The 130,157-nt window shown below is 42.2% G+C and overlaps 6 protein-coding genes across 11 annotated transcripts in view; 3 read left to right on the top strand and 3 right to left on the bottom strand.

The window, feature by feature from the left end:
* The first annotated feature begins 5,693 nt into the window (after positions 1-5,693).
* Positions 5,694-10,188, top strand: cbln4 (cerebellin 4 precursor). The gene is made up of 3 exons (XM_084015125.1): positions 5,694-6,391; positions 7,367-7,483; positions 8,544-10,188. Exons 1-3 carry the CDS (start codon positions 6,125-6,127, stop codon positions 8,739-8,741), a joined length of 582 nt encoding a protein of 193 aa, XP_083871251.1. The 5' UTR covers positions 5,694-6,124; the 3' UTR covers positions 8,742-10,188.
* A 21,091-nt stretch (positions 10,189-31,279) lies between these two features.
* LOC311017050 (putative N-acetyltransferase camello) lies at positions 31,280-32,757 on the bottom strand. The gene is made up of 2 exons (XM_084015165.1): positions 32,643-32,757; positions 31,280-32,134 (listed from the first exon to the last, which is right to left on the bottom strand). The coding sequence occupies exons 1-2, from the start codon at positions 32,659-32,661 to the stop codon at positions 31,395-31,397; spliced, it is 759 nt and encodes a 252-aa protein (XP_083871291.1). The 5' UTR covers positions 32,662-32,757; the 3' UTR covers positions 31,280-31,394.
* Positions 32,758-52,861: 20,104 nt separating this feature from the next.
* pfdn4 (prefoldin subunit 4) lies at positions 52,862-56,590 on the bottom strand. Its single transcript, XM_084016502.1, has 4 exons — positions 56,508-56,590; positions 55,570-55,677; positions 55,076-55,216; positions 52,862-53,426 (listed from the first exon to the last, which is right to left on the bottom strand). Exons 1-4 carry the CDS (start codon positions 56,535-56,537, stop codon positions 53,295-53,297), a joined length of 411 nt encoding a protein of 136 aa, XP_083872628.1. The 5' UTR covers positions 56,538-56,590; the 3' UTR covers positions 52,862-53,294.
* A 1,747-nt stretch (positions 56,591-58,337) lies between these two features.
* Positions 58,338-68,581, top strand: bcas1 (brain enriched myelin associated protein 1). Of its 3 annotated transcripts, XM_084016494.1 has the most exons (16): positions 58,338-58,440; positions 58,544-58,636; positions 58,843-58,927; positions 59,691-59,899; positions 63,204-63,341; positions 64,157-64,210; positions 64,478-64,513; positions 64,812-65,021; positions 65,905-65,970; positions 66,088-66,132; positions 66,233-66,298; positions 66,562-66,600; positions 67,278-67,394; positions 67,499-67,579; positions 67,870-68,082; positions 68,412-68,581. In XM_084016494.1, exons 2-16 carry the CDS (start codon positions 58,595-58,597, stop codon positions 68,490-68,492), a joined length of 1,482 nt encoding a protein of 493 aa, XP_083872620.1. In that variant the 5' UTR covers positions 58,338-58,440; positions 58,544-58,594; the 3' UTR covers positions 68,493-68,581. The 3 variants fall into 3 exon arrangements, with proteins under 3 accessions (XP_083872620.1, XP_083872621.1, XP_083872622.1); XM_084016495.1 differs by lacking the exon at positions 67,499-67,579 and having other exon boundaries at positions 58,340-58,440; XM_084016496.1 differs by lacking the exons at positions 65,905-65,970; positions 66,088-66,132; positions 66,233-66,298; positions 66,562-66,600; positions 67,499-67,579 and adding an exon at positions 65,155-65,235 and having other exon boundaries at positions 58,343-58,440.
* Positions 68,582-74,235: 5,654 nt separating this feature from the next.
* Positions 74,236-81,238, top strand: znf217 (zinc finger protein 217). Of its 3 annotated transcripts, none has more exons than XM_084016167.1 (5): positions 74,236-74,345; positions 76,302-77,681; positions 77,869-77,976; positions 78,118-79,500; positions 79,596-81,238. In XM_084016167.1, the coding sequence occupies exons 2-5, from the start codon at positions 76,355-76,357 to the stop codon at positions 79,706-79,708; spliced, it is 2,931 nt and encodes a 976-aa protein (XP_083872293.1). In that variant the 5' UTR covers positions 74,236-74,345; positions 76,302-76,354; the 3' UTR covers positions 79,709-81,238. The 3 variants fall into 3 exon arrangements, with proteins under 3 accessions (XP_083872293.1, XP_083872292.1, XP_083872291.1); XM_084016166.1 differs by lacking the exon at positions 74,236-74,345 and adding an exon at positions 74,422-74,553; XM_084016165.1 differs by lacking the exon at positions 74,236-74,345 and adding an exon at positions 74,516-74,748.
* A 32,952-nt stretch (positions 81,239-114,190) lies between these two features.
* tshz2 (teashirt zinc finger homeobox 2) overlaps positions 114,191-130,157 on the bottom strand; it is a 37,723-nt gene continuing 21,756 nt past the window's right edge. For both annotated transcript variants that reach the window (XM_084016483.1, XM_084016482.1), the window contains one exon: positions 114,191-117,840. In XM_084016483.1, the coding sequence (XP_083872609.1) occupies positions 114,803-117,840 (3,038 nt within the window). In that variant the 3' untranslated portion in view covers positions 114,191-114,802. The remainder of the gene's footprint in view (positions 117,841-130,157) is intronic.

Below are 130,157 nucleotides of genomic sequence, written 5' to 3'. Positions count from 1 at the left end.
CGACTTACAATAAGTACATTTGTCAAAAGAAGGAAACAAAGAAACCACGACGTATCATTGCCGATGCAGTAAGAGCTAAAAATAGAACAAGTGTTAGGTCCTCATCTGAGTAAAGTAGTACTTCAAGAGTAACAGTGCTACGATCCGAGTTTTTTTTTTTTTTTTTGCGGGGGGGGGGTGGGTCGAGGGAGGGTGTTAGTGGGTCATGCTATGTAGAGTCGAGGTGAAGTCTGAACAGGTGAGTCTTGAGCCTTTTTCGGAAGATGGCAAATGACTCTGCTGTCCTGATATTGGTCGGGAGTTCGTTCCACCACTGAGGCGCCAGAACAGAGAAGAGTCTGGACTTTGCTGAGCGACATTTGTTTGATTTCAGCGATGGTGGTACCAGCCGGCCAGCTGAAGTAGAGGAGCGGAGTGCTCGCTTCGGGGCATGAGGTTTGACCAGTGTTTGAAGGTAGGCAGGTGCCGTTCCATTGATGGCCCTGAAGGCCAGACTCATCGTCTTGAATTGGATGCGTGCTGCAACAGGGAGCCAGTGGAGGTCACGGAGGAGGGGGGTCACGTGGGAGAATTTGGGTAGGTTGAAGATAAGGCGTGCTGCAGCGTTCTGGATACGCTGCAATGGTTTAATCGCATAGGCCGGGAGTCCGGCCAGGAGAGAGTTGCAGTAGTCAAGGCGGGAGATGACCAGTGCTTGGACCAAGAGCTGCGTTGCATCCTTTGTGAGGAAGGTCCGAATCCTGCGGATATTGTAGAGGGCAAATCTGCAGGATCGGGCCACAGCAGTGATGTTGGGGGTGCAGGATAGTTGGTCATCGAGGATTACACCCAGGTTCCTCGCAGTTGAGGAAGGAAATACTGTGATGCCCTCAACAGTGACCGACAGGTCCATGTGAGGGCAGTCTTTCCCTGGGATGAAGAGGAGTTCGGTTTTATTCAGGTTAAGCTTGAGGTGATGTGCAGTTGTCCAGACAGAGATGTCAGCCAGACAGTCCGAGATGCGAGTTGCAATGTGAGCGTCAGAGGACGGGGGAAAAGAGAGGAACAGCTGGGTGTCATCAGCGTAGCAATGGTAGGAGAATCCATGCGATGTGATAACAGAACCTAGTGATCTGGTGTATAGTGAGAACAGAAGCGGTCCTAATACTGAGCCTTGAGGGACACCCGTGTCCAGAGAGCAGGGTTTGGACATAGAGCCATTCCATGTGACCTGAAAGGTGCGGTTTGTCAGGTATTAAAAACGCTAAATGCCAAAAAGCCAATTAAGAAATCCCATTGGCTATTTGGCTAGGGGACCAGAGCAATGGGAACTCCCTAGTTATAAACTATGCTACAAGCCATAAGTGAATAATTCCTAGTTGGTATTCCCGACTTGCATCCAAATCCATCCCAGTGCATCTGCTCAGGAAAACATGGACGCCGGCAGCAAACTGATGTTTGTGTGGCAAGTCTCACAAGCTTCACAAGCGTCTACAGAGGATGATTACCACAGCACCATAGGCGAAGAACCCCCACATACAAGTTACCGTCTTTAAGTCAACAACTGGAGGGCCCCTTGGAGAAATATTACAGGGACCCAGGGGAACCCTTTTAAAGAGACAGTGGCGCATGCTCACAAAGAAGCACAAATCAACCCAAATGGAAAAAGCAATATCATTGTTACAGCACGTTTCATAACACAAACACTCAATAAAACACTAAAATAAAATGACGAACAGGCAGTTAACTGCGGGGGTTGTGTGTTTGCCCGAGTTTACGACGTGGCTATAGCAGGAAACAAACCCACGATTGTAAAGTTACTCGCTTAAAATAATACACACCGTCTCTTTTAACATAAGCATTGACACCTTTTATTATTTTTGCATCAATAACGTTACGATTTAACAGGTGACAGCTCACACATTTCAGCCTAAAAACTAATGCACACGTCGGCCATGGCAATTTAATACGCTCGTTTAGCTTAGCTTAAAATTAAAGCACCTGGCACCTCGGTCACTATTGTGTCTGTTGTTTTCCGTACTGCTGTGTTAAGTTTGACAAACACATTAATCACTTTGTATTCGTTTTAAAGTTGTCAAGCTCTGCCTGTGAGCTCAAAGTGTGCTAGTTTTTTTTATTTAATTTGATCTCTTTCTCTCCGAGTGGTGTTGAACTTGTTACCGAGATGGGCTAATTACGGTAGTTAGCTTCGCTAGCTGAGTTTAGCTTTAAAATAATCACTCACCGGACGTTGGGAAGGGGTCACTGGGTCACCTTGGTCACTATTCTTGTTTGTTGTCATCAATACTGCTTAGTTTAATAAACACATTCAACATATTTATACAGTTATAGTGTAGCGTCAAACACTCGTTCTGCTTCGTTGTTGCTATCTCGTGACGTCGGCGTGGCTTACTGCCGGGAGGGGGCGGGACTTAACTAACTTCCACCAACAGGTGACTTTCACTGCGCTATCCAACCAATAAGAAGTGGCGGAACATAACTGACCAAGAAAACCTACAAATTCGAGGCAGTCTATTATTTGTACTTTACTTTACTGAACCTACTTACTACTTTTTATTATTATACTCCTCTACATCTCAGAGGCAAATATTGTACTATTTTTTCTTACTTCACTGCTGCATATATCTGTCAGCTTTAGTTTCTACTTTTCATATCCTTCCTGTCCAGTGAAAAGCATATGTCTCCATACTTAGTGAATCAGAATTTGAATGTTCCTGATAAACTGAAGGATTAAGTGGTCCTTTATATGTTGAGGAGAGTCTGCTACTTCTGAAGCAGAGAAAAAAAAAATCAGCACAAAGCTGAAAACAGGGGGTTTTCTGAGCTCATTATAAGTGGACTTTTAAGAGATATATATGGTTCTCGCTGAAAAAGCATATAATTATTTTACTTACACTGCTAACAACCTAATAGTAACATTGATGACAGGGACCATTTCTTTCTGCAATAATGACTACTTGTACTTTAAGTATATTTTGTTTAAGACTTACGTACATTTTTGAATGCAGGCTTTTTACTGGTATATTTCTACAGGGTGGTATATGTTCATCTGAATTCATCTTCCATGATGGGCCCAAATGGAAACAATTCTGACAGGAAAATAAGTTAAACCATTCTCTTTTTTCTTCTTAAGAATATAAAATATAACTGAAAATAAATAATATTTTATAAGATTTACTCAACTGGGTTACACTTACTGGACTTGTATAACCAGGATATTTTTTTTTTGTATCTGCAAAGTTAATGTAACCCGAGGCTCCGAGGGTTATTTTGATAATGACATCACCTCAGGTATCAATGGATGAAAAGGGGCTTGGGTCAGCTAACAGGCAGCCCTCTTGAAATAAAATGTAGAGAACTTTGTTTCCCTGAAAATAACAAAAATTAAGGAAGTGTTCCTTGGCACATTAGGCTATCCCCTCTTTGCTCTGAAAACACTCTATTGCCATGGAAACATATGCACAACATTAGTCACTGAACCATTTGTCAGAGCTGGGTGATGACACAAATCTCATAAAATGGCAGCTATTCGGGTTGGGCTTGTGATATCCTCAGATTACCAGCCGTTTACAGACAGATTGATGCACAAAACCACACATGGGTTGAGTTTAATTCAAGGATCTAAAAACGTCAAATCCAAATAGCAAATATAGAATAATTTATTTTACAATTTTAAATTGGCTAAATCGATATAGTTAGATCGAATGGATTAAATCAGCTTGTTTTTCATTATGTTGTGAATACACAAAACTGGTGCAGATCTTTACTGATATCCATTTTTTAAAAATGCAAACCACATGAGAAGCTAAGTGTATGCTGAACATGCTCTGATTTTAAACATTTATGTGCAAAACACTTTTCAGTATTGCACTTTGTGTACTGGCACAGGCTGTGTTTTATTTTTTTTATTTTTTTTTAAACTGGCTTCAGATTGCTTTTGGTAGTTGGCTGTTTAAAATCCAACCATTTTTTTTTTATCACTTTCAACAGTGTATCCTAATGATTTGTTGTTCAGCCACAAAGATCAAAAAGCTGCATTCATAAGCATGGATTTAATGAGAAAGCAAATGAATCCCCAGCACCAAATGTGCTTTTCAGGATTCAGGCTTATTTCAGCTTAATAGCACAAAGCACACTTTACAAAGCCAGTAATTACAGCAAGGTTTCTGAGGTCTATTAATCTATTCTTTCAGCAGTGCCTTAAGAGCATGCATCATTGCATTTAACTACACATGTTGTTTATGTCACTAATAAACCGATACTTTGGCTCCTTTATAGCCTACAACACTATTGTAATCAGGCACAAGGACAACATGTGTCCATCCATGTATTCATCAACTATTCTAACTCCATGATTTATGGATGTTTATTTACCTAATCCTGTCAACAATAGCTGATGAGGTTCCATGAAGGCCATGAGATGCAGCTGAGAAGTTCAGGAGGAGGACCTTGAGTGGAAATTGAGGTGTTTTGGGTTTATTTTATTATTATTTTTTGTCATATAACCTTCAAGCTCCACATATTGTGAGTTTTAGAAACACTTGTGAATGCTCCCACCCACATGTAACAATTTAATGTTTTCTGATATGTGTAATTCGTTTACATTGGTTGTGTTTAAAAGCAGTACAAGTATAAGTATAATTTCCTGGAAAACTACAGCTAACCTTGAGTAAATATACATTAATGCGTCACTACTTTATTAATAGCATTGTTATTCATGCGTTGAATACACTTTCCTTAAGATGCTTGCATGCTTAGCCACTGTGACTCAAAATCTTTCACTTTGCAATTAATTCAAGTTATGTGGATATATCCATACATTTTAGTACTCCAACATATTTCTTTGTCCAATTAGTCCTAAATGCCATTCTGTCTAGGAAACTAAAGTGCCTTGTCAGCAATTTACAGACCCATAAAATACTCACTAAACATGTTCTTTACAACCATAACAGTTTACTTTTGACTGTGTTTTAAGCTGCAGCGGTTAACGAAGTGAGGCTGCCAGATGATGTAGCTCTTTGTAAGTCATTGGAAGGACGTTTAACTTGATCTGCTGTTTTGTGGAGATTCTTTTAGTGACACAAGGACAGAGGCGATGTTCTCACATCTACTGTCTCACAGGACACTTTGGTTTTGTAGATTTAATGCTGCGTGATGCTTATGAAATATGCATTTCAGCCAAAAGTCCTTTACCAATGATAGGATTTTTTTCCCCTCCAGACCATTATGCACATTATAGGTGAGATTAATTAAGTAAAAATCAAGGTATTGTATGAAAACGTGTATAGATTTCTGTATCTTGGAAGGTGTTCAGCCGACCTGTGCAATGAGATTAAGAGTCACTGCATCACAGTGAAACCTACAGCCAGAGCTCTGGGGGGGAAACACTTGTACTCGAGGGTATTTTCAGCTCTACATCCGTCTAGATTACAGTCGGTGAAATCATGAGAATTGATATGGATTTATTCCTGGATCCGAGAAAAGGGACGCTATCCTGACGGTATCATTAACACGGCCAACTACACGACGCATTCTCAAATTGGAAGCTATTTTATGGCGAATCAGAGAAATATAGACGTATAGGCATATTATCCAGGGCCAGTTAATTATAACTTCTACCACATGTGCGTGCGTAAAGTGGATGGCTGGGGCGGCGCGCACACACGCAGCACATCATTGCGGGGAACCGCCGCTGTCAGACGCGTTGCTCGGAGTGGGAGTGAGGGCTATGGACGAAATATCGACAGATTCGCCTCTCAGACTGGAGCAGCCATCTCTAAAACACTCCAAATGATCTATTTCTGAGTCCAACAGAAAATGAGACACTGCGATCGGTGATCTCCGTGTTTCCCGGTTGTTTGCAAAGGATTGAACAAGGATTATTATTATTTTTTGGAGGTGCTGTCCCACTCGGATATATGGCACATATCTGGATCCAATAAGAGAATTTCACCGCGTCAGAAGCGTCTGCGGCGGGTGGGGAACACCAGTGGAGGGACTCGGAAACTTGTGTGTGGTGCAGGAGACGGTCCCTTCTTTTTCGGAATCGGCGCCGCCACAGCTGCCACACACACGCGGAGAGAGAGCGAGGGAGCGAGAGGGGGAGAGAGAGAGGGAGAGAACCATGGTGAACCCCCTCATACTGGTGCTCAGCTGGACTGTGATCTCCGAGGTGGCGAGAGCCCAGAATGACACGGAGCCCATCGTCCTGGAGGGGAAATGCCTCGTGGTGTGCGACTCCAACCCGACCACGGACTGGAAGGCTTCGTCCTCTCCGCTCGGCATCTCGGTGCGCGCCGCCAACTCCAAGGTGGCTTTCTCCGCGGTCCGGAGCAACAACCACGAACCGTCGGAGATGAGCAACAAAACGAGAATAATCTACTTCGACCAGGTTAAGATGATTTTTTTTTTTAAATGAACAAAAATGTCACAAAAAAAGTGGTGAAATTCGCCTTTAATAGCACAACCATCATTAGGTGTTATCTGTAAAAAAAAAAGTCAGTCTTTTCTGGACTACTTTAGTCCTTTGCTGTTTTGTTGTTGTGATAAACCATCATCCTTTTAGCTCACTTGTGTTGCGTTCAAGTGTCACTGCAGCTGAAGCTGCGCCCCGCAGTTTAGTTTGAGGCTAGTCGGCGTGCGGATTCTGTACAAAGTGCGCATACCGCACGCGGGCAGGTTTGAAAGTGGCTGGATTATGCAGAGGCTGCACGCGCATTCATCACTTTGCCTCGAGCCACCCGGCACGCGCACACCTACACCCCCCCCCCCCCCCCCCCCCCTCTCTAAAACAAAGAAACAAACAAGCAAAGGTAAATCACAGCGTTAGTCAAGCAGCAGTGGGCAGAGTAGGGCGTTTGCAACAATCTCTGCCCTCTCATTAGAATTACATAACATTATCGTGTGCTGTCAACACGTTGCAAGTGATCTGATTGGTGTGGATCACGTGTCTGCTGTTGCTATGAAAGCAACACTTGTCAAAAGGTCGTGGGTGAGGCTGCAGTGGTGTGTCTAACAGGTGGGCTCCCTCCCAGTGGGGCTTTAAGACTCTGCAGGTGTTGAGAGGAGCTCCTGCTGCCACTCGTGACCTAAACAAGTTCACTTTGGCTTCTGTAAATCCTTTAAGTGGCATGCTATGCTGACTGACATGGATCTCTCTCTCTTTTTTTTTTGCAAGAAAAGGGGTGAATGGAATATGCTATTTAGTGTGTTGTATGATCCAGTTTGTGTGTGTGAGCAGGGGTGAGTCTGGCAGTGGATCTTGCTGCATTGACATATGTGATCCTAAAGCTGTCTGGCTATTTAAACACCTTTGTCACAATACAATGTGTTTTTTTTTTTACTTCTTCTTCTTCCTCTCTCGTAGGTTCTTGTGAATATAGGAAACTACTTTACGTTTGAATCAGTATTCTTGTCCCCGAGAAAAGGAATCTACAGTTTTAACTTCCATGTCATTAAAGTGTACCAGAGCCAAACCATACAGGTATTCATTTTGTTTATTTCACAGAGCTGTACAATTGATTTTGGTTGGGAACTTGTTTTATTATTGCAGTGGGACAGAGCGTCTTCTTTAGGGACTGTAGGGGAATTATGGGCGTGGGAAGGGGTGATTGAACCCTATGATTCAATTTAAAATAAAGAAGGTCCCTCCACAGTTATTACTAGCTTACCCTTCTCATAGGAAAAAAACCTTAAAGTAATATAACAATATTGATTCAACAACTAAAAGAGGCAAAGCATAAAGAATCGAACGCCGACTTAACATTTAAATTAATGTTTCATTTAATTTTAATTTATTTGAGATCTCTTTATAATTAATATGCCATGGGAAATTCAAAGTGACATCTTTAAATCACTCAATTAAAAACTTTACAAATTTAATTTGAAGTATCCTTTTCTATTACAATCTATGTACTTTTGTTTGTCCGATTAAATTTAATTTCAGTACTGACTTGTTTAATTTAATTTACTGTATTTATTTGTACAAATAGCAAGGCATAAAAACCAAATCCCAATAATATCTAAAAGTTAGACTAGCATCCATTTAGCAAAAGTAGGTACCTAACCCTAACCCCCCCCCCAAATCATTAGGTCTTTAAAGGTGCAGTGTGCAGTATTTTGCGGTTAAGCACTGAAACGTCTCCTTTAAGCCAATCGAAAAACACAAATGGGCCAATCTCAAGCCAGTGTTTAGTTTGTCCTTTCTGGGCTACTGTAGGCAGAGTTAATACAGAGGAGCTGAATGGTACGTAGATATAAACTCAGGTTGTTATACGCTAAAGAAAACAAACTTATTCATATTATTACATTTCTGCCAAGACGTTGCCCTAAATGCTTCACAGTGTTTCTAAAATATGAACTTATTGACTTCTTTGTGAGATGGAAACCCTTTCCTTTATGTGGTATCTGATGTAAAGTAAGTTAGTACTTGTACAGGATGTTTAAGGTTGATTTAAGATGATATAAATAAGATTATGCTAAAATATATCCTCCAAACGATTCCCTTTCCTTCCCAGTTGCTCATTGTTTTTTCTGTTGCACAGGTGAACTTGATGTTGAATGGGAAACCCGTCATCTCGGCCTTTGCGGGTGACAAAGACGTGACGCGTGAGGCGGCCACCAACGGAGTTCTGCTCTATCTCGAAAAAGAGGACAAGGTCTACTTGAAGCTGGAGAAGGGGAACCTAGTCGGTGGATGGCAATACTCAACATTTTCTGGCTTTCTTGTGTTCCCTCTGTAAAAAAAAAAAGAAAATAAAAAGAAGAAAAAGAAAAGAAGATCGTCCGCTTACTGACTTCTTCATAAATGTGTCGTCACCGTATAATCAAAACATTGCTGCTGCGTCCGTTGACTATCGCCGAATCGTTGAGGAAATGACGGGAATGGATCCGAACGCGGAGAGAGGAAGTATATGACTTTGGAAATCGTTCACGTTCACTGGATGTGCCGAGTCCCTGTCAAGATGAAAGAGACTGGAAATGTCCCCTCTCGCTACTTTATGTTTCTGTCACTCCAGCGGCCTCCGAGAGAAACAAAAAAAGGACTTTTCAAACTCTGACTCGTCTGAATACATATAGCATACTGATTTGTATCATGGCAACTGTTGCATTCAAGTACATCTGCCTTTTGGGTGTAAACTATATGTGCTTGTGTGACTCGTCATCACCAAAGTATTCACATTGTAAGTGTTTGGGGGGGGGGGGGTGGGGGGGTGGTCTTCTATAGAGTTAATGGTTCCAGGTCAACAGATGGTCAATTAAGAGGGATGATGGAAACAATTAAGAAAAAGGAAGAAAAAAAAATGGAGATCAATGTATTTCAAAGTGCATTTAGTGATTGAGGCGTGGGTGGATTACTGAATAGTGACCACAGGGGGCTGACCTCAACCACAAAAAGATGCAAAATGACCACAAAGACACAGAAAACAACCACAAAGAGACACAAAATGACCTCAAGGCAACACGACTACAACGAGGTGCAAAAACAATCTCAAAGATGGGACACATTGGGTCATAATCAGCCACGATCGGAGGTCAGATTTCATCATCTTTTAGGCTCACTGCTGATATTTATACTTTGCTTATGATGGATTATAGTGGCCTGTGTACCTGTCAGCCCTGTCTTGTAGAAATCACATTGATGATCCACCGATTTGTTTTACCAAATAGGTTTCAAGGGGAAAGTAATTGTTGCCTGAGTTATGATCATTGGTGACGCTACCTTCAACGACTTTGTCTTTTCTTTGTGTCTGGAGGCAACAGGAGCATTTAGTTAAAGGGGTTCCTTGTAGCGATGAACCCACAGAGAGCGATCATCACAGACGCCGCTGTTCCCTTTAGATCTACGCAGCTTTTACAGCTCATTTCTTGTATTTTTTTGCTTCACTCTCTCCGTTTTGGGTAGCTGTTGTACGCATGAAAGCTAAATTAACTCGCTGTACGCTGCTCTCCCAGCTCGAGGTTTTTCCCTCAAGAGTTAGCGGAGGCCCAGAAGGACCTAAAAGGAGAGCAACTGAAATAGAAATATTCAAACCCCAAACAAATGCCAATGCTTGTATATGCTCGATGTGTTAATGGGAAACTATATCAGCTTAAAAATATGATGAAATGTCAGCGTTTACAGTTACAGCGCCCCCAAATGGCCCCAAAATCCCCAATTATTTCAGGTTTAAGGTACCCTGATATTAACCTAAGTGCTTTGAGTGTCTGATCATAACCATAAAAAGTGCTAATAATGCGTTAGTTGAGGCGATATGAGTGATCGGGAAAACAATTAAGGCGGCATTACGTTTCTCCCAAAATGTGTTTGCTGTTGAACATAAGTAGTGTATAAATGTAATTCCGACCTGTGCGTTCATAATGGACCTTACACAAGTCAACTTGCGGTTTCTGGACCTTAATAAAGTTGAACGGACGGCTGAGAACCTTAATGCGTTCACGTGTGGATCATAAACCAGATTCCTGTCACTGTTGGTGAGCATAAACAGCTTCCGCCGGGAAGCCTGGGATAACGGATGAATTAATAAACTCCTTAATTGTTGCTCTTGAGCTCGATGTGGGCTTACAGTAAGTGACGGCTCTCCCCTTCATGTCGACAGCAGAGTTCCCGTGTGCTGGAAATCAACCTGGAAAGGCTGGCGGAGGCTTTGAGAGCTTATTTAAAATCGTTTCTTCACCCTGAAAACAATAATTTGCACCCTCATTAAGTTGAATATCGCTGACGTGTTTCGGGGGCGTTCGGCAGTCAAATGTATGTAACAAAATCTTGTTTGTTGACAGTTTTGACTGGTTGGCCTTTTTTTTGGAAGTCGGAAAATCACTTGATAGAAGTAATTTTTTCAGTTTGAATAAAGAGGCAACGGTAGGAGCAACTCAGTTGTGTCACACTTACATACCTACTGCTCAAAACGGGGCTGGAAATGTACTCGCTGATATTAATAATGCAAACCTAGTCGATGTTAGAGTTACGAGAGTGCAAGAATGGAGTCACTGCTATTTTTTATGACACTATGTATATTTATTTTACTACATTGAAACAGATATTTTCTTGTCGACATTATTTGCGTCACATCGTTGGGATCGTAGCGACCGTGGAAGCTCGACTGTGCCTCCGACATAAATATAGTTTCAGTGGGTAAATATATGATTACATAACTTTGTGTTTAAAAGATGTAAATGTAATTATATGGGTAAAAGGGTTAAAATTGGTCATTTAATGTTCTAATTAATGCATTGAAGAACTCTGGCTATAAAATGAATAAAAATCAAGATTTCTATTTCAGTCTTTCTTCTCCAGTTTTCATTGGCCAGTTATCATATAAGCTTTGGTAAGATGCTGTTCTTTGGGATGGACCACCAGTCAGTTTTTAAGGTAGCAACAAGAAGCTTTAATTATTTTTTATTTAAAGAGACAAATTAATGTGCCACATTAGTAAATAAAAACATTTTGTGAATTATTTTTAAGATTAATGGATGTATTCATCAATTAGAAACACAACACTATATTTTTAATTGCATCATTTAAACTCAAATTAATAGGCAATAAAGCACACTTTAGCCTCCGTATATTAGATGCCAGTATGCTGCAAAAAGGTTCTACTTTTTGTGTTGCACAAATGCTCTAATTCTGGGTAATTTTTTAAACATCCTCACTTTCAACTGTCCACAATATTTTGTATGTATATGAATCATGTATTTAGGCCGCAAAACATAAGGAGTTCTGCAATTTTAATCAAGGTATAAATGTGATTGTAGAATATTTTCCATCAGCATCAATGAGTTGATCACTTCATATTTTTCAGTTGAAATGAAATGTTGTGGAAGGTACCAGAAACTGTGAAAACTATTTGGGATAGACGAGGATTCTGAATCTACATTTGAACAAATCCAGTTTCTGGCTGCAGTTGAAATACGGGATAATTCAATATCGGTGTCTTGAAGAAGTTGGCTTGAAGACATTAAACAACATGCTATTCCGTATCTCATTATTCATTGAACATGTATTAAAAATGTAGTTTTTGCAGGCCCTATTTTTCACCCTCTGTGTACTCCTAACCCAAACACGATATATCTTTTCATATTTTTTTTGTTTCTTTTTCCTTCCAAAGGTGGGGCTCTGAGAAATGCCCTTAATTATTGCATTGGATGGAATGTACTGTGTGTGTACTCGAGCTCAGCATCTCATGTGGGAAACAGAAACAGTGCACTTACGTCCGCACACGGAGATATCTGCTTTCATCATATTACAAAAAGGCATTTAATATGAGCCTAACATTGTTGATGAATCGATTTCTCCTCATGCTGGGAGAGAAAACTTCATGTGCTATTCCAAATACGTACAGAATGGTGTAAATATAAATATAGAGTGAACATTAAATGTTTACAGTTGTATGTTGTGATTCCCAAATGATGTGAGCAGTTGACTTATTGAAAGTACGATGCCCGTGTCCAATGAACAATCATCAAAAGCACATATTGGACATTGATTCTAAACAGATGGGAGGTTCAGAGCAAACAAGCTGAACTGATCACGTTTAACAGCGAACTGCTGCTTATCAATGAAACTGTATCACCACTATAAATACTACACTTTTGCTCACGTGGGTGCAGGATATACTGTGGTGCTACACGTCCATGACTAAAAAACATTTTGAATTAAAAAAAAAGAAGCCGTGTCATCAGTAATTGTTGGTGCCATCTGTGGATGAACAGAGGTTTCTAATGGCCTTTTATCTAACGTGTTGTACTTATTTAGCATTAAAGATGGCCGTAAGTGTTGAACCACGTTCTCTGATGTTTGTGTTGTATCTTGGAAAAAAAAGCATTAATAACCCTCTGCTAATGATTCTGATCCCAAAATCATTTGTGGGGGGATTATCTGCGGCGGCGGCGGCGGCTTTGATTTGTTCCCCGGGTGTGTTCACGCTGTCAGGCTGACTGTTTACGAGATAAGAAGGATCCAGCGAGCAACTCATTTTAAGTGCGTCTCTCGACTTGAACGTGAATTTCATTCGACAGCGGACAGAAGGTCATCCTGAGAACTTTACGCTCCATGATTTTATGGTAGCTGTGTGGAGGGGGGGGGGGACACGCTGCTGCAGAAAAAGAGGATTTTAGTGACACAAGTTCCTACTGTCCTCAAAGCTAGTGTGGCAGGTGTGTTGTGTTGAATTCCAAACATAAATCTGACCTTTCTAGTGGCATTTCAGAGGACAATATCCAGGTGTGATTGAATATCTTCAAACCGTGTAGCGCTTTACCCCAGATTGTTTCCAGCACTTTGGTGGGAGATATGCAGAGCACCATTCACTTTGATTGCATCCGGTGGGACTCATAACCCCTGAACTGAATTAACTCGGCTTTAATCCAAACTAAAGCAAAACACGAGCTCTCTTGTGAAACAGAAAAAAAAACACACCTTTATTCCAGGTGTTGTAAAAGGTGTCCACGGGCTCTGAGGTAAAGATGTTTTGTGGATAATGCATGCTGTATTAGTGTTGCTCTGCTCACTCAGCGTTCAACAACGACAAAGTCGATCTGAAACCTTCATGCAGCTGCAAGAACGTTTTATTTAAAGAGCACTGAACTAAAAATACGACCTTGCAAAGCACTTTTAGTGCTTTACGTTGACATATGTTTGTCTTTCCAGGTAAATAACGGTAAATAACGGCCTGCTGTAAAGCCCACGGTGCGCGTTAACGCGGCGCCGGTAGCTTTCTTCCTAAGTTCTTCGAGCACAACGACTGAAGGACAAAGCAGCCTGTTCTTTAAAACATGTTCATTCATCATTATCTTCTCCTCTGCGCGCCTGTAGGCATCACTCAGTATGAACGAGTAAACAACTTTGCAGATAAGACGGAGACGTGCTTCAGGTTGCAAAAGATGAAAATGGGAGTTAAATGACTCATGAGTAGCTTCTGATTCTTCCCATTCAGTCCAACTCATTTTCTTAGTCCCGTGGTGGGAGAATGGACACAATAGCAAAATTATTTTCCGATATGAGACAACAGAAACAGCACTTATACTGTTTAAACAACAGCTCCGCAATAAACACTACATTTGAAGCTCATAATGCTCCGTTTTTCTGTTGACTCCGTGTAAAAAAAAAGAAGAAGTGTTGATTCTGTAAGTAAGGTTTGAGGCTGTTTGTGATGGCATTCCTGTTATTGTGTCGCACCTCTGGCGCCCTGAAGAAAGAATTTTGAAGGATAGCAGACAAGAATTGACCTGTTTTCAAATGAATAAGCTGAGCAGCTTTTTTCTCGGTAATAAACATTCCGCTGGTGGCAGCCAGCCTCCCGGCATTGTTAGAGAAGGTGCCAGGACGATTGTGAGATTGGAAGCCTTGATTTCCTCCTCGTTGGCATAAGGACACGCTGTCAGGCAGCTGCTGTTATGGCATCAACTTGTAGGATACCTGCCTGGAGTAAAGACGCTTCATTACACGGGAGACAAAACACAAACCAATGGGACAATAGTGGATAATTATTGGCGTAAACACAGTGCTTGCTGGCCTTTAGTGCACCGCAGTGAAGATTATTCAGGTGACTTTATGGAAATTAATGCGCTTCAAGGACAACTCCAATTTTTAGATGAGTAGTGCCCTCTTGATTACTAGTATTGAAGAGGGGTCAGGCCCATTTAAAACGGCTATAATTGACTTTCTTTATATGTTGACAATAGATCACATGACTTCTTGTATGTGAAAGTGATGAAGCCACAATCAGCTATCCCCGGACTGCGTTTCTTTCACCTCTCCTCTTTCAACTCGTTCTTTTGGTTTTGCAGCCCGCGACTTAATTAAATCTTTTAGAAAAGATTTGGGAACATTTCGATTGCAGGGCTGGCCGAGCTATGTCAACACACACAGAGGGAGAGCAACTTCATTCTCTGCAGACCTTACTCCACTGATAATATGCATGTTTTATAGGTCTCTTCACATGTATTTTCACTGGTATTGAGCTCTAGAATTCTCAGCCTGACCTCATAAAAATGAGCTAGAACAAAAATTGTTCTCTCTTGGATTAAAGTCCCAGTCGGCAATTTTTTTTTTCATCATATTCACTGAAGCCGACACTACGCTCCGATAGAACAACATAAATCATCCGGTTTTAGAAAAAAAAACGTGCCTCTACGTGCACGTAGAGCCTGTTGTTTGTTTTGCAACGATCCAACAGCACCCGGATCATACTGTCCAATCAGCACGCAGGGCTGTGTTCGTGCACACACAGAGCCCCTCCCCCCTCGGTCGTTCCACTATCACAGGGGGGAGGCGGTGGGAAGTAGCAACAAGCTTCCAATTCCTCGTTAAAAACCGAAACAAGGAGGTCCAAAACAACCCAGGAAAAGAAAACACCGGTGGAAAATAAGGAAAAAAAAGAAAGATGGCGACGGTGCCCGTGATAAAACCAGAGTCAACATCGGACCCGCGTTTCAAAGGTGGCGTGATCTAAGGGATTTCAAAGGGCCTGGAGTGGAGGGGGAGGAGCTCCGTGGTCGTGGGGGAGGAGCCTGAGAGTGCCCTCGATCCACCGGACTTGCCAACTGGGACTTTAAGTTTGTTATTGTCATGTCGTAAATACATTTTGGATCAAAGTCCTCATAAGTCCACATACAGAGGAGGTTGGTGTAGATAGATCAAACAAACATGGGACCTTCACCCAGGAGTCTATTTGAACAATGTAACATATAAAATTTACTAAAACCAACCAATTATTGTTGTTTCAATTCACAACATCACCTTTAAATCTACGACTGCAAGGCGTGAGAAAATGTGTTTTCCATTGAAATGTGATTGACAATGCAGTTTAGTTGTGGGAATGTAATAATGAGGAGACAGGGTTGTCTCATCAGAGGATCTTATAAAATTCCCACTTGTACAAACATCATCATAGTTTAATCGGAGTGCCACTCTCTTTGGCATCTTTTTCAGGGCACCTGTCATCTCCAAATGTGTCACTTTAAATCAAAGACAGAATTGAATGGTGGTTTATATGAAAACTCTAATCATCTCTGCTAAAATTGGCCTTAAATACCGGTGCATTATACATCAAAGCGCAGGCCATTAAATTATAACATGTTTTGCTTCACAAACAGATGAAGATATGCATGAAAGCATGAATCCCACTCCCGTTTAAACTGAGCTCCAAACTATCTCACGAGCATCAAACACCGGAGCTGCTGCAAAACCTGCACCTTTCACGCCACGCACATAGGCAGAATATGCCAGTTGTGTATGCAAATAAACCGCGGAGCAGAACTGCCGATTTGTTGGGCTTAAGGATTGTAAAACCGTGTTTGCATGCAGTGCAGTTCTTCGGAGCACCCCTCCGCCCCCAACACACGCCTCGTTGTGATTTCTGAATAGTAAATGAAAAGCTCATTTGGCGCGGCTCAGAGGTGGGGGGGGGTCGGGGTCAGAGGGGCTGCTCAACGTCGCTCCATATGATGAGATTTCAGTTGGTTCATTACTCACTTTGCTACCTTTGTTATGCAGGCAGCTGTCAGTATCCGGAGGGACTGCCTGCAGGGGATGCTAGATATTTTCTGGCAAAGCATTTCTCAGGAAGAGAAAATCAGCTAAATCACAATACGGCCCGTCAAGTCCAGGTGGAGTTTACAGAACAGCAGATATTTGTGTCTGTAGTGTAATCCACCTGAACACAGCCCATGTAGCATGCACTGTATTATCCTCCTAACGTCTATTGATCAAAAATCCAATCTTTTAAATAAACACAAAGTCCAGGTTGTGTGTATAGTGCTGGTGCAGTGAGAGGCATCGGAGTAACACAGCCACGGAAGGTGTTCCCCGTAGAGTAAATCAATATTCTATGATGTATTATTACACTTCACTCCTGAGAAATAAGTCGATCCTACTGTATATATATCTCGCTGCTCCATATAGCTTATTTTGAAACGATACTTTTTTGGTAACATGATTTAGATACAGTAGGTGATTTCATATTAAAACAAACGCATGGAGGATTTCTCCCACTCATCTCTTCCCGTACGTCTCGCTGACATTAACCACGAATGACACGCTCGGCTCTCAGGATATTGTACTTTTCCTTTGAATGCCTTTGTGAGTAAGATGAGTTTGAATTATGGAAGGAAAAGGAGTTGCACGTTAATGGCAAAGCGGACGGCGTGATGAAGATGAATTGCCATCGTCTCGTCATCTGTCTCCTGTGAAACCCTCATGCAAGGAAAGGCGGGGGGAGGGAGGGGGAGGGGGGGACTACTTAACTGACATGGCAGCTCAAGGATGACTCGAATCAAAAGTACATTAGTGTCTTTGATGGACAATAAGCACTGAAGTTGTGATGGGGGTGAATAGAGAAAGCATCTCCCAGTCTGAAAACACAGACTAATATAGCGGTCAAATAGCGGTGAGCAATCAGCCAACGACCTTTAAGACTTTCCTGTCGACAGCACTTCCACCACTTGTTCAACTTCAGCTGATTGCAGTGAAGAAATCTTAAGTAGTTGGATAATTTCATACAAATCACATGATTGAGTTACGCATATAAAATAATAGGAGTATAAGAGTGTAGTAAGGACAGGAACTTTTAAACTTCTGAGAGTTTTTTTATGTTATGGTATCACGGGACATGTTTTTACCTCCTGTATCCCATTAAATATTATCCCATTATTTTTTTAACATGTCGACCAACTTCTGAACATACTTCTGTATTTCAAAATCCTGTGCCGACAAATGCAGAGTGTTCGTTTGGTTCGGCATGAAGCAGGTTTGCATTTCATCTGTCCGTAACGTGGCAATGGATTCAAAAATAATCTAGGGGTTTGATGAATTTTCATCCCGATCTCGGAATCCAGCTGGCGACGGAAACAGAAAAGCAAAGGTCTATATTTCTGCACTTCCTTTTGGGGTTTTTGTTGTTGTCCGACCAGCGAACTTGACATGAGAAACTGGAGTTGAATGTGTTAGATTGGTGTTATTTAACAAGTAGCCAGTTTATAAGCTAATTTTCGACCAATAAAAAGCTGAATCATCACCAGAATATCAGGGGTGGGTTCTGAGATTCAAGACTGCTTACATGCATTTAACCCAAAGCCTGCTGGAATCAGAACTACAAACAGAATCATTCCCAACACCGACATCCTGTCCAGTTACCTACAATTGCCTGCATATGAATGCAGAATCTGTTTATGGAGATTACCTTCACACACCTTCTATTTTGGAGAATAATTGAGCACTTCCATTGATTTAAAAAACAATAAGAAAAAAATGTTGGTTCGTAATCCAGGCAGCAATCATGTTGTCTGCAAAATGAAATTGGGAAACCAAACTCCCAATATATATAAAAAAAGAAGTCATCTCTAGGTGATGCGGTTGTTGTGCGGCAGTTAGCGTTTCTGGGAGTGAAAACATCTCCTTTCCCCCTCCTCCCCCGTAAACCCTGAGGTGAAACTTCACCTCGCTGGATGTGCTGATGCAGAGTGAACAGCAGCTGCAAATGTGTCGATATTTCTGCTTGTTCAGGATAATTACAATGTATTTTTAAAACATTAATGCGAGGATAATTTGCTTAAGTATCACATCAAAACATTTGAAATGACGTTTGCAGTTTTATACGGCCCAACAACAACAACAACAACAAAATAAAAAGCATATCACCTAGACTTCTAGCTGTGACTCATTTTTTTTAGGTGATGTTGCTACGGAGGTTGACAGACATCAAAGTCATCCGTTCCAAATTTACAGACTCCTCCTTTCGGCTGAGTAAATATCTTTGCCTTGATGAAAAGGGATCACTCGAAACTGAGAGCTCTTCAAGTCCACATTGGCTTTTTTTGCGTATATAACTGCAGCACAAATGTGCCCCACTTGATTTTGTGTCACCTATGTGAGAGTCAGAGCGTGAGGTCGCCTTGTGATCTTTAAAGATATAACTCCATCCGTGCAGCTGAAACACATGAAACCTTTGTGTGCAGAAAAAAAAATACGGCCTTATGTAAACAAAAGTATAATTTGGATTTGAATAACAGATTACTCATTCTTATGTGCTTTGCAATTAACTGCGCTTGTATCCGAGAGCTCAAAGTGCCTCTTAACCACTCTGAAAATCAATGGGAGAAAAAAAGTTTAAAAGCAGTCATACGTGTATTGCTTGTAATTAATCATATTTCCTCAGAGAAGAATTCAATCAAGGGAAAGATCCGAAGTCCTGGAGAGCTCAGGCTGTTTGATCTATAGTCGATAGTTAAGCACAAAAGCGGCGCTTTTTGTTCCCCAAAATGTATGACTCATCATGGGTGTTCATATCTGCTTTGAATGGTGTAGAAGAGAAACTACCTTTTTTTTAGTCTCTCAGTTACAATGACTCATCAAGGAGAATCGTGTTCACGGGGAAAGACACGTCCAATCGAAACAGCTGTGCATCACAACGCCTCATCTGAGCAGTCCGGCGTCGATGATTTCCAACAGATACTCGATTCCCTTGTCCGTGTCTCTTGCTGACCCCGTTTTAAAAACGTCATCTCGTTACTGATATCAAAGTTGAACTGAAATTGGAATTATTCTCTTTTTTTGTGTGTGAGGGAATAGGTGCGATATTGCACACCTTTGAACTGTAATTCAAAAGGTGAGTGTGAATTAAAATCACATCACACAAAGAGAGACGCTCTGAAAGTTATTTGAAGTCGGCCTAAAACTGAAACTAACACGAACCATCTGTCTTCTTCACCATGGAAGCACATCTTTTCTGGCTCCTCTTTTTTGAGCTTCTTATGTTCCTTCTTCCTGATGTTGCTGTCCCTTGGGATAGTTACATCTATCACTACTGTTGTGTACAGGTGTTACTGTACACAACGGCAGGCATCTCAAATGACAGGTAAAAGGTACCTTTGATGTCTGTTGAACAGGCCATCGGTTTCGTATAGCCGAAGGCTAGTTACGGCTAGTTAATATTCACCCCTGTGCCTATTAATATTTGATATTTTACATACATTTACATTAAATGTTGGTAAATGTAGTTATCACAATGTTATAATGGTTGGCGAAGCTTATTCTCATGGCACAGGTATTGACGGTGGAACACCCCAGGGTAGTGTACTCGGCCCAGGACTATTTAACATTGTGATGAATATCTACACATTTAGTTTGGGTCTGTTTGCAGATAACGGAGCAATCTGGGAAAGAGGGAAAATATTTATCATACAACTCAGCAAACTGAGGAGGACCAAAAGTCGATTGGAAAGGCAAGTTGGTAATCAAGATGTCAGCCGTAAATCAAAATAGGCATATTTCGTAAAAAGGGAGGGACATTTTTGGGTTTATTTATTGACAAGCAGGCAATCAAGGACAGGAAAAAATCTTGTGGGAGCACTTTGATGAAAGACAAACATGTAAAAAAAAACATATAATTGGGACTAGGCCAGGATGATATACAGAGCAATGATAAGACCAAGATTAGATCCTGGTTGTTTATGTTACCGAACAGCAGCCACACAAGAGACTGGATGTAGCAAAAGCAAAGGCACCGAGACTATCTTGTGGGCCATCTGTATAACCCCAATTCCAGCTTGTAGAGAAACTCTGGCGGGAATTCGGCGTTCAATACTGGCAATTCAGTACAAAATTAAACACGGTAAAGAAAAGGCTAAAATACCGACTGGGAATATTATCTCCAATTTTATACAGATGGGGCTTATCTGATACAACAACTGGGAAACCTTTGCCTTTTACTTTGCAGGCCAAAATATAAACAACTGTCTGGTTCGTTCTTAACAACAGAACTGATAAAACAAAACATATTACACAGTTCAGACTCAAACAGTTTTGGTGATACTTTGGGAAAGTAAGTCAGGGGTCAGACCGCCACAAGTTCTGAGCGGTTGACTATGGATGTTCTTGTTTGACAAAAAGTCAACACTTATTGATGTCACAACAACTACACCTCTGGATTGGAAGGTAGTATTCAACACGCCGATAGCTTTCCCTCATGAAAGCCTCCTTCCATTCATGACGGCATCTCAATTTAATACACCCTTGGGGCGACTATCCAAGCATTGCCTGGGTGACTCCTAAAACAGGTTCATACTGTATGCATCTGCAATTTGGTGATTAAAGTTGCTGCGTCTTTCCCTCACCTGTTTACGTTGGAGCAACCTTGATGTCGGCGCGCCATTGTACTGCATTACAAGTAGACAAATTCAGAGTTTAATCGAGAAAAAAAAATGCAATGGGCCACAGCAATGGCACAAAAACATCCACTATCCTTTATCTATACACCACATCAAAATCAGCAGGTCTATTTCAGCGAGCAGGGAGCTCTATCATCTTGAGGATCTGGGTTCAGACTCCTGTATTAGCAATCATCCGCACTGCTGAAGTGTCCTTCAGCAACACACGGCATCCTAAAGCAGTACTTCCCTGTAGAGAAGCCAAACAGAAAGAGAACCTCCCCACCGGGACCAATAACACATCATCACATGATATGACTCACTTCATTATTATTATAATCGACAACCCAAGCGGGATTTGACTGGGACAATACCACACATAATGTCTGTAACACTTAGGATTGTTTTATTGTGAAGGCTCGTGTCTTTCTCCGGCAGAGCTGCAGTATGACGTTGTGACACGAGAGCTGAATGGATAACAGCCTTTAGTGGGTGTGTGAGGGACTATCACCTTAGTTTGCATGTCATTCTGTGCAACTTATATCCAGTTAATCGTGTTCATGGTGACATATCTTAACTCGCAAAGCAAAAGAGCAGTATTAGTGTGAGAATACAACATAATATAGCAGCATATAAACAGGTTGAAAAGTCGCCAAGGTCAAAAGCAGAGCGGTGTGTACGCGGCACCGACACTGAACGCTGTTATTTACTGTACTGTTGGAAGTTCATTTCCCTGCGTCTCTCCACGGAGATATTTACGAGGCTAGATAAAAAATGTGTGTTGGTTTCACTCTGTGCCACAATGATTCTTCGCATATTTTTATTGTCACTTCATAACTGAAACAATGATCAAGATCACTATAAACTGCTGAAATTTTTCCGGCCGCATTGCCTCAGTTCCTTCATCCCACTGAACTGAGTTGGCGTGTCTCTTGAATTCCTGTTTACCCAACATGGATATCTGAAGCTTCAGTCACACGACGAAGGTTTGAGATCGTTTGTGTTATGTTGAGCCAAATCATTGTTGGCTTTAATTTGCATTGAAATGTAATAATGAGGATATTTTTTCATCTTAACCTGATTATTTCGTAATATTAAATACAATTCTAAAGACCAGGGAAGATATGAAACCTAATACTCAACAATGTATGCATATACACACTATGTATAGTTCAGCCAAGTTTTCCTATGAAATCTATAAAATGCAGTCCAGTTACCAGGAAAAAGTATTGGTGTATGTTTCTGAATCAGGGATATAAGTGATAAAGCATACAGAGCAACCATTATCCAAAGTTAGTGAGAAAGTCCTCCAAGTGCAGGTGTCAGGGGTGGTACATGGGACAAACAAACAGGACTTTCACGCAGGAGACCACTGTTCGTGTCTCAAGTGAAACCAAACCTAAACTTCACATGAAGAAACGTTTGTTGTGCTTGTTACGCCGTGTTGCGAAAGAATGGACGGTCGTTTATTTGCTGTTGTTTTTTGTTACCGTAGTTACAGTTGCTATGTTATGCTGTCCATGTGTTACATTGTTAGAGTAGTAATGTTACATTGTCACGTTTGTTAGAGTTATGTTACGCTGTTATTATGTTACATTATTATTTTAACACAAACCATGATGTTTCTTTCTAACATGAACTAATACGTTTTGCCTCAACCTAAACATTCATTTCACAAACGTAACAAAGTGGAATTGTACGTTTCTGCAATTGTTTTCTGGCAATTGGATTGATAAAATAAATTAATAAAAAAAAGGCACAAATCTGAGCAAATTTAAGATGCAAGCATTATCAGGACATCATGCTTTGTGTGTTTGACCCTGAGGAGGTAATATGACTGATGATGCCTCTCGGATTGGTGGATATTTTAGGTCTCATCAGCTTTTTCTATCTTCATGAATCTGATGATGGCCTGAGATATAACAGCAGAGAGACCCTGCTGCGTTGGGGTTATAAAAAGCTGCAAGAAAGGGAAACTTTTCTGGCAACTTGGCAGGATTCACAAACAATGTCCAGCAACAATTAAGTCTCCTGAGATGGGAGCAAGAGGATGTGCTTATTCAGAGGGTCTCGGCGAGTACTCTGCTGCCAAACCCCGGAGATGGTACACACCGAGAGATCCAAAGCAGACTGCTCAGTCTCTATGCATCACACAGAATGGGTAATGACCATCTGTCTATCCTCCTCTGTAGCCGGTGTCCTAGCTGCTCGGATACAGTATGTTGCCTTTGGGTAACAATCGTGTCTTTTCACCTCATGGCTCCCAGCAGAGGCGGCCTCTCGGCGTGGCTTGGTTAAAATTTGTGACATTGGTGTACAGAGGGCCACAGACAGAGACGGTGGCAGCAAATGAAGGATGAAGGTTTGTCTACGAGTGTCCGTGTGAATCTGTGTGTGTGTGTGTGAGACAGTGGTGTCAGTGAGACTGTGAGTGGGTGGATGGATGGGTGAGCTTTCACCAGAGGAAGACTTATTGCTGTGATTTGAAGATACCGTCTCCATCAGGATTGCTCTCCTTGCAGACTCCAGTGTTACATTTGTGAAAATCATATTTATTTTGCTGCATCACTTCAGCAATTTTTCTTCTTCTTCTGATTTTCACTTTTAATTTAGGGCTTCAAAATACTAAAATATTTAAAATGATCGACGGGGACAGCTATCAAGAATAATGATTAAGACCTTGGTGTGATTGTGTCATTTAATTGTCTTACAAGTGTTTTTATTTGCTTATAGCGCACTTAGCGGGGGAGGGAATCTCGGATGGCTTGGATGGAGAACAATCCGTCTCCTCATACGCATATTCATGTCTCCCAAGATCCATCACTGTTATTGTTATTATTAGTTTTGGCATAAAAAAAAAAACTAATTTAGAAATCAGAGTTGGATAATTAAAAATCCAACTAAATCCATTCCCGCAGGAGAGCGTGCATCGGATGGCTGAGACTGCTGTCAAGCCCAGCCGGAGAGATGGGAATCTGCAGGCAGGATGCATTTTCACGTACTGTGAATGTAACCTTGTAAAAGTCTTGATCTGTGTTGATCGTTGGGGCTATACTCACGCTCTCCTATTTCTATTTAATGTGGTTATCCAACCATCCATTAAACCAGGTAATTAGTTACACTACATGTTACATATACTGTCATTGCTTATCCCAGACCCCAAAAACCCCAGACTCACTTTGTCACATATTTTGTATTCATCAAAAACAACCGAACCTTGTGTTTTAACGAGCATGCAGCCCTTGGTTTGGAGTTACTTACTAACTATCAGCAGCTAGCTTAACGCTATCCCGGGTGACCGCACACAGCAGCACTTTAGCGTCGTCCTCAAGGCTAACGGCCTCCCCCACACCCAACTCCCATCTCCTGGAAATGAGGTTTATGTACTACCAATTTTGTGGTACCAATTGCATTTCATGAGGAAATGTAATTGCTGCCTGGATTATGTGTCTGCAGCTGCTTGAGTATACTGCATGCGAGCCGTGGGGAGGTGGCGGTGGCGGGGCCGCGGGTAGGTGTGGGGTTGGATTCAGCTAAATCCTGTTTTGTGCTGAGACGAAACGTGACATCACCTTTTCACAAGCGAGCCCACCTCAAACGGCGAGAACGGGAGCACAGAAATCTATCTCAGTGTTTTACTTTTAAAAGAAATGTGTTCCACGCAGCTCATTGTAGGAAGCTGACTGAGTAAAAGAGGTTTTCAGGTAAATTCAAGGTAAGAGAAAGCTTTGGTGAAATGCTTATAAACTGTGTCCTCTCCTGCACATCACTTCTGTCTTCTTCACCATTCATACCTTTAACCTACAGTTTAACTAGAGACCAGAGACTTTATAGAGATCACACCAGCCACTACACCCTCTTAACCGCTTTCTAACCTTCTACTTCCTCATATCAACCATCAGTCAACAAACAAACCCTCAAACTAAAAAAATATGTGCTGTATTGAAGAAGACTTAAAGCGATTAAGACCATTAGCTCATGTTCACATGAACAGAGATAATAAATCAAGTGAGAAGTAAGGTTATTTTCTCATAGACTTCCATGCATTCAGACTTCTATTTGCAACCAAGAGTCGCCCCCCTGATGGCCAACAGGGAGAATGCAAGTTTAAGGCACTTTAGCTTGGGCTTCACTTTTCAGAACTGCTACAAGCTTTACCTTTTAAAGCAAAGTAGACATTCAATCGATTTCAAGTGGAGAGTGCGCTGTGGTTGAAATCGCCAAAAGATTTGCTGTGAAATGTTTTCTTTGCCTTCGCCAGATGACAGCTGGGATCGGCTCAGCCCAGCCCCCCCCCCCCCCCCCCGTGACCCTGAATACAGGATAAAGCTGTAGACAATGGATGGATGTTTTCTTTGCTGGGCTCCTTTAGTTCCTGTAGTTTCTACATATTCTGCAGTCTACAAACGATATAGTTTTTCGGTCAATGAAGTTTTCGCTGAAGGACTAAATGTAGCCGGGGAAGCAGGAAGCAGGAGGATTTTACAGTTCTGTTGTCTCTCTGCCATACCTGACTCTGGCCATGGTGTCTTTGTGCAGCTGCAGGCTACCGGTACACACTGTGATGTCTTTGAAGTGTTTCTTTCTTCTTCGGACGTGGGCAAGTAGGTGGAGTGGAGGGAAAAAATACTGGGAGAATTTCCAATCCTGCTTTTGACTCCGACGGCCAAAAATTTAAAGACGATTTTTGATTAAGAACCAAAATCGTGACACAACTCTATTTGCAATAACATCATCATCATCATTTTTCTCATATCATGCAGCGATAGATCTAGCTATGTATCTATCAAACCATCCATCCTGAGTCTATAAGTGCATCTGAATTATACTGTCATCAGTCTTTGTGGGCTCGTTATATTAAAGTGTTCAGGAGTGTTTATCCATAAAATAACTGTACTGTACTGTAGAGCCAATTTCCTCCAAGCAGGTATGTCTGTGTTTCACTTTGAGAGAAATCCATTCGGGCTCTCTGCTCGAGAAGCAAGAATCCACCCCAAAATGATCCTCGGAGACTCATAGTGACCACAACACATTCACACACTTATAAATATCATGTGGGTTTGTCAGCTTATTCAGACATGAATACCCCCGAGGAATCGCCTCATGAAAAATGTAAGTTTTCTCTCTGTCTGGGTTTATTAAATCTCGTATTAAGCTTCCGAACGCAGTCAATACCCAGCGTCGGAACCGTTTGATTCATTTAGAGCTCACATCTCACCTTGCACAGTCTCACGTCACGCTGTGTTTTGTCTTGTTGCTCGGTGCCGAAAGTGACAGCCGGCTGAGGAAAACACAAAGCTATCCAACGGACAGCTCTTTAAGATTCATCAACATCCCGCCGTTCTTCTCTTCAGGCCCATAATTCACGTCAACGTCCTGGACCATAATAGCTTTAATTTGACACTTTAATAGTCTTTTTTTGAAATATGTACATGGTGCAAGAATTCTTCATACATGTTAATTGGCTAAAATGTGACAACATGAGGTTTGGTTGACGCCTTAAAGACACATACATGGTATACGGGCGTTATAGGGGCTAATGCAAACAGCATCACAGCTAACAAATCCAAAATTGGTCTTGACATAACAAATGGCAACAAGCACTGTATAACTGGGAGACGGCGAAATCGAAGCCCATAACAGGTCTATTTCTCTGGCTTGAAGCTCAAATCTTATCACCCCCAGACTGAGACATTATCCTTCCCTCACCTCAATAATGAGACACGTGCCACATATCCTCACCGCAACTCAATCCATGACTCATTGAGCAAGCACGATAAAGCGCCGGCTTCCAGCGGCCTCGTCAAATAACTTCAGTAGGTCTTTAGTTGATATAGAGATCAATAAAAGCTGGATTTGAAAGGTTTCCGCGGGTCATTTGTGGTCGGGGATTATTTCCTTCGCTTCCTACAATACCTCTGCCAACTCAGAGATATCACAACGTTATGCTGTACGTCATTAGAAATTAATCATTTCCAAAATATGTTGGATCAAGACGTATGCTTGGCAATGGAATGAGTGAAAATAATTAGTATGGGTGGGGATTTACACGTTATTTGTTAAAAATCATCTTTTGTCATGTGTTATGGGTACTAAAGGGGGTTTGGCCATAAGCAGAGGATGCAAATCCTCTGTATCAACCATGGAAGACATCAGCCTCGTCAGTCAGTTAACGAGGGTCGGCTATTGGTTTGAAATAATAATAATTAGCATCCCTAGTAATGTTTGGTTTTTTTTTCTTTCTAAATCAAATTTAAGTTCAGCCCATCACCTCACTTAACCTTCATACAGTCCCTTAAGGTAGCAGTGTGCAGGATTTAGTGCCATCTAGTGGTGAGGTTGCAACCTACTGAATATTCCTCTATTCAACCCTCCCTTTCCAAGTGTGTCGGAGAGCTACGCTGGACTTCAGGTAACATAAAAAATGCAAAATGCCTTCTCAGAAACTCATAAGAAACATGTTTCTTTGTGTTGGACGAGTACATTTAAGCATTAAACAAAAGAAAATAAGCCAGTGTCCAGAAAAGGCTCGGCCTGCCACCATCTCGGCCACTAGTTCTAACACAAATTCATTCATTTTTTGCCAAATAAACCCCAAATCCTAAATCCTTATACCAAATATGCACATCTCTTTGCACCCTGATTGCGATCTGAATTCCTTGTTTTATTACCCAAAACATTGAAGAAGTATTTTAAGCACAGCACACCATAGGATGATGACTGTTTCCTAATGGAGTGCAGTTATTGTGGGTGAATCAGCATCAAGCCCCAAACAGGAGAGAAAAAAAAAAATGATTGTCCCATATTTCTTCTAATTACAACATCTGCGATCAATTTTGCATTTGTTGTTGTGTCCAATTACTTCCTTGACCAAATCCCCACAGTCCTCTCGCAGTGGAGCTGCAGCTCGGCAAACGAGCCGCTGCCTAATATCCTCCGACACATTTATCCACCGACGTAGAGGTTGGGCTGTGGTTGTAAACATATTAAATACAGACGGATTTGCAACATCTAATCCCAGATTCAACCCTTAGAATTCCACCTGTAATCTTGAATAATATGATGCTCATTGTCAGTTTCATACATGATCGCCGTCGTATGGTCAGCTATAATTTAAAGGTTCTTTTTTTTCCCCCCCTTTCTTCTTTATGTGCTGTTCTCTCAGCGCGTTCACTGGTGGTCTAACACTCCTCGCTTGTAGAAAAGTATATTTATCATTCTAGAACCATGCAGCGAATAATTGACCAATTATTCCGTGAATAGAAGTGCACATTCTGCATAATGTTAGGTTCTTTAAAAATCCAGGGGATTGAAGGTGAAGTATAAGCTGTCTGTTTGCTGTCTTGTGTTTTAATATTCAAGTAATTGGCTGGGTTTCGAGGCCCCCCCAAAAAAAGGAACTACTCGTGGTGCAACAAAGATGAAACGTAATCACACAAGGCAGAGGTGAAGAGTGTGATGATGTACGATCCCAACAAATCTACGTTCTCTGGCTCTCAGACAGCAGCTCATAGGCGAATCGCAGCCCGGCGCAATTCATCTCAATAATCTTCGCCGACTCAATAAGAGCGCTAATAAAGAAAAAGAGACGGCCCCCGTTTACACACAGGTGCTGTTGTAAAGTCGATTACTCGCTTTGTTATTACTTTGCAAGTGTCGTCAAAGTTTACCGGAAGATGTACGAGCTCTTCCCCCGGTGATCAGCCAGAAGGCCCTGATCTCGATTCTGATTAATAAGACACCGCCAGAAATAACTTTATGGTGATTGCTCGAGATAATGGTTGCACACACACACACACACACACACACACACACACACACACACACACACACACACACACACACACACACACACACACACACACACACACACACACACACACACACACAATGAGAACTGAATTTCTTGATGGGACTTCAACTTAACTTTTCCAATATTCAGAAGAAAAGGTCACAAATATAAAAACAAAGAAAGACAGACATAAGCACAACAAACTGTTTTAAAACAACACTCATTAATTATTTCATTATGCTAATAAATCCGGTTCTATCTCAGTTGTTTCATGCGTGCTTCCATGAAAAATTTAAATTTCACACTACAGTGCCCCACTTAAAAGTTTGCATGCGTTTTTTTTTTTTTACATTGAATGAAAGTCGAATTTTTTATGTGACATTTTTTTTTCTTCACTGATAAAACAGATAAAAACCCTTTAATGTTCGAGTGAAAAAGGAGTAAAGTACAAATATGAAATAGATGTTTACAAGTATTCCCCCTTTTCATAATGCAATCCTCCACCTGATGCACCGGTGGCTTTAGAGGAGACATCATTAGTAAAATGGAGATCACCCGTGTGTATTCGAGGGGATTGTAGTAGAAATACACGTGTATCTGGAAAGTCTTTCAAAGCCGGAGCTACATAGGAATGGCTTAACGACAAGCATGTCGACATCCTGGAGGGCAGATCTGAGCCAGAGCTCCATCTCAGTCGGGAATTTGTGGCTGGAGTTAAAATAAAAAAAGGGGGCTGTTCACTCATGATGTTTGGCCGGTTCAGCAGAGGAGTGCTGTGGGCCGCCACTGTAACGGCTGCCAGAGTTACGTCTACTAATTACTGACTTGGACAGGGTGAATACTTATGCAGAGAGAGAGAGAGGGAGGGGTCTCATTCTATTGATGCCAAAACAAACAAAAAAAGCCACATTAAATCTATTTTTCAATGTTGCGAGGCAGTGTGACATGAAAACCCCTGAGCTGAGGAATAAACACTTTTTTTAAAGTGCGTTTGCAAAGCTTTTTTAGCCCCAAAATGGCAACCGACTCATCTGTGAGAGGAATTACAATCAAGCTGTCGTCACCTCGAGGCCAGTGGCGCTGGGAGTCGTGCGAGGATGACAACAGGTTGGCCGGCATTAACACTCATCTTCCTCAGGCTAGTTTAACACCTGCCTGCTGGCCACCAGCCTAATTCTTTTCTGACGGCCTCAGCAGGAATGATTGATGCCCGAAGGCCTTCGTCAATGTGTGTGTGTGTGTGTGAGTGTGTGTGTGTGACTGCCAAACTGCTCTATTCACAGTGCTCCCTTTTGAAACTCATTTAGACAACACCTGTCATTGCACACACACAGGTTGCTTGATGTTTTCCCTTATAGGCTTACTGTGGACACACACACACACACTTTCAAGATAAGCAGGTGTACTGCGCGTCGCTGATAATATTTTGGAAATTCGAATCACCTTTTAGGGGGGGATTGTTTTAGCTGATGCTGCACAATGCTCGTGGTTTATTAAGACGATGCGGCGGCGTTGACAGGAAGCTCCTCGTTTCAGAAATGGCGGGTAATTCCCATGGCCCTTTGACATCTACTTTGTCTGGTCCTCGTCGTGGAAACGTATCACAAGACCGCCAGTATGGACACGCTTAAGCCTTTTCTCTATTGTTGGCTGTCGATAATCTTTGCCTTGTCCTGAAAGCCACACACCCACACACACACACACACACACACACACACACACACACACACACCCACACACACACAGAGAGAGAGAGAGAGAGAGAGAGAGAGAGAGAGAGAGAGAGAGAGAGAGAGAGAGAGAGAGAGAGAGAGAGAGAGAGAGAGCTCCAAAGAATTTTAAACCTCTCAATGTCCTGATACTGTTGCATTTTTCATTGGTATTTTAAGCAAAGAGTTGTGAGGTCTTAGAAGTCAGCTGGCATTAATTCCTCCGAGGCAGAAGGGATTCAGCTTCTCCCTGGAAAGAGGCTTAAAAAGAAACTTCTTCTGCTTCCAGATGACTTAATTTCCCCGTTCGCACGTATATTTTTCTATCCATAAGTGGACAGGAGGACAGTAATTGAATGTGAATACAGTTTGTCTTGTTTAATGTTTATATTAATTGAATAATAATTGAGATGCATTGTTCTTGGACGTGCAAAATTATAAATCAATGTGACTAACGGGAGACGTCGACTAATTGGCTCATTGTTTTCCATGGTTGTGGAGAACGGAGTATCAGGGGTGCAGGTGGATGCATAATACATCAAGGTGAGAAGAAACACAAGGAAACGGAGATCATTAACGCTGCTTTGTGGGAAAAAAACATGACATTTAATGGATTTTCTCCAAACTACCACGATGACCAGCTGGACGTACGAGAGACTTTTCTGTTAAATGAGACAAGAAGCATAAATTAACCGATATATTCTTAATGTTCGGTGGAGGTTGTGTCAGGTGTGGAGGTCTAAAGTCCGTTAAATCAACTTCTCCATCCGCATGACGGTTATTCTGGCCAGCCTGGAGAACCAGCGGTTGGCGTGCGTGTCACTGTGGGACGCCGTCTCAACAAAACCGAATTTGCGATACAGGGAAATGGCCGCCGTCTGCGGCGAGGTGACGTCCAGGACGAGGCGGGCGTACCCTCGCTCTTTGCAGAAATCGAGGGCCTTCGTTTTCAACTGCGAACCCAGACTTTTACGGCGCCACGGAAACACCACGACCATGTGGGACATCTCGCCGTAGCGGCCGTCGTTGGCATCGTGGCCGAACTCCGAGGCTCCTCCGTTGCAGTCGTCGAACCTCTCGCCGCCCTCCTCTCCGCTTCTCCCCGTCACCGCCACCATCCCCACCACCTTGGGCTGCCCGCCCACGTCTGCCTCCGCCACCCAGAACCCGTTATCGGGGTTTTCCAGGTAGTTGGCCTGGATGTCGGCCATGTCGGCGCCCAGCCTCCGCGCCGTGTAGCCGTCGTGGATCTCGTGGCAGCAGTAGTAGATGAGGCCGGCCCACGCGGCGCCGAAGAGCAACGCCTGGAAGTAGGAGCTGCCTCCCAGCACGTAGCCGGCCATGGAGACGCTCAGGGCCACGCCCACGTGGTCCGGGTGGCTCAAGGCCTTGAAGAAGGCCGGGTACACGTGTTCGCGGATCCCGTCGCGGAACAGCGAGGTCACGGCGTGGCGATCCGACGGCCGGTATTCCCTGATGGAGAACTGAACTGTGTGATTGAATGGGAGAGGAGAATGAGAGCTCAGCGAGACTAATCTGTCTCTTGTTGCAACGAGACATTCCGGCTGGATTTCACCGCGCTCACGTAACTTGTTTTTGTGGAGGAAAAAAACCCCCCAAAAAACGATCAATAAGCCTCTTACGGAATCGAACCCTTTTTCCATTTCTCATTTAACTCCATTCTACATGAGCATAAAGCCTCGCACTTATGTATGACAGCCCGAGGTGAAAATCATTATAGCGTTATCAAAGCATTGTGTTTTTTTTTTTTAAGATTTCAAAAAAGTGAGAAGCAATACAATTAAGTCTCCAAAGTGCCAAAGCATGAAATTCAAAGCGAGGTGAGAATGAAAGTACTTTAGTTTGAACGGGAACGTGTTACATGTCATCCAGGCCTGTTAGAAGTGCCATTCATTTACACCCTAGCTGTCGTATTAGTGGCTCCTGGTCTTAATTAAAAAGTATGAAATATTATCACAATCAGATCATCAACTTACAGTTATTTTTCTGGGCCATGTCGACTCGTTCCCCCTCGTCTCTCGCTCACTCTGAAGGACTTAACGCCGCCGCGGCTCGCCCTCAACTTAAGCTACAGATTGTGATAATCAGCCATTCACATAAGGGATTGCGGTCACACACACACACACACACACACACACACACACGAACACACACACACACACACACACACACGGACACACACACACCACCTCGCAGACTTTAAATGACTTTGAAGTCCTCCTGCTACTGATTGTATAACATACTGATCATATAAGACATTATACAGATGGAGATAACGGTGATTTGAGGAAGCGTGCCTTCACTTTAGTTGAAATTAATCACAGTGTTGCTTTGATTGTGAAACGTAGAGTATTATAGAGAAAACATTGTTTTTAATTAGCTTACTCAACAGAGTAAAGAAGTCTATCATTGGATTTCTCAAGGAGGATGAGCACAGATCAGGAATATTATGAAGTCAGAATACTGAGCAGTGTGTGAATTCAGCTTCATAGAGGTTTCCTCGAGTGGAAATGTTTCTTATTAACATCTTTTCTGGGCGCTTCAGTTTTTTCGGGGGCGTTTCTGCTGTGGATCTCCACACGGCCTCTTTCCCCCGGAACAGAAGGTGAAAGCAAATACGAATACCGTCGAGGTCCCTTGACATAAAAGTGTCCTATGGCGTCGGTGTCTTGTGCAATAACCCGGCGGCCTGGTGACATGATTAAATTTCCTGGGCAGGAGAAAGGGCCTTTACACCTGTTTAAATCAATAGCGCCGCCTCATGAATCCGTGAGCGCCGGAAGGTCAAGCACCTCTGGAAGTCTCTCAAACCATTTTTACAGCCACAGTGTCAATTCTGAATTTAAACCCCTTTTGAAATGGCACTGTATCCCCGAGCATACGACTTCTGTTTACATGTGAAAATAAAAAAAAAATCACAAGCCCCGCGGCAATTCAACGTAGTGCTCTCATTTTCGAATGAGCCACTTCGACTGTGAAGTCACAGCGTCAATCCCACGAGGTCCTAGGATGTTACATTTCCATAACACGACTAAATTTGGTGTGTATATATATAGAAAAAAGGTCAAATACAGAGATTTCAAACGCACAAAAGGGACTGGATCTCGCCGACTGCTGGTCTTGAGCTCACAGCCACCTGGTCCACCTGCACGCTGCTGGAAGAACCCCGTATTCACGTCCTGTTGGCTCATCAATTAATCTGTGAATGAGCTGATTTTTTACGTTCCGTCTGTCTATAAAATCACCTTATTTACTCTCCACGCTTCGGGGTCACAAGGGGTTAAACCTCCGTACAACCTCCATAACAACCAGACCAGATGTCACCCTGCTTTTATTTCCAGAGTAGCATAATACAGCAAAGAGATACAGCATGTAGGGAAATAATTCATTTTAACCACTTCACTCTATGCTTGTGCACTGTCAGACTAATCCATCAGTAATGCAGCCGGTGAGGAACAAAAACATTCTTTCTTTACGTATCTTCTTTCCCAAAAAAGATAAAAGCCCCGTCACGCCTGTTCTTTGGTCAAGGGGCATAATTCATGACATTTCTCATTGAGGGGGTTTGATTGGAGGTTATTGCTGATGTCGCCTGATAAACAGGGATTGTAGACCAGAACCTGGCGTTCACATGAAACTGACACTTTAGGTTAGCTTGGGTGGGAGTGGGTAGTTCATAGGTAGTTTAAAGGATTCTTTGTGGAGTGGGGTTGTCTGAGGTACATACTTATCAGTCAGTGGATTCCCTCCAGCAGCCGAGACGGCGAGCCGGTTTGGAGAAGCAGGCAGGAATACTGACACGAGAGCAAAGCAACGGACTGTTGTGGACGAGGGCGGCAGAAAAAACATGGTTGAGCTCCCGAAATGGAAGACAAACTCAAATAAAATCAATATCACTTTAAGTATAAGCTACATTTAGAGTATTTTCAGCCATTTATAAATACAGATTTAAACAGATATCTGCTGCTACCTGTCAACAGCAGTGGATTGACAGTTCTCCTGTACCATCATGCACTGCAGGTTATATGAATACATTTCCTCATACAACCCCAATTAAAACAACCGCAGCTATCCCTTTAAGGTCAGCGTTAGAGGGTCCGGTAGATTTATAATGGCACAACCTGATAGGTCAACACATTATTCCAACATTAAATAGACTGTTTGCTAATGGAAGGGAAAGAAGTCCGATGTCGGAGTCACTGCATCGAAATATAATCTACGATTTCATGGAAAGTCGTTTGGCTTTGAAACATTACAATTATAAATGAGCAAAACAAAACAATAGATGATAAATGTCTGGAAAAAACCGGAGGTAATGCAATTATGTCAAAGGCATTTTATCAAAACGCCATCACTTTGAAAAATTCTAATGACAAAGAAAAGAAAAATAGGACGTTACGTTCTTGTAAATGAAGTACGAGCCGTTGCATTAATCAAGTTAAACATACAAATATGAGTAATACTTCATTAACGCCGGGCATTATTGATTTCACTTGATAAAATTGGATAAGAGTGCTTCAGAGCTGATTGCGCATTGCCTTGAAAGAAAAGAAGGAGGGAAAAAAAAAGGTTAAAGTTGCCCTGGAAACGAAACTGCATGCTTCACTTCTAATGGGCCCAGGAGTGCCCAATGAATTCCATTTTTATTCATGGACATGAACTTGCACAAAGTATGGAGAGAGCCTGCTCGGTATGCTTCTCATAGAGCTGCGACATTAAGGGATTAAACCATTACATTATTGAGCTTCTCGCTACGTATCCGCTGGCTAGCCGGCATTTCACAACTCCGAACCCGCCGCCGCCCGCGAAAAATCCACATCCTGTACCTCAAAACTGACTATACACAGCCGGAACACTTCCCCACTGATTTCCATTTAATCCAGACATCTATCGTTAACACAGAGATGCGTTTGCTCTTGTGTGGGACATTTGTAAAACTAAAAGCAGAACTTGGATATTGAGTCGGACACAAGAGTGGAAGCTGATTCATGCTTTTGCATCGGTTTCGGCACTTTCTCCGGCAAACAGAAGAAACGTCCTGCTACACAACTCTGATGAGGTCAATATGGGGAAACCATAGCATCTCCATGGCGACTCACTTTGGATCTGTGTTGGAGTCTGCAGGAGGACACGCTGCAGTTACTTTGACTCGGTTTATAGCGACATCCATTCTGTTGTCCAGTCCAAACTTTCAAAACTATATTGAATTGAGGTAAAAAAAATATGAATATCTTCAGTAAGAATGATATCGTCTGTGAGCCAGTAATGAAAATCCTACCCTAATGAAAATGTCAGCAAAACCATTGCTGACAACACTTCAGCTTCTTTTTTTTATTAATATTTTCTCAAAGTCCTTAAAACCCTTCTTTTTTTTGCCACTCCAAAAAATGTTGCCAGGGAATTTAATTCAGAAAACAATTTAGTTTTCTCACTAAACTCATGTGCCAGAACAATTTAGGACACATATCAATATTAGAGAGAGAGAGTTGGTTTATACGTAGATTAGCAACCTGAAGTTTCTGCACAAAAATAATTAAAACACAGCTTTGGCAGGTTTACGCTTCAGTTATGTGTTACCTTAAATTCTCAGTTTGCGTTTCGTTTCAGAGCGTGTTTTTAAGTATTTGTGAGGCCTCGGGGAGCATATTATATACAGATGAGAAATCATGACGAAAGTCTGAAATCACAACCGACCAAAGAGCAGCAGACGAGAGCGAGGCCGTCTTTAAAATCTCGCTTCGTCACAATCCAAGTCGTGGCCCCGTCTTTGGAACCGCTTCACCTTCTGTCAGCAGCCAAACGTGGTTTTCTCACCTCAAAGTGAAAATCACAGGGTTTTTTTTTTTTTTCTATCCTCAAAACAACAGGATTGCAGGCAACAAAACACCCTAATGATGCTTCGGTATTAGAAATTCTGCTGAATAATAACAGAAGGCTGTCTCGCCACGTATTGCGTGGGAGGCTTGTAACAAAGCACCGATGAGGGACGAGCAGCGCCGGACATTACCAAGCTGCCCTTTTAAAGCTCACAGACGTGTCATGGCTTTATATGCTAAACGGAGGATTTCATACAAAAAAGCAAACCATTGTTACTGCAGGAAGCACACCAGCGCCGCGAGGCTGTAAATACACACATCAGACAGTCGGATTGATAAACAAAGAATGAAACCTTAGTTATTCTCCGCCATCGGGGCAACGGTGGTAAAGTTGGGCCCGAGGGGGGGGAGCCAGACGAAAGGCCACGTTGTTACCCAAATCAAAAGTGTTTATCCTCTGGTGATGTGACAGTGTTTAGACATGCTCATGGCATCGCTCTTATTTAGTTCTTAGTTTTTTATTTTTGGCACTGGGGGTTCTACAGGGAAGGTTATAATGAGCGCTTTTGCTTTTTTTATATTTATTTATATTCTGGGGTATCCTAGGCTATAGGTGTGGAGAATTACAATAAGATCACAATGCAGATGAGTATGTGAGACCGATAAATAGCGATGGACCCAGTTTTTAGAAAAGCCTATAAAATGACAACTCGTCTTACTAATAGGGTCATTAGTTTTAGAGATATGTTGTTATAAAATCAATAAACAATCCCGACCTGTTAAGGTATCACTAAAGCCATTAGGATTCATCCTCTGGGGAGCATGAATGTCTCCATCAAATATATCAATTCATCCATTATTTGTGGTGGATCTGAGCCAGTTAGTAAAGCGCGTTGTCAATTATTAACAGGGTCGGCCGTTTGATCGTTATCGTCGTCCTGATATCGACACACTGATGCACTTCTATGTGCTAAGAAATGGTTTAACTTTAACACAAAATGCTCAGAATAACCGTCTGATTGAAGCCGTTATTTGCAATCAACATGCTGCCGCCCACGTCTCTATATAAGGAAATACGTTTGAGGCTTATTATGGGATAAGTGGTAAAAGAGGGGAGTATGCAAGCAGCTACTGAAGAAAGGGAGACAGTGTTCCAGGTGGAAGGCAGAAAAGGCACACTTTCATGAAGTGTTTCCATGGGAGTGGCGATCATAAAATAAAAGTTCATTAACGTTTATGTGGAAAAAACAACAGCCGGGATTAGAGACTCACAGCAATCATTAGACCAACATCCATAAGTGGGATATGTCCGGGAAATGAGGGTGAACGTGTGGACATCCACGAGGACTTTAAGGTTTCAAGTGTCAATCATTCCACTTCCAACTGAAAATAACAAATTAACAATGCTGTGTATATACGTATATAGTGAATATCTGCACTGTTGCACTTAAAGATTAGGCTAGCCTAATATTATTAATATAATTGTACTTATAGAATTAGATTTCAGTGGTGGCGCCACTCCAAAATCCAAATAAATCCAGAACTCCAAAATGTTGTAAAGCCCAAAAGTTCAAATTTACTGAAAAAATATAGATAAAATCACTTCCGTCTAACAAAATATTCCTCTTCAATCAATTTGTTGGCATTTAGACTTTCTAATCATTGTGTCTCTGGCTTGCTGCTAGTTCATCAACAGAAACGAGATTGAATATATTCATCAATTACCTTTTTTTTCGTGATTAGGACTAGATACCAATGTCCTTAATTAATATGCAATATTGTGTGTATGTACTTCATCTTCAGCAGGTTAGGTATTTTGGGGTTTTTGTTCCGGGGGAAGGAGATGTGTTGGCCGGCCGCCGCCTCTGGAAAAGGCAACACTGCTTTGAAAGAAGCGATGTTTTTCTTTGACACCTGCTGTTTTATATGTAAACCGGCACACTGGAAGCTTCTTGACGTTTGTCAAACCTGCGAAAAGGCGACAATTTTATGAAACTGTTTCTGGAGTCAAGAAAAGGCATCATACGGCCAGAGCCGTCAGGATTATAGCCCAAAAAACTACTGCACTATGTGGACTGAACTATATTATTGAAGCCTTGGACAATCATCAACACTGTGCTGCACTGAATAACACGTTAAAAAATGAATAAATAAAAATAGTTTGCGCCTCAGATCGGCACATTGGATGGAAACGAAGCTGATGTGACACGGCTCAATTGTGTTGCTTTTTACATTTCCTGAGGAACAGAATGCTCCTCGTTCCACCTCAAGGTCTGGACGGATACATACCGCTGTCCACGTCATTGAACTGTTCACATTTTTCAAACGGTTATTTTCCACTTTGTCTGAAAGGAGATGTACGACGGTTTAGTGGTCTGAGAGAGCGGGAAGAAATAACCTTATCAGTGAAATCATCAATATTTAATCATTTAATCGAGTCTAAATTAACCAATAACATAATGCAAAAAAATAAAAAACCCTGAGGTAAAGGTGGTCTGTTTGCTCTTCTCCTGAATACAGATTGAAGACAACAAAAGGCTTTTCAGCAGAACTATATTGTGGCTCATCCCGGGCTCTCCGGGGACGGCTGGGTCAGAGAAGGAAGCTGCAGCAGCAGCAGCCTGAAACTAAACACCATCTATCACACTTAAAAAGCTGCCCACCTCCACCTTGCCACCAATATGCCAGGAGTTGTTGGGGGAGTAGGGGGGGGGGGATTATGGAGGGATTTTGCAGCGAGATAAAGCTTTGAATAACTATTGGCTTGTTTTTCATTAGGAGACACTGTTGGTATTGTTTAAGGTTAATTACTGACTTGGGTACAAGACTCAGGAGAACACAAGTCCCCGCCTGGCTGTGGGCAATATTAAACAACTGATTCGTCTCAGACAGAGGCAGGTTTTCAAGTGCGGCTTCTTAAAGAAAGATTAAACGAGGCGAGGTAACAAGGGATGAAGAAAAGGGTGCAGTGCTAAGGAAGAGATAAATGAGGATAAGTAGGTAAACAGAGAAACACACAATATTGTAGTCACTCCATCACAGAGGGACGGAGACGGAGACGGAGACTGGCTGCTACCAGTTTATCACAGACACTATAATGGGGGAAGCAAGGCAGCTGTGATCATCACACACAGTTTGGATTAAAGGTGGCACGTTAGATACTGTGTGATATTTGGGCTGATCCTGAAACTCACCCAAGGAATTCGGTTTCTGACGATTCACCCATTTTTAATGTCATTATTATTCATGTGTTCTTTTCTGCCCATAAAAGTTAAATGTTGTCATTTTTGTGACTCCTCCATATCCGATGTTAATCTTGCATCGCCTGCCGACGGAGAGGCAGAGTCCGTTATTGGCACTTTCAGCTATTTATCTTTCCGTGACCTAGCAGTGCTCAGCACTCATTTAACAGCCAGCCGCTTCCTATGTGACTGAGAGGATTTTTTTCTTATGTTTTCTGCCAAAATTCTCCCCTAAAATTGGATTAGATGTAGAGAGGATTAAAGTGTAAAATGTTTCCGTGCATCAAATCATTTTTTTCTGATTTAACAAATGCAGATCCTATAATGCACTATGCATAAAAGCAGAGTTCTTTTGTGTATTGACAAGGTGAAAGCTCTATTAGAGGGTGCAAATTAAACTCCGAGATTGAAAGGATGAACAAAATAAAAATGCAATTTACTCTGTCAATTTGCTGTATTTTGGAGAATATTATTAAACGCTAACATGGCGAGATTTCTTTAGAAAAAAAAAACAAAAAAAAACCCCAACTAAATCAGGCATCATTACCCCGGCGCCCTGCTACTCAACACAGCTGTACAGTCAAGTGAACTCTGCTCCAGCCAAATTAAACGCTATTCCTCCACCTCTGAGTGGAATTCTAATCAGGGAGACGGATGCAAACAGCAACTGCTGCATCGTGTTGTCAGATGGTTTGGATCGTCGGGGTTCATGTCACGAGAAATTCAATAAAGATTGAATACCGGCATTTTCCTCCCCAGATTGACGATGTCAGTGATGTCAGTAATGGCTGACTCCGGTTGGACAGTGGTGGGAAACGTACTGAATATATGTAAATGTCCTCCAAGTACACTTATTAAAATAAAATATCTAAAGTGAAAGTATTCTGTATGCATTATGGTCATATCATGATATATATTAATTATATATATTAATGTATTTTTAGTGATGTGTTAATATGCAAGCAGCATTTTATTTTATTTATTTTCTTTCCACCGCTGCGTTCGGTATAAACGTTTTCCCATCAACCTGACCTCACGGGAAGGTCTTATAAATAGCGTGCCCCTTTAAGTGCATGATGTGTCATGAGACATTATAGTACGTATGGAAAACACATTAACAACGTATCATAAGTGGGGAAAAAAAAAGGTCACTCATGAAACTTCAATTAAGTCAACAAGGCTTCTGGTTTCACATGGGACACCCTGGTCCTCTGGGTGAAAGTCCTGTGTTTGTTTGACTCTCGGGTTCACACTGCAGGTACCAGGACTACATGGCATGAAAGGAAACAACAAAATTATGTTGTGACAGGACGCAAAAATGGGTTATTTATAGACCTGGTGAGATCAGGCTGGTCCCAGACACTGACTTTAAATATATTTCTCTAACATCAAACGTCACAAAACTAAACAAACAAACAAGAGCTTAACAGCCGCTCTCCATCTCAGTGAATAAACATGTGTCACATATCCACATCTGCCCCACTGAGACTCGGTCACACTGCCACTTCAAGGCAACGCAGAGACGGATCACTGAGTGTTGCCAGGAATATGTTGACATACATGGATTCACCACAAAAGCAAAGCTTATCATTTACATTTACATTTAGTGCATTTAGCAGACGCTTTTGTCCAAAGCGACTTACAATAAGTACATTTGTCAAAAGAAAAAACCACAACATATCATTGCCGATAAAGAAAGAGCTAAAGAATTGAAACAAGTGTTCGGTCCTCATCTGAGTAAAGTAGTAGCTGTTCAGCAAACATGCCTTAAGTGCTATGATCATGTGAGACAAAGTCGACTAATTACAGATTCTCAAATCAGTTATATTTTCTCATTGTTGCATATTATGTGATCTCATAATGCAGTTTCTGCACGTTAAATAGCTGTATCTCAATTCATTTGTTTGAATGACATCGTCTCAAACCTTATGGATATCATTTAAAAACCATCATTTATTGTTAAAATGCGAGGATGAACCAGGTCATCCATTATGTTGTTCTCTACCTTATCCAATCCATACGCATATTTATACACGAGGTTGCTTATCACCGTCTTACCTGTGGGTGTATTTATGTTGATAAACGACGTGCATTATAAATCTTGTCGTACATAATAACATCCGACTGTTCGTGTCTGCAAACTGAGCCTTTTATGCCAAAGATGAGCAGTATGGGGTAACAGGAAGCTCTGAAGAAGCTTCAACATGAGTTTGTAATTATGATTTTTGCCCTCTGTTAAAGATGATCAATAAATTAGACCTCACTTCTCACTTTTAGAGCATTTTCACGTATGGTTGTAAAATATGAAATTTTCAGCTTAACATCTATTTCCCCATTTGCTACTCGCCCTTATTCAACCGTAGCTTAGCAACCATCTTAGGTTCATCTGCTGGGGAGGATGCTGATGAAACTCGAATGTTGCCACGAAGTGTATTTTTAAAGGAAAACACCACCGCATTTCCATACTGAACTATGTTCTGCTCTGATGTTAGACGAGGTGATACATACCTCCCTCTCCTCTGTGCGTGCACTCAATGGCTCTTGCGCGGACTCCGCGCAGCGCTAATTTGCTAGCATGTAGCTTGTCCTTAGGATCCAAAGGGGGATGAAGTTAGAAGCGACCAAGCACTTCCACGTTGTCCCTATTTAAATACGGTTACGTGAGTAGTTACACGACCCAAGTTTGGTTACACAAAATGAAACATGCCAATTTTTCTAAGCGGATAACAAGGATAACTATATAGTATGGCGGAATAACAACTGGAAGCACTTCGACGTCGGCGCAGTAATATCATCACTCAAAACATGACGGGACTATATACCTTCTGCTTGTTTTCACAACCCTGTACGATCCACGTTATAACCATGATGTTTGATTGTTCACAAACTATCTTACTACAACCTGATGCTTCCTCAACTGTGCACAAACTACTACAGCTGGTGCAGGCGACGGCGTGCAGGTCACGTAGGTTCTATTGACGGAAGTAAGAGGGGGAGCGGAGTGATGATATTACTGCGCCGACGTCGAAGTGCTTCCAGTTGTTATTCCGCCATACTATATAGTTATCCTTGTTATCCGCTTAGAAAAATTGGCATGTTTCATTTTGTGTAACCAAACTTGGGTCGTGTAACTACTCACGTAACCGTATTTAAATAGGGACAACGTGGAAGTGCTTGGTCGCTTCTAACTTCACCCCCCTTTGGATCCTAAGGAATATACTGGGACAAGCTACATGCTAGCAAATTAGCGCTGCGCCGAGTGCGCGCAAGAGCCATTGAGTGCACGCACAGAGGAGAGGGAGGTATGTATCACCTCGTCTAACATCAGAGCAGAACATAGTTCAGTATGGAAATGCGGTGGTGTTTTCCTTTAAGACCCCTTTGAGTTTAAATCACATCGTAAACATTCAAACCTGGAGACAAGTTTTCCACCAAACTCACAGAGATCACATTCGATTGATCTGTGCATCTGATCACTAAATCAATTCATCTCATTGAATGCTTTTAAATCCTAAATGAATAAGGAGCAGATTCCTTAAAGTGTCAACGTGCTCAAATTATACATTGTGTGTTGTCTCCGTGTGTTTGTGTGTGTATATTAGGGTTGTCAAAAGTATCGAAACTCAAAAAAGTATCGATACTAAAATGTTGTATCTGGATACGATACTCATTTTCAAAAGTATCGAATAATTCTGTGCACTTTTCAGTTTCAGACTTTTTTTGTAACAGGTGCAGCTGCTGAGAATACAGCATTTCAACAGTGTAATGTTCATGTTAACTGGTTTGGCTAGTGTCATTTAGTTTATTGTTATGTATATAAAGCATAGCCAAGGAAGGAACACTTAAGTTAATTTAGTTTTTATCAGGCTTGCCTAATATTTACAAGCTCAAAATATTGTTCCAATTGTTATTGTTTATTTTATTTATTTATTTTTTGCACTACCTCAGACCTGAAACTTGTTATTTTTGCATTTTTTTTTGTTGATAAAAATATTTTTTTCATCCTTGTGGTATCGAAAATGGTATCGAGTATCGAATATTTTCCTGAGTATCGGTATCGAGTTGAAAATTTTAGTATCGTGACAATACTAGTGTATATTAGGGGTGAGTATTGGCAAGAACCTCACAATACGACACATATCACGATACTTTGGTCACAATACAATACGTATCACGATACTTTGGTTACGATACGATACGTATCACGATATTGCGATATAAATAAAGATGAAAACACAAGTACTTGTATATGTACATCAGATGATATTGATCAGAGGACAAATTGAGTCAAAACTATTTCATTCAAAACAGCCTCTCCATCCTATTAATTCCCATGAAATTCACTGGAATAAATATTGAAAATAAAATGAAAAAGGATAAAGTACTGCATTCACAACACATCTAAACATGAATCTTTTTTCTTTTTTTTAAATCGATGTTTGGAGTTGAAAAATCGATATTGTATTGGGCGGCAAAGTATCGCGATATATTGTCGTATCGATATTTTTACCCACCCCTAGTGTATATATATAAAAATCTATTTACACTCAAAATCAAAAATCATTTTTTTTTAAATAAATGACTACAGACTGCCTCTGAAGGTAGAACAGCATGACCTAGGAATAAAAAAACAACAACCAGCTAATTTGAGACACTTAATGTGACATGATCAGATCCACATCCCTGCAGACTTAATATTCTGACCCGCTTTCTTTAGAAGTTTTTACTTGTATGATTTTCTGGCGAGTGAGTCAGCCCTCACAGTGCTCTCACTTCATTTGAGTCCAGATCGTATTTAAATCTCACACTGGCTCATTTCTAAGCCCAAAAAAAGAGCTCATGCTTAACCTTTTCAGCCTCAACCCACGACATACCGGGCCTCTCATGGTGTTCATTCCAGACGGGATTAATATGAAATACTTTGTTTTTACATTTAGAAACGGGTTCACCTGCCAGAAAGTTCACCGCCGTGTCACAGCCACAGCACTCGTAGCCTACGTAGGGTTATCTATGCTATTCTAAAGTAGCTCAGGTTTCCTGGCAGACAATTATATACGGTTAGCTTCGGTACATGATGCAGGAAAGATCACAGCATTTACATTTATTTAGCAGCAGGTAGAAGGTTTAATTGTTGTAATAGATCTCCAATCATAGAAGTGTGTATATTTGATCTAGTCCCAGTGACACACAGTGAGTTCTAGTCATAAATATGTAGAAACTTTTCAAAATATTAGTCTAAATCACAGTCAGCCACTATATGTATCTACATGTACTCTATGTATTTTTTTAGTCTGTGTGAAAGCATGCCAAATAGACAATTTATTAAAAGGATCTAAAACATTTTCTCAGCTTCTTCTTATGAGCAAAGGGGTCATGAACGCTTTTCTGCCAAGGTTTGGGGTTTTTCCACATTAGTTACTTCTTTCTTTGTGGTTTGCTTATCTTGGGTGATGTCATGTACGTCCATGCACTAATCGATATGATGCGACCATGAACATACGACAAGGAACTTTCATTATGTGTTGATTTTAATATAGATGGATAGATCTTTATCGTCATTGCAGGTGATACAGCAAAACTTTGTAAGGAGCATCTCTAGTTCGCAGCTCGAAAAAAAAATATGACAAACATAAATAAAAAAGGTAAAGAATATAAATATGAAAAAACATTGTTGAGTCCGTATTGCTGTAAGTCTGTTATTGATTTTGAAAGTCTGAGGGAAAAAAGCAGTTGTGTTTGAGCACAACTGTCATGTCTGAAGTCAAGCCACAAAGGCGTTAGTTGTCCGGGTTTTGACTCCATATAGACACTGATAATGTTCTGTTGTTAATCTGAATGCCAACAATTCTATACCATTGATTATTGGATCATACTTCCCCTAATGTAGAAACCCCAAGTATTTGAAAAGATACTCCTTGAATGTTTCTTTACGTAAAGACTTCTCCGAGTACTACGAGTATTGCTTTACAAGCTGTCACAAAGGACCAGAAACCTCTTCAGCCATAAGTGCCTCAACAAACATGTCACAGTCTGGATTGTTCCTCTTTGCAACCATTGAGCTCTATCCGTTGTCACCACTTACAATAGGTGAGGCTTTATTGTGTTGCGGCTTTATGTATTCCTCTGCATCTCGATTTGATAACATCGTCCTCTGAGCCGGTCGAGTGGCCTAATTAAAAGTATTCAATTGGCAATTCGTTGGCAGGCCGACATCAGCTCACTGGCACGCGTCAGACTTACATTTGCCAGTTGGAGCCGAGCGAAAGTGTTGAGAACCAAAAACCCGAAGTGAAAACACACAGCACCTACTGAGGTGCTAATAGAAGATGCACATCAAGCCGAAACAAGGTGAGCAAACGCCCACAGACATCAACGGTGTCGAGTTTATATAACGGAGCTGACAAACCACATGAATGAGGATTTATAATGGGATTCAGTAACGCCGATGAATGCGGATGCTGTGATTTGATGAAACCTTAACGGCTCCGTCACAAGGCGGGTGCTGATTCGGTTTATGCGTCAATTTGGACCACCGTCAACAAATTAGATACAAATGGTTTTGAAAAAGAGACAAGTCACAATTCATTCTTGTCCCCCCCCCCTTCAATTTAACCCCATGAATTAAGCTACGTGTATGTTTTAAAGATTAGGGCAGGAGACATGAATCCTGGAGCGATTACAGAAATCACAATATCACAGAAAATGTCACCCTAAAGGACGACTATGTGAAACCAACTTTTGTGCCTTTTATTTGCCGTTGTTGGACCATAAATTGAAGCTAATTGGACGAGCATAGCGCTGAGCCGGTGCAACACTTACATGACTGAAGGTTTCATTGTTCTAAATCTCTACTTGGGGGAAAAATCCTGCCGGAATGAATGTGAAGCATTCATCCTTCTTGGGTAAATGCCATTATAGAGTAACGTTGTGCAATACAAAGAACATTGGAGAGGCGGTGAAGCTGCCCAGCGGTCATCAGCTCAGCATAAGGCATTGGGGGCCGGACCACCAAGGCTGTCACCCCTGTAGCCCATGTACTTAAGAATAACACTCCCGTACCGGGGTAAATGTGACTCTAACACCTTGTTAGCCACAAGACTAAGAGTCCGCTGGGGTGCACTTGGGCACAAAGGTGGTTTGAGCTACATGCTAATGTCAGCACTCTGCTGCAATATTGCTCACAGTGACGGCAACATGCTGAGATTTAGGGAGTATAAAGTTAAACCATTGTTCACCTCAGTTTAGCACACTAACACCTGTTAATTAGTACTAAACAAAGTACAGGTTGGCATTAAGGGAATGTCTTTTATCGGTTTTGTAAGTATTTAGTCATAAATCAAGTATTGGACAAATTAATGTTGACCAGATGGTAGTGCTATTTAAAAAGTCAGGATTAGCACAGTATCTATGGTTACGTTGTAGGGGACATACATATTTGTACTAAACGCCGTAACAATTCATCCGGGAATTGTTGAGACAAAGGTCAACTTCATGGTTCATGCAGAATCCTCTGGGGAACATGAACGTCCGAAATGTCTTCAAAATTCATCCAATAGTATGATTTTAATCGGGTGCAAAAATGTCCCCCTTATGGTGGCACTAGAGGAAAAGTCAGGGATCACTAAAGTCACTAGGATTCATCATCTGGCGACCATGAATGTCTCCCCCCAAATTTCTTGGAAACAGTCAACTAGTTATTGAAACATTTCAGCAAAAAAAAAAAAAAAAGTCAACCTCACGGTGGCGTTTGAGGAAGGTTCAACAGATGGCAAAGGTCATCTCACTTATATCCTCTGGGGATCATGAATATCTGAACACAATTTGATGTAAATCCACCCAATTGAGATATCCCCAGCACTGGTGAAGCTAAAAACTATTTTTAAATGGTTGTATAGAATCCACATAAGACCACATATCAGGGGCACCGGTCTTAAGACTTCTTAAGAAGAGGTTTTTGTGTAAATTCAAACCGTCTCCAGAGCTCTTGGACGTGTCAGTTTCTTCAAGCTCTTTGCAATGTAACGGACAAACTCAGGCTTTGGTTAATGATATTCATTGAAACATTTGGAGGTATTCTACTGTCTTTCATATGGTAAGTTATTTGGTCTATTGTTCCAGGGTGAATATGGAAATGCACTTTTCCAATGTAATGTTCTTCTGCATATTAGGGATAAGCAATGGAAACTAGTTGAGACACCCGCGCATTTCAATGCAGAGACTTGATGATAAATGAGCGAAAGTTTTAATTTCCAATTCAGCATTTCATAAATTAAAGATAAACAGATCTTTAAATAAACCACTAGATGTTGGCTCTGGGACACCAATTTGTTTTCAAAGCACTTATAAGTCTTGATTGCTTTAGTGTTGCCACACACACACACACACACACACACACACACACACACACACACACACACACACACACACACACACACACACACACACACACACACACACACACACACACACACACACACACACACAGGGATCAGTCCACACAAAGACTCGTCCCCATCATTCATACGACTCATCCGCCGCCGCTGTGGGATTGTGCCGTTATTGTCTTGGCTGATCAATTTGACAGACAGTAATGAAATGAATGACAGAAGATATGCTGGCACAGCGCTCAGCCTCCACACAGAAAGCCAGTCCCAGACCACTGGAAGTGAAGGAATGGAATTCATTAGCAACAAATTAATAAGTCTTGAACGTCACACTTCGGGCCCTGTGGTCCGTCTGCGGAAAGCGGAGTGCCCGTTTCGCCGCTCCCCTAAATAATCCACGTCATTTATTCACACGAGGCACGTCGCTGCCACTCACGGCCGCCCCGACGCATCTCATCACCGTGCTCTATCTGCTTCGTGCTTCTCCATCCCCCCATGATGTAGCTCACTCTCAATCTGTTGCACTGCAGCTGTCAGGGCTAAAGACCCTCGTATCCCATCCCATCACTCACTCGGTTGGTTTCGGGGGAGTCTAGTTTGATGGGAGCGTCTCCGCCGATTCCTCTATGGATGCAGTTTTCGATGAATGGCCATCATAATTTCCTAAATCCCCAAAATTATGTCTTCAAATGTCTTGTTTGGTCCAAAACCCAAAGAATATTCAACTTACAATGACGTTAAACTGAAGACGTTGCAGAAGCTCGAATAGATAAGAGTTGCTGATTCATCTTCTGCTGCTCAATAAATCATTTCAGCTCCATTTAAAAACCATTATATCACATCACTGAAATCTGACCTTTTCTTGTATCTCCTCTCAGTCTTTACTCTGAGCTGTTCAATAAAAGGCAGAAATAATAATAAAAAACCTTTGTGCTGACGGCGAGAGAACACGTTCTTTTTTTCCCACCCATTTTGTAAATACAAGTGTTTATAGTCACGATATGAATCGCGTGGCCTTCGACAGGCAGCGTGTTGCATCGTGCTCGTGAGATTTGCTCCTCGCTTGTAACGAACAGAAGCCGGCTGAGGCTGAACAGCTGTAAGCGATGAAGGATGGCTGTAGAACCTATGGATTTTTCAAACTCGTCTGGCTTGACTCTCCTGACATTTGGGCTAACATACAGAGACGGTGAGCAAACACAATTTTTCACTGTAGCACTGAGCGCGGGAAGAAAAATGATGAAGTGTGCACAAACGCCGGCTACCAGGAAAACCTGCACCGACTGCTGGATTGTACTTTACTTTAGAGAGCAGATGTGATCCAGACTCGATCCTGGCACGTCACACTTTTGTAACCATGACTCTTAATTAACAAAGCTTCCCTTCATTATTCCTCAGTAACTTCCTCTGAGTCTCCTTCGGAAAACTATTCCACGGGAGCCAACTGGCTTAATGTCATTACTTCAATATTTACAATGAGCAGCCATATCCAATAAACTCAAAAGAGTTCATCTTGATTTAGTTGAAGGCGTTTGATTTCACGGCTAAATTACTGGGGAGACAGAGACACCGTGTGGTCTGTTTCTGCCATGACTGAAGTGAGCCAGTTAATACAATCCACTTATAAGCACAAATTCATATGCATTACGTCCCAATGAAGACATGCATCAGATTTGTTTTTAAGTGTATTTTAAGACTAAATAGCTGTATTTGAGGGGAAAACGCTAATCAATGAGTCATCAGATTGTGGCAGACTTCATCCCACCTTATCTTACAAATGCCGACAGCTTCAGTGGAAATCAAACCAATTTAAAAACTGTCACAGTGTTCTGAAAGTTCACGGCAAACAGCACCATTTGATAAACATCAACATCTGTGTCGCTGGAGAGGAAGCAGGGGAGTGAGAGGACAGATAGAAAGGAATAGATAAAGAGAGAGAGAAGGAGGGAGTAAACAAGGCCATCGGGGAAATAAGTCCAGTCATTTCCATGCGTTCCACTGAGCCGAGGTTTTTAACAAGCTGTGCATAAAGACAAGCCTGTGTGGGGGCGGAGCTCCTCTTAATTATAGCTATGGATGTTCAGCAGGAAAACCTACCGGGAGGAGAGACTTGTTAATTGAGATCCTGATCCTCCAGAGGTGTCTGCCATAACTTTCCTTTTTGTCTTGTTTTTTCTCTCCATATATTTTATTAGCACACGCAGGCCACACCCCAGGGCCCGATTTAATGAGGTTTGTGCATTGTTGTTGTTTGCGTGAGCCACCAACCATCCGGCGTTATTTGGAGAATTAGCTGGAAAAAATGGGGCTAAAATGAGGAATTCGACCAAAAGCAGAATTTGTTTTCACCCGAGTTCATCCTTTTAATTGTGAGAAGTACGTTGAAGCACATTTCCTTATTTTGATTCATGTATTTATTTGCTGTGTTGCTGCGACAGTAATTGCACTAATAAAATATACAGTTTTCTGGAGTATTCCACACACACAACACCGGATTAGGAAATGATTTCCATCTTCCAAGATTGACTCTTTCATTTCTTTATCAGATGCAGGAGATCTTGTTCATGAAATTAGTGCCGTCATGTTGAAAGACACATCAAGTTTAGGCCTGAAACTCATTTAATGAGCCAAACGACGTGAATTCTGTGTATTGTCATCTCCTCTTTCTTTGTCTTTTCTAGTATCTGCATTGAATACCTGTCAGCCACAATTCACACCGAAATGTCTCAATAAACTCAGAATACTTTTATATCCTTGACTACATGTTATTATTGGGGATTTTCTATTTCTGTCCATTTGTTTGTTTGTTTTTTAAAATCTCACCAGCACAATCTGTATTAGCATTAATGTGATGCTGTGTGCGTTTTACCTGCACAAATAACATCAATTCCCCAAGTACTTTATGTATTAACACTCCGTCCAAAATAATACGCTTTGATCATTTCGTATCTCATTTGTGCACGAATGGTATCCTTCCTTTTGTTTCACAAGTTTACCATTAAAAGATCTGCCAACTTTATCTGAGGATGTGTGGAGATAACGTTAACCAGGGTTAGGGTTAATATGTTAACCAGGGTTAGGGTTAATATGTTAACGGGGTTAACCGGGGTTAGGGTTAATATTTTAACCAGGGTTTGGGTTAATATGTTAACCAGGGTTAAGGTTAATACGTTAACCAGGGTTAGGGTTAATATGTTAACCGGGGTTAGGGTTAATATGTTAACCGGGGTTAGGGTTAATATGTAAACCAGGGTTTGGGTTAATATGTTAACCAGGGTTTGGGTTAATATGTTAACCAGGGTTTGGGTTAATATGTTAACCTGGGTTTGGGTTAATATGTTAACTAGGGTTTGGGTTAATATGTAAACCTGGGTTTGGGTTAATATGTAAACCAGAGTTAGGGTTAATATGTTACGGGGAATATGAATAAATAATGAAATACAATGCATCCTTAAAGATTAGACCAATGGTTCCCAACATTCTGGCTTGTGAAACCTTTACCGAAAAAAGTTGCAGAAGGTTTAAGATATCTGTGAGTTGTTAGGAGTTGCTGCAAAGAGACGTCTTACAATATTTAGTTTAAATCAGAAAGAAAAATATTTAAAACATGTTTTTATTTACCCCATCTTCTGATCCCTCAGATATATCTTGTGATGTCACAACTTGACTAAACTACCCGACTGTCTGAAAAGCAGTTAAAACTAGTTCTACTTCACGTTGGTGAGTTTGTATACATTTATTAAAGTAAACCGGTACTAGGGTTGTCAAAAGTATCGAAACTCAAAAAAGTATCGATACTAAAATATTGTATCCGGATACAATACTCATTTTCAAAAGTATTGATACCACCACTTTTTTTGTAACAGGTGCAGCTGCTGAGAATACAGCATTTCAACAGTGTAATGTTCATGTTAACTGGTTTGGCTAGTGTCATTTAGTTTATTGTTATGTATATAAAGCATAGCCAAGGAAGGAACACTTAAGTTAATTTAGTTTTTATCAGGCTTGCCTAATATTTACAACCTCAAAATATTGTTCCAATTGTTATTGTTTATTTTATTTATTTATTTTTTGCACTACCTCAGACCTGAAACTTGTTATTTTTGCATTTGTTTTGTTAATAAAAATATTTCTTTTAAATTTTGAGGTCTTTTTTTCATCCTTGTGGTATCGAAAATGGTATCGAGTATCGAATATTTTCCTGAGTATCGGTATCGAGTTGAAAATTTTAGTATCGTGACAACCCTAACCGGTACATAAAAATACTCCACCAGAGGGCCATCTCTCTGCCCAGAGTTTGTTGATGACCCTTTGACTTGGGCAGGATTTTAAATGGTATATTTTCACATTGTGGTATTGGTACTTTTACTTCAAATCTAGTAATCAAGTAATATATCGTTTGAAGGTTTCCTGTCTATAGATTACAACAACTGCTGATTTATCAGCTTAAATTAAATCTCAGATGTGAGAAGATGATGCGACTGTTGCCCCTCTTGGAAGATTTCTTTTTACCATAAACTCAAATCTCCATCTCTCTCTGTATTTCAGACAGTTGAGTGGATTTCATGGCTACACTTCAACCCCTGCATTGTGTTAAATGTCGACTAAACAAACATTATAGCCACAGAATAAGAGATACCCCAAGCCTCTATCGAGAACTGTAGGTTCGCGTAGTTGTGCGTTAGCGTAGTTTCATTGTCTCCGAATATTTCAGCTTTTCATTTCATGCAGTTTGTAAAAGACATCAAGCATGTAGATCATTAACAGAAGGTACTAATTTAATCAACTGGTTTTGATGCGGCAGTTCGACAAAGGTCAAACAAAGGTCAAACAGAGTCATTAGTGAGACAATTTCCTCCTAGCTTTACGGTGGTCAAACACAAAGAGTTCACATGAAACACGTTCAGGGGGGGGGGGGGGGGGGGACATTAAATAAAATACGTTAGAAATGATGTGCATTTATTTAATCTCCAATTCTTTACTTTTGTTGACCTCATGAATTAGTTTGCCAAAGCTAAAATGAAGAATCATACAAACATTGGCGTGAACAAAAGCCAGAAGCTAGAAATGGAAGCCGTTCATGCGTCATAGTCGATGTTGTGTTGGGCCAACGTTGTGTGGATGTGATACGAGAGCTGCGTGAAAAAAGTCCGTGTCGGGGCAGCTGTCAAAGTCCATTTCACAGCTCAGCTTTCATCTGCCTCCAGGTTAATGCTGTTACCAAACTTGGCATAGAGCTGGACCTTCAGATCCCCCAATACTTGCTGTATCGCTGACACTCGCTCCTCAAGGCCTTTGACCTCCTGCTCCAGTGTTTCCTGATTACAGAACATGAACTCCAATTACACCACAACCACTACAGTTTCCCCACACGAGGCACAACAGACATTTATAAGGATAGGTCTAAATAAATAACTAGTTGAGTCAAAAAAACACATTCTGAAGGCGGGGAAGAACAAATGTAGCGATGGACATAAACAAAGTGTAGGAAAACAGCTATTCTCCACCAGAGGGCGACACAAATAAAACAGAATTACCACCTCGCGGTTGAATGCCTCCGGCAACCAGTCATGTTGTGGTTTACATACATGTCTGTCCAAAATGTGATCGAATTCATAATTTTATCTGACTAAATATTAGTATAAAATTGTCATAATTAGCACATGAATTCTTGAGTCATGGCGGAAACATTTTTTTGAGCTCACAGTTCATGATAATGTGGGACACATCCGTCGTCGAAACTTACAAATGAAACTTCATCATTTCAATGAACATCACCATGTTCCAGTAAAGACTGGTGAGAAAATATGACCCTGAAGACATTAAATTAGGATTTATATTGACAGGCAGTGACGGGTGAGGGCCAGAAAAATATGTATATTGGTCAATACAGCTGACAGTGGCATAACCCAAAACATGTTAACAATCAGAAGTTACTAAAGGTTGAGAAATCCTGCACTATATATTAATTAAATCATATTCATAAATTATCTATTATTTTTGATATTGCCAGTTGAAAAGTGAGCTGTTCTCAACACATTTGCCACCTAACATGTGCAGCAAACAGCTCCACATCAATCAGAACAGGCCTGCACAGTGTGCTTTGTCTTGTGATAAAAAAAGCAGCAGACACAAGGACGAACAGCAAGATGCTAGAAGTGAAAGCGGGGAGGACAAGGTGTGACCTGAAGGTCAGTGCCTGCTCTTTCTACGGTTTAGTAGCTATGAAGCACTGATACAGGCCAGCACTTCTCCCAAAGGTGTACCACTCTCGGGCCTTGTTGTCATGAAAAATTGTTCAAATAAATTGCAATTGTGGCATAGTACAAGCACATGTTTTGACCTGTATATATTAATAATCACAAATTAAGTACATGTTTGAATTCATCACATTGTTATTATTTCCTGCGGGAGTCATGCCGAATATCAGTTTGAATTTACAGATTATTCGGACAGATTTATAGATTATTCTATGTATATTTGTGATTCACAGCAGCTCGGCAGTAATTATACATGAATGGGCATTGAGCCATATTTGACCAGGCGCTAAAATGAATCATCAACAAGTCACATTCTTCAAACCATATGCTCAGTGAGAAAGTGTACATTGGCTTTATGTGCATTTTAACCATTTAATTTCCAACTGAGCACACTTTTCTTTTGGACCACTATGCCAGCTTTCTCCATTAAAAGCATAAATAGGATAGGACAGCAAAAATAAATGCATATGGTGCATGAGCAAGCACATGGAGCATGTGAAAAACTTTTAATACTATTTTTAAACGCATCACCTTTTTCTGAGGTGAAGTTTGAAGCAGTGTTTTGCTCAAGCAAAAAGTTGCTTGTTAATTCCAACTTGTTATATCCTGCATTATTGTGCACTCGACACTGAAACGGGAGCCTGTTCCAATTTAAATCTACGCACATTTTGGTGCTAAGCTTCCAGTTTCTTGTTCCAACCACTTACCTTTGCGGTCTCCAGCATCTCTTGTGTTTCTTCCTGGGAGTGACTGACAAAGACGTCGCCAATTTGATATGGGATCAATAGACTATCGTCATCTAGCATCATCAGGTCGTCACTGGCGTCCTGTATGTTCTGCAGCGATTTCTGCAGGGAGACAGATTCTCTATTAGCACCGTTAACAACTTAGTATCAGGAATTTAGCAGCACCACTACTGTTCACACCACATAACTGAAACCCATCCAAACAAATTAAGTTGCAGTGTTGATTACATTTTGACTATAGGTGTGAGAAACATTCCAATCCTCATGACAACAGTACATTTATAATAGTCTTCAATTTAATAATTGTGCCAAGGAGTGCATTGTTTACTTTATGTCAGTCAGCTTAGAGACACACGTCACTTGTAAACACAATTATATAACTCCTAAACCCCATGGTAGTCACACTTATATTTAAATATGACTTGTGTGTGATATTCACCACACATGGTGCTTACTTTCTTTGCCTCGATTTCATTTTTCAGCTCCCCCATCCGACTTGTGTTCCTGGCGAATTTATTGATCTTCTGTTGGTCTTCAAAAGTAACATTCACATCTTCAACTGCCTGCAATCAGGAGGAAATACGTTATCTCATTTACATTAATTAGTGCATTTACTCAAGTACTGTTCTAGTTCTACTTTGACTACTTTGTGTATTCCAAAATCGGATTAATTGATTACATAATATTTTCAACAAACAAATAATGGTGTATTATTTTTTTTCGGCCCCTGAAAAGTGGTGTATACCAAAATGCGTCAATAATTACGAATCAATAGTATAATATACAATAATAAACATTATTCTGACATGGGCCACACTAGATGACGAGCAGCTTTCATTTATTTCACATTTACGTCACTATGAAAATGATGTTAATACTTATGACGTTTTAAGTAGAATGAATGCCGACTAATAGATAATGTAGTATTGCTACTTTTATTTAAAAGTACGTCTTCCACCGACCTATACCAACAATGCAAATGCTGTTGGTTAACTAGCATAAATACGAATGTTTAGGTTAGCTTGCTAGCCAGCTAGCTAGCTATAGATGTCAGCTCGAGTGGTGTCCTGTCGCCGTTGCCAGCTATCAGAGCCCTCCGTTAACGTTAGCTGTTTATCATCATCGTCCGTATGTTGGTGAAGTATGTCGGCTTTCAGTAACCGAAACACAGGATAAATATCGCTAGTGTGCTAGCTAGCTAGCACGTACCGGTAGCTAAGTCCTACCGTTGACATGAGCTACACGAGGGCGTGACCATACATTTTAAATATCACCGAAAGTGCGGCTTTCTTCCCCACACACACCTCCAACTGTTTTATTTTAATCTCTAAATGAGATTGCAGCGGAGCGTATATAAAAAAGCAAACAGAATGTCTTTTAATTTAATACTTACTACAGATCCCTTCATGGTGGTGGCTGCCATCTCGGCTTCCTCGACTGCACAAAAGACGGTGGTACTCCACAGAACAATGCAGCTTTACCGCCACCTAGCGGGGCGAACACAGCAAGACAGTGAAAATGGCTGTCAAGTGCTTGATTTGGCCGGTTTTTACATGGTTTTGACCTTTTAACAGCATATTCTGTTAGCATTACTCTGGGTTTTCAAATTTACAATAAATATATGTATATATTATTTATAATATATATTATAATATAATGTGGCATCGAACATGGCACTTCACCTCACATGTAATTACACTAACACTCTTTATTAATCTCACCATAAGTAAAACATTTTGCTAGTTGTGGTTCATGATTATTATTAATTATTTTATAAGAAATGTGCAAACAATTTTGGAAACAAGTTATTTTATCAACCGGAACTGCTGCTTTGTAAATATTACAGCAGCAAACAGTACTGCACCCACGTTCAAATATTTACTTTATACACCTGCAAAGCAAGAGCACTATTAGGTGACATGTAATCCAATGTAGACTACCTGCAGAGGTTGAATGTGTGAATGAGTACCACAAATATAGATAAGTGCTGTACAATATCACTTATAACTTGGCAGTATCGTGAGCAATTATACAGTTTGGACTAAATATTCATATGGAATGTCTTCCTACTATAGTCTCAAAATCAGTGAGCTGTCTGTAAGGGTTTCAGCACTGATGAAACTAGTAGGCTGCCATGCGTTGGTACACCATGAAGAGTTTGCTTGAGGTCTCTCAGCTGAGAGCCTTGTATGAAGTCAGAAATGCACAATCCCAACAGGGGAATCCAACTCCCACCTCCATGTGCCTTCTATAGGCTACAATTGAGACATTGTGTTCATGGATTCCAAGCCTTGTCATAATACATTCAAAAAACGGCTACTGCACATTTTAAGTTTTTTTGTCATTTTCCCCCGACAGTTTTATTTTGCAGTTGTTTGTTTTAAAACACAGACACTTTGTGGTTTGGTCGTGATTTGCATAAAGAGACTTTTGTCAGTGTGATCACAGCACATTTACTCATAAAAGCAGCAAACAAAACACAAATGGATGAGAATAATGAAAGACGGAAGAAATCCGTGGATGAATTAAAGTTGGTTTCTTCTGAGTCTTTGATCCCTCAGCGCCTCGCAGACGGACCTTTTTCTATTGATGCATTGGCAGGCCATCAAACACATTTAAATATGACTATGTGGAAGTCTTTAAAGACGGATGATTAATGAAAGATCTCTTTGTGTGCCTTGATGAGCTGTGATAAGAAAGCCGATGATTGCTCTTTGCAAATCAAAAAAATCTTGTTTATCAAATAAGATCACAGGAATACAGTAGATATTTCATAACACGTCAGTTTGATGATTTCTCTCAATATAAAAAAGATGACAACATGCTTAAAGGTTTCTCTTCTAAATAAAAATAACCATGTTAATACAACGGGTTGTAAGTACAAACACATTTATTTTTGTTTTTGGCAGTGTGGAAGTGTGCCAGGCCAATATCCTTAATACGTATCCTGTTGCCTCACAGCTTCGTTTGTCAACACACGAGCACCGCCTTATCACACACTCATCAATCACAGTGTAATTGATTAGTGGAACTGTGTTATGATCATGTCGGGCTAGTTTTTTGAGAATCCACAGAGAGATTACTGTGAGTTAATCACAAGCTTTTATTGAAGAGCACCACCACTCTGGCTGGTTTTCACCAGAGGAAGCCCGATTGACTTACAAAAGGTCCCACCCTCTTTAAAGCACACCGACTGTGTATATAGGCGGCTAACAGCAGCTTATATACACATTGTGTCGCAGCAGCATCTCTCTGACAGACCCTCTATAATTATATTCTTCTCTTAAGGTGGACATCGCTCGCTTGACCTGCAGACGTGTAACAAGGTAAGATATGTGAAGCAGCTTTAGCGGAGAAAATGTCAAACTACTGTATGAGCAGATATACAATTGATTTTATTATTATGGCAAAATAACTTTTCTGTTTCAGGTGAATCGGAGTGAAAAAAGCCGGTGTCTGTAGGCCTCGACTGGGAGAAACATGGGAAACGAGCACTCCAAGAACAAAGAGCTGCTGAACAAGGTAACGTATACTTAACAAAGTTAAATCATCAGTGCTGCCTCTACATGAGTGGTAAGATGCACATGGAAAAGTAGATGATGAATCAAAAGTGTGAGTCTTTTACAGTCAAAACCAACGTTTTCTGTTGAAATGCAACCCACTGTAAATCAGATCTTATGAGCTGTTGGAGGTAACACAGATCCATATTTCTTTATGACCTTTTCTAGAATGGGAAAATTCCCGGGAAGCATAAAAATGGATCAGCAAACGGCCTCTCCGTAAACATCACGTCTAATGGAATGGAGACTGCTGGTGAGTGAGAGCCTCTCTCTTTTTTTTTTTTTTTTTTTACAATTTCATCTCGTTCAAATAAATAATTGGGAATTAAAACATGCTGATGATTCAACTGTAAAATCGCACAGTGGAGAGGAGATGAGCTGTTTTTCCATTCTGTTTCATTGTATACAGCTCTGTGGGAAAATAACTGCGCATCAGCAAAAATCAGCTGATGCTGGATTAACTTTGGACTTTTATAATGCTCTGCAAACACAGTGACTCCCAGCTGGACTGTGTCTTGGAGCTTCCAATGTAAACTGTAGGCGTAGTCCCACACATTGACAAGGAGCCACTATTTGACCTGTCACGGTGCGGCTGGTGTCTCCGCGGTGACAATGAGGCTGCACCATTCCCACTTGTCCAAGAGCTAATGTTGACGCTGGAGATAAAGATAATGTCACTTTCTCACATCGACTAGCCCGTGTTTACTTCATGGTGCATTGCACAAGATATTAAGCTTTTAAAATATTGCATGCGAACAGCTTAACGGTGAAATCAATATTGATATGCAATAGCAGTGACGGATCTGAACTTCTTTGGTGAAAATTAATTAATGCAACATGGACTTCACATTAAAGAAATCAGAATTTATTTAATTGGTAACATTTAGATAATAAAGAGAGCTGATGATGAATTCTTCAGTAACTCAAGTCTAAATATCTGATACTTTGAAATTCGGTGTCCCAGGCCCAATGTGTAATTCACATTTTGATAACGGATTCTTCTTTTTCTTTTGCAGTTAATAGTGAGACCAAAGTCCAGCAAAATAGTGAGCCCTTAAACCTCGCCGCGGTAACAGTTGATTTTGTGATCCTTGAGTCCGGTGGTACACCTGCAGAAGCTCCAGTTATTTCAGAAATCCTTGAAACCATGGTCCAGACGGAAGAAGTCAAAGACAGCAACGAAGATCGAACAGATTCAAGTCCTGCTGCTGCCGAACCACAGTCAGTGAGTGCACGTTTTAACTTCCTGTTCACAAGATTCTTCTCATTGTCAATAAATCCCACGAAAAGACTAAAACCACGACTGAAAATAAGTCTTTCCTAATGAGTTACTTACCTACTTACGTCACAAGGTTTTAATCTTTTCATTGGATTTGTTGACAGTAAGGGAAATATAGAAAAAAAACTTAATGACTAGTGTTGTCTAGAAAACAATCTGCCTGTTGAATTACTCCCGTTCAGCAGTATGAACCATTTCAAACACAAATTTTATAAAAAGAGAAATAAATCATTTCTGTAATCACCAAACAATAACATTACTGAGAGATCTGCCCTCTCACATGGTTGTCCCGGAAACAAACAACAAAAAACTGTATTTCATCTAAACACAAATGTTGATTTTCACGATAAAGGAGTCGACCACAAGTGGAGAGGTGGTCGTGATCATCGATGTGCACCGAGAGGATTTTGAATATCTGCATCAAACAGCTGAAATATCAACGCAAACGGACAGGAAGATCGAAGCGGATATTGCGACCCAAACTGGTGAGATTGATGATGATGACGTAACCGCCATTACCGAGGGAGAGATAGCCGTCACGGAGACGGCGGCAGCTGAAGAAGATCCAGCCTTGGTGTTCGCCGAGGAGCTCGTCGAAGAGGAGGCGTTAGAGGACCAGACAGCTGGGATCATCGCCTTCGACATGATCATGGACAGCATCGTGTATGAGAATATAGTGTTCAGAGCAGAACGGGTGAACGTTACCGACATCAAAGAGGATGATCCTGAAGAAGGGAGCGTGACTGGGCCCCCTGAGGAAACTGAGCCAGAAGCTGATCCAACAGAATCCGATATAGAAATAATCAAAGAGGAAAATAATATGGAGGAACCCGTGCCGGTGGAGTTCTTTCTCAGCCTTCCTCAAGTGTTAGTGGATTGTTTGGAGGCTGTTTCCGCTGCAGAGCCAAGTGCAGATGAAGGAATTAGCGGAGATAGTGGTGAAGGAGCCGCAGATACGTCAGCCGATGTCGTGCCGATTGAAGCAGCTGAACCTGAGTCGGACGTTTTCACTCCTGAGGTTCCTGAAGCAAAGGGTGTTTCTTCCCCGACAGCCACGCCGATGGAAACGATCCCGGAGGCTGTTTGTGAGGAGCCCGATCCCGCACCTGCAACCCAAGACCTGCCCGTAGAGGAACTTCCTGTCCCTCTTGTGACAGCACTTCAAGTTGAAGTGGATTCTGCGTGGGAGGAGGTCAGCGCTGATGGCGCCACTGTGGTGGAGGACGTACCCGGAACATGTGAGCAAGAACAACACAACGATGATAATTGTCCTGAGGTAATCATCGTAGAGGCTCCTTCCGATATGCTCACCATCATCGAGGAAATCCCTGAAGATACTCTAAGCTCTGCTGATGACAAGTCTATAGCCGAAGATGAGACTACAGATGAGGAGGCCAAGGTCGGTGAAGATGTTTGGGCCGATGTGGCGTCAGAAAGAGCTGAAGAAGCAGAACCAAGTCCTGATGCAGAGCTGATGCTGGCAGCAGCGATTGATTGCCTCTCTCAAGAGTTTGTATCCTGGTGCACCGAGGAGCCTGAGGTGGTGAATGACTTCATCCTGGTAGAAGAGCTGATCGTCGCAACGACCTTTGAGCCCCTTTCTACTGGACAAGAAGCAATCCTTGCCGTTCCAGAGGAGATGGTTGCTGAGGAGATGAACGAAGAAGCTATCGAGGCGTTATCAAATGAAATTCAAGCAGCGGTGGAAAGTGTTGAGGAAGATGCCACAAAAAACGTTGAGGAAGCTGGAGATGTTCCGCCGACGAACGCCACAGAAGAGTCTCCAATCCAAGAGGAGCTTGCAGAGGAGAACGCCGCCCTGGCCGAAGTGCCATCAGATTCCAGTCATGACCTTTGTGAGGAGCCCGTGGAGGAGAGGGTGGCTGTTCCCGAGCACCAACAGAAGCCCGGCGTGCTGGTGGTCATCTTCGAGACGAACGAAGATGAATGTCTAGAGACAACACACAAAAACGATATTTCTGCTGCTGTTTTAGCTGCCGTCGAGAAGAACTCCGAATACCAGGAGAACTCTGAATTTGAGGAGAATGAAGAGAACTCCGAATTCCAGGAGAACTCAGAATTTGAGGAGATCCAGGAGAACTCTGAATTTGAGGAGAACAAAGATAACTCAGAATTCCAGGAGAACGAGAACTCCGAATTCCAGGAGAACGAGGTGAACTCCGAATTCCAGGTGAAAGAGGAGAACTCTGAATTCCAGGAGAACGAGATGAACTCCGAATTCCAGGAGAACTCCGATTCTCAAACCGCCACTGACCCGGAGTCAAAGTGCGTTGAGGTTGTTCCCGAAACCGCCGTGGAAGAAATCATCACGGATTATGTCGTTGCGGCCGAATGCAAACTTGTGACCTCGGCGGACGCATCGGTGGAGGTCATCGCCGAAGGAGAGAAAAGGAGGCGGAGGATCAATCAAGCCTGACCTCAAAAGATTCAACACCGGACTCACAAAGTGTCACAAGCACAGATATGGTGGCTTTCGTCGTCAGGTTAGCAGTCGGCTAGTTTATCAGTGGTGGAAGACTCAGCATTCAGGCTCGGTGGTTTTCACAGGGATTCAGCATTACCGTTACTATCCACGCGGCCCCGAAGGAAGGGAAGCAATGAAACATTTTGTTTTGAAATTTGCTGTATTGTGTGTTGTAACATCATGTGGTAGTAATTACAACTGGATTGTATACATTATTTGTGTTTTACAATGATGCAAATGCCTCTGTTTTTATATTTATCATCATCACAAAGCTCACACTGTCAAGTGCTGAAACCTTTTCCAATAAAATGAAGAATTTCTTTTTGTATTCATCCATGATTTGGTTCATTAATGGCATTTAGTAACAAATAGCATCTGCTCTCAGAAAAGGAAGAGTAACGGTAGAAGCTTTGAATAGGAATATGAAATTTGAATCAGTCGACACGGAACAGATTTGCAAAGATCTTAAAATATATATATATATTTTTTAAAGCTACCCCACTATCAAAACACGGCAAGGTATTTGAGTTTCCTGACATTTTCTCGGGGCATAACTCTCACACATTGTTGAATATCAATGAGTGAGGGGTGGGACACACACGTTAATAAAAGGCCGATTGTTGACAATGCCCCGAGTAGGCAGAGGCATGGTTGGAATTGCGCTCCCGTCTCAATGCTGCGATTAAGACACTCACTGCTTTGCATTATCGGCTGCGCTGCTCAAACCCAATTCTCAAAGGCTAATTCTCTGTGACGACTGTATAGGATACAGCTGACCCCCAGCAAGGATCAGAGTCACTAGCGGAGCCGGAGAGTGCGACTCCAGACCCGGGTCCAGAGGAAGAAAGAGCTCCTGAAACGGACCCCGAAGAGAATCCAGTTATGAACTTCTTCAAAACACTAGTAAGTGACACATATGAGATACGAGGTGTGGTTTATGTGCACTTGATATTTCCAATTGCTTGTCAAAGAAATTCTTGGGAAAACCAAATAGAAGAATTGCTTTGAGTGTAAAGACAGATCCACCCTTTGTTATCTCCACTATGACTGATGGCACAGCTGCTCAAACAGCAACAGGGATGTTAATGTGTGCTTATTTTTTACTTATTGCCTCATTGAAGCTTCCATTTGATAAAGTTCCCGATAAAGAGATCAGTGATAAATACCACAGTGAGACGTTTTAGTTCGATTGGTGGGTTTCAGGGCCGTAAAGGTATCCATGACAAGTGATTGAAAACTCCTGCAACAAGCAGCTATTGTGGTTCCTCTTCATCGCTGCTGGCCTTTTGGATTCATGCCGTTTTTAAAGAGTTAGCCCCATGCTAATCAAGCCTCCGAACATGCGGGAATGTGGCGGCCTATTGTTCGCCCCGCGGTGTGAGCTCACAAGGACGGCCTGTGCGGTTGGAAGTTGAGATTTGTGAAGATAGAGCGAGGGCAGGCCTACGCCGTCTCCGGAGCACAATGGCTGTCACGACGACAGCGCGTGTACTGTACGCGTTGTCAGGGCGCCTCAGTGATCAGAAAGGCCTATGTCTGCATCCATGAAAGCCTTCTGTTTTATCTGAATCGTCATTTTTTTCCTGCCCTCGTTACATCGACCACAGTAAATATACTGACTGCAGCGTCATCGCCAGCTGTGTGAAATTAAGATTTAAGAGGATTTTCTTCTTTTGTCAGTCATCAATAACATAATTGTTCCTTCCCTTGTTACACAGGTGATTTCCAAACCCAAAAAGGAAACAGCTGCTCCCGATGTCACAAAAGAGCAGGTGACAAGACGCGTATGAAGCATTACATAACACAAAAACGGAATGGTTTTCAATTTCAGGGGTGGATTATTTGACCAGCTGATCGAACCGTGTATTGATTACGTTGCTATTTCTGTTTACGATTCCAAAAAGGAACATTTTATTTCTAAAGAACCAGCAGGTTCTCTAAATTATTTATAGAACCAGATTATTTTTTGTTGCAGATCTTTGTTTGCTTCACTTTAACTTTATGTCTCTAACTGCTTCCTTTTTTCTGTTGCCAAATAGTCCCAGAAGGAGAACCAACCAGCGCAAACAACTACTGTGAGCACATTGCCCATAAAGTGTTTTAATTAGTTTTTTTATTTCCCTAGATAGTATGTTTACTGGACCTAGAGTTCAGTTAACTTCCAGAAATGCTACTTTATTTGCTAATATAGCATTGTACATACTAATTACATTTTTAATAGTTTACGTTGGATGAATGCTTGATCACTGCTTTGCATTTTAACCGTATTATATCTCACCTAAAGTTGTAATTGTGTAGAAATGCATTAGCTGTAAAAGGTGAATGTGTTTCCTTTCCAAACCAGTATTTTAACACCCTCTCTCTCTTGTATAGGTTGCACAGATATCAGAACCACCGGCAGCACCCAAAGGAATGTCTATCCCGCCGCCACCTCCTCCAGAGCCGCCGAAAATGGAAATCAAGGGAGAACCAGCCGCCAAAGCCGCCAAACCTGCTCCGAAAGAAGAACCGAGAGCATCCGCCAAGGAACCCTCAAAGGGGAAGTCGGCCAAAGATACCCTGAGCAGATTCTTCCGTCCAAAGGTAAAGAAACAGCAAAGTGGAGATTTGCGAGACGAGATTTGACCCATTTGAGGGACGGTTCATCGTGTAGACTTTCAGTGAGAGCCCAGTGAAATCAAAATGTAGTGTGAACCCTACTGTGTGTGAATTTGAGGTACTGCTAGGTGCCAAGGCATCCAAAGGCAAGGGTGCTGCAGCGAGTGGAGCCCATGGCCCGGCCAAGGCTGCAGCAGCGGTACAGTAGATTATTATATTCTCCAACCGACCGTGGCTCATGCTGTCACTAACTCAACAACAGCTTGTTTGTCTGGGAGGTGGCAGAAACGCAACCATTTGTTGTTTTCCCAAACTGGAACATACTGTAATTGTGTAAGACAATGTGGATCCAGGCTTTTTCTTTCAACGACGATCATAGTAACAGCGTGATTTTGGTGTAAAAAAAAAAAGAGACACTGTTTCTACCACAGTCCGTATTATCAGCATTTAAATCAAGTGATTCATTTCATTAAAAAAAAGAAAATAGTTTGACATTTTGGGAAATTAAGTATTTTGCTTACTTGCCTGGAGTTAGATGAGAAGATCCACACCACTATCACAATCAGGAGACAATGAGCTTAGCTTAGCTTAGCTTAGCACAAAGACTGGAAACGAGGCGAAACACAGTACCAGCATCTCTACAGCTCCCTATTAAACACATTCATGTTTGATTTGAAGTGTTAAGAAAGTGCATACATGTTTACCAAAATGTCAAACTATCCCTTTAACCACTTCATATTAGTCATCATTCATTATTGTGCTAACATATCAAGCATTTAATTCAAACGTTTCATCTGTTTTTGAGGACGTTTCCTTTCTTGGTTTTTATTTTTTTACTAACAATAATAATTCCTTCACTGTCCTGCAGACAATCATCGATGCACCAGCACAGCCAGAGGTAGAAGTAGAGGTACAACCAGTTGTAGAAGTACAGGTAAACTAGTGAGCATGCTCAATCTCGGGGAATGTTATATGATGGTAAAGGATTACAGCTGTGGTCACAAAAAAATTACAGCATTTCCACATTAAAAAAGTAAGTTTTGCTCTCCAGGAAACACCAGCGGAGGCACCAGAGCCAGTTGTTGTCGAGGTCCAGGTGCTGAATCACTTTCTGATCCTGTGATTATATCGCATCACCGTGTTCAAAATCGCAAAAAATAAAATTGACATGTTCTTATTCATTTGCATCTGATCAGAGTGGAAATAATGTTGAGCCCCATGACACGACAGATGAGGGGGCACAGCCAGTTGTAGAAGAGCAGGTAAATCAGCAGGAAGTGCTCGGTAACATTCATTCAGCTCCAACATGATGTCAGAAATGTTGAACCAAAATTAATCTTTCATCCATTTCAGTTACACACACATGCAACGTGGCTTTTTCAGACACATTTTTCATTAATTTGATTTGTTGAAGGATTTTATCAAATAGTAGCACCATATTTTCAGATGACTCAGCTCACGATTTACTGCTATTTGATCAGCATTTCCATGGATGGGAAAACAAACAATGTTTCCGTCCCTGCAGGCGGTGGAAGAGTCACCACAGCTGGTGGTAGAAGCTGAGGTAAACTAAAGGAGTTTGACATTATTGGGAAATACGCTTATTTTGCTTTCTGGTTGAGAGTTCGATCAGAAGATCACTCTCATCCGTGTCTGTCAAGTATGAGGCAACGGCTAGCAGCGAGCTAGTTTAGCTTAGCATAACTGGCTAACAGAAGAGAGTAACAGAACCCACCTACTGGCAGATTTAAAGCTCATTAGGGCTTAACACATGACATATTGTTTTTACTTTTTACTTTTATTTAGTTGGACTAACAAACACAATATAGGCTTACATGTTAAAAAACAACATTTCAAAACTTTTGGACAGAGCCAGGCTAGATGTCTCCATTCTTAATGCAAAGCTAACTCCTGCAACATACAGTATATAATAAAAATATAATCTTCTCATCTCTTGAAAAAAAAAAAAAAGCTTATTTCTCAAAGTGTCAAATAAAGGAGGAATCTTCAGGTCCTATTTTCTTATCTTTTTTTCTTATTCACACTCATGCATGATGTTGTGGGCTTCTTCATTCTCACAGGGGTCGGTTCTTCTTCCTGCTCTTTTTTTTTTACCTCTTCTTTTCCATCACAGGTGGTAGCTGCTGCCCTCACTCTCAGCCCTGTCAGCTTCAATCATGGTCATGCCTTTCATTTGTAAATACCTTAATGGTATGTATTTTCTTCTCTCTTTGACAAAAGAAGGTGGATCCCTCAAAAGCCAGCACTCTGGAGGCCGCTGCAAAGCCAGAACCACCGCCGCCTGTTCAGGAGGAGAAGAAAAAAGCATCACCCTTCTTCTCTTTCTTCAAGCCTAAAGTAAGGACACAATCACGTCAGCCTTTATGGGTTTTTAACTGAAAATCTGAAGTGTGAATTGTGGTGGAGTGACACAAAAAGTAACAGAATCGTGTGAATTTGAGGTACTGTTAGACCACATGACCACAAAAGTCCAGGCAGCCTCCACAAGTGGAGTCCGGCTCCTCAGGAGAACAGCTGGACTGGTAAATACAGTCAAAACGGCCGAGATGCGTTATTAACCAGAGTGATTTCACCGATTACATCTGGTATTAAAACCTGCTCTAAAACAACCAGAAGCGTTTCCTCTCCATTTGTTGTTATAGCTGAAAGTCATAATAACATAATGTTGTGGTCACTAAGACACGCCGGATCCTAACAGCTGGTACATCTTAACGTTACATCCCAAAAGTCCATCTTAACGAGTGGAGCATGTCAGATGTGGAACGCCGCTCTAGGACCGGGGTGATTCTGTTTTTTCCCCGACACTTTTCAGGCTGCTGATCCCAAGAAGGCGAGCCCGGCCCCGGCTGCAGCAGCAGAGGCCGATAAAGCCAAGGAGGAACCCAAACCGGCAGCAGCCAAGTCATCAGAGGCGGTTGTAGACAACAAACCGGCCTCGGTGGCCTCCCAAGCTGGAGGGGACGCAGCCGCCGGGCCCAAGAAACTGGAGAAGAGGAACTCCATCCAGCTGTTCTTTAAAATTCTGGTAAGGCGTCACTTTTCCGTTTTCTCTAGATTTCATCTGAATGGCTCCATGTATTGCAATATGCTAGAGCTTCCTCTCCACTAGATGGCAGCAGCAAGTCATTAGGTAGCTTGAGGCGTGGGACCTATTTGTGAATATGTGAATTGTTTTGCACCGTTTTTGGTTTTAATGACTTCCTGTTAATACATTTGACTGGACTCAGAGGAGTCAGAGTGAGAAATGAGGGAGGTCCTAAATAAAACTCAACAAAAAAAACAAAAGGCATCACGTTAGAAATGGTTCCCCAGACTTCTAAAGGGAACTCAAGTCAATCTTTCCTCCTTTTTCAGGGTCAGAAACGTAACTCGACAGATGCCGGGGTCCAGACAGAGCCAGCCACCGTTGCTCCGGCAACCGAGAAGGCCAAATGAAACCAAAAACAAACAGTGAATTTCCCCTGTACAGACTCCCTCTCTCTCTCTCTCTCTCTCTCTCTCTCTCTTACTCAATCTATATATAAAAAATGACCTAAATGTAAATGTATATCTCTCCCCCCTTTCAACCCTTATTGAATTATTTTAACTACATCTCATTTGTGTTGATTAGAAGTTACAGTATGGAAGGAAAAGTGAGTGAAAGGGTTAAAAGCAAGTTGTGAGAAAGACAACCAGCGGGCAGGTAGTTGAACAATTGGTGATTTGAAATGGGCAAAGAGGTTGTTGAGATATATATATACATATATAAATACACATAAATGTCTTGATAAGCATAGGGATGCGAGTGTGAAACCTTTTCTACGGACATTTTAGTGGCATCTCTCTGTTCTGGCGTCCTAACACACTGGGCTTCCACACATACAGGTTCTATTCTTTACAGTTAAAGAGAATGCAGAGGTTAATCCAAAAATGACACTGTGCTTGAATCTATGTGACATTAACATTAACAGAATGATGAAAAAGCAGCGTATTTGTTTAACAAAGAGCACTTGTGGATTTTTTTTTTTAAACTTTCCTATATGTAGACTAAAGCACATGCGTATGTATCCTAACAGTCATGTATTGGGCCATAGGGGGAAAAATCACAATCTTTACTGTCCTGTGGGGGAATCGACCGTCACAAATCACAGTCGATCAGCTTTTAAATTTTGATTAAAGCACTTTGTGTCATGTCATTTAGTGGAATCTGTCACTTGTTGTTTGGCATTATGTGCAATTAATATCCGCCTTTTTGTTTGCCTATATGTAAACACGCCTGTGTGTGTAACCCGGGCGATCCCGAAGACAATAAACACCTTCACCCTTCTTCGTTTTGTTCTTCATCGGTGGAGAAACCGAAATCAAAGAATAAGTGGGCGTTTGCAACGACCGCCAAAACATGTGGCTCAGCAAGTTTGGCCAAACATATACGACATCCATCCAAATCAGTTAATGCACACGAGTTACTAAACCGGTGAGCTAACAGGGCGCGCCGCATGAGTCACACCTCTCTCTGCGGCGGGCGGGCGGGCGAGGAGGAAAACGCTGTAGGCCTCACTCATCCCTGCGTTTATTTAGACGCTGACAGACGAGTGACAGTTATCTGATGGACACGCCAAAAAAAAAAAGAAGGAAACTGACCGAAGAGCACGCCATCATTTGTAAGCTTGACAGACGAAGAGCCACTATTGAATACTAATACACATTTCTTAGAGTCCAGCGAGACACCTTAGAGATAAAAAGATGTAAAACAAGATCTAAGGAATTGTATATTTCAGTTAAAGGAAGCCCTCAAATCCTCTATCACCATTTATGATGCAATTCCTCTGATGGATGGCGCAGTGTGCAGTCTCCGGAAGGATGTGTTTTAGATAGTAATGTCTGAGACCCACCATTCACCCGCCATTAAGTGATGAGTCGCGGCCCCCCGGAGGCATAACTCACGCTGCTCCTTTGTTATCAATGAGACACACTCTTCTTGCATTACCCTCCATAATCGTTGTGATCATTTTAAATTGTGCATCAAAGTAATTGCCGTGGCACTTAAGGAGGAAAAGTGAGGTATTGCTCGCAACGTGTAAGACATGTGGACCGTTGGCTGTCCTTTTCCCCCTGGGGACGCTTTTTAAATTGAGATGAATGTGTGACGTTTTTTTTTTTTTTTTTTTGCCGTCGGGCGTCGCCGGTGTGCACGTAAAGAGCTCGTTAACCAAACAGAAAAAAAACCCATCGCTTATTAACATTCCCATCTAAATGAACAACCTTCACTTCCTGATGTCTTCATACCGTTATTGGGAAATTCAAACACATTTTGGATTCCTTTTTTGCAGAGTAAGAGCTGCATGTTCCTACTCGCAGTGTGCCAGAATGGTGAGTGATTAAAGTGAAAGGCTTTTTCTGTACAATCATGATTCAAGAGGATCAACTGCCTTCTGTGTACGATGACGGACAAAAACAGAGGACGCTTATCAGAACTGGGTACAGGTACAAAGTGAGTGCATACAGATCGTACACACACACACACACACACACACACACACACGGCACAAGATCTGCTCGACCACCATGTTGCTGCAGTTCATCCCGGGACAATGCGTCCGACTGTGTGAATGCACCGAGCTCGGGAAGCGGGGGGGAGTGGAACAAGGGAACAGTGGGCAGGGAGGCCTGACAGGAGGCCTGCTGTCAGCACTAATGTGCATCACAGCACCGCTCGCTGGTAACGGTTCTACGGGAGGAAACGGTGGAACAATGTGGGAAAACGGTCGACCAGGATTCTGATCTGATAAACAAATTAACGCTCGAGCTCGTGTCGAGTCACTTCAACCCGGGGGTGACTCAGCAGGTCCTGTAGGCCTGGAGTTGTGTGTGTGTGTGTGTGTGTGTGTGTGTGTGTGTATGTGTGTGTGTCGGGAGGCATTCTAATGCAGATGCTTTCAAGTGACTTTTAGGGGGTTTTTGTGGGTCTTTTCAGGGGAATGTTACATCCTGCTGGAGGGACAAAAGGTGTCTGTAGTTTTGATTCCACAAATGCTATAAATGACCGAAAGGTTAATGCTATGTTGTGTCTTTGACTTTCTTAACCTCAACGGAAAGATAATATGGTCAGCTGTGTGTTGAGGAAAAATCCCCCATTGTTAACTATAAGGTTTTTAAGGCTTATTGGTCAGATGAAATGTTTCCTTCTTTCTTTTTTAACTTGGTTTGGTTCCTGAAAAGTTTGTAGGTGAATAGAAACACAGGTTGCACTGTGGAGATATGTAAAATAATAATAATAATGCATAGACACACTGGTGTAATAAGTTTAAAAACATGCTTACACTTTTATGGAATGGATACATATCTTTAAGATTGGCATGATGAGGTCTGTATAGTTACTATAGACTGTTTTTTACGCCTATACATTGAGCAAATCTGTCTAAACTGAGGTTTGATACAGTTTGAAATATGACATATTTACGTGTCCAGATAATTAAATCCTAGTATAGTTTCTCCTGGTTTTGATGATATGAAAAAACTGGTTAAATTAAACATAAATTTGAATCATTCTCTCCATATTCATTAGCATTATAATGGTAACAACTTGAATATTTAGCAGAATAAATGTATTTGCTGGTTTATTTCATTGTATTGCATTGACCCATTACCATGCAACAAGTGTGGCCGTCCACTGACATTATAATCTGTCTCTTTTGTTTGTTTTTATGAGCAACGATGTCCATATTGGTCACCGTGGAATAAAGAAAAGTCTAAAAGTCAAAAGAGATTACACAGACAACGGCGCACAGTCAGCCTTTTCTCAGTTTCTCCTTGGAGGGGGGGGGGGGGGGGGGGGGACATAAATAAAGACAACATATTTCAAATGTGCAGAACTCAGAAAAAGGAATGCTCTGGGTGACTGATGAAATGTCTCTGATGATCAACAACACAAACAGCTGGTTGCGTTGAATAAACATTGCAGGCCAGGGGTGAGAAAGGAGATTATATATTATCTGTGTCTCTCAGGAGCGACACCGGGATTATGAAAGAAGCCAGGCTGTGAATCTGGAGGAGAACAATGCAGTCAGCTGCTCCTGACACACCGAGACAAAAAGAAGCCACCGCAGCCTTCCCCCCCTATTCGCTGATCCAGTTCCTATCAGGCTGCCTGTCTACTGAATACATAATTATTCATTCAAGCATTCAAGTTTTTTTCCCGGAGATGCCACTTTATCTTTAATTAAAATGTACTGCTTTTGGTTTGAATGCAAACATGTATTTCATTTTTTTTTTTTTTGGGGGGGGAGAAAGATACGATCTCAGACAAATACTTTGCAGGATTGTGGATGAGAAATTGCATTAGCATAAAGTCAAACAATATGACAAAGTTAATTAAATCAGTTAAAAGTAAACAATGTTCACCTACTTGTTGCTGTCATTTACCACTACAGGAAAGGAATGCTAATTAAATAACTGCTATATATGATTTGTGATTAAAAAGAAATGGAAAAACTATCTGGTTAAACACAACCTACAACCCACCTCCACACAGAGGGTTTATTTTATGACGGGCCATAACGTCTCCTGGCAATTTCATCATCCCGAGGCATCATACTGCCTCTGCAGATTGATCGTCTTTCACGGAGCCTTTGTGGCCGCAGAACAATAGGAAATGAGCGGGAGGCCTCGATGTGTCACATGTGGTGCCTTTGATTAACATACTAGACTTGTTTGTGTAACAGGATCTCAGGGTGAGGCAAGAATACCCAAAAACTGAATCAGAGTATAGCAGGGGGGGTATAATGTTTTAATTTAGGGCAGCACATGTAGGTGATTGAGTCTTACTAACGGCAGACTTATGAATGTCTGCACTGAGAACACGCGGCTTATTTGAGTCAGGATTCAAGGACATAGACTTATTGTTTTCAGGTTATAGTCTCTTTATCGTTACCTGTCGCACATGCACAAGTCACATTCATGACTGCGTTCGATGGAGTCTGACAAACTCGCAGATCTTCTTGTGCTCTCATTACATAGAGATTGCCGGAGTGGTCGGACCTGTTTTGTAGCAAGGATTTAAATAATTAAATATAAAAACGATATACAAGCTATAGGAGAGCGAGGATAAGGCAACACCCCGGCCTATAATGTAAGAGGTGGTTTTTGGTCTTTGTTCACTGTTCCTTAGCTGGGAGTGGTTACTGATAAAGTTTTTTTTTTTTTTCCTTTCATTGCGTCCACTTGGGGGAGTGTGTGTGTGTGTGTGTGTGTGTCAATAACGGGTGTGCACTGAGATCTACTGAATATCCCCATTGATTGTACAATGTATGGCTTCAAGCTAAACATCCGTGCTCTGTGTCTCTTTGGGAGGATTTAAGGGTGGAGGAGGGGCCGTTATTTAACTTCACATTAGCCAGCGGGTGCTACTGTAGGTGATGGCCTTCATCACATAGAAATCTCTGTTCTCAGAACAGCCAAACTTCCCATTATCCCCGTCATTATGTAGTATTCTCATTAGGTATTAGTACTTCTATAAGGGCATATCCTATCATAATAGACTATAGAAAACTGAATTTACCTCAGATGACAGATAAAGTTTTATAAATGGGAAGAAGAACTTTTTTTTTTTGCTTTTGTCATGACTCAACTAACCTGCTTCTGCAAAAAAAAAAAAAAAAAAAAAAAAAAACCCTCATGTAACTGAAAGGTTTGAGGCACCCCTCCCCCATCTCCACATGGTAGCTGATGCATGACGTGAGAATGTGGAAGAAGGGCTACTCCTCTTTAGGTAGGCTGGTGCACCATGAAGCAGCCTACATGTGAAACAGTTGTTGTTGTTGTGAGGCCTGTGGCTCGAATCCGCACAAAGACACTTGTAGACTCTGCGACGCTTTTACATAATTAAAGTTAACATTGTCATACAGCTGGGCCCAAAAGTCAGTGACGTAAAAAACAACATATTCGACTGTGCATATGGAATTATAACATGCAAGTTATTAAAACACACGATTAAACACATAATGTCGTACCTGTTGGGAGACGTCATACAATATGATAAGTCGTATAAACGGAATGCGCTGGTATGCGTTTACTAACCTCATGTGCAAAAAAAAAAATCCCTTTATCTGTTATTCGCGACCACGTGACTGCCCTATGGGTTTTTTGGGGTTGCCGTGCACGCGCTCCATCCTCGCCTTGAGAATCGCTGGAGAGAGAGAGAGAGAGAGAGAGAGAGAGAGAGAGAGCGCGCGCGCGTCAGAATTCAACAGCTGCAGTGAGGACTCTCGCCAAGTAGAACAAATATGATTCACATTCAAAAGGGTTGAATAGGTGAGCTGCCCACCGCCAAGCTTGACGCCTTTTTCTCTTTGTGTGCGCGCGCGCATGTGTGTGTGTGTGTGTGTGCGCGCGCGTGTGTGTGTGTGAAATGAAGAAGCTACCCACACACAAACTTCTTCGCTCGCCGCCGAATTGAGTCGCCCGTAGTATCAGTGTCATTATTAAATCCGGAAACTCTCCGTCGGTGGGGTATTGTTTGGTGAGTTTTTAAAACAACAGTTTTGCTCGAAAGTCGAGGCGACAAGAAACGCGTAGAAGTTCGCAAAGTGTCGTCCAGAATGCCGGTGGTTGTTGTCGGACGCTTATTTAACGTTAGCTTGTCGTCAAGTTAACTTTTTGTTTTGTTTTTATGAAACGAGCGTTAACAAAAAAAGCAAATCAATGCGCAGCGGACGTAAGTACACAACGTATATAATGTGTTTTTAACCCCTAACTTTGTTCGTGAAATGAACTTTATTGTGTGTTTTTCTTCTTCTTCTTCGCTCTCGTATCGCGTTTGCAGTTGGGAGTTAAGCTAGCTGTTAAATGAAGCTTCTTAACGATTTCAGTAGCAGGTCGAGGGGGTGAGAGACGTGATCGATAGTGATCCGTGTGTCGCTCGAGAGTTAAAGTGACCGACCCTCGTGCTCTGCTTATTAATGTGACGTCGACACGTAATAACCGTCCCGATTAACAGTTGAAGTTAACCAAAGCTGTTAACTGTGACTTTGAGCATCACCCACCCTCTTCCCCTCCTCGCGAGCATAATAACGTTAATGGTGCGTTTACGTACACAAAGCATGCGCGTGCTTAAAACAAAAAAAACAAAACAACAACAACAAACAAAATCCCACTGGGTCGTTGTCGACAGTTGCTCACCTGGCGAGCTAATTATAGCAAAGGTAAAATACCAGAGTTATATTATTGAGGAGCAACTCTTTGTCCAGCTGTAATATTATATTATAAAGATTAATGCATTTGGGTAAATTTTTATAAAACTAAACAAAAACCAAAGAAAAGAAAAAATAGACAGTCTCTTATCTTGTATTTGTATGAGCCTTGGGCTTTTGAACTTGCTGGTTCAGTCACTCCACCCTTGTCAATCAAATTCAATGTGACTCGCAGTTTTTAAAACTTTTTAAGTGTGTGTGTGTGTGTGTGTATATATATATATATATATATATATATATATATATATATATATATAAATAAATGAGAGACACACATACACATGAACACGCTGAAAGAGCTACTGACAACAAGGAGGTAGTCCACAGTGGTAAGAAAACAGTACAGGCCCGGAGCATATACCCAATAAATGGGAGTCAACAAGGCAGCTGAGGATTGCAGGCTTGCGCTACATCAAACGGGTTCATGCCAACTGAGTTCATGTAACATTTCTCAAGCGTCAACTTTGGGCGTGATCGCAAAACACTAGCTGTTGTTAAATGAGACGCGTTGTACGGAAAAGAATGCCAAGTATTACCGTAGTTGTGATATTTAATAACTTGTTCACTCCAACTGTGCTAAATAGTTTTGAATTTATTTTTAATTAAATAGTGATTATTGTTATTGATCACCGTAGCTTACAAATTCATCTTTGTTTTGAACAAAAACCTGTCTAAAAGTGAAAGCTGAAACGACATTATGGACCTATACATTCATATTGACCCATTTAAGTTGGTATGATATCAAGTATGCCAAATTATGTAGTCGATTGCTCACAAGAATTGAGAACAATAACGTGTGTGAGCAAGAAAAACAGTGTCTTTATGTTTTATCAATGGCCTGTATAGAGAGGAAATGAGTTGCCTTTGCTCTTGATTGCTAAAAAGATACATTTCCTGTTTCTGTGTGGTGTTTTTTAAAACCGATTGTATCTCTAGTTAGGTAGCAGCTACCTGATCCTGTTTTGATATTCAGCAGAGACTAAGATACTTTTTTTTTCTCCCCCCTTTTCGTCTGCAGTTTCCTAATCTGGACAGTGTTCACAGCGTGTGTTTTTCCACCTCGAGACAACAATGCCGACTCATTCGTTGCCACCGTTTGTCGAGAGCCCAGATGGACTTGCCCAAGATGTTCTTACTAGTAACGATGCAAGCGTCCCTGGACCCGGCTCAAGCATGACACCACACACCAGCTACTCGGAAAAGGCTGTGTTGCAATCTGTAGCAAGTTCGCCACTATCTTGTATGTTCTGCGATCTGACTTTTACTCATCAGGACGAGCTAGGACCCCACGTATTGACACAGCACCCCACCACTTTCTTTGAGCCAGCCGTGCTTAGAGTGGAAGCAGAATTCAGGATCCCGGGAGAGAAACCCTGGCCAAAGCTGAGCAACTTCCCTATTGACAAAGAGGAGGTTCACAGCTGCATTGTGTGTGGGCAGGTGTCACAAGATGCCACCGAGCTGGAGACCCACATGAGGAAGCACAAGGACTACTTTACTTACTGCTGCAATGTCTGTGGACGGCGGTTTAGAGAGCCGTGGTTCCTGAAGAACCACATGAAGATGCATGTAAAGCCAGGAGCAAAGGGCAAGGCCCAGCAAGACCTGGAGGCCCCTGTCACAGTCAATGACATCGTCCAAGAGCCTGCTTCAGAACCTGTAGTCACCGTTTACAAAATGTGCATGGTTTGTGGGTTTTTCTTCCCTGATCATGAGAGTCTGGCCGAGCACAGTAAAGTACACAATCGTGAGGTGGAGCCAGGAAAAGATAAAGACGAGGAGAAAACGGACGCAGCTACCGAATCCCATTCCATGCAAGAAACATTTCTTCACGGTTTAAATCTTATGCCGTGCTCTTCAGGAAATAGTTTGCAACGTGAGAGATCATCAAAATGGATCCCCCAGCTGGATCCCTTCAACACGTATCAGGCCTGGCAACTCGCTACAAAGGGCAAGATAGCAGTTGGTCCCAATAATATTAAAGATATTGGACAGGAAGCCAGCACAGACAACGAAGAATGCGGCTCTGATAAGGAGGAGTTGAATAACATTTGGTCCGAGGGACAAGGAGACAAGGCTACGAAGGACGTCCTTGGGAGGGAGCTCCGGTCTCAGCAGCCGGCCGCGGTGGAAAACGCAGCGCCGCAGCGGAGGTCTCTAATGCAGAAGAATAAGGACAAAGAGAGGCCGACCACTTGTGAGGAATGTCAGAGAACCTTCAGGACCTACCACCAGTTAGTTCTCCACTCCAGGGTCCACAAGCGCGAGAGAGGTGGTGAAGAGAGTCCGACTTCCTCTGTCGATGGGAAGTTGTCGAGAGCAGGTTCACTTGAGCACGCGGAGGAAGGTGGCGAGGAGGGCTTGGAGGAAGCAGCGTTGACAGAAAACCTGGGTCCAGGTAAATTTAGAGCTCATTACACACTCATCCTTCCCTCACACTGTCTCAATTGTGATTTAGGACTAGGTGTTCAGACAAAGAACAGTAACAAAGTGCTCCCCCTGCTGATGGGAGGGATAACTCATTCATTTTGTGATTTAAAAAAAAAGTCCTATTTTTATGTATTTATTCTGTATTTGTTTCAAAGGTGAAGATGGTTTTGATCGATCCAAAGTCAGGTCAAAAGCATGCAGTTACTGTGGCAAATCATTCCGATCGAGCTATTACCTCACCGTTCATCTGAGGACTCACACAGGTATTCAACTGATCCGGCTTGAAGGATTCATTCATTAGTACGAGACTGCTGCAAACATTATCTCATCTGTGTAGAGCGGGCCCTGAATCTGCGGGCTCCTACTTTAAACCATGCTCATACATATCACTCCGTCTGTTTCAGGTGAAAAACCGTTCAAGTGTGCGTACTGCGACTACGCTGCAGCTCAGAAGACTTCACTGAAATATCACCTGGACCGGCGTCACAAGGACAAACCGTTCGTGGACATTCCCAGCAGACCTTCAGTGCCCTCTCCTAACGACGGGAAACAAGGAAATGACCGTGAAAAGCCTGCGCCGACTAGATCAAAACTCTGGGTCCCCGGAACCAAATCGTGCACCAAAGCAACGCCAGAGGACGGATTTGATAGCGCAGGCAGCAAGCTGGGCAAACCGCTCGTCCAGACGAATGCTGAGTATGAGAAATTAATTGCTAAGTCTGCTTACTCCCCGGCGGATGACGTGGTCGTAAAGTGCCCCGTACCTGTTAACCTGAAGATGGAAAGGGAGGAGATAAAAGACGAGAACTCTGAGGCCCCATTAAATCTGTCCTTAAAAGTGTCTCTCTCCATCTCTGCCAGTGCAGAACCCAGAAATGCATTAATTCCAATTGCCTGTTCGTTGTGTGCATATAAAACCATGTACCCGGAGGTTCTGATCATGCATAAAAAGCTCATTCATAAAGACAAGTCAGACAGCACAAAAAAGAACGGATTCGGCAGTTGGAAAGAAAAACGTTACACGGGTTGCCCCCCTGCACTCGACGGGAAAGATGTCACCCCCCTTCCAATGATTGACCGGCGCCACCCTCGTAGAACCAAGTCCCCGCCCCCTCAACCTGCAAAACCACCAGAAAAGACGGCCATCAAACCACCGCGTGTCCCTGAGCGGTCCCCCATCCGTGCAGCCGTACCCGACGTTGGCGAGGAGACCCAGCGCCACACGCATAATACTGACACGCATGCCAGCCAGGAATCCTCGAGGTATACGGAGCACATGAGGAGATCCAACGCGGGTAACAAGTATGCCATGGAGCGACCAGGACCCCCAGACCGAGTGGGAATCGGCGAGAGGAGTTACCCGGCAAGAAGCGGCGTCATTTGGCACCAGGAAGCTGCCAGACTGTGCCTGTCGAGTCGATTTGGGAGCCTCCCCCAGATGGATTTTGGTGAACCCTCCAGCAAAAGATTAAAGTACGCCGTACCTACGAGCAGGGAAGCTGACACCGGGGAGAAGTCTGGCTTCAGAGGACCAGCGGGGAATGTGTCTAACAGGCTACTCATGTCGGGCAGAAGTGTGAAACCCACGTCGCAGATGTCGGGTCCCTCCACGGTTTCTGAGACCATGGGTTCCTTGAAGTCTACACCCACAGCTATCGGGGGCGGCTTGAACACTGATTGGAGCGTGATGAACCTTCTGCGCTCCTACACACCAAATGACCTGGCGTCCCTCTACCACGGCTCGCCAGGCAACCCCAGTCACGGAGGACTGGCCAACCCGAGAGCAGGTACGTATTAGCGTAGCTGGTACATACAGTAGGCTGCTTTCTGTCTGCGTATCCCAGCAGCTCGGAGAGTTAACATGAAGGATGTTTGTTCCCAGGGGGCAGAGCTGTGCTGTACCAACACTTACCCACTCTGCCCAGCCTTCAGAGGAGAGACCCCTCAGGCCCGTTCCCTAACCAACGCTATGGGACCACTGACAAAAATACCTGAAGTGGCACCAAGGTAAAAGGTTGAAATCAAGTTTTTTTTTTTTAAGTACATACAATTGGAGCTCTCCTTTTTTTTTCTAACCAGAATATTTTACCTGGTACTTGACATGAAAATATATAAAAATGCTATTTTTTTCTTCTCAAGGTTTAAACTGTACTGCTCCCTTATTTAGGAGAACTTCGAGGAGAATTAGTTAAATATACAGATTGAATTAAAGAGAGGTGGTTCGCGCTCAAAAATGTCTAGCCTGCATGAACATTTCATCGCTGAGGCCTTTAGTGAACGTTAGTTTTTTTTTTCTTTTTCGAATGGACAAAAGTACAGGTCATCTCTCTTTTTGAAAACGTTATTCCACTGGTGTTTACTGTGATATTTGTTTCCCTTCAAAACAGTTGCTTAATCCACATTTGACCCACACTAATGTCCAGATGTCTGTAAGTGTCTATGACATAACATTCAACGTTTGTATGTGGGGGTAACATAAATATACCTGTAAGCTTAAATACTTAAGAAATATAATGTGTGTAAGAAATTGCTGCTCTGTTCTCTTACTGTTTACGTCCAGGCAGTAATTAAGCACTGTTTTTACTTTTCCATGGCACTGAAGGGTGGGGGTTTTTTTTCTGGTGAATAAATTGACGGCTTCGGCCCGGTGGTTCACAAACAGGCCGACGTAACAAGTCCTGTGTGTGTGTTGAAGTGGTCTACCTCACGTTGTGCTCTCAACGCTGTTGTTTTTGTAACGCTGCTGTGGCCGTCATGTCAGCCGAGCTCCTGTACCTTCTCGTCTTATTGACTGCAGACAGATGTTCGGAGTTGTCGTATAACTAGATGGACATGTGTTTTACGGGTGTCGCGGTATGTCAGGCGCCACATAAACACCGACTCATCTGGCGATCCAGAACAACTGCTGCTGAGGCCTATCGACCCGTGGCACACGATTTAACTGAAACACAATGTGGGATTCTTTGATATGCTTGGTATTTACAAGCCCGGTTTAAAAACGCAACATCATTCCTGGTCGTTATTTGTCCTTATCTGCTTTCGTGGGAGCCTCAAATCCATAAGCTGTAAAAATGAACCAAACTTAACGAGTTCTGGTTGTGTATTTAATGGTCATGCTGTCTTATGTTGACCGCACATTTAGCCACTTTTCTGGAGGTCTTGAACGTGTTATTTTCTTTCAAGTGACAGCAGTTAGTCCCGGCTGGACATCAAGTGGTCTTTTTTAGATGTTATGTCGCTGCGTAGTTTTGGGGAAAAGCGTAACAAACAGAAGCAGCTATGTTGTCCAATGGCTTGATTAATTACACACTGTGAACAAAGTCTCAGGTTAACTAATTTACGAGCTATTTAGTCTATTTTGTAATTTAGAATTTTTTGCCACTTTTGATGGGCTTGGGTTAAGTTATTTCTATTATTTTTTTTTTTTTTGGTATTCACCTTACATGTGTACTTATGTAAAAAAAGAAAAAAAAATGAAAATATTGTTTGAGATTTGTATGACACATTTCAATAATAAAGTGAGACGAAAAACTTTGTGTTATTTCTTACTTCTTACAGTGAGGTTGATGATTGACTGTGTTTGATACGACAAACTGGTCTTTGTCAGGTATAGAGGTCACACATACCTGTAGCTGAAAAACGGTTTTGAATCTCCAATCACAGCTCTGGAAAATTAAATATGGATACATCTACTAAAAATGTATTTTTGTCTTTTTAAAACAAAAATAATGATAACCATTAGCCCTGTAATGACGGCTTTCATTTCAGATTGCAGACTCAGGACTGGATTTGGATAAAAATCTAAACTAGATTGTGTTTATACAGCTAATAATCCACATTTTATAGTGTTTCAAGCTATGACAAGCTTTAACATGCTTTTCAGTTATACTCAGTATCTGCCAAGAAACTATTCTATTGACAACTTGTATCAGTCTCATGCTTCCATTTCTTTGCACAAAGAAAAAAAAAAAACTATATTCCTAGCCATAAAAATGTGCAAAGAACTGCATAAAATAATTTATATAAGATTGAAGAACATAATTTCCCCGTCAATGACCCTGAGTGACCACTAGAGAGCAGTAGTTACAAAGTCTAGATCAGAGCCTTGTCAGATTCTGGTTTCACAGCTGTGCATGCTAGCTCTGAGTGGTAGACCCACATACACAGTGATGGTATGACACGCCTGATCACTGTGTTCACAATAGAACGACAAGAACTACAATGCAAAGTACAGGAAGTGGTTATTAGCCTTGATGCTGCATGGACATTTAAATGCACACCACACCACAGTGCGTGCGCTGCTCTCTTTGTTTCCAACTTACATATTTAATAAGTGTGCTGCACCCGTGGCCACACCCTAATTGGTGATGTCACGCAGGTGTTGCCAATCACGTCGTCAAAGGCAACACACCTGCTTTGTGATTCAGTGGCCGTTTACTAGTCAAATAAATAGCCAGCGTAGCTTTCATCAGACAGGGGAACTCTGTTGTCGAACGTCCCCATACTTCTAAAACCGGAGACGACTGACAGAAGCTATCATGGCCGCACATTCTGTACAACAACGAATTGCAAGGGACAATCTTCAGCACATTGAACACTTTAAACTTTGGTCGTCGTCCCCCCCCCTCCTTCCTTTTTGAGTAGACCACATCTGCTTGCTGTCTGTTCCCCTGGGCCAGCACTGTGTAATCTATTGCATTAGCTCACATTAGTGCATATCGCCCATGGGCCTTGGTAATCACAAACGCAAAATGAGCATTTCACTTAGCATCACCCTCATATTCCCCCACACTATGGCAAACTTAGTGCAAAGCATGGCAGCGAACGCAAGTCGACAACAGCTCCTGACGTGCATCCCGTTACTCTCGATCCCCGGATGCAGAGCGCCGCGAGGGCTTCTCGTGTCAAAAGTCTCCCCTCTAATAGGAAAAAGATACTCTTTGGATTTGCATTCTGTTTACTTCTTGTTCTCGATGTTTTTATCATTTGGGGGCCTCAAGAAACAGTGAAAATGTGTGCATTTCTGTCAGAGATTCGGCCTGACCTTTACCTACGTCTTTATTCCTCGCAGATGAATGGCACCGCTGGCCTTCCTTTCATTAAGATGCATCATTGTCGGGCTTAATGAAACCCCAAATCTTTATTGATTTGTTACAGCAATGTAAAAAAAATAGAGCACCTCTCAAGAAATGAAAAACTTTATTTATTTGCCCACATCTTACATTTGTATTCCCCAATAGGCTACTAGGTCTCATCGCCAATTATGCACAGAGATCATGGAAAACATGCAAATTCACTTGGGATTATTTAATTTTTTTTGTCATAAAATGCTTTGGCATAAAACACCTGAGGTCTTCGGCTCCTTATCAACTTGCTTTCATCACGTTAGCTTTCGTGTGATAAGGATTAACAAGGCAGCCGTTTTAGCATACAAATCGATACACAAATGGCATTTTCTGCTCGCATCGCCATCCGTTCATCTGTTCAGGATGTTTGGTTTTAAAGGAGGATGGTGGATACATTCATCTCCAACTGTGTTAAGCAATTCCACCCTCTTTCTCTGCAGCAGTACGACTATCACATCTACTACCTCCCTCCCTGTACAGTCAACTTCATGTTTTTCCTCCTTCTCCTTAAGTGCTCTCTCGCTCTCTCTCTTATTTTCAGTCCTTTCATCACTCATAATTGTTGCCTCCAGATTGTCAACTTGCATGAATTAGCAATTGGGCCAGCAAAAGCGGATACGGTCAATTGTTGAATATCCTGTCAGAATTTGAGGCAGAAAGTCTGCTCTGGCTGTGATTGCTCATCATCGTCACCCCATTCCTCTGAGGAAGAGGAGCGATGTAATGGTTCCCACAAAAACAGCCCCTGGCCTAAGGAAAGGGATTTGGGTGTCTGGAGACAACAGGGGCCATATGGAGCAGGCTGAGATAGCAAGGCACATGTACAGAATAATGGATGACGTGTCATGTTTCATGTTGCAGAGAAGCCATCAAGAGACTCGGTTTGGGGAAATCAAAAGGCTCACGTACAGCAAAAGCGACTGTTGGACCATTTAGCGGTTTTTGTTTATTTCTATGTTGGGAGAGTGCTGAACATATTGAAGCCTTGAAGAATGCGTTGCTCTACTTCCACCGCCTTTGGTCTGTGGGAGGTTATTTGCATGTAAACACAGCGACGGTCCTGATTGGCTATCATATATAGGCTCATGATATGACGCCGTAGCAGACAACTTAAACAGCGGGAAACCTGTTTCTTAAAAGTAGAATGTAGTTAAGTGGAAAGGAACAATGAACTGAAGACAGAAACCAAGACTTCAATAAAAATGGATGCAAAGATGAATTGTTTAATTCAAGATAGGCGCTGCACTGTTGTACAAATCTTTGTATGGCTGCACCACTTTGGTCCAGACAGAAATATCCAACAACTATTCAATATATTGCCAATAAACTTTGTACAGACATGCATGGTCCCCTGAGGATGAAGCCTATAGTCACTCTGATACCTCTAGCACCACCAGCAGGTTTACAGTTGTGGTTTAGAATGAAATGCTTTAACAACTATTGGATAGAATAGAATTGTAATAACTTGATGGTGAATTTCCACCTATTTTACAAGTAGAATATAATATTAAAGTTGTCCGATACTTAACGGTTTATGACCATACACCTGCAACGCTGGTTACTCGTAGTCTTCAGGTGTACTTTGTGTTTAGAGCAAATGTAAGCATGCTAACACAGTAAGCACGCTAACATTTGCTCTAAACATTAGCTAATGTTAGCATGCAAACACGGTAAGCATGCTAACATTTGCTCTAAACATTAGCAAATGTTAGCGTGCTAACACAGTAAGCACGCTAACATTTGCTCTAAACATTAGCAAATGTTAGCGTGCTAACACAGTAAGCATGCTAACATTTGCTCTAAACGTTAGCAAATGTTAGCATGCTAACACAGTAAGCACACTAACATTTGCTCTAAACATAAGCTAATATTAGCATGCTAACACAGTAAGCATGCTAACATTTGCTCTAAACGTTAGCAAATGTGAGCCTGCTAAAAAGCATGCTAAAAATGGTGATTGTTAAAACATCTCTGTGCATGTTAGCATTGTCATTGTGTAGCTGATGTTAGTGATAAGCTCAACGCACAGCTGGGTGTTAGCATGGCCTCACAGAGCAGCTAGCACGGCTGTATCGTCTCATTCTATTCCTACACAACTAAACTGCACTCTCAATCTAACTCGAGTCAGGTTTAGGAAACAAGACTACCTGGTTAGGGGGTGCATTAAAAAAAACATTGTGGTTTTGGCTTGAAATGACTATGAAATTGAAACAAAAATGTTAAAAAGCTACCCCGCCCAGCATCCTCTCTACGAATTCCAGTCATTTCAAACTAATTTCTGATCCGTTGAGAAAAAACGATTCACACTGCAGTTTGAATGTGTGGATGTTACAAAAGATAAAATCCAAGGTGTTGTGGAGATAAAGACCCTTCTGTCCAGATCTCTTCTGCCAGGGGGGGCACTGTATACTTACCCCCCCATCTGCTCTACCTGCATGTGGAATAAGCCGAGCACCTCACCTCTGTTTTTCTCCCAGTGTCAGAACTACACTTAAGTGCTGTTTCCGATACCCATGAGTAAGCCCCATAAAAGCTGCCCCATCGCCGCAGCGTTATTGTTTCTTGCGGATGATTGATTGATGGATGAGGGCTGACACTTCAATGAAGCCATTTTCACTGGCATCTCTATCCGATGATGTGCAGCGTATATTTTCCATCCACGCCTCATTGCTCGCCTGTGTCATTCCTGGAACTTCATTTACACCATGTTCCCTGAAGGACCTTTTTTAGCCCCATCTCCCTTTTCTTCTCTGTCTCCCGGCTCCTTCTTTTTTTTTTATCTCCTCCTTTTTTCCATGCCATAAAATAATGCTATTTCTTGTCGACTCTGGAGGGGCCTGGAATCATTTGCAGGGAATGATAAAACCAAAGGCATGGAGGGGTTATTTACAGGAAGTGTAACACTGACAGGGTCCCACTGTTCTGCTTCTTTTTTTTGTTCACTGTCAGATGCCAGGTCCATGCTGAGACAGGGCAGGGCTGTGATATACATTTCAAACACACTCCACCTACGCTGCACGCACACACAATCAGTTACGGTTTACCTCCACCAGCCAAATGGGGGACTTTTTGCGGGTTTCTATACCAAGATGTTGTCCAAACCTTCCCCCGAAAAAACACGCTTAATTATATTAGTTCAATGACAGTGTGATTGAGGTGCCTTCTTGGAGACAATTGCCTGTTTTTTTGCTCATATGGGGAGCAGATGGTAAGCAGGCATCAGTGCGGCAGGCTTTCTGGGATGACAGCCATGAGATTCCCCCTCAGGTGCCATTGGAGCCCCTTTAGAAGGGGAGAGTGATTGGTAGGACATGGCACCTCCTAAGCAACTGTTTTTTCCTGAGTTTCCCCCGTCTTACAGTCTAATCAACAAGCTACAGTGAAGTGTGTGTTCGTGCAATGTCACCTAAGACGTTATCAACTTGCTGTTTTTGCAGCTATATGGAAAACAGTATATTTATTACCGATGATAAGATGCTTTTTAAGACATTTCCAGTATCCATTTAAATGTCTTTAAGAAATAATTGTAACAGTCCAAATGAAATATGCTAGATTTCCACTCTGTTTAGCAACACACTCTATTTTAATCCATCTATTTAGCATATACACACAATGAATTAATGGCTTATAACACACAATCATTTATGTGTTTGTCACCATTATAATTCCTCTCATGAAGCATCCATAACTGGTGTTTAATCAGGTAATGAAAGCGTATAATAATCATACATGTTCTGTACCTTTAAATACATTTGTTAACTGTTTTGAACCAGCTGTATGTGTTTATAAACAGTAAATTATATATTCATATATATATATTGATCTACCCAACCATTCATCCATACCTTTTTACCTATTTAATAAAGCAAAGTACTTAAAACATGATCTGTGTGTCATCTTTGCTGATTTTTATTGAAAGTATTAAAACATATATAATTATGTATCATTACAACTATGTTACAGTGTTTTATTATGAAACAGCCATACACTTTTTATTAACCAGTTATGTATGCCTAATGGAATAAATAATCGCAAAAAACAAATTCATTATTAAACCCTTAAAAATGTCTGTTTACAAAACCATGTATTCGTCGCTGCCAATAGTGGGAGTTGACCTACTCTTCAGTCTACAGGTGTGATTACGATTACAAACAGTGGATCTCCAGATTCAAACAGAGCTGCCAGAAGCTTATATTAAGATGTTGTGATGTGATCTATCTAGCCGCCGCTTTTATGTGAAACGCGTTGGGAGCATCTGCCTTTCAGCACCTGGAGATGGAAACGTCCCCTACAGCGAACTAAGGAGAGGACATAATGCACAGTTGAACACATGATGCATTAACTGTAGTTGTGTGTCTGTGTGTGTGTGTGTGTGTGGGCTCGGCGTACTTGACCTTGGCCGCTACAGGACATTTTGGTTCATCAGGAAAGATGATTGTTTCCTTTAAAAGATATTAAGAGTACTGTGTCTAAAGGAAACTGACATGGCTCCCTGCATCCCTGATGGTTTCCAGTCCGTTTCTTTTATAGTCACTCAATCGGTATGGGAATAGTGTCCCACCTCGGTATTTATACATTAAGCGAGGTCTCCGTCTCCAGAAACAAGAGAAGAGAAGTGATTGGCCCCAGAGTATAATTTCACCCGTGTCTACATTGGCGTGTCATCCTTTATCAATAATCACCTTGGAGGGAGTGCTGCTCTTGTTCCAGGGAGATTGACCTCTGCGGTGATGAGGTTACGTGGACGGTGGTCATCCGTTACCACAACCCATACTCGACCCTGGATTATATCCGCAGATATAAAGGAGGGGGCAGAGGACCCCCCCCACCCCCACCCTTACATCCCAATGCTGGGATCAGAGCGGGACCACACACAGTACAGAACACCTTATCACCACTCCAGGAAACCCTTCCACCACAAGTACACAGAAGTAGTAAGAAGTGGGGGTTCTTGGGCCAATATTTACTATTAAACGGATCCCTTAAAAGATTATCTGATTGTAGTGCATCTACATGTGATCACTGTGTTATTCTATGTAGCAGCGTAACAAGCAACAAGCCCAAACATACGAATGAATGAGCAGCCGGGAAAGGAGGGGGGGGGGTTATGCATCCATCCCACAAAGCAATAGCCCTCCTCTTCTAATGCAATGTGACACTGAATACTACACACAGAGAAACAAGTAACCCTCAAATTGGGTTATTCTTCCTACCTGCCAGTAATCCAGTTGATAAGCACTATACATGTAGATTTCTGGGGAGCAGTGAAATCAGATTACCCCGAGTTGAACTGGGATTTTCAGTCTAAATTGGCTGTTGTTCCTCGGGTCCCTCATTCTATCAGGATGAACGAGGGGAAATAAATGATTCGACTTTGCACCAGATAAATTGTCTGCGCAGGAGAACGCATGAAGAAAACACTGCGAGGGATATTAACCCTCTATACGGAAATGCACCACACACACACACACACACACACACACACACACACATATATATATATATATATATATATATATATATATATATATATATATATATATATATATATATATATATATATATATATATATATATACGTCTAATGCTAAAATACAAGTTTTAAAATCTACAAAGCGGTTGGATGATTCATGTAAAGTTGTCGCTGGGAGGTAAACTAATCTACAATTCTGCAGTGTTTCTTAACTCGTCACCCAAACACAGGTGAGAATTAAACAAAGGGTAAGCAACTTAGCATCAATTGGAGGAAATGTAATACACCGCTCGCACCTTTATTGTGAAAAGCCTGCCTTGAATAAACCTAAGAGACGAAACCAGGATGGATCTGTTTCATAAAGCCGGCGGAGAAACCTTGAGATCAGACAAATGATAGTCTGGTTTAACAAGATATAGAGTCTACAGTTGTGCTGGCGGCGGGACTTTGAGCTAAATGCTAAAGATGGCACTGCAGAATGCTCAGTGTCAATGCTAACATGCTGAGATGTTTGCAGATCTAATATTTTACTGTGTTCACAGTGTTAGTTTTGCATTTTTTAGTTAGCATGATGCACAAAGACTGAAAAAGTAGGCCACGCAGACCCCTTCACTTTTTTCCACAATTTGCTATGTCACAGTCTTGGAAGTTTGTCCACACAGGATCTCTGTAGCTCAGCCAGAGTGACCATCCAGTTCTTGGACACCACACTTACCGAGGCCCTTCTCCCCGATCGCTCGCTTTGGCCGGGCAGCCAAACTCTCGGAAGAGTCCTGGTGGTTCCAAACTTCCTCCATTTAACAACCATTGGAGGCCAGCACGCTCTTGGAAATCTCCAATGCACCAGAGATGTTTTGGTAGCCTTCCCCAGATCACAATCCCATCTCTGAGTTCTGCTTTTCCTTTTTTTGGTTCTTTTTAACAAATGTGCAAACAATATAAAATCCTTTGGTTTGTCATTATTGGCTTTGGAGCGTCGATCGAGGCTGTCACGCAAAAAAGGATTCTGAATACTTTCTGAATGCACCGCGTGTTGACTGGGATACTGTGCAGAGACAACAGATACGAGGCCAGATACGTACAAGATAAGTGCAGCCGGTGTCAAAATAAAATAAATAAATCGGCAAATGTTTCACAATTAAGGAACACTTGGCAAGAAACAAGTAGGAGTCCATTAAATTGATTTTAATAAATTAAGACTGGAAACTAATCTCACCAGAATACTCCGGAGCAATAAGTGTAACTGAAGTCAGACTTATTCAACCCACTCTATGAAAAGAGATTTCCTCCAAACTAAGCCTGGATTACTGAAGTAAGCCTGGTTTAACAGGTAATCTTGCTCTCTGTTTCTTTCAAGATAAAGCTGCACTGTATTTTTGGCGGGAAGAGACCTCTAAAACTGCTTAAAATGAATAGAGATTAAAATATAACATTTATTTATTTGTTTTTCTAGTCAGATAAGATGCGTTTGATGCTCTGAGAACAATATTGGGAATTCAAGCATTTTTGTGTGCTCTAACATCAGTGCATGTGCGACTTGCACCTAACACCCAGACACGATTCTTGCCTTAAACAGCATTTTCTTGCATTGCAAAATGGCCGGAGTCTCTGCCTCTCCTCTCCTGTTTTCGTGTTGTCTAACGTGACACATGAATCCCCAGTGGCTCTGAAAATCAGACAACCCAGGTGCAACACTAATATCCACCCAGTATCCAAACATTTCCTTTAAAAGTAACTGGCACACTGGGGCTCATAAATTAGAGCCGAACGCTGCTCAAGATGTCTGGCTTCCAATAAGACCGTACCCAGAGCAATAAACTTTGACATTGCTGCTTGAAAAATGCCTGCCCTTTTTCATTGTCAAGTGTTACAAATTGATGAAATGAGTTCATCGATGTTCCCCGGTCATTATCTCTCCAGTGGCACTTTGTTTTACAGACAGTGGGAAAGGGGAGCGCGCAGATTAGAGGCCCAGGCACAGTTTATCAAACAAAATCTAATATCATCCATAAGAGAGGAATCTGGAAATCAATACTTCATTACTAAATTGTTAGTGGGGATGAAGAGTAATTGTGTGAGTTCAGAGATGTGTCTCGGCGGCCGGGGCATAGGAAGTTCAATGTCACCCGGGAAGTGATAAGTAAAGGCACTGATGGGAAGAAACATTTCTGTAATGGGGGGTTCTGGAGGAGGGCAGCGGCCTGAGCACGGGACAGACAATAGACACTGGTTTGCCATTGATTGGCTCAGCTATAAAGATGGAATGGTTTAAAGAGCCGGAGAGAGAGAAAAAAAAAGAGTTAGAGTGAGCACCACCCTCTGAATTTACCCTTGTCTTGTCACCAGTTTCCGTCCATTGCGTAAAGTCTTCTTCTGTGGTCACTCCGATCAATCGTCCGCCACATTTGCATCCTGACAGAGATAAGTGCAATGATAAAACAGTCCCTCTGCAAAAAAAAAAAAAAATGGAAGACCGCCTGATGACACGGCCATTACTGCTGGCTGGAGGTTTGTCTTTGGAATGGCTTTGTGTTAATGAACGTTAATAAATAACTCTGAGGATTAATCCTCGTCGCCGCGGGTTTCCGTAATGTTTACAGTACCGTGTGTCCGGCTATCTGTTAGGAGCGTGATCTTTCGCCTGGCGGCCCCTCCAGCTCCTCTTTTGTTTCACGCCACGTGAGAGGTCACACCGGTGCAACGAGCACATCACCTCGGTGCAGCCCAGCACAGCCTCATCCCTCTAAAAGCTCGTGTCTGGAGTCCCTCTGACCTGTTCCCCCGCCTCGCCATGTTCAGCCATGCAAATCAGAGTGCCTTCGAATTTGAACATTCATAAGCCGAAAACCCGCGGCTCGCCTTCAGAGCCGGTGGGAGCTCAGAGTGATGTAGAATCGGCGACTTTAATATTTCGGTGAAAAAGCGAGGCAAAAGGTGAGTGCTGTGCTGAACTTTTTACTTACGTTTTTACTTAATTCTTTGGGAACCATTTGGGTTTTACTTCTCCCTTTGTTCGTTAATAAAGCGGGAGATTAAATAGAACCAATTAGGCTCGGAATAAATAATTATACTGTTTAATTAATCTGTCGGTTATAGCCGATTAATTGATTCAGCCCATAAAATGGCACAAAATAGTAATAATACCCATCAAAACCTGCAAGAGCCCAAGGTGACGTATTAAAATGGCTTGTTTTTTTTCTCTTTTCAAACAGTCCAAAATTTAAATATATTTAATTTCCAGCGTTATTAAACTGAGGTGGAAAGAAAAAAGCAAATAGTTTTGCTTGATAAATGACTCAATCTACTTACCAATTATGAAAATTGCCATTAAAAGGAACACTTTACATGTCATGGGGATTATTTTGGGTTCGGTTTGAGACCTCAAATATTGGACAGAAAAGTCAGTAAATGGAGTTTGGAATGAAACGAGGGCTTTTAGCGTGCAGAAAAGGTTTGAAGCAGAGTTGCATCATTGGAACTGATGGAGAACTTTTGAAGCTTGAGTTTTTCACCCAAAGTGTAATACTAAATTGGAGCACTTCTTTTATGTTTCTGCAAAGTGGGGAGGATATGGTGGCATCTAGTGGTTTGGTTGCACATTGCAACCAACAAATCTATAGAAACATGGCGGTGCAACACGGTGGACTCAATGACGAGGATCTACTTCCTATATGAAGGCCTCCTTCTAAGCTAATGGAAACACATCAATTCTTTGCAGGCGATTATAAGCTAATGAAAACGTAGTTATGAATACTATATTCCATTTCTGCCAATAGATGCCCTGAGATGCTACACATTGGCCCTTTAACAATGAATTGGAACTATGAACAATATTATTCTTTATCTGAGTACTCCATACATTAGTCTTTTCCTTTTACAATATCTAACTAATTGATTTCACCAATGAGATCCATTAGGTTTGTGAATTTTAGATTAAGTAGAGAAGACAATGTGCATTAACTGATCAATTTGCCACTTTAGGGCTGTGGAAACAAGCTGTAAACGCTGACATAACATTTGAGGTTTATATGGAGCACTTGTTTGGTGCACACATGCAGCCCCATTCGGTTTTAGCTCTGTTTTTGGTCTCCACCGACTCCTGAGGGAAATATGTGGCTCTTTAGCTGCTAAATGCTCCACTGTGTTCACCAGCTACTCTAACTGTGTCTGCTGTTTGGTGCTGAGAAGATAGCATACAGACGGGCCGAAAAATGCATCGTCAATACAAACATATTGGTTTCTAGCAGCTTTAAATCTTCAGCCGAACAAAAAAATATGCTTTGTAAGAGAGCGCGAGGGAGTTAAAAACTCAATATTTGGAGGAGCACCCTGTGCTGTTATACCTTTCATCTGTAAATATCCGCCACTGCAAATTCTACAGATGGAGTAGCTTCTCTAATTAACAAAAACCCCACCTCGCTCACGCATCAGAAGCTAGCGGTGTGGGGAGTGATATAACAAGCTGCTGGAATCCACATCCTCTCATTTCATAACATGTTTGAATGTTCAGCAAGTATGTGTGCTCCATTTAAAAAGCGCCTTTCCCCCGTTGTTGACAGAGATAAACATTTTTTTTTTTTTTTATGGCGAGCGCTTTGACGTCAGTGAAGTGGAGCTGACAGTCCGGTAACAGGGGCCGTTCGCTAATGATTTTTGAGCAGCCCCCAACTGAGTCCTAAATGTCTGCAATATCCATAAACAACTCTATACTGTCCAATTAGGCAGACAGAGATGTACTGGGCTGTCAGACAGATTTGCATGGCTAAGCACCTGAGATCCAGAGGATGATGAGGGGGATGGTTCACCGGCCAGGGAGGGAAACGCGCACAATGGATGACTTTCATTACAGCATTACCGCTTTACATACACACTCATCCAATTACCGCCTGGATTAATTGATCATCGCACCTTTTCTTTCCCCGGCACCGGAGCGCCAGTGTTTTTCCCCTCCTCCCTCCCTGTACCAACTACATGACCCGCTGCTTTCATTCCTTCTGCTCTATAGCTCCTGTCCCAGGTTTACAGCCAGAGCTCTTCATAAAGACTCCGAGGGGACATTTTGAGAAGGGGGGGGGGGGTTTGGTAGAGAAAACCGTCAGCCACCACTGCGAGGAACGGCCATTTGCAGGATCGCATACATTGGGAATAATTAGAATTTATGTGTGCTCGTCAATCCCGCCTCATCCCCTTCTCAGCCGTAGACCCATCAGTGGTCAGAAGGTTCGCCGGAGCATGACTCATCCCTGAGTGCGTTTGATCAGAATGAATTATGCCCCTTAGATTCATTATGGCACTTTATTTCTCCTCTCTGTCCTCCTCCCTTGTCCGTTCAGCACCGGGAATGAAATGTACAAGACAGGGTACATATTTTATTGTATGCATGCTGTCATGCACGCACGGTTATGGGATAAGAGGTAGGCAGCGGTGGTTTTAGCTTAGCCACCCAATATTTCACTGAGCACTTCTTCTTCTTTTTTTTATATGAGACTCTGCAAAGTGTGTTAGAGGGAAAACAGCCACAAAAAGAAATCCACTATATTTGTAAGAAATCTTAAGCATGTGGCAGATCATTTGAGAACTGGAGGATTTCAAACGTGGCATCGGGAAAACCACTTTAATATGACAAAAAAAAATAAAAAAAATCTAATTGAACTCACGCTGTTTAGTGTACAGGACGATGACAAGTGCTAATGGGTTCATTTAAGATCATTTAAAATACAAACGAGTCCCGGCTTTCTGTTCATTAATTACCGCTAATTATACGAACAGCTAGCCTCATCGGGGCGGGCGCGTTCGGTTTTTGTCCCCGGGTTTGTGAACATCAGGCCTGAAACGTGAGGCTGCTCCATTTCCCTCCTAAAAGTAACAAATGTGTGGCGAATATCACCGTGCTGGAAAACCCAGCTGGAAAAGTTGGATTCTTTTATTTTGAAATACAAGTTGTTGTTGTTCTTTCATCTGAACCCGGAGATTTCAACATTCGAACCCTCATATATTTGGAAAAATTATCTCTGCCATCCACAACTGTGAATTTCCAAATCGGGTTCAAAAAGTGAGATTTCATGGGGATAATTTCACAACATCATTTAGAGAGAAAGAGAGAGCAGATTGCATCAACTAATTTCTGCATTTTTAATTGTATTTTTCTTCTCCCTCCACGGCCTCGTTCCTCCCTCCAGGGGAAGAGCCCGGTCAAAAAGAAAGGTTAGTAATCTCTGATGCAAGCAAGCTGCTAGATTTCAGATCATGTCAAGTCGTTCTCCGTTAGCGTTTTCAGCCCCGGTTAATAATGTAGTTACCTATCCTTGTTCATTTAAGCGTGCAAACATTACCATTACCTATGAAGAAGAAGAAGAAGAAGAAGAAGGGAAAAAAAGGGTGATATCTGGAAATAATTACCATTTCCAAGTGGTCAATCTTTTTCTTTTTTTTTTAACTGTTGTTTTCAGCCTCTGTTCAAAGCTTCATCAGTAATCAAGGGTTAATTTCACACCTCAGTGGATTGCCTGCCTTAATCTCTATTCAGTGTAATTAAATCTGTCCAATAAAGTGAGCTCTTTTCCTCTTTGTTCTCCTCCATCTCCTGCCCCCCCCTTTTTTTTATTGTTTTACACCCATCACATCTCATCGTCTGAACTACAGGCCATCCAGCCTCGCTTGACAGGCAGAATCTATCCCTAAAATTAAAACATTCCTGACTGAGATTGTAAGGGGGGGGGGGGGGGGAGGTAGGGGAGAGGGGGAGGGGGAGTTTTGTTGAGCGTGGTGGGAGAGAAAAAGGAAAGGGAAGCTGACACATCCAGTGTCTCTTTTACTTTTCTTTTTTTTCTTACATTTCAGCAGGATGGAATGTGAAGATTTGACCTTGTCAATCAGGCCTCTTGACAAGTTTAATCACGGTGTGCCCTCCGCAAAATCATGGCTAAATAGGAATGCAAATAATAGAGCGCTGGGGCCTCTTATAAATGGTAATCAAGAGGACTAATCAACTGACAGGTCCATGGCTCCGGCTCGCACAAGGAGTCACTCAAACACTTTTTTATTAAGCAACATTAATAAGAGGAAAAATTAACATTAACATCTCCGTCCTATTTTCCAATTTCATGAACGCAATACTGTTTTTCATGTTCGCCGGCTGTTTATTTTTTACTCTGCAGAGAGTGAGACAGAAGGTTATATTTAAGCTGTGTAAAGGGTATTTTTTTTTTTTCTTTTTCAAGCTAGACCAGCCAGCGATTTTCTGAACAATGTAAATGAGTCTTGCCAATCCAGTCCTCTGTGATCTGCCACAAAAGTCAAAGGCTCCATGAAGACTTTGAAATGTTGATTCGGTTGAGTTTGGTGACTTCCCTTTGCACCTTTAAAAAAAAATACAACTGATCTAACTTTTATGTGCGCTTGAAAGTTGTGAAGGTTGCCTCTCTCTCTCCCAATTGTCAAAGATGTCAAAGCTAAATATGAAATTCCGTCTTGCCACGACTGCATCAAAAGTCAGGGCTTTCTCTCTCTTTTTTTTTTAAAAGTCCATAAGATCAGAAAGACAAATCCCAATACTTTGCCTGGAGACCACTGGGCTGAATCCATCACATCCCCCCCAAAAAAAATCAAACAATCAAATCAAGTAATCACTTTAAACGCGCGTTGAATTGGGACCCAAATCCCTCGGATATTCCTCGTAAAGCGCTGCAGCTGCTTTATGTTTCTGAATCCATAATTTCATTTATTTAGAGAACCGTACATTCAGAAAGGGGGGTAAATTGGATTTGCCTCGCCATAATTATACATGATTTTTAGATGCTTTGGTTTGTAACTCGGAATAAAAGGGGTTATATGGCACGTCAGCTGGATCTAACATTTTAAAGACTTACACTTCTCCGTTCGCTAATGATGGTTTACAGGCCAATTCTCTGGGGGCAGTCTGAGTGCTTCCAAGATAGCACATCTTCACAGGCAATCCACATAACTTAGTCTGGCAATGCCAAAGGGAGGGTTTAAAGACACGCCAAGAGCGTGAGTAAGAGATGTGTCAGAAAACAGCACCATATATAAATCTGTGCAAAACAAAAAAAGTCATGTTGCAAAATCAAATCCTCTTTCACGTCCCATTCCTCTTCCTTAGCTCCTTTCTCTAAATTGCAGCATTTATTGTACATTTTTTTGCAGCTATTCCCATAAATCCGACGCCTTTAAGTTCTTGTTGCGTTAAAATCCGTTCGCTGAGACGCGTCCGTAAGTCGTAATTAAAGAAAAATAAATCATCACTGATATTCTGTGCTGGATTATAGTTCAGTAACATGCAGCCGCCCCTACATCACCTGCAGAGGAAGATCAACATCCAAACAATGGAGCAGCCAAGACCAGACATCATTAGGCTTCTTAACACCTCACAAGACACAGACAGACTGACATCCAATTTGGCCATGAGCTGAGATAGCTCCTAGTAGTCTGCAACCTCACTATGGACTAATGATGGTCTAAGCCTGTCTTGGCCCCTCACGGGCCCGTTTGATCAGGTACAGAAGGAATCCGCTGTGACGTGAAGTTGACTATACGTTCAGCGGTATTTACCTGCTTGAATCCCAACGGGGACGCTCGGCAGATGATCAACAGAGGTGTTATTAAAGCCGATGCATATCAGCTTTACGTCAGCCGTCACTCTGTCGATGCTGCACCCAAATTAAAAAAAGGGAGAGGGGATTAGAAAGAGCGGTAAATATGCAGAAACTAAGGATGTGTGCAGATGTGTGAGACGCATCACAGAAACAACACAAGCGTGCCGTCACCAAGCAGCACTATTTGATCCGTTTTGATGAAAACCAAATAGCGGAGATCATTTGGCACCGAGCAGACCATCATCTCGGGACTGCAGGCGGCGGGGTGGATGGTGTGACGGCAGAAATATAGGGAGGAATGATGCACAGTATTTATAGCATTCCAGATAACACTGGGTTGGGAAATTGACAGGCCCACCTAATGATGCTCCTCAAAGTGGCATGGATGCAGACGAGTGGACCTCTTCAAATGGGAGGCCAATCCCTGCTGACACAGGGGATAATAGCCTAGCATTGAGCCCATTGTCTGGGCACCCCACACCATGGCATTTGGAACTGAGCTGCCCCCTTTTTTCCTGCCGACAAATGATCCGCACTCTGCCAGGGGATGTCAGCCATCACGTCTCTCAGTCAGTGTGTCCACATGAGGGACGATGGCAGAGGCCACTTTCTCGTAACCCTGTTAGTTTATGAATAATTAGCTCCGGTGGCAACGAGGATATGTATCCATCTATCTACCAACCGGACCTCCGATTTAAACTGTAGGTTGTATAAGTTTAGCTGTTCACAAAATGTCATATTTCATTCATATACCTACATTAGTAAAATTAATAAAAAGTCAGCAATCATGAACCACAACATCCCTGTAAAACATCAAGTTTAATGTTTATGAACAACTCATTTGTAAATATATGTTGGAGGAAACTTAATGTTACATTAATGTGGACTTTGTTACTGTAATAAACATTCCTGGCAAGTCGCAAAATGTATATATTGAAAATTGGTGACCTTTGCTGCTAAACACTGCAGTTCCTCAAATGGCCACACGGGGCTTCCTCTAAAAGCGAGTCAATCCCCATGAACCCCCATGTTAAAATGCCCAACTGTACAGCAGGAATAACAGCCTGGTACTAAGATACATTGATAATATGTTTAAATTATATTCAGGCTTAAAGTTATGCATAATTAAGGCCTTTGGGGCAATTTTAATGCAAACATCGGATAAATCTTACGGCTCGCCGTGCATTGATTGTACGCTAGGCATCCTGCTGGCTACTGTGTGGCCGTTGGATGAGCGCATCAGTTTTCAACGAGATAACAGGAATATGAAACCTGGCTCTGGCCAGCAGGAAGGAGAAGGCGTATGCTTTATGGTGAGTCGTCTAACTGCACGCATTGAAGGAGCTGATGGGATCGCATTTCATTGAGCTTCACTCTGGCTGGTCAGAAACCTTTGAGTGACGTTGGGGAGACCACGTCCATGTTTTATAGTCGACGAAGTCAACTAGTGCTAGATTTATACTCTGGCAGGTGAAGTTTAGGGGTCGGGGTTACGCTCGTCATCAGTCAGTTGAAGCACCTGACAATATTCTTTACTTTATTGACATTTAACTGAAGCCTCCATCTTTCCCCAAATTGCACAAGTGCATTTGTTACCTATACCTAACAAGGCATAGGACTTAAGACGTTAACTCTTTGGATTTTGTAAAAAACAAATCGGTGCTATAGAAACCCTGAAAAACTCTCTTGGCCATTTTGCATCCACTTTTGAGACGATCCCTCATTCCAAATCTTTATCTTTCTACTGTCAAGTCAATCAAAGCTGGCAGGCGTCAGTCTGGGATCAGCAGGTAAAAAATAACAGCTGTGCAACATCAGTCAGGCTTCATCCTGCAGCGACCGACACATCCGCCGAAGAACCGATGAAAAGTTATGAAACATTAACCTCACTAATTTTCTAATTATCGAGTGTACACCTTTGTGTACATGTGGCCTGCCTGTCTGCCTGCCTGCCTGTCTGCCTGCCTGTCTGTCTATCCATCTATCTATCTATCCATGTAGCTATCCATCCATCCCTTCATCCATCCCCAGATCTGTGTTATAATTGCGAGTAAACAAAAGAAACTCTCCACAGTCATTATAAACCCACCCACAGCTGCCACTGGGACCTCCATTAAGCCCAGTGTTCCTGAGATGCTCTGGTCTTATCTGATTCATCAACAAGACGTTGGCTGGCATGATTTATCTATGCCACTTACTTGTTTTCATTTTGCCCGGGGGCTGCTGCCAGCATCGGGGGCTTCTTTTTTTTTTTTTTTTACAATGTGACAGCTCCATCTCAGGAGGAAAGACTCCCCATGCAAAAAAAAAAAAAACACAGTGCATCAAAACAAATAAGGCCCGAGCCACTTAAGAGAAGTGCTGCGTTCAGGACCCATTTTCACTGCGTGTCAACCGGATGACACGACGGCGCTCTCAAATCTGCATCACTTCTGCGTTTGTGTCTGGAAACTCCACGTAGGAGCCTTTAAAAAAAAGGTTTTAAACACAAACATATATTATGTTTGTTGTGTTTTTTTAAGAATGTAAAATTGACCCCAAAATTCTGCATCATGGTTCATTTTTTTTTTATTGATTATCTGTGTTTTTGTTCTCCGCAGGCTTCCATTTACCCATCCTCCTTTGTGAAAATCCTCCACCTTACACCTTCCCTTCCCCTTCTCCCGCTCACCAAATCTACAGGCAACGGGACGCCTCTTGTACATTAAATAAGAACTGTCACCCTGGGCAACTTGCAGCAATGAAGCATTTATTCTGCCTCACATTTCCTGGCACTTAGAATTATTTCCTTCATGCCTGATAACCAAATTACAATATGGCAGGTCTCCCCGGAGCCACAGGATTGTTAGTGCCAGCTCACAACATACTTTCAACTGATGTGGCATTTCATGTACAGCTGCCAATCAAAGCCGGCAGAAGGGAGAGATGTAAATGAGGGCGGGCCCGACGGTGTTCAATTACCGCTCTGAGCTCTGCATAATCCCCCTTCCCACTGACTGACTGACTGACAGCTCCACATTCCTCCTCATCCCCAGCTTTCTCCCCTAATTTCACCACCTCGCTTCTTTTTTCGCCCTCATACCGGGACACGGCACCCAGACATTGGAGGGAATTTCTGTCATTTCCATTTAGAATAGTGCAAATGTATCATCTGACATCTGAAGGACTGTGAAGGGGGAAAAAAAGGGCACGCGTAATAAGAAAGTAAATCAGTGCTTACAACGAAAATTCCTTACAATTTGTGGCCCCTCAAAGCGTAAAACAAAGTCTCCTATAGGGCCACGTCAGTGTCTTTTCCCTCTCTTGAATAGAATTCTCTCTTTCCCATTATGAAAGAATGAGAATTTCAACAGCTGAGTGGGCCGAGATACTCTTAGCTGCCTACTCAGCATCAACCTTTGGTAAATACTCAGATTAAGGAGAGCCGTGAATAGCGCTGGTATCTTTTGCTTCTTGCTGTCATAAAGACGCCTTTAGATTCTTCTTAATCCCCATGTTAAAGGTACGGCAGCCAAGTGGCTTAAGCGATGTTCTGCTTGTGACTGAGAAACGACGCCATTAGACCTGCGGGATTCAAAAAGACCCTCTGATTGTTCCAACGCCACAATGTATCGTGTAATTCTATATACCTCGCCTGGCTTCATTTCATTTAAAAAGGAACAGGTCACCGGATTAATTTTTTAATTTTTTTGCCTCTGCCCGCCATCTTCCGTCATCTCCCGTCCGTCTAAAAACTGGCACTTTTGTTGCATTCCAAGGGGTTGATAAATCAATCCATCAAGAAAATTTCTTTGCGGTGAAACTCAATCAAGAAAGGTCATGTCGGCGGGAAAAGAACAGATTAAATTAGCATTGAATTAGACATGGAAAGTGAGCTCTGTCAAAACCATCACTGTGCTCAGCACAATTAGAATATGTTAATTATGCATTTCATTAAGGGGCCTCAGCGCTCTTTGAATGTGAGATGAAATGTCACTGGTGTAGGCAGCCGAAAAATGGAAGATTGCCAGGCACAACTTTCTTTGTGCAATGTGTGACACCTTCATTAACATCAGGGATTGCTAGTCTGATTAGACTTTTTGTGTTAGTTTAAGCCTTTAGGCTTTTCAAATGCTATGCCTTTTTTCTCCCCCCCCCCCCCCCCCCCCCCATCCCCATCCGTTTTGATGTGGCAGCTAAGACCCTTCTCCGTTTCCATGCCGATATTGTCTGCGGTTCAACCCTTTTGTTTAAAGTCCGCGACGTAATGCCACGACGATGCCGGACGCCACGTCTCATTGTCTTTGTGCAGATGACGCCATTTACCGCGTCTTTGTTTCACGTAATCTCGGGTCACATTGAGCGATGGCGGACTTCGGAGAGACAAAGTCCTTCACACTGTGTGTGTTCGTGCACGTGATGCCGCCGTTAAATAGTTCTCATTTTCAGCTTTAGCTTCAGAACATCAGTATTGTCATTCTGATGATGGATGTATAGATAGATAGATGTATAGATGTATAGATGTATAGATAGATAGATAGATAGATAGATAGATAGATAGATAGATAGATAGATAGATAGATAGATAGATAGATAGATAGACAGATAGATAGATAGATAGATAGATAGATAGATAGATAGATAGATAGATGTATAGATAGATAGATGTATAGATAGATAGATGTATAGATAGATAGATAGATAGATAGATAGATAGATAGATAGATAGATAGATAGATAGATAGATAGATAGATAGATAGATAGATGGATAGAGTTGGTACTTACGGCTCGATGTGGCCCTTCATCATCGTAGAAAAACTGCAGGACAGACTTATTCCTCTGCGCCAGTGATTAACTTCTGAGTGAACTCGGTGGAATATCCCCACACATGGTGTAATGGTTGACAGGTCATCACATTGGATTCTGTGGCAATCACGTGGAGAACAGATGATAGGTAAGTGAAAGTTGGACCAGCGGCAGCGGCGGCGACGGCGGTGGTGGCGGGCGGCGGCTTACATTATAGATCAGCCAACTTTTAAAACTTCATTAAAACAAAATGAAAGCACTTCCCGGCACACTTAAATTAAATCGAAAATGCTTTGGGAAGAGATGATGAAAGCCAAAAGTGGGAGCCGTCTGACAATTTCGGCGCTCACATACTTTCATGACATAAGATGATTCTTGTGTGCTGAGAAGTGAATCGTAGGAATGATTGTCTCTGGAAGACCCCCGTCTCACAGATGTAATATAGATGTCTTGAATGAGTGACTACCTGCTGGCCTGTCTTTGCACCCATAACTGAGAATATACAGTACCTGTAGAAGAAAGCTCCCTCTCCGGGTAGCTACACCGCCAGATTGCCTTCTTATGCCAAACGCAGGAGAGGTTAAGGAGGTGAGACCGAAAGCCGGGGGATCAATTTCTTTATATCTTTATGGTTTGCTGTAGAACAGTCATTAATATAAAATCAATCACCGCTCGGCTATTACATTTTAATAACAAGATTTCCTCTTTTTTTTTCTCTCTCGGTCAAGTAGTCCAACACACACACACACACACACACACACACACACACACACACACACACACACACACACACACACACACACACACACACACACTTCTTGCAGAGGCCTTTATCTTTGCCTGAAAAGCGCTTGACGGCTCATATTTTCCGCGGCTATACTTTTCACTTCCTCCACCTCGCGTGGTCAGCATAAATGCGCTCCGCATGAGAGATGGTGAGGAAAACATCCACAAGGATGAGGGTCCTGCAAACGATGACGTGGGATCATTCACTGTCTCCGCTCTTTGAGGTTTTGGTTTATGGGGGGAGGTACTGAGAGGAAGGAGGGGGGGGGGGGGGGGGGGGGGGGTCTGACTGAACGCTCAGGTGGGAGACATTCAGCACCTTGGCACGCTTTGCCACAGGTGTGTCATTTGCCTTTTTCCCTTTTTCCTTGTCTCGCCCATCAAGCGTTTGTCACGTTAAAACCCTCAGCAGCCGTGACGGTTGCACTCCTAAGAGAAGCGGAGTAATTAAAACGTATCAATCACTCGTTTTGAGCGCGTGAAGCCGTTTTTTTTTTTTTTTTTTTTTTATCCCGTGTTTGATCTCGATACGGACAGCGGTAACGAAACAAACGATGAAGGCGTCATGTTGGAAAATAATCTACTTACAGGTCCAGCACTGCAGGGGAGCACTCCATCATGAGTGAGAAATGGAAGCCCGTGTCCAAGGACCTAAATGTATTCCGTGGCCGAAGAATGAACTTGCCTGGCCATGTGACACATGATTTACACAGGAAAAGGCCTGTGACGCTCTACAATGATAGATCTATGCCTAAGTCTGCCCGGGCTCACTCTATGACATATAATCCTTCTCTTTTAAGTTGTGGGATAGAGATAGATAACAAAACGCTGTATTGATTTCCCTGTCGACACACTGGCTGCGTTTTTAAGACTGCACATGTCCACGTCTGAATCTTGACCACAGTGACAACCGGGCTCAGCAGCCCACGCTGTATCACTGTTTGTTACATTTATGCATCATCGGATAAATCTCCGATCACATGTTCTGCATAAAAACACAAGATGCCTGAAAATGTTCTCCATATTTTCTCTACTTTCTCTCCAGTGTCATTTTGTTCCCGTGTGATCACACAGAGCTGCTAGTGAAGCCGAGGTCACGCTTTGGAGGGGCGGCCTTTGGTTTCAAATAATGTTTGTAGATGAAGTAAGACCTGTGCTTTACATAACGCATCATTGTCATGTGTCTTCAATAAGAGAATGTGTTTTATGCAAAGAAAAAGGCCAACTCACACCAAAAAAGATGCAAAAAGATTCACACAGATGTACGTGCTTCGGAAATCTTAATATGAATAATTAAGATAGATTATTAAGATTAATTTGACAATTTTAAAATGACAATTTTTTCCCCTTTAATGTTCTGAATTTTATAATTTAATGGAATAAGTATTCATATCATTTACTTAATGAACACTAATACTTATTGACCACGAGTAAACACTCTGCACCTAAAGCATTAATTAAATAAAGCGGCAACATGTTAATGTAAAGCAGAAGGATTCAGTGGAGACAAATGACTCCGGTGATTAGTATCACTAATGCATTAATGCAGAGATGCAGCAGTTTTAGTCTCGTAGTTGGTTGCTGTGGAGCTAAGTTTAATTATTTAACATATTTTGGAAGTTTACAGTGATTTTATGTCAAAGTTTAATTTGTAAAGATGTCAAATAAATGCAGCAGTGTAAACGTATTAAGTATAAATACCTATCCAGCGTTGTTACTCAAAGTTCTTACAGCGTAATTCATTTCTAGCTCGTTGTAAATGTAAATGTGTTCCCTGGTTCTAGAAGTCAAAGGTTCACCGGAGAGTCTAAAAAGCTGCTTTGCAGAAGTTTTATGAGGAGAGAAATAGATCCAGAAGTGAATGTAAACATAACTTTTGTTTGTCAACATCAAAGTTCCAAATTGCACCTTTAACTTTTCACGACCTAGAAAGAAAGTGATAACAAATGATAGCAAGCCCCGCGGGGAGAGCAGCAGCAGCACCAATCGGTACTTAGCCTCCATTTTTTTGGGGGCAACTTCTCAGGCTACTCACCGTTTCTTCAGGACCGTGTATATTTCAAGAGGTAGAAACAAGAATTTCATTTTCCAACGGCACCCGGACCCCGTGCTGAATCTATCTTTTATCATCAAAACACAACGTGTCAGATTGATGGGAGATTTACCGCCTGTGTTTTCCTCAGTCTGGAAACTGTGTCCTCATCTCAAGGCTGCAGAAGTGAGTTGCAGCAGCATGTCATGTCACATTAACACAACCTGATAGCCATTCCGCATTTAATTTGGAGTTATATCACACAAAAAAAAACAAGCTCTTATGGGTCATTAGCCCACATTTTTTGGGGGGTGGGCGACGGGGGCTGTTGTGTGTGTTTTTTTGTTGTTGTTGTGTATTATTTTTGCTGGAGGCCCGTTGGACCCAGGCTGTGTTTACAGACTGAGAGAAATAGCTTAAATCTGCTGGCGTCAATGCTGATTCATGTCAAAGTGAGTGACAGGTGACCCGAGAGCCGGCAGCCAGACAGTGAGACGGATTACAAGTGAGCAAAACGCCAACAACCTCTGGCCTGCTGTGGGGCAACAGATGACAGCGGAGGAGGGCAAGAGGTGGAGAGCTCTGTACTCACCCCCCCCCCACCCCCTCTCCTCCACTGCCCCCCCCCCCCCCCCCTCAATCCATCCATCAACCCATCCCCCTCCTGGCCACCATCCACTCAGACTGATAGACAAGAGGAAATGAGAACATTCAGTTGTTAAAATAACAGTTCTGTCGAATATTATGTCACATGCTACACATTCATATATATTTTTTACTATTTAAGTATCACAGCTACCGTGTCCATGTTGCCGGCTCCAAATGAGGTGACATTTTTGTTACCATGTATCTACAAGGCAGCAGATTGCGAAAATGCTTGTCAATCAATCAAGGTCATTGTTCCTTATGTGGCGGCAGCGGCGGTAATTACATTCTAGACCAATAGGAGTGAAGAATAAGTGTTTCTGGCTGCAGGTCAGGAAGTGATCTAATAATAGGAAGCTGTACAGTATATGCTTATTATGAAAAGGTGGACAAAAAGAAGAGAGGGGGGGAAGGAAAATACTTCAGCTAGCCAACAAATTCAACGTGGCAAAAAGCAAGCATTCGTACGCCCTTGTTGACTGCTGGCTGCAACACGGCCAACAAAACCCTGAATTCTCCTGACAGCGTCTGAGGGGTCCAAATCCAATCCCATCCAATTCTGGTTGTTAGTTTACAGCGAAGACGACCTTGCACAGTGCTGACAGTCAAATTCTTTCCAGGCTCTTTAGTGGGTTTTATAATTGTTATACCTCAGTGTGCTGTAATGTATAAAAAAGTGGTTGCAGCTGAATGTCAACGAACGAGAATGATTAAAAACTTCCATATTCCATAATGTGTGCGGAAATTTAGATTTTGGTAAGACAAAGTAATAATAATCATTGTTGTCCCCAAAATGTCCCCATCTGGGCCAATCAGCAACAAATGTGTCACTTTATTTTGAAATGTAATTTCCCCTTGGACCAATCAGTGTTATTCTAAATGCCAGAAAGCGGTGGTGAGATGCATCATTTTCCAAGTTTTGTCAAAGTGAGATCAGTCATGTCTGATGTTTTGTGTTTGACACATAAATGAGCAAACAGATGTTGTACAGCTCCTCCTTGGGCTCATCTGTGTAATTCTGAAAATCTGAAAAGCACAGCTGTGAGCTTCATCATTTCTCCAAGTTTCAGTGGAATCCAACAAGTAAGAAAAGGCTGTGGCGCTGCTCTAATAGGACGATCGCACTCATTTTAAAAAGGCGTTGCATTATTATCGCAAAGAATGCTCCGCTACAAGTTTATGACTCTACCACTGAAATCCTACCTGTATTTATTACAGATGCTCTAGTGAGTTTGAGTTGTTATATTAACAATGAATGAAATGATGCATAGTGTCAAAGAGGTCAAACCCCCCCCCCCCCCCCCCCACACACACACACACACACACACACACACACACACACACACACACACACACACACACACACAGCTCTACGGAGCATTTCAGCCTCTTTACTGTCAACAAATTCACTGTTGTGGTTCGCTCTCAAAAAACGAATTTCTAGAAGAAACAGGAAGCTTTTTTCAGCATCAAAATAAAAGCTCTGAGGAACCCATCAAACGCTTCTTGCCCCCAGTACCCTTAGCACCTACAAAGTTAGCATCTAGCAGGTAAAAAAAATGAAATTCCGACAAATGTACTTATCATAAGTCGCTTTGGATAAAAACATCTGCTAAATGCCCTAAATGTTAATGTAAAAATATGAGAACATTTAGCAGGAATATAGTCAGATATTTCCTTCAGAAGCTGGTGGAGACCAAAACAGAGCTAAAAGAAGAGTGAATATTAGACTTACATTCACAAGGTGGCTTTGCTTTGAGCAACCCTGGTTAATATTTGAAAATGTGCCTTTGAGAACAATTTCTGCCGACCTCACAAATGAGAAAACAGTTGCTACTTTTTGGGGAAAAACATCAAATTATTCTCTGCCTTGCTAACACTCCCAACCTCATCCAGACTGAACCAATCACGATCAAATTAACTTGATACCAGCGACATCTTGTGAGCGGCCTAAACATGCTTCATTTCCACTGTGGCCAATGTCAAGCTGGAAATTACAGCAACAATACATCCAGCGGGCGGTTGCTCCTAAAGTCCTTGAGTGTAGTCGCTTGCTATCTCTGTTGGCACTGGCTGTTGAGTTCAGTTTATCTTTGAAGAACATTTAAAGCCCCCTCGTCACACACACACACACACACACACACACACACACACACACACACACACACACACACACACACACACACACACACACACACACACACACACACACCGGCACTCGTTGGTATCAGAGCCTCACGAAAAAGATGGTTCCTGTTGGTGAGAATCTGACAGAAACTAACTGGGTTTCTGTTTTGGTCCCCGCAAGTCTTTATGGTTCTTTAAAGACTCGAGGATGTTTTGTTCCTGAGAGCTGCGTGTCTCTGTCATCCACATCTACATCTAAATCTACACCTACATCTCCACCAACATCTCCATCTACACCTTTATCTACATCTACACCTACATCTACACCTACATCTACATCTATACCTACATCTACGCCTACATCTACACTTACATCTACACCTACATCTACATCTATACCTACTTCTACATCTACATCTACACTTACATCTACACCTACATCTACATCTATACCTACTTCTACATCTACATCTACACCTACATCTACAACGACATCTACACCTACATCTACACCTACATCTACACCTACTTCTACATCTATACCTATATCTACATCTACATCTACACCTATATCTACATCTACACCTACATCTCCACCAACATCTCCATCTACACCTTTATCTACATCTACACCTACATCTACACCTACATCTACATCTATACCTACATCTACGCCTACATCTACACTTACATCTACACCTACATCTACATCCACATCTACACCTACATCTACATCTATACCTACTTCTACATCTACATCTACGTCTACTCCGACATCTACATTTACATCTACACCTAAATCTACAACTACATCTACACCTACACCTAAATCTACACCTACACCTACACCTACATCTACATCTACATCTACACCTACACCTAAATCTACACCTACACCTACACCTACATCTACATCTACACCTACGTCTACTCCGACATCTACATTTACATCTACACCTAAATCTACAACTACACCTACATCTACATCTACATCTACAACTACATCTACACCTACACCTAAATCTACACCTACACCTACATCTACACCTACATCTAGATCTACACCTACGTCTACTCCGACATCTACATTTACATCTACACCTAAATCTACAACTACATCTACATCTACATCTACATCTACAGCTAAATCTACACCGACATCTACATCTACACCTACATCTACATCTACATCTACAGCTAAATCTACACCGACATCTACATCTACATCTACATCTACATCTACAGCTAAATCTACACCGACATCTACATCTACATCTACATCTACATCTACAGCTAAATCTACACCGACATCTACATCTACATCTACATCTACATCTACATCTACATCTACATCTACATCTAAACCTACGCCGACACCTACATTATTATGCTCGTAGTATGTATTTGATTTTTTCTGTTTTATTTTAGCGGGGCATTACGGTTTCCTGCAGTGTTGAACAGCCAATCAAAGTGCTGCACAGAGAAGACAAAGACTTGATTGATTTGATACTTTTTGTAAGAAAAGATGTTAAAAGAGCATTACAGTTTTAGACTTTTTTAATATTACTTTTATGGGAGCTACACTTGCACATAGAAACATGATACTGCTTTAAGGGTTTGGGTTAGAAATATATATATAGTATTTCTAGAAAATAGTTGACCTGAGTTTTATTATTGTTATTCTCTAAATGGTTCCGTCCTTCAGTGTTCGCTTCCCAAACATAACTCCCATACAACTCCCCGCTAAAGGTTCAGATGCAACATCAGTTGTGAATGTTCAAGTCAAACAACTGAATAACCCATGAGTCAAACAGACATCCTGCTTTTTAAAAAAAGTTTGTGTTATCTGTCTCTCGAGATCCAATATGATTGAGCATCTTCCCAGATACATTCTCTATATTTACAGCTCGTCCATGGATTACTCGAAGCACAATCTCGTTACACGTGTTGCGCGTTTTCTCTTGCCGCCGTATTAAAGCCTCCGAAGGAGCGGAGGTGTCACCCCTGTCTCTCGTGCCCGGCCTTTTGCGTTTGCTCTGTGAGCCCAGAGATGCTTGGGAGGCACAAGCAGCCAGTCGGCAAGAATTAGAGCAGCGTCCATGATTGTGCTGACGTCTGCAAGGGGCTAGGGTGGAGATTAAGCCCAATAAAAATGTGTGATTTGTTGCTTTCATATTTGGAAGATGTCAGCTTCAATTTGAGCTAGCACGCTGCCTTGAGGCAGGCTGGGTGACAAATATGAAGGATGCACTGATGAACTGCTGGCAATCAAGTGTTAGTTCTCTCATCCACTATATGATTGCAATGAAAACCTCCACACATTGTTACATAGAGGTTTGGCCACGCCATCCGTTTTTAAAATATATATAATATCATAAATCAGCTAAAAGAAGAAGGGGATTTGATTCATTTATTCATCTTTTATTCGCTTGTTATGAATCATTTATTCATTTATGTTCCCCATACTACTGAAAAAATGTGATGCTTCACAATAATAATGCAACACATTTCATGGGTCACTCTCACCCCAAATGTGTCTTCAGGGGCAACTTATTTGTATTTAGAAAAGGGGAATACAAAATGTAATTATTTACACTTTACTTTGAAAATCTGCCATCAAAATCCTCCATTGCACACTATAAAAAATCACTTGGTTAAAATTGCAGTTTGGGTTGATACGGAAAAGATGCAATACAATGGGATGTTTTGATCAGTGTTATGTTTTTTATACTCGGTATGGTTTTGACTATGTATTTGACACAACAAGCTGATGTTTTATTTTGTAAAAAGACACCAAATGTATCGTTAGTTGTACAAAAAGATGTGCAAAGGATACCCCCATTATTAACAATCACTAATCAATACTGCCATGTGAGTTTAAAACGAGAACAGCTTGTGAACAAACCATTTTAAACTGAGTGATGTTGAGTGTGTTCCACCAATGGCTGCCTGGCTAAAGTGAACCCCTTATTGCATTGGTACAACAATGATCAAATTGATTTTTCAAGTCAAAAACCTGGCTCACCGGTAAAGTTTATAAAGAATCAATAACCGTCTCCAAAAGCAAGGCCGTGGTGCATATCTGTAATTATTAGTCCATCATCACATGAGGAGATCTAAAAGGCAGAGGAAAGTGGGTAAAAAAGGGGGTTAGCATCATCGGGAGCGAGCATCCGCCGGCTCTTTAACATTCTGGAAGTTTGAAAACGCCTCATGCATTATAACTGCAGCACTACCCCGAGTTCCCCGAGTTTAATCCTTTTCACGAGTGCTTCATCAACCTTCAGCTTTTCTGACAAGAGAAGAAGTTTCAGCATGTATGATTAATAAGATACAAATGTGCAACTGATATTTGATAAATGACTTTGGTTTCATATTCATGATGTACAATGAATATGCAGCACCATGGGGCTTAGGCCTACTTGATTGATCAAATGTATTCCATTCATCACTTATTTTTGCTTAATTAGCATATTTGAAGCAACACCATTAACAGCGGAGGACTATGGGCTATTTGGTAAGATGTGATGTATGTAGGGGAGCAGACATACATGCATTCCTCTTTGTCTTGTATGAGCTCACATTCTCAGGAGGCCGAATTCATTATAAATCATATTTTACAGCTTATTATTTAGCACACACACACACACACACACACACACACACACACACACACACACACACACACACACACACACACACACACACACACACACACACACACAAGAAGTACAGGATTTAGGTGCATCGTTTATCACGGCTTCTCCTTTTTTTTTTATGTTCCAAGTATTTGCTGCTCCACATTTTGAAAATAATATCATGTCAGTAAATCTGCAGTAGTACAATGCAGGTGGGAAAAAAAAGGACAAATGTTCTGATATCTCTGTGAAAAGGCAATGGAGAGACGTAATGCTCTTTCTGGGAGATTTCTCACAGGGACGTAATAACCTGAGGACTTTGGGGAGAATAAATGGGAGAACGGGGAGTAAGGATGTGGGTCATTATAGCTATAAGTTCTAAAGCCCTTCATTAAACACATGAGCTAGTCATTACCCTGCTGCTGTGTGATGAACATTTTGAACCCCCCCCCCCCCCCTCCCCAATACACCCACCCACCCGCCCTCCCCCCTCTGGTTTACAGGCCAGATGATGCAGAGAATCCATGCTTGTCTGGCGCAGGGCGAAGCAAAGTCAGGCACAGTGTAGATGTTTTGTGTGTATCCATGCAGGCGAAATCCTGATGCACATTTTGCCCCTATTACGGCACATCAGCATCAGGGAGACGCACGGCGTGCGAGCGAGCGGCGTACACTTATCATTATTTGATAGCATGTTTAACGACAGATTGACAAAAGATTTGCAAATGCGAGCTGGCGTCAAATTTGCTAAGGTCGGGGGTTTCGCCGCGTCTGCGGCGGAAGTGCACTTTATATGCATAATTTGATTTTTCAACTACGCTATTAGAACTTATTAGAACTGTTTTAGAACATAACTCCACGCTGCAGGAATGTGACAGCGGAGAGATTTCATTATCACGTCTTATATGTGCGGTCTGTCGATTTTGTGTTTGGCTTCACGACGTGTGTGAGGGATTTGTTTGAGGGAAAAGTGTCTGAGACGTGACTTTGAACCACATTCTCTCTTGTTATTTTTCCCTTCCTGTTATTAAGAGGAGCCACACTGACGGCCTTACAGCCCCATGAACTGCCTCATGTAGAGGAATGAAAAACAAAAATGTTTTGTATGAACTGTGTCCATTCATGAGTAGCTTAATATCTCTCATAACCAATCCGTTTAAAATCAAGGTTATGTGTGTGTGTGTGTGTGTAACTGCAGAAAGCTGACTGTGCTGTAATTAGCCATGACATGTTAGATATACGGTGCGATTAACTGTGTTAATATGCAAACATCCAAAATGAATTAATATAAAGCACCACAAGAATTATGGGTTTATTTCACTTAATTACCTGCGATGTGTTACCTGAGGTATATCAGTATTTAATAGCTCAGGTGTTCCTATTAGAGAGCATTATATTCATTTGAAAAGCTGGAGCAGCTGATGGTGTGGTGTATTTTCCACCCACTACAGTTTATGCACATCCAATATGATTGCTGATTGCGTGATAAGAATCGTATTAACCTTATGAAGTTTGCTTCAAATTGAGATTACAGCAATTTAGCATTTTTTGTGTACGAACAATAAATCCCAAATCGACTTTGACGTATTAGGAGCAAATTATGGTCAGAGACGGCTAATTTCCTTCTGTGATTGTGCTGAGGAGAGTCTTTGGTGAGCCTTGGGTGAATTTCTACTAGTTTGAGGTATATAAATATATATATGTATTATATGTATGTATGTAAGCAGGAGATATTGAATGATTTGCTGTGTAAAAGTATATATAAAATCCCAATAAATGTAAAATAATTGTTGCATTGTTGCATATCACCTTTTGTTAATAAAAAGCTTTGCTTCCAGTGAATATATACAAGTGCTACACCCCCCCCCCCCCCCTTCCAAAATACTAATGTAAAAACAAAACAATCTGCTGCATCTTAAGGACAATGCTTGCTTCAGTTTAGAATAAGTTGCTCCTCTAAAACATAATGGCCCTACAGACAAATCAGAGATCCATCAGCGAAGAAAGGCACTAAATAATTTATAGCTTTAATCTGCTCACTGAGGTGTGTGGTCTTTGACAGTAATTATAAATGCAGGGAGAAATTATAGCTGAATACTTTAACTGCATTAGGAGTCATCTGATGAACAACGTGATTGCCTGCTCATTTCCAACAATAGGGGGCAAGTCGGTGTCACAGCATTCAAATCACCACAGTGCCCATGTGCTTTTCCCATTTGCCATCAAATGTCAGTTGGCCGTTATAAAAGAGAGATTTGATGGGTGGAGGTAATTGAGGACTTGATTGCTCGAAAAGAGATGAATTGCATAAAATGTTTATGAATTTAGGAGGCAATTATTTTTAATAGCCTTGAAATAATAGAGCTGGAGGAAATATGTTTAATTGTTATGATACCATCTTGCAGCAACAGCAGCGGCATTCGCGGGAAAGCAATAAAGTCTGACAAGAAGATGTATCTTTGAGGTGTATCTAAAAGTCATAAGGTAAAAAAGGGAATGCAGTGGAGGCGACGCATTGGGCTTCTCCGTGGATTCAGACATTTGGAATAGCCGGGGAAGATGTCGCGGATTCAAATACGAGATACTTTGGTCGTGCTTTATTTCATGGGATGTATGTGAATATTTTTCTGATAATTCCCTAATAAATTTGTTGGGAAAAAAATCTTATTTGGTATTAATTAAAGGAAAAATATTACATTTTCATGAATGAGAAAGGCTCAGTTTACACCAAGTATATGAATTTGTTTATGCTTATGTTGAATTGTATGTTTGCCTGTAGACAATTCACATGTTCAACTAAGAGATTTCACTAGAAATGAACAATATAAATGTTTTTTTTTAATTGGAAGTGTTTTTATTTTCCTTAATTTGTAATACATTGCCTGGTTCTTTCTGGGAAACTTCCTCGGGAATGTAATAATGTAGTAATAACGTGTTTTCTTGCATACATTGAGTAATATTCATTGGTGTAATTAATATATATATATATTCATTGTCCATCATTTCATCAGTTGGTCAGTGTGTACAACCCAAATCTCTGTGATAAGCAGGAAATCTTTTCATCTTAATCATTTGAAAAACAAACTCAAGGTGCTAACGTTGAAAAAAAAAAAAGAAAAAAAGAAAAGATGTACAAGCTGTTATCAAATGTTAACTCTTTATTTGAATAAGTAAAAAAGGTGCAGGTATCACAGGTATCATCTGTCTTGCTGTTATCCTTGTTGCATGAAACGCACTGCCCCCCCCCCCCCCCTAAAATATATTTACATGTGAAATATCCTTATTTCCAAACAGTCTAATTATTTTTTGAGTCATGTACAGAATCCGAGTCTAAACTGGTGATTAAACATTTATTAAAGTGCTTTTTTTTTCTCTTCTATCATTGCAACACAAAACATCTTTACATAGCAATACACTGTACAGGTCTGCATGTGTGTTATCGTGTGTCGAGCCACCTGTTTTCAACAGCTGCACATCTATGCAGGTGTACTGTATCACAGAGGTTGTAAAGTACAATTAATTCATTATTTTTGTCTTTGAAATACAATTGAAACTTGACATATCATACAAATAAATAGTAGTCATAGCCGGGGCTATTGCATGCAAACATCAGCAATTATGTTTCTTCAAGCAGTAATACATTTCATTACTGGTGGTGCATTGGAGCAGGGTGCAAAAGTATGTCTTAGTGTTTCCTTAAAACAATTTCTAACCAGTGTGTCCTTGCTGTCCATGAAATGTTTTCAATCTCATAACGATGCACTACACAACGCTAATTGAAAAAATGGTTGAAATATCTGACCCGTGTATTAAAAGAAAAAAAAAAAGAAAAGGAGAAAAAAAAAGTGAGAATAATATGAAAAACTACTCCTTGTCCATTTCCACGTATTGTGAATGGTTGTCAGGGGATTTGCTGTGAGTTTTACTCAAATGGAGTTTGACTGCGTGATTGCTTGCAAATGTCCGACAGCAGAGCTTACATTTGAACTTTGAGTCAATGTCCTCGTCTGTGACTAAGGCCTCTGTGGCTCTGACACTGAGGGCCTTTGACAGTTCTGGCTCCTCTACCTTCGTCTGGTGCTCTACCGGCATTTTGCACATGTCTTTGATTTGGAACCCAAGGTGGGACTCCAGATGGGAAATGAATGCGTTCGGGGACCTAAACTGGGATGCACAGTCATTGCAGTAGAAGATCGGATGCCCGGTGTCCATGCTCTTCAGGAATTTGGTCCCTCCGGTTTTTCGCAGTTGGTATTTTACATTTGCTAACCAATGGCTTATAGTGGTCATGGACAATCCGGTGAACTTGGAGATGTGCATCCGTTCCTGAGGGCCGAGGTCTGCGAGTAAGTATTTGCCCTCGGAGGTCTGGAAGAGGCTGGAGGCAAACTGAGCTTGCAGGATGAGGAGATGCCGAGGATTCCAGTTCGACTGTCTGCCTTTGCGCTTGTGGACGGAGTACACCTCGGCGGAAACGTCCTCGAAGCGTCGGACGTCGGATTCAAGCTTCATTGTCGGGATCCTTGACGGCATTGAGGGTTTCGGCGTTGTGGCTTTTGGAAGAACTTTAACCATGTCTGCGATGTCGGACAGAGCGTATTTCTGTGGCATTGGTGTGGAGGGGTGGAGCAGCGAGGAACTTGACTTGCCGTGTTTAGATTTCGTCAGATCTATCGGTTGGTCCTCATTGACAAAGAGAAAGGGGTTATCTGGCCTCTTTCTCATAGCGTTTCCGAGCATTAAAGCGGGTTTTTCGCTGCTACGGTTAATGTCCACAAAAACGGACTGGGTGCGAGCAGATAGTTTATCTGCTCTTGAGATATTGGGCTTGTTTGCTTTTCCCAGATGATTGTTCAGGACTGACTGCAGCGCACTAAGAGGGTTTATGCCAAGAAGACTTGGCGTGTCACTGAGAGGCTCTGAAGTAGCGCTGCGTCCATTGCTGGCAGATGGGCTCGGTGTCTTGCCTCTGTCAGAGAAATCGGGGCTCAACTTCCCTTTGATCGCTTCACTCCCTTCATTCATAGAGTCTGCATCGAGCTTTGAAGACGTAGAGGAATCATCCTGACAATCGCTGTCATCGTTCTCCAGATCAAACTTAATATTCTGACTTTCTTTACCATCGCTAATGCCCACCTTTTCTTTTTTGATGTCCGCATTTTGATGCTGTCCCTGGGGAGCCTCAACTCCCACAGCACCGTGGTAAAGCTTCCCCTTTGGGGCGATCGGCCTCAGCTTGTGGTTAAACGTCTGCTTTAGCTGAGTGGGGGGACATGCAGAGAGAGGGGAGCTTTTGATGAGGCCGGAGAGCTGATAGGCGGCGTGAATGCTCGGATAGGCGCTCCAGCTTGGGGTCCCTGTTTGAGCTTTGTTGATGGCAGAGGCCACTGTGTTGGCTAAAGATTTAAGAATGTCCCCTCCTCCTCCTGAGTCTTGTTCAAGATCTTCCTCACGGAGATAAGGGTACTTAAACGCAGCATTGTCTGCTTTTTGATCTTCACCCTCTTGCTTGTCATCTTTAGCTTCAGTTTCTTCCATTTTGTCTGAAGTGCCTTCCTCTTGACTCTCCTTCTCACTGGTCCCGGGGGAAGCATTTTTCGGAGGCACCTTTTCTCCTTCTGCATCACCGGCAGCCGGCTCAGCTAAACCCTGGATCTTTTCTATGGCCAGGGGATCAAGGGCTAACTGTTTACCCTTTTTAGAGGCTGAGTTTGTGACTTTGATGAAGTGTCCGGTGACCATCATATGTGTGGTGAGTTGCTGAAGGGTGTCGTGGGAGCTCCCGCACTCCATGCATTTAAGAATCTGAGACTTACAGGTCTCAAACTGCCAAGTGTAACTGGCTCCGTTCTGATAGCCGTAGCGGTTGTTGTTGGCATTTGAAATGGCGGCGGCCCGTTGCGCCTCGGTGTAGCCGGAGAGACCAGTCGTAGAGTCGGGGGAGCAAGGTCTCGCCGCCTCGAAGGCCCGTTTCTTCGACGGTGGCAACAATTTGGGTGTGATTACTGGGATAGGCTCTTTTAAAGGCACTTTTTGGTAATGCTTAGTCTTAATCATATGGACGCTCAAATCCTGGAGTGAGTCGAAAGAGTGGCCACAGAACATGCACTTCAAAACTTTCTGTGCGTCCTCTTTACCTTCCATATCATGCAAATTTCGTTTCCTGGATTTTGAAGAGGAAGCAGAGGAGTTGCTCTGTTTGCCGTGGTTGTTGTCCTGGTAGTGTCCACTCTTGTTCATGTGGACCGTCAGCTCCACAAGAGTGTCATAAGCGGCGCTACAATCTTTACAGCGGAATCGACTGGCTCCCGTGAATACCGAGCCACAGGGTTTGGTGGTTTGCCTGTACAGGTGGACAGAGCTAAAGAGGTTAGGTCTGGATGCAGGCTTCGGGGAAAAAGTCTGCCGCAGGGTCTTAGAGAGCGCATCTTGGTGCCAGTCAAACTCAGTCTTCGCAGTTCCATTGGTGCTGTCGCAGTTAGCTTTGCTGGGTTTTTTGCCAATTTTCAAGTCCATCCCTATCCCCGTCCAGTAGGAATCTGAGAGAAAGTTTGCATAGGCTGCTCTCATTTTCTCCAAGCTGCCGCCCACCTCCTCTTTGTGTTTGGCGATGCGGCTCTCGTCCTCCCTCTGGCTCTCTATTGGCGAAGAGGTTTTGAAGTCGGAGAGCCTGTCGCTGGTGTCGCTAAGGTGCGACTCCAACTCGGCCTCTTGATTGGAAAGGACACTAATGGGAGAGTTCTGGTTGCTATAGGTGTTGGTGCTCTTGTTATCCAGCTCTCGGTCCTCCGACACTTTGGGGCTCGTTTTCTCAGAGCCCTCTTCTTCGGTTTGAGTGTCGTTGTCGGCATCTTCCTCAGCGACGACATCCTGAAGTACGCCGTCTTCATCTGGCATGTACACTAGAAAAGGAAGAGACACGGAGATTAATGACATTAAAAAAACTCATTGTGTAACAGTAGATGAATTCATTTCATTTCTAAAGGTACAATATTTATGAAATCCAAATGCAGCTTCAAGTATTAATGTTTTGTGAGAAGCCATTTAAGCTTCACCGACATGATGGCGTCTGCTTTGTGCCTCGGAGGTTGGGGAGTATAGCTGGACATAATGTCTTTGCTAACAGACTGCTGCTGGTGTAACGGCACCAGGTGATTCACGACAGGCCATTGACTTAGTGCTGTGTCCAAGGTTTTTCTGGCCTCAAGTTGAGATGTTTACAACAATCATTGGCCACTGAGTGACAAAAGGAAATTGATTCTTCTGGGGCCCGCTAAGTGTTATTGTAAATGACCCTATTCCGTAGTGATTATGTACGCCTCAAAACTGCAATGAAAATGTAAGCCTTCTGTTCTGGATAAAGTCTCAGCCTCCCCGAAGCCACGTGTGAGGAATGTGTTGACAAAAACTCAGAAATGTTCATGTCTATCAATAAATGAGAACAGTTTGAAAAAAAGTGGATACTTTAGAAGACATGCAGCCATTTAGAAAAATAGAAATATTTAAAAAAATGTGAATGCTGATAAAGATGTTGATCGTGCTCGTGGAAAAGCTGATTCAACCATCGGCGTTAAAACTAGACAATTAAGAAAAAAAAAATCCCCAAAATTACTGGCAATCTGTCACATCATTATATTTTCCCTGACAGTCTCATAAACAGCAATTACTTCTTTCATTATTCACCTGTTCATTCTCCCAACCCATAGAGCACAAACATTATTGCTTCAATTAACAGATAATTAAACAACAGTATTTCTAATTGACATATTTCCCATCATGCAATTAGCGGTAAACTCTGACTCAGCACGGAGGCTTCTTCGCGTGACTGCAGGGTGAAGACCGACATAATATGAAACACAGCCATGGAAGATTAAAAAAAAAAAGTCCTGAGTGATAATAAAAATTTCAGATTATTTAAAAAGCTAAACACCCACGCAACAATATCACAATGTTTGCATATATTTTGAAGACATCCTGCAATAAATGGCAGTTTTTCAGTGTTGTCACATATCTGAGATATTTTCCGCCTCATAGTCACGTTGGGAAATGTGCATTTTTGGGGAAAGGGGGAGACGTGGCAGATGGGCTCTGAGTAAAATATGAATGGGACATAACAGCCCTGTCCAGACACTTATGCATTTCATGTGGTTAATATTTCTCTTCTGAATAGAGGGCACTCCATGAGGGGGATGGCTGAAGCTGAGCACTCAGGAGTCCCACACTGGGCGGCCCCATAGAATGTCTTCCCCCTTCTTTTTTTCTGAAAGTAAGTCTCTTTTTTTATTATCAATATTTCACAAGTGCCTCAAGAGAAACCCTGGAGGTGAATTGCCTGCCAGCTAATGGATGGAGATGGGATTCGGACTTTCAAAACAAACATGGAGAATGGGGCCTCGTGAACAAGAGCCTGCACACACACACACACACACACACACACACACACACACACACACACGCACACTCTCGCACCCAAGAGCCCCAATGTGCTGTGACCTTGATCCACCGCAAGAGAGATGTTTTGATTGGCCAACCGAGATCGGTGATGGCCTCCAAAACACCCTTGATGCTGAGGGAGAGAGTTGTCAAGAGCACAGAGGTATGTTTTATTTATAGTCTTATATATAGTATTCACAGTGAAGGAGAACACCAATGGCTATGACAAGCTGCGAGTTGATGTCCTCTCGCTTCAAAGTCACCACTAAGACTGAGGCACTGGGAAAGAAAGCACAAAGTGGGGAGACGAACACTTCCCCAGTCCGGCGAGGGTCTAATAGAAACATCTCCCTATACGCCATCATGGAAAGGCGATTCCCTGCATATTTTATGTGGCTTCAAATTCAACCAATACACGCACTTCCTGTTCCACCTTCCCCTATTTTGTAAGATAAATGTTCAGAAACCATCCTGGAAATAACCACTTACATGTAGTTACATCAATTTTAATGTGAGTGTTTTGCTTCTTATCGCGGCCTTCGAGGACGGGGATTGACGGAGATTAACGGCAGCCCCTCCCCGCCATTCTGTGCCTTTCTATCAGATGCCCTAAGTAGCAGACATCCAGAGGCACCAATTAACCTTCTGGCAGGGATCACTCCGAGATACCCGCATGTCTGACTTTCTGTTTCTCACACCAGTTGTAACCGCGTCTTTACCACGGTCACTGCCGCTGATTGGCCGAGCCGCTTTCATACGGCATTCAAGGGCGATCCCAGAAACGACAGGCAACACCTCCGAAAGGCCGTTACGTTACAAGAAACGAGTTTATCAAGAAAACAGAATTAACTGCTGATACTCCTCTTCAAACGTAATTGTTCAAAGTAAGCGTACGTAATTGTGCAAACCAAAACAGAAGAGCAGCAATTACATATCCTTGTGCACATTTTAAAAAATTGCCTGCTTTAAAAAAAATGTTGTCCGGGAGTCCAAGCAAGGCAACTCCCAGCCTAACTGGCCCTACAAAACAAGAGGCTGGCATGCCTCGCCCGAGATTTAGCATGTCATAAACCGCTGTAAAGCCTCCAATCTGTGTCACTACAAATTTATATCTTCAGACAGAGATATGCAAAGGTCAAAAAACCTGAGGTGTCCATCATAAATCAGGCAGCTGAAGTGTTTATAACCTTTATCCGTTAGAGCAGACTCTTGGCATAGCAAGGCCTGGATTTACAGAAGCAGCAGCTGGTTTCCATGCCAAAATGCTTCCCCCCCCCCCCTCTATACATCTAGAGAAACGGGCTAACTGCGTAGGAAACAGTAGATTAGGTTTACTGCGACATCTCAGCCTGCTGTCCAACCGGATCGCTGCTAAAGGCTTACATGACAATATATTTACAGATCAACTTCAAGCATCTTCATAGAGTAAAAAAAAAAAACAACCTCTCCCTTGTGTAAGTGAGTCCATTCAAAATATGTCCATCATTTCAGAAATGTGCGAGCCAGCTGTGAAAGGGCAATCTGTTTCCAATGTTAACATGCCAGTAGGAACTTTGTGAATTTGAGAACATCAACATTTACCTCTCGGAAGGTCAACACTTCCTTCGTTAATCTGACAAGCCGGAGAGAGTTAGCAGCCCGTGGAGTTTAGCTAATGGACAGCTGCGATACCCGGCTGCAGAGACTTTTCGCGAGTATCCGAGGTAACACTATCTTCAGAGACGATTGGGTAATTCATAGGTGCCGGTGACAGGTCTGCAACGTCTGTGCCACTTTCCCCGGCGCTCTCCGGTTGTCTCAAGCTACAGTTTTTCGCTGCTCGCAAATCAATATCCCTTTTTACTTCTCATTGATTGCCTTGTGGTGGAACCAACCTAAGCAGGACTGTTATGACATTTCTAGATTTCCCCCTGTCCTTGGAACAATCAATTACACGCGCATGGCAATCAAAACCTCTTTGCAAAATGAACCTGCTCCATGACATTTTCATCTCCCGGATTTATGCCATGTAAAGGAGGAGGAAAAAAAAAAGAAAGAAAGAAAAAGGAGGCCTGCTGGATGAGCAGGGAAGGCAGGTCAGGATTGCTGAACAATCTCAGGACACGGAGATTATCATCTGTTAACTATCATGTGTTCCTCCTCCCTGTTTTCTCTCACTGTGCCCAGTTAATTGTACATTTAAAGACATTTAGTCACCGCTGCTCTGTCTGTTGTTATAAATAGGTGTGAAATGTCTGTCAAATAAGTACTCGGTGTACAAAAACACAATTCCAAAGTCGTGAAGCTCTCTCTTTAGCGAGGTTGGAAACAGGACGGTGTGTTTTTCTGAAAGTGATTGCGATTTGCTTTTTCGTTGAGCTATCATTAGAACGACACACACACACACACACACACACACACACACATGTCATGAGGTTTAATGTTTGACAGTGATATCTGACTAAACTCGGTGAGCGGTGCGCGTCAAGATCAAACAGGAGACATTGTCAAGACGTTCCTGATGATAGTCTTGATGACACATCTGAAGTCGAGTCTGAAACCGAATCACATAAGAAAACGGCGAAGAACTAATTCGGAGGGCCCCGGAGCCATCTGTAAAGATCTGTAAACACCTCTCGCTTCATTGTTCCCTGTCAGGAAACAGTCTCCTCGAAGCCCAAGGACACTGCAGAGTAAAGAGAGAACAATCATATTCAGACTGCTCCCTTTGACAACATTTGTCTGGAGGTTAATTGATATCACGGAATTAAATAGTGTTTGACTCGCTTTTTAAATGGGTGTGTGTCATTAGTTCCCACCTGTCCCATTATTTCATTTCAACACTTTTAACTGACGTCTTCAACAGACTTCAAAACTCGACAGACGAGCTGGAACTTGAGTCAATATCGTCGAGTTATTAGCGGCGTTGTGGCAAAAGAAACAACAGAAAGACGATCCATAGGTTAGATAATGAAAAGTGGGTTTAAAAGGAGCCGCAAACCCCGCAAAGTGGTTTGGTCGGGTCTTTCTGAGGCTTTTCGCTACAAAACCATGAGACGGAAACACTCATGTTAATTTTTGTATGCATGAAGGAGATGTTACTTAAAGTGCATTACTTACTTCACTAAACACGAGCCATTCATGCAGATAAATGCCTTGCTTTCGTACACCCTCAACTTGAATATTTTATAGTCTAATATAATCAAATAAAAACTTTGCAGCTCAAAAGAAGAAAGACACGGACAACTTGAGGACAGATTGTGAACGCAGCAAACGGCTGCAAATGTGTTCAGATGGACCTCGAGCCAGATTAATGATAGGATCGCAAATATGACACCATATCCTGCCATCTGGCTGTTCATTTGGGCAAAAATGATCACAATAATTATGGCAATTAATCAAAAATGTTTTCACAACCAACATGCTGTTAACTAAAAACAGGGAGAAGTTTGGAATGCACAATCCACACACCAATAAACACAAAGAGAAATATCCGAAGGCGGGCAGTCCGAGCTACGCAGCGTGTTTAGTTTGAGCTATCGGAGCATTTTTTGTTTTTTTTTACGTAATGATACAAATGTGGGAAAGTCTGTCTTTGCACGGACGCTAATCATGATCTTTACTGAGCCACATCAGATTGCCCCCGCCTGGAGCTCCAGGAGCCCCCTTCCCTCCGCGATGTCACCGAGCGACGCCGCTCCTTTTGATGCCTACTAGAAGCTTCTGCTCCGAGACGCATCAGTCGGCCCGCCGCCTAATTGGAAGTGAGCGGCAGGAGAGCATCGCAATCTGCACTCCAGCACCTAAGTCATCACTTTGAACATTGCCACAGCCGACGCATCGCATGCAAGTTGCCGGCTGTTGCATCTCACCAAAAAGAAAAAAAAAAAAGGGTCCCAGATCAGCACCGGTAGAGACAATTATACAAACAACACACCCGTCCTGTGTCATAGACCTCCACCAGACCAGCAACACAAAGCCTCCTTCTTTATAGGCTACACCTCTAATCTAATGCAATTCAGTTCATTTTGCACTTTTATCAAAAACGGAACATTATCTTCTGCCTGAATTTAGAATTTGTGGCAGATAGGAATGTACACATACACTTTAGGGTTTTATTTTTCCAGGTTTTGGGATTTTTCAACTCTGCAGTGGACGAAAGTAACTTCAGTACATTTACTTAAGTACTGCACTTAAAGTAAGGTAACCTTTAGCAAGAGTAAACTGCCATCTCTTGTTCAATGAACGGAGCGAGCAGCATTGGAAACACCTAAAAATGATCAGAATGAACGCAAACAAAGGCTATTGCCTGCAGTGCGCCATAGGAACATCAATTCATATTGAATGAGGCCCTTGCAGTGTTGCAGTGCCTTAACATTCCTGTTTCTTTGTTTCATGACATTAGTCCACGCAATTCAACTGTACGTCAGCATCGGCCTTCAACTTTCAAGGCTGATTCTCGACAGTAGACAGTAGGGGGCGTGTTGCGTAGGGGTGAGTATTGGCAAGAACCTCATGATACGATACGTATCACGATATCACGATATTGCGCTATAAATAAAGATGAAAACACAAGTACCTGTATATGTACATCAGATGATATTGATCAGAGGACAAATTGAGTCAAAACTATTTAATTCAAAACAGCCTCTCCATTTTATTAATTCCCCTGAAATTCACTGGAAAAAATATTAAAAATAAAATGAAAAAGGATACAGTACTTCATTCACAACGCGTCTAAAAATCGATATTGTATCGGGCGGCAAAGTATTGCGATATATTGCCGTATCGATATTTATCGTTGAGACATTTTCAACCTATGAAATGCATGTTTTAATTTGTTTTATTTGATCAGAAACATCGATATGAACACCAGCAGTGCTGTTTTTTCATCACAGTCACGTTGTTTGATGCGTTCAAGTGTGCAGCGTTTCTTGAAGTAAATGGACTGAATACTTGAGCAACAGACATCTCCAAATCGAGATCCAAACTATCCGCATGGCCAGACGCCACTGAAGCTAAATGAGACAACATGGTTGTTTTTTTTTTATCCTGAATAAGCTTCATGTGCCGGTTTCGTAGAAGCAGTTGTAAATGTACAAAGCATTACCGCCTCCTATCCGTCCTCTAACAAGGGAAGGTGAATATAAACACTTTTTGGCGCGCGTGTAGGATAACGTTACAACTGAAGAGGCTTAAAAGCCTCAGTGTATATTTGTCAGATTATAGATGATCTTTTCTGCCCCGACTGATCCAAAGTTCCAGTCGGCGGAGCAGAAGCAGGGGCGGCTTTTTTCCGGCTCCAGTGTGTATTTTCTTCCGGCGGGGAGGGGAGCGGCCTCGCGCCAGCTCTGTCACTTGCTTTCTGAAGAGCCCGTGACACGGCTCTCCAGGAGCGACATGATGAGGTCTGATGGTTCCTTTCTGCAGAATAGCAGTTTACCCCTCGTTCACCCTTATCAGAGAGCGAACCCATCATCTTACAGCACGCCACTCAAACCACTCCGCATATTGGAGCTGACCAGTCGAGCAAACAGGGGCGGCGCTAATAAAAGACCATCTTGCTTTGGTTCAAATTTCCCTGATTGAATGTCAGTCAGGAATGTTTGCATGGCGGCGGGGAGGGAAAGTGGGCCATCGTTTAAAGGACCATCGCCTCGCGCACACACGAGGCCTTTGTTCTACTTTTATGAGATAGTGAGTGAAAGGTACGATGGGCTCATGTTTGTTTTTCCTGCCCACCAGCCCGACTTAATAAAGAGCTTTTCAATTCCGATCCAATCGTTGGATGTTTTGTAAACATTCGCCCTCATCATATGACTCTGGTTTTTTTTTAATTTTGCATCCGAGGGGCAATATCCAGGATTTAATTGTGTTTAATATTAAATTTACTCGTTTATTTCCTTGTGATCTCATGTGTTATTTCACGAAACAACCCCCAGTGGCAACGTCTCCTTCGCTCTTTTGCTCCCTGTGTGTGCCGTTTAGTCTTCCCCCCCGAGATCAGCGGACGTATATACAGCTCACGCAGGCTCTGCATCATAAACTTTGCATGAACCCTAAACACTAGCCCTCCCAAACAACAACAGCCCTCCATCAAGGTCAGGCCTTGATGAATCTGATAGTGCAGCTGGAAGAGACTGTGTGTATTCTATTAAAACAATCTGCATTTCACTAACTCTTCCCGCCCGCTCTGTCCCTGTATGGATCTTTCATTAGATCCTGGACCGGCTCCAGCCAAAGCTTTCCTTGTACAAGCAGTTTTATGCGGTTTTCAGCAAAGGGAGGCATTTTTTTACATTCCAAGTTCATTAATAGTAGATTGCCACTTTTTCCCTTCATTAAATACAATGAGGCTACAGAGTGAATTTGCAGCCGAAGCGCGGCACTGTCAGTTTCTAGTGGGACCAAAGGCTGCTTCATGGCAAGCATAAAGGGAGAGAAGCGCGCCCGCCAAAACCTGGAGCTCTGCGGGACAAGAAGAGCAACAGTAAGAGAGGCAGAAAATGCTTCAAAAACAGCTCTGCTCCCTCCTATTCAGATTCATTTTAATGGCAAATTTGTTGTCAAGTGTCCTCCACAAAATGATTAGGGCCCGCTGTTCTGAAAAGTGCAAACTTCTGGATTTGCCTGGTGCGCACTGTCACTTTGACAGCCCATTCTGAGAACAATGGCTGCCCAAATAGTGAAATGTGTTGGCACCCAATAGTTGAAAGTTTCCCCCTTCAAAAACAGGCTTTCTGCTGTTTGTGGGTATTCTGCTGTGTTGATATCTAGATGTTGATTAGAATGAGGGGGAAAAAAAGGAAGCCAGTGAATTAGGCTCCCCAGAGCACATCAACCATTGTGTGAGATTGACAGTCACTCCATTGAGCCAATTATTTCTGTTCATAAGACCTGTTTCTATAAAAACTGGTTAAAGACTACAGTCATTGTCGGAGTGTCTGAATGAATCTACTGGTCAGATTCACAGGAAAACCAACAACATTTAATAGCAGCACAGCCCACTTAGTGTGCTTTTACTATACAGGGGGGGGGACATTGTTTCCATTAAGTTGAATACAGGGCTTCTCAGAAATGAATGCATGAAAGAAACAGGCTCATATTGATACATGGGATTTTGTTGTGTGTCAAATTTTTGGGGAAATGATCACTGACATGAAAAGAAACCTAATCAAATCAGATGCATGTGTGGGACATATGTTCATTAGGAGCCAACACATCAAAGCAAACACATAACCGCCACGAGAAAAAGGCAGTGCAACAGAAAAATATTTTCTCAGTGCTATATCCTCATTTAGCCTACGAGTCAGCGGCGTGACATTTAGGTGTTGGGCTGTAATGGAGGAGGAGTAGGTGCCGACTGCAAGACGAGTGCAGAGCCTTTTTTTTATTCATTGCATGGGAGAAAGTGGTTAATTTATTGAAAAGAAGGTAGGCGGACGAGGCAGCGGAACGGAACTGATACCCCTGCGTGGCTGTAGGTTGTGCACCGAGGGGGAGGAGAGAGAGGTGGAGAGGGGGAAGGTGGAGGGGGGAGAGAAAAAAAAAAAGGAGGTTGAGGGAGGCGGAGACCAGCGCGACAGAGGAACGGTTAATGGAAATGAGTGACAGGCTTTCAGAATGATTTACAACGGGTGGCGCTGCGGCAGAGCCAGCGCTTGATGGATGATCCTGAAAGACGGAGACGAACCATAAATCATGTCTTTGAATCATTGACAGAGATAAAGGAGGGGGAGAAAAAGCAATGGCATTGACGTTCATTCTTCCAATAATGTACATTGACGAGTTACACTACGGAGCCTTAATTAAAAAGTGAACACGGGTCTTCTCTTTCTCTCTCAGCCCCCCCCCCCCCCCCCCCTAGGCTACACTCCTCCACCCCTCTCTTCTCTATTGCGATATCAATGGTAATTAAAGATGCAGTATCCGCGGCCCCTGTCCCATAGCCACTTCCTCCAGCTTCCCACAGCAGCCAGATTAGATAAGTGCTCTGCTAAAAGATAATGTCACCCCTCAACAATATCAATGTGGGTCTGGCCCATTTGTTTCTACATTTGTAAACACACATAAAAGGGAGCAGGCGACGGGGAGAAAGAGGCTTTAAAAGGGAAAATGGGGATTTTAAGGTTATGTATGAAAGACTAAAAACACTAATAGTCAGTTACAGACGTTACCATGCTGGTTTTTAACCTATAAAACCAGCATTAAAAACGTAAAAAGAGAGGAATATTCAATTTTATTTCTTACTTAAAAAAAAAAAAAAAAAAAAAAACATGCCACAGATTCATCCCCCTCTTACAAAAAAGAAATTGTGTTGTTCCGTCTTGAGTGCAGATGGCACTTTGATAAACAGGAGGAGCCCTGTAGGAGCGGAGAGGCTGAATGAGTGGCATTCCACATCAGCTGAGCTCCCTTAAAGTGCACACAATAGAGCAATGAGGTGAAAGTAATCCTAAACATCTGTCTTATGTGTCCTACACGCACAGGCTGTTTGTTCAAGTTCTAGGAAAGACATTAGCAAGAGGGGAGAGAGACAGGGAGAGGGGAGGATATATCAATTCATGCACTAGTTCTCCAAAGGGATTAAGCAAGGGGGCCTCTGTTGTCTGTCCTCTTACTGCTCTGGCAAACAAAATAGAGAAGACGGCCCCTCGCCGATGCAAATACCCTCCAACGAAAAACACGCCGTGGCAAACGTGTTTAAAGGAATACTTACAGTATACATGTTTCAATGACTCCAACTTTATATGGATTTTTTATTTTGGTAACCCAGTTTTAAGAGGCTCCCTGCAGCACAATGGATGAAAAAAAAACGGCTCATAATGAGGGCGATTCTTTGTATCTGGGAGCAGGATGCAGTGATTAATCCCGCTCTGCCCCTGTGAGAAAGGGCAAGTGATGGAAATACGGCGGGGCTCGGGCGCACCGTCCTGTTTTGACGGCTATGCGGGGAGACTGGGGGCAGGCGGTCGGCCCACTGCGTATGGGGATATTCACCGACTCACACTGAAAGACACACAAAGCTGTCGCTCCCTCTCTCTCGCTCCCTCTCGCTCCATCCCTCTCCTGCTGTGAGAAGAGATTTTGGCAAGCTAAAATGGAAATGAATACACAATGGTCATCTAGCATTGAAAAGCTGTGGCAATAATATTGGTCAGGCAAAAGGCTGCCCTGCCCAGTGTATGTGTGTGTGTGTGTTTATAAATGATTCATGCTGCAAACCCCCCCAAAAAAAGCTCACACTCAGGCTTCACACAATTTCAGAATCATTTTCATGTGAAGGCTTGAAGTTGTTAATATCATGTTTGATCGCATCCTTGCATCAAAACACAGTTTGATGGACAAGGGAAATAATTACTTGTCATTCACGTGTCTGAGGTTTTCTCTTCTCTCCTCTTTTGTTGCTGTTAAACATGTTCCTCTGTTAAACACTTTTTTTTCCTCACCGAACTAAAAAAAAAACTATAAAAAACCCGCTCTCGCTCTTTCAAGTCGCACTTTCAAAAATAAAAATGGAAAATTCTGTTCGATTCAAAGAGGGAAAAAAAAAAAAACTGACTGTTCGGCGAAATAAATCAAAGGGTTTGAGTGTAATGAACTTCTCGGAGTCTCTGTCATTAGCGGACAATCGCTCTCGTTGATCTTAAATGGTCTTAAAAGATGATCCATACAGTAATGAAGCCAGCTCTGCTGCTGGCCTGATGCCCGAAAACAGGACATAATCAAAGTCACAGGGGAAACGCTGGAGCGACTGTTACCAAACAACCTCCCCCTCCGCCCGCTACTCTTTTAAAAAACGGAAAAACAAGAATATCTGTTTGTCGTTACGCCGTAGATCCAACGGATGCGAAATATTCAAATTCATAGCATGTGTTTCGTGGCCGTCAGCTGGGACCACAGAGCAGCGGGACGGCTCGCAACCCACTGGGTCTTTTTTTTTGGGGAAAAAAAAAAAAAGCAGCGTGTAGTGTCCAAAGCCCACCCTCCTCCCTGACTCGTCTGCCTGGACCACCCTGCTCGCTGTGTTACGCTACATGACAGGACGATGCTGCTCAGTCCTTGGACCCATCGCATTGTTTTTCTTGGACCGTGGTGAAAGCAAATAGCAGCTAAAGGGCCCCGGCGCTCGCAGTAAAAACCAAAAACCCGTGCAGTCATTCATCAAAGCCCAGACAACTCGCTACCCCCCCACCAACTACACCCCCCCCAAGGCATGGCCATCTCCCCCCACCGACTCTGGGTTTTAACTAGGACTCCAAATAATTCCAGAAATGACAAATGATACTTATATCTTTGGCCTGTGCCGAATCAATAAGCATGCAGAACAACTATCCATCTTGAGAGGTATTGACAGAAGCGGCTCGACGTCGGCGGAGAAGCGCTTGGTGGCTTTATTCGGCGTCGGGATGGGAGGGACAGGGGGGGGGGAAAGCGGTACGCTCACTTTTAAAAACGACAATAAACCACCCAAACACTGTTAACAATAAAAAAAAACCTATTACAGGAGCTGCAGCATCCGGAGATATTCTGCCACGAAGGAGGAGGACACATCGTCACAATGAGAGCTCCGACTGACCATTTGTGCAAATATGAGCAACCCTCCGTGAACTGGGACAGGGTTTTTTTTTTGACAGGAGCACCTGCGCATGTTTACATGGCAGTTGTGTGCCGGGTAAGAGCTGATGGGTGGTGATACGGCCCCTCTCTGGTCCCCCGGCTGGATCGGAGCAGCTGACAGATAGCACTTCAGAGCAGCTTTAGCTGCAGCTCCCCTTGAGGGGCTGTGATTGATGACTCGCACTGC

This window comes from Eutrigla gurnardus, assembly GCF_963514095.1.
Source record: "Eutrigla gurnardus genome assembly, chromosome: 8".
NCBI lineage: Eukaryota > Metazoa > Chordata > Actinopteri > Perciformes > Triglidae > Eutrigla > Eutrigla gurnardus.
This window is presented reverse-complemented; position numbering and strand designations above follow the sequence as displayed.

Coding starts and splice junctions, on each gene's coding strand:
- bcas1 (XM_084016494.1), top strand. CDS start 58,595: ATGGGAAACGAGCACTCCAAGAACAAAGAGCTGCTGAACAAG. Junction 67,395..67,498: donor TCTCTTTCTTCAAGCCTAAA/GTAAGGACACAA, acceptor TGTGAATTTGAG/GTACTGTTAGACCACATGAC. Junction 67,580..67,869: donor TCAGGAGAACAGCTGGACTG/GTAAATACAGTC, acceptor GACACTTTTCAG/GCTGCTGATCCCAAGAAGGC.
- znf217 (XM_084016167.1), top strand. CDS start 76,355: ATGCCGACTCATTCGTTGCCACCGTTTGTCGAGAGCCCAGATGGACTT. Junction 77,977..78,117: donor TCATCTGAGGACTCACACAG/GTATTCAACTGA, acceptor CGTCTGTTTCAG/GTGAAAAACCGTTCAAGTGT. Junction 79,501..79,595: donor ACTGGCCAACCCGAGAGCAG/GTACGTATTAGC, acceptor GTTTGTTCCCAG/GGGGCAGAGCTGTGCTGTAC.
- cbln4 (XM_084015125.1), top strand. CDS start 6,125: ATGGTGAACCCCCTCATACTGGTGCTCAGCTGGACTGTGATCTCCGAG. Junction 6,392..7,366: donor GAATAATCTACTTCGACCAG/GTTAAGATGATT, acceptor CCTCTCTCGTAG/GTTCTTGTGAATATAGGAAA. Junction 7,484..8,543: donor ACCAGAGCCAAACCATACAG/GTATTCATTTTG, acceptor TCTGTTGCACAG/GTGAACTTGATGTTGAATGG.
- pfdn4 (XM_084016502.1), bottom strand. CDS start 56,537: ATGGCAGCCACCACCATGAAGGGATCTGTA. Junction 55,217..55,569: donor ATGAAATCGAGGCAAAGAAA/GTAAGCACCATG, acceptor GTCTCCCTGCAG/AAATCGCTGCAGAACATACA. Junction 53,427..55,075: donor AGATGCTGGAGACCGCAAAG/GTAAGTGGTTGG, acceptor TTCTGTAATCAG/GAAACACTGGAGCAGGAGGT.